This window comes from Leopardus geoffroyi, chromosome B1 (assembly GCF_018350155.1).
Source record: "Leopardus geoffroyi isolate Oge1 chromosome B1, O.geoffroyi_Oge1_pat1.0, whole genome shotgun sequence".
Classification (NCBI taxonomy): domain Eukaryota; kingdom Metazoa; phylum Chordata; class Mammalia; order Carnivora; family Felidae; genus Leopardus; species Leopardus geoffroyi.
This window is the reverse complement of record NC_059327.1, coordinates 121517113-121661291: the sequence shown is the minus strand read 5'-3', so window position 1 is coordinate 121661291 and position 144179 is coordinate 121517113. Positions and strand designations below refer to the sequence as shown.

The 144179-nt window shown below is 40.2% G+C and overlaps 1 protein-coding gene and 2 long non-coding RNA genes across 4 annotated transcripts; 2 read left to right on the top strand and 1 right to left on the bottom strand.

The window, feature by feature from the left end:
* The first annotated feature begins 17239 nt into the window (after positions 1 to 17239).
* Positions 17240 to 20887, top strand: LOC123594874. 2 transcript variants are annotated; one of them, XR_006710918.1, is made up of 3 exons: positions 17240 to 17288; positions 17559 to 17937; positions 20446 to 20887. It is a non-coding gene; the product is annotated as an uncharacterized LOC123594874 (long non-coding RNA). The 2 variants fall into 2 exon arrangements; XR_006710919.1 differs by having other exon boundaries at positions 17559 to 18821.
* A 53952-nt stretch (positions 20888 to 74839) lies between these two features.
* On the top strand, positions 74840 to 141644 carry LOC123594867. The gene is made up of 5 exons (XR_006710917.1): positions 74840 to 75134; positions 84803 to 84895; positions 94871 to 95020; positions 117777 to 117927; positions 141273 to 141644. It is a non-coding gene; the product is annotated as an uncharacterized LOC123594867 (long non-coding RNA).
* LOC123594859 (TAR DNA-binding protein 43-like) lies at positions 89787 to 91604 on the bottom strand. The gene has a single exon (XM_045471841.1). The coding sequence runs from the start codon at positions 90794 to 90796 to the stop codon at positions 90470 to 90472; it is 327 nt and encodes a 108-aa protein (XP_045327797.1). The 5' UTR covers positions 90797 to 91604; the 3' UTR covers positions 89787 to 90469.
* Positions 141645 to 144179: the final 2535 nt, after the last annotated feature.

Below are 144179 nucleotides of genomic sequence, written 5' to 3'. Positions count from 1 at the left end.
TTTAGTCTGAGACCAGAAGTTATAATGGGAATTAAGCCAAGCATTCTCAGGGCCGATTGCAATGAAAAGCAACTTCATCTGGTCTTCTGGAGGGTGTGGCCCAAAGGAGTATCCTTTTACTTATAGTATGTTCAAAGCCAAAAAAAAAAAAAAAAAAGAAAAAAGAAAAAAAATCCGTAAGTAAGTAGGTAGTCTGGAGGTATGGAAAGCTGGTTGTAAGGGGAAAAAAAGAAGTGCAAGATTTTTAAAAGTGTGAGGGAAATGGCATCCAATTTAAGTCAACCTCCTGTCTCTGTTTTTTATATCCTTGCTGTGAATTCAGGAAAATGAGCTCCCAATTTAATTGTGCCGTGGGTGTGTGTCTATGTGGCTGAGTGCTCAGAGATCTAAGTGTTTCCACGTTAAATGATCCCTATAATGCCCTGAAAGAATTAGGGCTTCCTGGAAAATCTCAAACATGCTCCTTGGGAGTTTATTTCTCCCTAGTGCAATCTGATTCACCATGATATTTATAGTGGATGTTTTGATTCCGTGCTGGTGCCTTGGGCTCACAGTGTATTTTTCTAGATGGTGTTGTCATGTAATGTGACTTGCAAAACTATTTAAAGGCTAAAGCAGCCTTAAAAAAAATTCTTTTAGGCAAGAATCAAGATTGAACACTGTACTATTTCTTAATACCTTTTTCTACCCGTCCTTGCCTCTGCTAGACCCTGACAAGGATTTCAATGCTAAAGAATCAATAGAGAAACATTAGAACAAGTAAGATAGAGCATCTCATTCCCTTATCAATAGCTGAGGGTATAGATTTTAGTCTTTTAAAGATATCAGAGGTGAAAATCTGATTTAAATCTATTATTGAAAGGATTGTGTAGTTTTTGGGTGCTTATCATTGAGGAACCCTGGTTCCCCACTTCTGAGGTAAACAGGATGTAAGAGACATTCTGTAGCAAAGGAAGTTCTCTGCTCCTTTTTCTTCTGTCATTCTTCTCCTTGCAGGTGCAGGTATAAAGACACACACTTTGTCTAACAGTGCTTGCAAATTACTCTATATTAGCAAGATGAACTTGTGTTCCTTTCTTTCCTTCTTTTCTTTCTTTCTTTCTTTCTTTCTTTCTTTCACTTTCTTTTTTTTTCTGGTAGGTCCTTTGTTATGAAGAATCTGATTGACTTAAACTTACTTTTGCAGTGGCCAGGAAAGATCATGTACCAGGTTTTCAGGCAAAGCTGGGAATGGCGGCCATTGTGACCTTGAGAAAAGCCTCCAGGATGGAGCTGGGACATTGTGGGGGAGGGCAGAGAAGTGCAAATACAGACATGAAATATGGAGGGAGGAGAGAAGACGAAGGGAGGCCAGAGAGGTTAGGACTGCAACACACTCATGCCAGACAGGCTCTAAACCAGTGCTTTTCAACAGGGGGAGATTTTGCCTCACCTTCATTTGGCAGTGGGTGACATCGGGCCATTCCCGGAGTCATAGCCGGTTGCTACAACTCGACGTTAGTGCTGATGTGTTGCGAGTAAAGCCAGGAATGCTGCTGACTGTGCCCTGATGTACAGGACAACCCCCACCACAGAGGTTCACCAAACTCAAAACGGGCGCAATGCCGTGACTGAGAACCTGCTGTAAACCAAGCTGGAAAGTACTAGATGGAAAAGTAACGTCGGGCAGCGAGCGCTTTGCACACGTGTGCATGGTCAATGAGTCATAGGTTGTTATTTTTCTGGTAATGCACTGCACTGCCAGCCCTCCCTGACACCGTGGGCAAAGCTGAGGTTTTGCGTTGGGTCTTCCCCCACCATTCCTGACCTGAGGCTCTTCTGTGTAAACATAAGTATGTATAATTTTTTTCTTGACATGTTAACTCTCTCTAATATTCCTATGTTACATCTTCAGCGGGTGTACTTTTGGCCCTTTCCTATCTCATTAGCAGAGAAATACTTGTTAAGAGAGCACTCCCCAAGGGGCGCCTGGGTGGCTGGCTTGGTTGAGCGTCGGACTTCGGCTCAGGTCATGATCTCACGGTCTGTGAGTTCGAGCCTGGCGTCGGGCTCTTGGGTGACAGCTCAGAGCCTGGAGCCTGCTTCGGATTCTGTGTCTCCCTCTCTCTCTGCCCCTTCCCCGCTCATGCTCTGTCTCTCTCTGTCAAAAATAAACATTTAAAAAAAGAGAGAGAGCACTCCTTAAATCACGAATTTATTCATTCCTTCAACAAATTTATTGAGGGCCTATTGTGTACAAGGCATTTTATAGAGCCTTCAGACACATCAGTACGTGAGTGAATGAAACAAAGACTTCTAGCTCACCTGCTAGCAAGGAAAGCAGACGAGAAACAATGAACATCATAGATGAATAAGGGATATAAGGTGTTGGGACATTTTAAGCACTTTGTTTAAAAAGAGAAGAAAACGAAGGTAAGGCAGTGAAGGCCGAGCAGGCAGTGTGCCCTGTTAGCTGGTGCAGGGAGGGAAGATCTCCCCGGGAAAGTGACCCTGTGCCGAGGTGAAGCGGGGAGGCAGTGGTCACATGCATTCTTGTTTTCCTCCTAAATACTAACCTTTGATAAAGAGAGCTCCAAATGCAGTGATAAATCCAATAATCCTGAGTGCACCCAGCAAATTTTCTTCTAAGGCAGCCTGCCTCCAGGAGCAGGTTTTTAGAACGGTTTTGCCAATCAGGTCGGTGAATTGGTTCAGTAGTCTTAAGTGAAAAATGTGGGTCGTCTAGAAGCTCAGGAGTTGGGTTGTGGTTCAATAATTTTTCGAGGCCTCTGCGGTGTTACTGAAAGTGAATGAACGAGGTTTTCCCGAAAAGATGGCTATTTGGCCTGCACGGTATCTGCTTTCCCTCTCGCTATGCAAGCATAAATTGCGCACATCATAACTTTAAGCCACGCAGACTTCATTTATTCACTCGCTTCCGAGAGATTTTTGAATGTCTATAAAAGGCGGTGCGCTATGTACAGAGATATGGCAGAGTCCTGAAACCTAAAAAGCTCAGGCCTAGAAGAGGTGGACATGTTTTGGATTTCTTCCTAGTGCACTTAAAATCGAGAGAGAACTCCAATGTCATAAAAATACCCGGGACCAAGAAAAAGAAGTCACAACTGAAGGCACTGAGGACGCTCCAGGGAGAAGATGGCATCTGTCTGAGTCTTAGCGGATGGAGATGGCAGAAAGGGGAGGTGAGGGTAGCTTCCCGGGATTAGAAAGAGTAAGGGCAAAGCAGTAGAGATGGGAGACCCCAAAAAAGTGTTTTGGAAGCTGTAGGTTAAGCGTACATTCTGTGATCGCCAGCACATTGTTGGAGAGGAATTGCTTAAAGCTGTTAACAGTCGGTTGAGCGGCCGACTTCGGCTCAGGTCATGATCTCGCGGTCCGTGAGTTCGAGCCCCGCGTCGGGCCCTGGGCTGACAGCTCAGAGCCTGGAGCCTGTTTCGGATGCTGTGTCTCCCTTTATCTCTGACCCTCCCCCGTTCATGCTCTGTCTCTCTCTGTCTCAAAAATAAACATTAAACAACAAAAGTTTGAAAAAAAAAAAAAAACTGTTAAGAGCCAGATGTTTTCAGGCTGTAGAACCTGGGACAACAAGATTTCCTCACACTCTTCTCAGTTCTAAACTGTGAGGCGGTCTATCAGCAAGCTCATGGCACTATTTTCGAAGGGCTAGATTTTCTTTATATTTCTAATCTATACTTAAGTGTTTCATTTGAAGATCCTTATCCGATAGGAAGGCGTGACCAGACTGAACCTCCCCGTTCAAATGTGCTCATGCTTATCTGACTCTTACCAAAATCATGGTCGGTGAAGCTGCATTTTCAGTGAATCTTCCCCTTTGGGAAACATTCCCTTCGAATTCGTCTCTCTTATTCTTCCTGGATGTCGTGCATTACCGGTAACATTACTGTTCTGTCCTGCAGCTGTGGGTCTAGCTTTTTCATTGTTAAGCTTTACAATAACCATTTAAAGAGGAAATTATGTATTAACTTAAAAGGCCAATTAACTATGGTGCAGTAGACAATTACTTGAAATTTGGCACATTTAATAGCCAATTTTGGCAATGTAGCGTTCAAAACACTAAATACCAATTGAAATAATGTGCTCATAAATCCAATGGAGTCCATTATGGAATTCATAATTATCAATAAGCCTTTAGCCTTTTGTGAGGTCAGGCACATTATAATAGGTACAATCTTTAGGAATTGAGTTAATCAGAGTGAATAGTTATTGAGCATTTATTAAAGGTTCCAGGCACTCTACTTGTTTTTTTTTTTTTTTTTTTTTTTCAGCATTGCCACCTTACTTAATTCTAGCAGCAACTATGTGGGGTAGGGATTATTATCGTGGCCATTTTACAGATAGAAAACTGAAGTTCAGAGAGGTTAGGTAATCTACCGATGGTCCAGCGAAGGAAAGGACGAATGCTCTTTGAAGACCTGCATCTTGGAAAAGAAGCTTTGGAAAAACGGGACCTGCTTGCTCACCCTATCAGATGCTGAAACAATGGTAGCAAAGAAACCATGTTCTGGAATTTCTGTTTAAAAAGTAGTCTGGGCTCACCTGCAGATGGGTAGCTTCCTTCTTTGAATGAAAAGATACACTTCTCGTCTTGTTTGATGTTCTTCAGTGTATCCAGGAGAACATTTAAGCCTACCTTGGGGTGTGATGGATGAGAGAAGAGTTTTAAAGATTTTGATTTAAGGAGGAGGGGGAGGGGGGGAGAAGCACAATTAGATTTCCTGGTATCGAGACCTTACCAGTACTTTTTCCACTTTTTTTTTTTTTTTTTTTTTAAACAACACTTGCTGTAATGTATTTTAGTTTTTCGGCTTACCTGGGCCTATCCCTCCCCTTACTTTCGGGTGGAGAGTTTCAGGGAGAAGGAATGCGTCTTCCTCAAACAAGGGTCCAAACAATATCTGAGAACTGATAAGTGTGCAATAAACACCTCACAAAATGATGGCTGACTCGATCGGCTGTGTGTTGTCTTTTAAACGAACAGATCTCCCGGGCCCAAATTTGTGATTTTTTTTTTTTGGGGGGGGCAGTATAATTATTAAAGGACTCTGCATTTTATGGTACTATCCTTACTTAAAGTCACAGAAAAAGATTTACTCCTCTTCTAGATCTGTCATCCTATGCTATGTTTAGGCCAGCATGTGTCCCTAATGATGACCGCACCTATGAAATAAGTTTGTTTTCCTGTTTTCCTGTTGTCCTAAAGGCAGGTAGAGATGTAAAGGTTTCTTTTATTCTTTTTTGTTGATGTTGTTATTGCCGTTGCCGTTGTTTTGTACCATTACTTAAAAGCATTCATTTTCCTTATCTGTACTTACAGTGACTGTGCAGTAAGTTTGCATTTGACCAAGATAAGATGGACATTTTCTCTCGGTGCCAGTTTACTGAAGTTTGAGAAGCTTCTACCTCGTCTTTTCTCCTTAAAGTCTTTTTCCTCCCTGTTTCTAGTCAAGCACTTACTAAATCATTAAGAGAAAAATGTAGGTCATCGTTTTAATGTGCATTGACCTCGTGATTTTTTCTTTCTAAACAACCGTCTAAACTACATTTACTGGGGCGCCTGGGTGGCTCAGTCGGTTAAGCATCCGACTTTGGCTCAGGTCATGATCTCACGGTTTGTGAGTTTGGGCCCTGAGTTGGGCTTTCTCTCTGTTAGCGCAGAGCCCATTTTGGACCCTCTGTCCCCCTCTCTTTCTGCCCGTCCCCAGCTTGCACATGTGCACTCTCTCGCTCTCTCTGTCTCAAAAATATATAAACATTAACAAGATGAAAACAAATCTACTATATTTATTGAGGAAAGTGGGTGGTTCAGTCTCACCATATAGCCACATAGCACAGAACAATCAGGAAAATTTGCAGAGTTTAGTCATGCTATGCTGCCCCTTTCTCCCCTTTGGTCTCTTTGATTCTGCACTTTGTCTTTGGACACTGAGGTCTTATTGGGGCAGGGCTATGGGTGCCCAACAACTGTCTCATGGGAGTTGTCCTTTCAGAGGCATAAAATAAGATCGTGGTATTGCGGGCAGTCTTGATAGACAAAAACTATCTATACTTTTTTTCCCCCAGAAGGTTTTCTTTTGCTCTCACATTAACCACAAACTTACTTCTAAATGTAATTAACCACACCCTTATTTCAAAATTTTTTGGAATAATTTTTTCCGAAGTCTAATTGGTCACAAAATATCTTTGTTCTCTAGTTTCGATGGGATATAAGCAAATAGCTTCTTATTCTAGCTTACAGTCTTCCTGCAAAATCACAGCTGAAATATACAGAGATCTTAGAAAAATTTGACTTTGCTAACGGTCTTGCATTGTTTTAGTTTTTATCCAGCCAGTTTGAATTTTGGGGAAAATTCAGCGGAAGCAAACATTTCATGTAAGTTTTGTCTGATCTTGATTACATTTTTACTTCTAATGAGGTACAGATTCTTTTTTTTTTTAATTTTTTTTAACATTTATTCATTTTTTTGAGAGACCAAGTGAGCAGGGGAGGGGCAGACACATACACACACGCACACACAGAATCTGAAGCAGGCTCCAGGCTCTGAGCTGTCAGCACAGAGCCTGACGTGGGACCTGAACCCAGGAACTGTGAGACCATGACCTGAACTGAAGTCTGCTGCGTAACCAGCTGAGCCACCCAGGCGCCCCAAGGCACAAATTCTTCAATCAGCCAGCTCGACCTAAAAAAGCAGAAAAGCAGTGGCCCCCGACACAGTCAGTTTTTCCTGTTCTGGGGGATTATGTTCTTAAATAGCCTACTATGTTGTTTGTTGAGCAAACCTATCCTCCGTAGTTGTGCTGTTTTTGAAAATGGTTCTGACATTTTCAAAAGGTGACAGCACCTTGGGAGTCCCGAGCAGGGCTGAGTCAGAAGACCAACTATCTCCTTCCTTTCCTCCTCTTCTCTAGCACTCTCTCTTCCTTTGCTGTGTCGCCACACTTCCCACTGCTCTCCTGTTCCTACTTCTGATGTTTTGGTAACTTCTGTGCTGTGAACAGATTTAGTGTCTTCTCTGTATATATTTTTATTTCACTCTCCACCTGTAAAAGTCACAATCCTCATGTCTACTTTGGGAAATTATACCCGTCCTTCAGGGCTAAACTTCAAAGCCATCTCCCATGCGAATCCTTTCTCAAACACCTCGCTGGGAGCCTCTTTGTTCCTCTGAACTTCTCTGGCATTATTGTTGGTACTGTTCCTCTTCCTTATTACTAGGATAATTTCTGCACATCCTATCTCCCCTACTAACCTGGGAACCCCTGGAAGGTGAAAACTCTAGAGTACACAGGCCAGTACCTTGTACAAAATGAGAGGTCAATTTTTTTTTTTTTTTTTTTTTTTTGAGCACATGAAAATAGTATCTTTGGGAACATGCACTCATGGGGGCAAATTGCATCCTTTCTGTCCGTGTCTCTTTCTTGCACCTCAGATCCCGCAGGAGCAGACACTGCAGGGGAGTGGAAGGTCTGGGCTCTTTCTTTCCTGCGTCTAGGTCCAGCCAGCAGAGGCTTGCCGTTATGGGCCCTGATTAAAGGAAGTCCCATCCAGGTCATGAGACAAGAAAACACAGATTTGTTTGATCTCTATAATGAATTGTTTATTGGTTTCAGTGTCCATCTTGTGGAAATGAAATATTTATTTTCTTCATTTAATTCTTGGTATTGAAGAAATATGCTTATGTAAGAACAGAAAAGACAGTGCTCCTTTTTTTTAAATGAGATTTTGACTGCATTTGAGAGATATTATCACTTGATTTCACAGAGGAATACAAATCTTAATTATTAGACTTTGAAATGTCTCCAAGCAAAATTTTCCCATGATCTCATGAAGTATAACTTTGTAAAGTTCTAAACTCTAATTGAACTAACCAAAGGCAATGCACTCATGTAACTATAAAAGTTTAGGAGAGGAAGAGTAATGAGAAATAGTAAATAACTGAGCAACTTACCCAAAGCAGCAAGTAATAAATGCAAAAACTACTGTCAAAAATGTAATTGTAAGCATAAATCCAGGGGAAAATGTGTAGGGAATGTTTAAGATACATTTCAGTGGAAGGTATGTTAGCAGAGACAGTGACAAAAGGCCCTGATAAAATAAAACGACACTTAGGACATGAAGCAAGAAAACTTGGTACATGCAGAGGAGACGCCCAGGCAACAGGAGGACAAAGCAAGACTCGACCAGAATGGTGACGAGGCCAAGAGCCTGAACTAAGTGTTTTCCCTGCTTCTTTGGAGGAGAGAATGAAGTGTGGCAGTCTCAAGTTGCATCTTTGGGGACGTTTACGTAGGTTCATACCTATGTGAACTCTGTGGTTCCTTTTGCAGGGTATGGATTCACTCTTTTTCAGCAGTTCTTAGGATGTATCCAGAAAATCTCAGTATGAAGATCCACTGTCAGGATGGCACCTGCTGACAGTTTGAATCAGAATTTTTGGGAGTGGGCAGAACCAGGAGTAGCAGAATTGTAAGTGTTACACATCTTACAATTAGAACATACAACAAAAACGCCATTTCTTTATTGCCTCCCTAACTGATTGAACTTCCTCCAAAATCTCTATTTACTAGCTAGCAAATAAAAATCTAAAGGGCCCCCGTGGTTTAAGGCTTAATCAGATATAGTAATTTAAGCAGGCCATTTGGAAAATAGTTTGTCTTCCTGGGATAAGGATGTCCAGTTGTCCAGTAGCCTCTCTCTCTCCTTGCTTTGTTTCTTAAGGTGCTTGGAGCAGGGGTGTGATTTATGTGGCCTTGTGGGGGTGGGGGAGATTCAGGGTCTAGATGTATCTTGTTGACCTGATGCTCCTTCCCTGCCGTCCTAGGCAGCTGATGTTTGTGGCCAGTGTAAGTTTCACTTGGGTTGGGATCCTGCACAGCCTTCTAGCCTTTCAAGGTAAAAGCACATTTCTTTGAAAAAACCCTGTGACCTAACATCCTCCGCTAAATAAATAAATAAATAAATAAACAAGCAAACAAACCAAAACAAACAAAATGGCAAAAAACTCTGCAGTGTGTATATATATATACAGAGACAGATAGATACCATATATTTAATTGCTTATTTAATTAATTACTTATTTTTAATTACTTATTTTTAATTTACTTATTTAAAAGTTGTGTTTTTTTTGGTGATTTTTACTTGATTGATGAGAAAAGAATGTGGATGCCATATTACAATTACAGGTCTGAGAATTGAGTAAGAAATAATCGATTTAAAAGCAATTTTGTGATGCACAAATATAACAGAGTAAATTATAGAGTAAGAGTTAGAGAGTAAGTTATTACTCTGTTAAAACATTGAGTCGTTTCCCCTTGATATTAATTAAATGATCTTGATACTTATCCTGGAATTGTTCAGAAATTTAATGCTTGCTCATCATTGAATGCTAAGGAAACTGTAGGGCAGTGATCATGGCACATTGACCAATATGGAAAATCGTTGTTTTTTTTTTTTTGAGTGAAGAAGAAGTTTGGCTCATCCTTTGGAATGTAACTCGGAACATGATCTGAATTTTCTTTACTCTGAAGCAAATGTTGTGAAATGAAGTCAATGATACCTGTTTAAGCAATCTGTGATTGTAGATACTTAAAAAACAAAAATGACTGCTGTTGAAATGCTCAAGGTTATACTCCTTAATATTGGCCTTCTGATATAAGGTATTATTTTCAGTTGTAGGTTGCAATGTAATTCTTTGCCTACATTTGTCATATTATGGGTACACATACCCATACTTCTAATTTGGAAATAAAGGAAAACTATTTAAAATGGAATTGGAAGCCCTGAAGGGGGCGCTCTCAGGAACATACCACTCGTTGCAGCCTGCGTAACCAGCAGAAAGAAGGAAGGTGGGAATTATTTTGGTAAGGGAGAACATTTATCACATACGAGTTTTATCTCCTGCTTTTAAGAAAAGGAAGGAAGATCCCTGCCTGCCCCAGCAACAGAGCACTAACCACAGCTGGCAGCCAATGAGGAACTGCCACAACCTCAAACTTGTTCTCCAATCAACTTTTGCTCAGAACAGCCCTCCCCAGTTTCCCCCTGAAACCTAATAAAAGCTGCCCTGCCCTTTGTCTCTTAAGAGGTGTCTATGATTTGCCATAGCTTGCTTGTCCCAAATTGCAATCCCTCTGCTCTTCCTGAATAACATTGTTTTTCTACTTAAATAAAATTGCTCTTTGCACTGTTTAAAGTTAACACTAATATAATGTTTTCCATCTTTTGATGTCAAATACACCATTCTGTGAAAAGTTGCCTCTTAGTTACAAAACTTCCAGGAAGTTTTTTTTGGATTTGAAATCACACGTCTGGTGGTATTTACCCCAAACGCCAGCAATCTGCTGAAAAGTGAAACATCCTTAGAATCCCTCCTGTTTGAGTTGGAGAGAATGTGAATGATCATTTATGCTTTCTAATATAAAGACCGCACTCTCTTTTCTTGGGGAAGATGAGTGCCAAAAAAAGACTTCCATCTTTATTTAAACATCTGTTAACACTACCTTCTACAATCAGGGATATTTTACCTTTCCAATTCTACTTGGTTTAAATCTAACTTAAAAGGTATCTTTTATTACATTTACCTCTTTTGACTCTGAAAGTTTAGCTTTTCTGGCATTGCTTTAGTTCTATTACATTTTAATTGTATTTTTCATTGAGTGTACATCTTTGCTTTCATCATGTAAAAAATTTGTTTACCAGGGAGCTTCCTTTGCAACAAACTGGTTTCATTGGACACATCCCTTTTTTCTTTCTCCAGAACCCACACACTACTCAGTAATTAGAATTTTACTCTCGGGTTGACATTACGATGCTTCTGTGTAAACACAAAGAACGGGCTAAAATGGTTTGCCTGATTTCTATAAAGCATACTTCCTATAGTTGTGTCTGGAAACACCTAGAAAAAAATGTCTTTTTCTCCTCTTCTCCCCCGCCCCCTCCTCCTTTTTTTCTGGATGATTAGCATGATGCAGTTATTAGGAGAAATTAAATAGAAAGGTAGAAGAAAGCATGTTTAGTGTTCTGGCTACCAGATTCCAGAGATAACGTTCTACTATTTCTGAACTTTGTCAGTGATGGTTGGGGATACGCTAGCCTTATGAAACACAATTTTTCAAAATATCCCTTTTGAAAATGTTGTAAAAAATGCCTTATATACTCAGAATTTTTTAAAGAGTGATTATCTCTGGTGGTAGAATTATGGGAGATTTTCATGTTCTTTCTGCCTCTCTGTTTTCTAATTTTTCTCCCCCATCCCCTCAAAACAAACAAAAACTATTATATTTAAAATTCAGTGGTCTCCATTCTACGTTAAAAAAACACAATGCATTCATTTCACATAATTTATGTAATGCTAATGTCTGTCTTAATCAAATAGTCATGCTTTCAGCCTTGCTGTCTTTTACTGTGGTTTCTTATTCCACCAACTCAGATACCTTGTGAATTTCTCTCCCCTGAGAGGTTACACGCAGAGAATGCAAAAAAGAACCTGTGGACACGTTCATTCATTTGGTTGTTGGTCACCTGCTATTACGGACACTTTTTAAAAAAATTAAACTGAATTCAATTCAAATTGGTTATTTTTCCAAAGATTGGCAGGAGTTCTTCCTTTAATGGATTTCTTCTGACATCTGAATACTGACATCAAATGAATGTAGTGTCCAGTTCTTGTCCACATTATTGTGTAATCGGTAAGTCCTCCATCTTGGACATCCAAATTCTTATTTTCAGGGTTGTTTTGGCATTTAGTGTGTTCTAAATTGCTGGAAATGGACCAGAAAAGAGAGTCTGACAGTTTTCATTATTCCTTTTTCCTTCTACTTTTATGACAGGGAGACTGTCATCTTCTCTTTTGGGCTATAAAGAGAGACCCTTTGGAATTAAAAGTAAATTTCAGTGTTTCCTTTATTTGTATTTTTGCCCAGTGTCAGAGCAGGATAGTTGCAGAGGATGTGGTTCCATTGTCTTAGTAGAAATTAATATCTTCTGTAAGATGGAGGGGTCAGTAAATGAGTGACAGAGACATGCCAATCATGAAAGCTCTGCCCAGTGGTCTAAGATTATGATACTGCTCAGCGGTGGTCACATCGCGCTCAGAATAGTATCTTGAGACTTGAGCACATCCTTTACAGGGAATAGACAAAGCACCACACATTCATGCTGGGCTATCACAGCATCAATGTAGCATTTTCTTTAAAAAAATGTTCTTTCTTGGGGCGCCTGGGTGGCGCAGTCGGTTAAGCGTCCGACTTCAGCCAGGTCACGATCTCGCGGTCCGTGAGTTCAAGCCCCGCGTCAGGCTCTGGGTTGATGGCTCAGAGCCTGGAGCCTGTTTCCGATTCTGTGTCTCCCTCTCTCTCTGACCCTCCCCTGTTCATGCTCTGTCTCTCTCTGTCCCAAAAATAAATAAACATTGAAAAAAAAAATTAAAAAAAAATGTTCTTTCTTTTAATGTTATTTATTTGAGAGAGAGAGAGACAGAGAGAGAGACACACACACACAGAATCCGAAGCAGACTCCAGGCTCCAAGCTGTCGACACAGAGCCCGATGTGAGGCTCGAACTCATGAACCATGAGACCATGACCTGAGCTGAAGTTGGATGCTTAACTGACTGAGCCACCCAGGCGCCTCTAGCATTTTCTTCACCATCAGTCTTTAGCCATATTATATCATTAAGAGATAAGTATTGTTATTGCCATTTTTTTATACATTAGGAGACAAGCTCAGAGACTTTGCTTGATGAAAGTCATACATAAAGGTTGGAGATAAGATTAAAACCCTGGTTTTTCTGACTTTGATACTCTTGCTCAAAGGGGCATTACCCCTCACTGCATCCTGCCCAACGAGAGGAATCAGGACATATGAGAAAACGCTGAAAAACTGTTAAGGGGCATGTCAGGGAAGAGTGGAGAGAAAAGGAAACTTGTGGAGGGAATAGAAGCTGTCATCAAGCATTTAAAGGGCTGTAATGTGGAAGAGAGGTTAGATTTTTTTTTTTTTTTAATGACTCCACAGGAAATAAAAGGATTCTTGTCACTGAGACATAGATCAAAGAAAGATTTTGCTAACTCTCAGATGTGTACAGAATAGGGTTCCTTTTGGAAAAATGAGATTCCTGTCTCTAGATGTGTTGCCTAATTGGCAGAGACAGAGTCGGAAATGTACATTAGATGTGTGTTGGGGTATCTTTAAAAATGCCTTTCAACAGTGAAATATGTGTCTAAACACACTTTGTGGGCTAGAGAACATTGATCTGAAAACTCATGCATTTTAATAGGACTTGTACTTAGAGTTGTTTTCCTGGTAATAATGAGAGTAAACTATATGCACTGTCTTCTTCAGTTTCCTGAGTGTTCTTAGTGAATTTAGGGGATGTTTGCCACCGTGGTTGTTGTCTGTGGTTGGAGAAAGCTGAACGATTCCTTCTAAAAGAAAGTCTGTTGCTCTGGTTTCATTGATTACACGCCCAAGTCTCGTAATTTTGTAGCTGCTAGATGGACAGAGTGGACAAAAACTGTGTTTCCTCTAAGAGACCCACTCTGAATGCTTGCTCTTCTGAGGTGGAAATAACCCATCACACTGGCAAAGGCGAAAAGAATACGTTCAAGCCTTGAGTATTTCCTAATTTGTATGCCATTTTGCTTTTAGTTTAGAGCGCATAAATTCAGAAGTTGTTCAAACTGCTTACCAGGCAACATAGCAGTGTAATGAATGATGGCTTTCGAAAGCACTGACCATGTTGAACCTGAGAAGACAAAAGCTGGGCTTCCCGCAACTGATCTTTACTCAAGAGTATTTACTCAAAACAATTACTTGAAACACAACGATGGTATCGTTTCCCCAAAAACTTCCATGTTACTTCTTTTTCCTTTTTTTTTTTTTTTTCCTCCCATGCTACTTCTTAATCATAGCTCAAGACAAATAATCAGAGACCCTGAGGCACTTTTAGTTCCAAAACTGTCTGGAATGTTCCATGGGGTCGTGAAAAGGGTTACGCAATGATAATCTCTGGTAGAGGTGGAATGCCCTCAGAATCTGAAGGGAGGAGCAGAGGCAGCGTAACTCCTCCCAGAGTGGGGTGGATATGACTTGTCTATTTCATAGTCTCCTTTATTATTCTGTCAATGTTTACTTTTTATTTTCATCAAAGTATTTATTGTACACAACTTTAAGAGTCAAATGACATTACAAGGTTTGCTTTCTCTTCTCACCACCTCATTTCCCACTCCCAAGATGTGATCATTTTCAACTCTTTCAGCTCTTCCTTCCAGCAGTTACCTGTAATTTCTAATAGCATGTTTCTGCTACTACTCTACTACTTTATGCGATTTTATGTTTTAGATGCTACCTGTTGACTGTAGAAGATAAAGATTTTGCTTTCTTATACCCTTCATACACAGACATATTTGTTCTTTCTGAAAACTTGTAAAATAGCATTATGGTAAAGTCCATTATCGGGGTTTTCATTATTTTGTCCTTGTAAATATTCACTGCTAAGGGTACTTCTGGTGCAAACTTTAATATTTGTTGTGAATTTATTGGCTCTTTTTTTTTTTTTTTTTTTTTTTTTTTTTTTTTTTTTTTTGTCTTTTGCTCATCTTTCTTCAAGTTTCTGGTTAAGATTTCCTATATCCTCTAACAGCTCTGTAAACTAACTTTCAGTCCATTTCTACACACCTTTCCTTCCTCCTAAGCTACAGTCCTGGGACTCTGCTGTCATTCAAAGAGATGTACTCTAGTGTTACAGCTAGATTGCATTTCATGTCTTGATCTTTTGGATTTAATTCTTTGTTTTGATGGAACACAAACTCTAACAATCTCCTTAAAAAAAAAAAAAAGAGGTTCAGGGAAGCAACCTCTTTGGAGAAGTTGGATGTCTGAAAATGTGTTTATTCCAGTCTAATGTTTGATTGGTCTTGATTTGTATTTGAAAAAGTTGTATTCTCTATCTACAACAGATAACTCAAATGGTAAGAATCTCTGGCCGCTGACAATACTATCCAATCTAGTTTGCATTTAGGAAGAGAGTGGCCTAAGGGCAAATTCAGGGCCTACTGACAATAGCTTCTCTGGGCCGTACCAAGACAAAGTGAATTCATTTTTATTACTTAGAGATATTGGCTTTACTTGAAAAGATGATGGTGTGTTGTTATCTCCCTGGGTAGTAGTGTTGCATACCCACTGGCAGGTCATTTTCCATATACTATTAGAAGGAAATGGGCCTTACCAGACCATGCTTTTGTGTGTGACCAAAATAGAGTATGTACTCACACTTTTAGAAAAGTGAAGCACAGACAGAAATATTATATGCTCTAATTCTGAGACTCTTCACCTGAAGTCTTCTATAGATCATCTGTGTGGGTCCTTGAACTCCCTGAACGGGCGTGCAAATTTTATTTTGTGCTACTTACATAGGCTAAGCTTCAGTGACCTAATAATAAGGTGGAGACAATGTTAATAGTTCCTTGTATGGTGGCTGTGATTTTTCATATTTAAAGAGAACTATGACATGCAAAAAAGTTGAGAGCAATTGAATTCCAATCCCCTCTTTCCTCCATTTAGTAGATAGAGAAGCAGATTCCATAAAGGTTAGATGTCAAGTTGATGTAACATGCGTTTCCACCATAGCTGGGTTCAGAGCATTGGTTTTCTGACTCCTTACCTGGGAGTCTTCCCACATAAGCTTCAGCCAAGGTAATATTTGAGACTTACTATCAATTTTCCCCATCTGTTTTCCGAGGGAAGGTTGAGGTGAAGTTTCTTTTCCTGAGATTCATTGCTCACGATGAAATGTGGCTGAAAGAGGCTTCTGAAACCAGAAATTGTCAAGGGAGCAACATTTATTTTTCTCATTATTCATTCTTCTAGCTAGGCCATGAGAAACATGTGAATATGGATAAATCAATGTAGATGCAAAGTCTTGACAGTATTACTTGGCTCAAGTGGATGCTGGAGTTTCAAGACAATTACAACCATGCCAAAAGAATAAACATTCTGCTCAAGCACTTTGACCAAGGAAACCAGGGTCTTTGTCTAATTGACCTCTTTTGGAAAAGAAGTTCATGTAACTCTATGGGAGTAAGCTCATTAGTTGACATTCTGTGATCACAAAATATTAAGTTTTGAACACTAATTACACTTAATTTCTTACCTGTGTATATTGTTTCATTATTTACAAAGTGCTTTCACATATTATTTTATTTAAAAACAATCTGGCGGGGCGCCTGGGTGGCTCAGTCGGTTGAGCATCCGACTTCAGCTCAGGTCACGATCTCACGGTTCGTGAGTTCGAGCCCCGCGTCGGGCTCTGGGCTGATGGCTCGGAGCCTGGAGCCTGCTTCCGATTCTGGGTCTCCCTCTCTCTCTGCCCCTCCCCCATTCATGCTCTGTCTCTCTCTGTCTCAAAAATAAAATAAACATTAAAAAAAAAATTTAAAAACAATCTGGCATGGAACATTATCCTTCCCCACATTTACAAATGAGAAACTGAGGACAAGGATTTGAAGAGATTTGCCTGAAGTCATGTAGCTAATAAGGGTTTGAACTGGAACAAGAACACTTGCCTTCTGATTCCAAGTCCTGTTCTTTTTCCATCAAGCCATGTGGCCTCTTAATCACCATCAGTCATGCTACGTTTAGTACTCCCAGGATAGATACATTTTAGAGGTAAGGGTGAAATCGCAATGGGCATGCTGTCCTTGAGGGTTTGCAGCAATGCCCTGCGTGAAGGAAACATACTCGATTAGCCTGCCAGATATGAACAGGCTCAGGGCATGTGGCCTCAGGGAGTGGCCAGATACAGGATCCTAGGGAATTTGGACCAACGCAATCATTCACCCAGAGATCAACTTTACTCCTTCTATTTCAGGTAGGTGTTAATAGTACATGAGGGTACAAAATTCTATACAAAGAACATGAGGCAAGGCTCCCACAAAGATTTATTGAGTTACTATACTCCTCGAAGGACCTAGCATAATGTAATTCACGTCCAATTTTTTTTATCAGCTACAGGGATCAAGGACGGTTTTCTTTAAATTTTTTTTTTTTAACGTTTTATTTATTTTTGAGACAGGAAGAGACAGCATGAACAGGGGAGGGTCAGAGAGAGGGAGACACAGAATCTGAAACAGGCTCCAGGCTCCGAGCTGTCAGCACAGAGCCCGATGCGGGGTTCGAGCTCACGGACCGCGAGATCACGACCTGAACCGAAGTCGTCCGCTTAACTGACTGAGCCGCCCAGGCACCCCAAGGACGGTTTTCTTTAAAATGATGGTGAGTCAAGATTTTCATCCCTTGGTTTTACCTGCCAAGTAATTAAAATAAAATGGTAGCTTATATAAACAATTGCTTTTCACTAAACTCATCTTCTTTTAACTTAAATTTTAATGAAAGGAATATTTAAAAACTCCCAGTTTTTTACTTTGTGAATAAATCTGCCATATGCCAGGACGTGAGCTGATATTCCTAATGAAGTCAGCATTTCTGGCTTGCTTGAGTTGGAGAGAAAAGTTTTAAATCTTTCTCCTGTTCTCGATCCCACAGGTGGGATCTCATATGGCCATGTTCAAGATCAGTGACGTTTTCAGAAAAGAGTAAGAATTGATGCAACTGCAGTGGGAAGCCTGGAGCAAAGCCTGAGGGTCAAGTTTGACAGAGCTCAGGACTGCTCTGGATGCATGACAGACCTTGGCTTCACCAGACCCCAAGCATGACCTCATTTTCTCATAAATAGAGAAATGCCTCTTTAGCAAGGAGCTTACAATCTTCTATGTAAAATAAAAATTGTCCCTCTTGGATATATTCCTGCTGGAGTCCTGAAAAGCTGGAATTCGTTTCGAACACCATATATATCTAAGTTGTTTGAAGATATTGTTTCAAAGAGATGCCTCAGGAACCACTTAAGAAGAATACTCAGCTTCAGGTCCAGCACGCTTGGCTTTAAATGCTTGACAACCTCGTTTTTGCCCTGCCCCAAATTTCTCACTCCATTCTCACCATTTTCTAGAATACTGACCTCTCCAACTTTCCTCTTTTATGCCTTCCCATCAGCATAGTTTTATTTACTATTGCTTGCATTTTTCCTACATGTCTTTAGTAATTTGACGAAGGCCTTTTGGGAATGCCTCCAGCTCCATGGTCCTTGTGCTTTATGGAGCCTCTGCTCACCACCCCACCTTTCTGGCCTCTTGGGCAGAGCCCAGACATAACGTGGGGGTCCCTGAAGAGGCTATGTATGAACGATAAAAAATGACTAACCCCAATTAACTAGACAACTTAAAATTAACTTTCATTTGACCTCTACTTCATCTGTATCGGTGTCTTTCAGTTGTCTGTATCTATAAAGTCCGGGTACATTTCTTCAGTATTCCACTGGCTGGAAAGACGGAGGGAGGGCAGACAGTGTATGTAAACAGCTCAGCAGCTGCTGGAAAATCTTGATGGGCATGCTGTCAGTCTCCTTTGCTATTTCCCCCTAGCTCTGATTGTGGCTCTGAATTCTTTAAAGACTAAAGAGAGATTCTTGTGTTTGACAACTAAACTAACAGCTCGACGAGGGGAAAAAGACTGCTGAAATCTGTCAATGAATGTTGCTAACATATGTTGCATTTATGGACAGGGAGAACACTAGACCTAGCAAGTCTTTGGAAAGATGTGTGAGCTGGCTGACAGCTGTGACATCTCAGCACAACAAGTTAAAGTAACACTGAGCAGTGGGTTGTGTCCAGTGAGACTTGGTTGGCCACAGATGACAATTCTTCTCCCTGAGTTATTTCTCTAGTGTCGATGATTAATATCAAATGTCGGGTAAGGCTCACTTCCAACAATAAGGTTGAAGCTACACTCAGTTAACAGAGCATAGGATTTTAGTTTTCCATAGCTCACTCGAGCCATCCAGGCCCTTCCTAGGGGGTTATCCCCAGGATGAGTTAGATAAAAGGAAAGCTGCAAGGCTCTGCTTCCAGAAGCAAAGCTTCAAGCAGTGCACAACGGAAGCAGATACTTGTCACTTGCATGAGGAAAGGTGGAACGGGCATTTTTTGGCCAAACGTGTTGGATAGACCAAGATTGAAGATTGCGGGATAAACTCAGGTGGATCCTGGAGGACACACAATCGTGGAACAAATAGTTTCACTGAAAACCAAAGTTTAGATACATATTTTCAGGGTAAAGAGGAGGTTCTTTGACTTTAGGTGTTGATGCATATATTCTGCAATATAATTGACCATAAATGTAGGCGTGTGTGTGTGTGCATGTGTGTATGTTTATATATTTTTCTTGCTTTTGATGCCTATCGTAGACAGGGTGTGTAAGCATAAGAAAAATAAAGTGTATATATTTCTTTTGCTAAGGATATTTTTATAAGAGATGTTTAAAATCAGAAGTGTTAATTTTACATTGTGTGTATAGAAAACATAGATGGTTTTCTATCTTTTGTCTCCAGATACGGGTTATTTGTGAGCCTTAAAGCATGAGTGCATTGCTGCTTCAGCTGATCACACTTTTGGGGGGCAGTTAGGGGGCACAAAAGTGTGGAGGGGCATCTGGGTGGCTCAGTTGGTTAAGCGTCTGACTTCGGCTCAGGTCATGATCTCGCAGTTCGTGGGTTCCAGTCCAGTATCGGGCTCTGTGCTGACAGCTCAGAGCCTGGAGCCTGCTTTGGATTCTGTGTCTCCTTCTCTCTCTGCCCTCCCCCACTTGTGCTCTCTCTCTCTCTCTCTCCCTCTCCCCCTCTCTCTCAAAAACAAATAAACATTAAAAAAAAATTAAAAAAATAAAGCAAAAGTGTGGATAATAAAAAATAATATAGAAATACAAAGTCAATATTACATAAATCCCTATTATAAATAAAGGGACTGTGGTTTCTAGGGAACGGTTTAACATGCATCACAGAACGGGAATTTGAATCTGAGAGCACCTGGACCTGTGCTTACAGTGCTTTTTTTTTTTTTTTTTTTTTCAACGTTTATTTATTTTTGGGACAGAGAGAGACAGAGCATGAACGGGGGAGGGGCAGAGAGAGAGGGAGACACAGAATCGGAAACAGGCTCCAGGCTCTGAGCCATCAGCCCAGAGCCCGACGCGGGGCTCGAACTCACGGACCGCGAGATCGTGACCTGGCTGAAGTCGGACGCTTAACCGACTGCGCCACCCAGGCGCCCCTACAGTGCTTTAATCAGACAAGATCTCTGTGTAACATCAAATGCCAATGGGATCTTGGATGGTTGTAGGACACGTCAATGCATTTTTGTATGCCCAGAAGTGGCAGTGAGGGTTCGATTGGTTTTGAAACTAAGTTTACGTGACACCAAAATTAGCAATTAAAAATTAAAAAAAAAAAAATTCAGTCTCTTTTCCTTCTATTTTTTTCAACAATTTTAAACAAGTTAGCTGTTGATGACTTTAATGGGATGTTTTTGTTTTTACGTAGATCCGTTCTGTAACGTTGGCACACACCAAGAAAAAGCACAGTCCAGAAGCTATGCGTTTCTTTTTTCTGGACCACTCATCTTTTTGGTGTGCTGGCACAATTGTTTGCAAGCTCTCATCATCATGGGGAAGTCATCTATTAAGAACCATCTGCTGAAGAGAATTCCAGTCCCTAATATTACATCGCTGCTGGAGCTGTCCATGTTCTTCCCCACTGCCCACCACTACCTTTCTCACATTGCTTCTTTGTGTCTGTGCATGGAGAACAGACAAGTGTACGGGATTTGTTTTACTTAAGACTTAGCGTGGTGGAGCTAAAAGTATAGTTCACTGCCTCTCAAACGTCAACGTGCAGAGGAGTCACCTGAGACTCTTATTAAAATGCAGATTTGGGGGCGCCTGGGTGGCGCAGTCGGTTAAGCGTCCGACTTCAGCCAGGTCACGATCTCGCGGTCCGTGAGTTCGAGCCCCGCGTCGGGCTCTGGGCTGATGGCTCAGAGCCTGGAGCCTGTTTCCGATTCTGTGTCTCCCTCTCTCTCTGCCCCTCCCCCGTTCATGCTCTGTCTCTCTCTGTCCCAAAAATAAATAAACGTTGAAAAAAAAAAAATTAAAAAAAAATGCAGATTTGGGGCGCCTGGGTGGCTCAGTTGGTTCAGCCTCTGGCTTCAGCTCAGGTCATGATCTCATGGTTTTTGGATTCCAGCCTTGAGTCGGGCTCTGTGCTGACAGCTCAGAGCCCGGAGCCTGCTTCGGATTCCGTCTCCTTCTCTCTCTGCCCCTTCCCCTGTTTGTGCTCTATCTCTCTGGTTTTTCAACTTCCACTCTGTTGACATTTTGGACTGAATAATTCTTTATTGTGAAGGAATGTTTTATGCATGACACGATGTTTAGCAATATCCCTGGCTTCTACTGACTTCTACTGTAGTGTTCTTTCCCTCTAGTCGTGACAGTGAGAATTATCTTCCAACATCGCCAAATATCCTTTGGGGATAAAATCACCCCAAGTTGAGAACCACTAGGGTAGGGGTTATCATGAAGGATTATGGATTAGAATGCTTGGATTCAAATTCTGGCTTACTTACTGGATGAGTGGCCATAGGCAATTTATATAATTTTTCTGAGCCTTAGTTTTCTCCTCTATAAAATGGGGATAATAATAGTATCTACCTTAGATATTCATAGTGTCAGGATGACAACACAGGAGGTTTCTGAATTTTCCTCCTCCCACTGACACACCAAATATACAGCTACACATGAAGCAACTTCTTCTGAGAGAAATCCAAAAACCAGCTGAATCACTCCTACACATCAGACAACTGGGGAAAGACCCACATTGAAATAGGAAAGGCTGGGGCGCCTGGGTGGCTTGGTCGGTTAAGCGTCCGACTTCGGCTCAGGTCATGATCTCGCGGTCCGTGAGTTCGAGCCCCACGTCGGGCTCTGTGCTGACAGCTCAGAGCCTGGAGCCTGTTTCGGATTCTGTGTCTCCCTCTCTCTCTGCTCCTCCCCTGTTCATGCTCTGTCTCTCTCTGTCTCAAAAATAAATAAATGTTAAAAAAAAAAAAAAAAGAAATAGGAAAGGCTGAGACGTGCCATAAACCTCACCCCCAGCACAACACCATACAGTTGGGAGGGAACCACCAACTCCTATCTTCTCCTTGAGGTATAAAAGGCTTGGACTATACATTTAGTGCCCCAACTTTTAAGGCTGCTGCCTAAGGGACAGGCCCTCAAATTAGGTCCCCTAGCTCTGAAAGCCAGTGGAGTTTGTGTTCACAAGTCCCACGGGACTACAGCAAACAAGGAAAATCCTAAAAATCAGTTGCATTTCTATATACTAATAACGAATTAGTAGAAAGAGAAATTAAGAAAATAATCCCATTTTCTATGCCATCAAAAAGAATAAAATACAAAGGGAAAAATGTAATCACGAGGGTAAAACATCTCTACATGGAAAACTATAAAACATCGTTGAAATAAATTGAAGAAGCCAAAAATAAATAGAAAGATATTCTGTGTTCATGGACTGGAAGAATTAACATTGTTAAAATGTTCATACATTTAAAGATTCAGTGCAACCCCTATTAAAACTCAAAATGGCTTTTTCACCAAAATAGACAAAAACAATCTGAAATTCATACACAACCACAAAAGACCCCAAATTGCCAAAATAATAAGAAAGAACAAAGCTGAAGGCATCATACTTCTTGATTTCAAACTATATTACAAAACAATAGCAATCAAAACAGTGTAGTGTTGTCAAGAAAACAGACACACGGATCAGTGGAACAGAATAGAGAGCACAGAAATAAACCCCCGTGTATATGCTTAATTAATTTATGACCAAGGAGTCCAGACTATGCAATAGGGAAAGGATAGTCGTCGATTAACAGTGTTGCAAAAATTGGTTATTCACATGAAAAAGAATGAAACTGTCCCCTGTCTTACACCATGCACAAAAAATCGAATTAAAATGTATTAAATACATGAACATAAGATCTGAAAAGGTAAATGTCCTAGAAGAAAACATAGAAGGTAAGCTGCTTGACATTGGTATTGGCAATGATTTTTTTGGAAAACAAGTGGGACTAGATCAAATCAAAAAGCTTCTGCACAGCAAAGAAAACCATTAACAAAACGAAAAGTCAACCTGTGAAATGGGAGAAAATATTTGCAAATCACATATCTGATATGGTATTAGCATCCAAAATACATGAAATCTCATACAGCTCAATAGCAAATTCCCTCACAAATAACCCAATTTAAAAAAGGGCAAAGGACCTGAATAAACATTTTCCCATAGAAGACATACAAATAGCCAAGAGGTACAGGGAAAGGTGTTTGACATTGCTAATTATCAGGTAAATGCAAATCAAAACCACGATGAGGGGTGCTTAGGTGGCTCAGTCAGTCTTGATTTCAGCTCAGGTCATGATCTCATGGTTGGTGGGTTCTAGCCCTGAGTTGGGCTCTGCGCTGATAGTGTGGAGCCTGCTTGAGAGTTTCTCCTTCCCTCTCTCTCTCTCTCTGTACCCCTCCCCTGCTCACATGCTCTCTCTCTCCAAATAAATAAGTAAACATCAAAAAAAAAAAAAAACCAAAACAACAACAAAAAACAAAAACACAATGAGATGCCACCTCACCTCTGTTAGGATATCTATTATCAAAAAGCCAAGGCATAACAAATGCTGGTGAGGATGTGGAGAAAAGGGAACCCTGTATGCTGTTAGTGGGAATGTAAACTGGTACACCATTACAGAAAACAATATGGGGTTTCCTCAAGCAGTTAAAAATAGAACTACATATGATACAGGAATCTTACTTCTGAGTATGAATCCAAAAGAAATAAAATCAGCATTTTGATAGATATATGTAGTCCCATGTTTATTGCAGCATTATTTACAATAATGAAGTTATGGAAACAACCTGCACTTGATCTTAGCCAAAAGGCCGAGAAGCGACGGAAACATCAAGTATCAGTTGATGGATGAATGGATAAAGAAAATAGGGCATATGTATACAATGGACTATAACTCAGCCCTTAAAAAGAAGGAAATCTTGTCATTTGCAACAACATGGAAGAAACTGGAGAGTATTATGCTGAGTGAAATAAGCCAGACAGAGAAGGACAAACACCGCATGGTATCATTTACATGTGGAATCCAAAAAAGTTTAAAAAGTTGAACTCATAGAAACAGAATAGAAGGATGAGTGCCAGAGATTGGGGTGGGTGGGGAAAATGGAGAGAGGTTGGTAAAGAGGTACACACTTTCAGTTATAAGATGCATAAGATCTGAGGATCGCATTATAACTTGGTGACTCTAGTTGATAATATTGTATTGTATACTTGCAATTTGTTGAGAGTAGGAACTAAGTATTCTCTCTCTCTCTCTCTCTCTCTCTCTCACACACACACACACACACACACACATACACACACAAAGGAAAAAAGAAAAAAAGTAAATATGGGAGGTGATGGATGTGGATTAACTCCATGGAGAGAATCCTTTCACAATGCATCATGTTGCATACGCTTTTATTTGTCAATTAGGCATCAATAAAGTTGAAAAGAGAAAAAGTATTTATAGAATTTCTATGGGGTTTAAATATTAAATATCCATGAAGTGCTCAGAACTATATGCACGCAAGCATCTAGAAATCCATAAATGTTAGCAAATATTTCTATCAGAAAGAAGGAAGGAAGGAAGGAAGAAAGAAAGGGAAGAAAGAAAGAAAGGTAAAAAAAAAAAAAAAAGAGAGAGAGAGAGAAAGAGAAAAAAAGAAAAGAAAGAACCATGCCTTATGGCTAGTTTTTCCAATGATGGAGCTGAAAAAGGGTGCAAAATGGATTCTGATGCTAAGAACTCAAATTCATGGCTAGCTATTTAACTCTCCTCTCCTATTTATGCCTATGTGGGGACTAGTGAGTGGTTCCTCAAGAATAGGCTAGCAACCAGCGATTGTCCATCTCTACTTTGCTTGACTTTGCCTTACAATGAACAGAAGATTTTACCTGTTCTTCTCATTAAAGGTATGAATTTGGATTATCGTTTCTTTGTCAGTCAAATGAGGAATTAAAGCCATATAACCATGGTGAAGCTATAACCATCCCTAGTTTATTTATTTATTACCCCTGTATCCTTAAAGTGTTATTCATGTTTATTGCATCCAGGAGCCTCATGGACTCTTCCAAGATTTTTTCCTGCCCCTTGTTTGTATCACTAGCATTGACAATAGCCTAGCACACAGTAAGTGCTCTCTGCGTCTGAACTGATGTGAGTCATTTGTGGCTATTATTAAATCCATAGACACTGCTATACTTCCTAATTTCAAAATGCTCTTCCCCTGCTCTCTCTGTACTGAAATACTTACGAGGCTATTCGGCGCTCAAAGGAAATCAGGCTTTAGCACCACTGAAGCTACCTTCTCTCTTTAGTCAATGGTTCTGTTGAAAGCTCATTTTAATAAATGCACCAGAGAGGCGTTTTTGAATAGAAAACAGTCATTCAGCTTTGTGGAATGTCCAGGTGGAATAAGTATTAGATGCTTTTGTTATTTCTGCCACTTTGGTTAATGAAGCCGTTGCCTTTACAATATAATTAGAGCAAGAACAATTCTCTCACCAAATATAAAGCAACACACATAGGTCTCGTTACTAGAGTGTCCCTCTGAAGAGTCACAGGAAACATTCAAATACAGGGCTTGACATATTAGGGTAAATGCAGCCAATTAAGAAAATGGTAAGTAATTTCATGAGAGAAATTCCAATTCTTACTAAAGATGTTCAGTGTCCCTTTTGTGTCAAACCACCTTTTGTTTTTTAAGATCCAGAGAAAGTGGCTGCATAAACATGTTTTTGTTTTCTCCGGATGAGGCATTATTGTAAGAACATTTATGGTAACATTTATGCTTCTCAATGCAGAGTGAGAATTTGAGGAGAAAAAAAAAAATGCCACCGTAGTTATCTCTCTGAGACTGAAGACAAAATTAGTCTTTTAAATTCAGTGGTCTAACTGCTCAGAGTGCCAGATAAGTCAACGAAAAGCACCGAGCTCCCAAGAGAAACAATTCAGCTCTTCTTCATGGTCTGTTAGGTTAGAAACTGTCTATTAGACAAGACTTTCTTCGGTCTACCTCATAGAAATTGGTATTATACATAAAGTGTCAACTCTCCACACGGGTTAGCTTCACATTTTCATTGCCTGATTTTCCTTCCATCCATTCATCCAGCGCATCCCCCAAAATGCCCCATGCGTGTTTTATAGAACAAGCATTTGTTCTATAAACTTGATAAATATGTACATCTTTCTCAGCCCAAAATACCTACATACAGTCAAGAAAATGGGCTCTGTAGAATTGAAACATCTTGGGCTTTAGTTGAGATACACTAATTTCCTCCACTAGACTAAATGGCTTGAGATCCGTATCAATCGTTTATAGTTACTGTAGTCGAAGGAGAATGACTTTTTTAAGCCATGCAACAACGTACATTTGAGTTTGGCAGAAATATCCACTAAATATTTACGCATCTTTGAATTAAGAAAGCAGGATCGAACACAGAGTACATCATGTTTGAATTTGTAAAATGTGTGAGATTTAAGTTTGCAGGGTTTTGACATAGGGTTACATGCTGTTTACTAGGAAGGGGTAGACATTCTAATGTCATTTCTTTGCCCAAGCTTCCTTCTCTTTCATTCAAAGATGCTAGGCACCTTTAGGAAGTAAGGTGCTTAGTGAAAAGAGTCTGAGTTTTAGCATCTGAGAGTATATAATTCACATCTCCACCCTGTCATTTACCAGCTTTGTGGCCTTTGGCCACCTCTTAATCTACCTAAATCTTATAAAATGCAGCCAGTAACACTTTCTTTACAGGATGAATGTCCAGGAAAAAGTCGACATTTACATTGGTTGGTTTTTATACGCAGCAGAGGCGAAATAAATGGCAACTGTTCATTTGCCACACTGTTCTGTGTTTTTAATGTGGTTTTAATATTTTGTTTGAGGAATCCTCTATAATAGACGGTGTTTTAACTGAGTACAACTAAAAGCATATTGTAATTTATGCTAACCTTTATAGATAAAAAAATTCCTAGAGCCATTTAAATTATTCTGTTAATAATATTTACTCTGGTCACTAAATAAAGGCTATCTAACTCACACGTTATAATTTTCTATTCTAGATCTCTAGATCAACATGGTTGTTCCTTCCAGGGCCAGGCAGAGTGGCCTGTCACATATGGCAAAACCATTTGTGTATATTTGTAAAAGAAATAGCTTGAGTTGTTAGTTTGGTGAAGAGCAGAGATGTGCTTGGGAATCACTTAGAAATGAACAGAGTGCGGATAATTTAGGACACCTACAGAACAGAATGACTAAATTGTTTTAAAGGTTGATGTGTAGGATGGAGAGGGACATTTATCAAGACAAGAACCAGTATGAGCTTCATTGCACAAAGCAGTAAAATGGTAGGGGTGGAAGTGATAAAAACATGCTGTGGGGTTTTTTTTTAGCCTTCACTTGGTCAGACTGTGGGAGGGTAAACAGATTGAAGACCCAGTTTGCTTATCGACAGAATAGCTGAGAGAAAATTACATGAAAATGAGAAAAGACATTTTGGGTCATTCTGCTGTATTTGAAGTGAAAACTTTACAGACGCAGTGCTGACAAAGAACGAACTTTAATTAAACCTGGGTTGTTTGTGTGGTTATTCTTCCCCTGAGGAATTCTTCTTTAGAGACATGACAGCCCTTCTGTGTTATTTTTTATTGGATTTTGTGTAATTTCCCCCGCTCCCTTCAGCAATGGTATCATTGATGCAGTGGTGTTCATGTCTAAAAGCCCTCTCTGACTTATATCGTGACCTCATTGGCATTTAATTCAAACGCAAGAAGCAAGACGCGAACAACATTCCTCTTTTACAGGTGAAGTATCTGCAAAGTCTAGGGTATTGAACACAGTGGCTAGTAGTTTGAAATTTCTGATGTCAACATCTCAAGTGTGCCCAATATTTTTGTTGAAACTGTGTAGTAAAACTAAGGCCTCATACTTGGCTGTATTCAGCTGCAAATATTTTCACAAAAAAACCAAGAGAAAGTAAGACAAGATGGAGGTCGCAGGGGAAGGCTCCTGTGTTGGAGAAGCTCTTTCTTTGGGTTCAGAGCCTGTTGAGGCGCTGGTGGTGGGGGGGGGGGTGGCTGCGGAACACTGAGGCGCTGTATGTGATGGACCAGAAAGGGAAAAATTGAGAAATCACATTCTGGAAGAGATGCAAAAGATCTGATGAGAGCATTTTTAGGAAACAGGGGAGGCGAGGGAAGGACAAATGCCATGTTAAAGAGGCTGAGGGAGACTGCCAGCTGACCTGGGCTGGACGGATTCCGGAGATGGAGTGTTCATTCCCTCAGTGGCTCTTATGCTTCTGGCACATGGGTAAGGACAAATTATGCTTTTTGAAAGACCTGGGAGGGATGGTCAGAATCACTCAAGCGCATCCCAGCTCTGGTTATGACTGTGCCACCAACAACCTCACTAGATGACCTGAGACTAGTAATTCATCTCTAAGAGGAGGGAGTCCAATTAAAATGATCACTGAAGACGTCCTCAGGCATTTTGGATGTTGTTAATATTAATTCTGTTAAGCGAACGACACAGAACCACTGTGACTGGAGAGAAAAATTAGGGACTTTGATGGAAAGTAGTCAAAGGCAATATTTGCACATATGACCCTCAGATCTGCAGGTTTTGGAATGTGAAGGAAAACACCAGACGGAGGGTTTTTTCTTTGCTCTGAAGTCTTGCTGTGTTAGAAGCTGGTTGACAACATGTCCATTGCCGGGCTTTGCGTCCTTCCAACACCACGATCAGCTTTGGAAATTCACTTTAAGGAAGGCCAGAATTTGCACTTAGAATGCAAGGGAGGTAAGAAGTAGGTGACTATTTCTTCTTAGAAGCTGGGATCGTGAAGACCACAGAATTTACGTTTGGAGGCTGCGAGCCTGTCACCCTGGCCTAGAGCTTCATAATTCTGGTGTCGAACACGTATAAGGACCTGTCTATACGGAGGGCTGTACTGAGCCACTACACTTTGGGTTCTTTATAATTAGTGTGCCGTTGGTAGCAAAACAAATGCTCGTTTAAAAGAACTTAACTTTTGGGGTGTCTGGGTGGCTCAGTTGGTTAAGGGTCCGACTTTGGCTCAGGTCATGATCTCATGGTTCGTGAGTTTGAGCCCTGCAGTGAACTCTCAGCTATTGGCACGACCTGCTTTGGTCTTCTGTCCGCCTCTCACTCTGCCTCTCCCCGTCTCTCTCTCTCTCTCTCTCTCTCTGTCTGTCTCAAAAATAAACATTAAAAAAAAAAAAAATAAAAGAACTTAACTTTGGACAGTTGGTATTTACTGAGAGGACCTTACTTTTGGGGGAAATGGCAATTAGGTAGCATTTATTGCTGTGGGTAACATACCATGCTTTTCCATCTTGATTTACAGTGAAATGTGGAGTAACTGTCCACTAAGTAAGGAATTTTCCTCCTGCCTATTTAATTCCTCACCTTTGTTTTCCAAAATAATTTTAATAGTTAGAACATTCTTTCCCCTCTGGTATTTTCTCATCTGTATGGAGTTATTAAATTTCAATAAAAAAATTAATTCGGAAATTCGATCCAAATCCTAAGCCTGATTTATTACAATGTTTTCACCTCTGGATGGCCATCTTGCCTTAGGTAATTACCTCATTGGATGTGGCCTCAAGATGTGTTTCTACGACTCTAGATTCACTGTCTGCTAATGAAAAGTATAATCAAACAGCTGGTTGTTCTGCAAATTCCAAACCAGCAGAATAGTTATCTTCAATTCACTGAATATAGACAGAACCAGGTGGTTATTTCTTCAGTGTGGTCCATTTGTTACTAGGACTCAGACTATTAAAGGCCAACAGCACCTCTTAGCTACACTGTACTTATGTGTGGTGGGGTAAAGGGGAGAGGAGGATGGGATTAGATGGTTTGAACCTTTCAGAGCAGTCTCACCTTTTCTTGCACAAAGCGTTTTTCCTCTCTGCTTTTAACACCTGCCTTTAGAATTTTAGTGAGAGCTAAAAGGTCTCCTTTCATTCTTGATATTGATCTTTGAAGAACTCAAGTGGTCCCTTGCGGAAATCACAAGGGTCATTTCTCACGGTAAATTTTAATAAAAACCCAATCTGGATGATAAAAACTTACTCCAGTGACGTAAATCATTTGGTTAAAATTTAGTTATTCATTGGTTGATCCCTTCATTCAACAAGTTACGAAGTGGCTACTCTGAGCCCACCTAGTCCTTCAAGAACCAGGTAATTCCATACAATTAAAAAAAAATTAATGTTTATTTATTTTTGAGAGAGAGAGAGAGAGAGCGTGAGTGGGGGAGGCGCAGAGAGAGAGGGGGAGACACAGAATCCGAAGCAGGCTCCAGACTCTGAGCTGTCAGCACAGAGCCTGACACAGGGCTCGAACCCATGAACTGTGAGATCGTGACCTGAGCCGAAGTCGGTCGCTTGATGGACTGAGCCACCTAGGCGTCCCAATTCTGTACAATTCTTGCAGCTGGGTTCGCTGATTGTTATTTTGGATAGCTTACCATAGGTGCTTTGCAGATTGCACAAAGGCTTCAGTTTTTCATTCACTTTGTTTCAAGTTAGAAGGTTAGGAAAATATGATGCCATATAAACTTTCGACCGGCCATAGGCCTTATTTAATTTGGAAATGCGCAGGCCATGATTCTATTTGGAGATACTGAAGCCCAAGGAAATTTTCAGAAGAATTGAAAATGATTCGGAAGTTAAGATCTAGAGACACTGACATCTAAACATGTTTTGATTTTAAGCCAGATCAGAAAAAGCAGGTGACAGGAGATCATTCAAAAGTATCCAAAAGAAGCCTGGTCCTGCTCCTAGGGTTGCATGCACCCCACATATGTTGGGCATGCGGGGCTGGGCTAACTACATACTAAGGCCAAAGTCAACATAGGCGAGGGGAAATCCAAATGACACCCAACAGGGATTATACAGACGTACAGATGGGGTGTGCAAATAGGAGAAGGAATGGTAATGTTAGAAGTAGGAATATCTGCACCACATAAAGTTGGTAAGGGCAAGCAATTCAGGATTAAAAGTCAGCAAAAACATTTTTGCTAAATGCCCATTTTTTTATGAGCACTGGCAACCTCCAAAGGTGAAAGCCTGGAGGTTTAAAAACATGTTATGGGACAGGGCAAGGGCCACTTGCAAACCCACTGTGTTAGTTTCCTGTGGCTGCTCTGACAAATTAGCATAAACCTGGTGGGTGGCTTGAAACAGAACTTTATTCTCTCACAACTCTGAATGCCACAAATTGAAATCAGTTTCACTGGGCTGAAATGAAGGTTTCAGTCGGGCCATACTTCTTGTGGAGGCTCAGGGTGGCTTCTGGTGGTTGCTGTCTCTCTTCGGCTTGTGGCTCTATCACTAACCTCTGCTGGGGTCACACTCCTCTGTGTGTGTAAAGTCTCCCTTTAGCTCCCTTTTACAAAGATACATGTGATTACATTTAGGGCCTACCCAGATAATCCAGGATAATCTCCCCATTTCAAAATCCTTGATTTAGTCATCGGCAAGGACACCGCCCCCTTAAAACTACATTAAGTATCACGTAAGGTAATATGTTTCGGGGCCAGAGATTTGAGGATTAGGCATGGATATCTTTTGGGGGGCATATTTTCAACCTACCACCCCTACAATTCTCAAGTGATGAGAAAGGCCAGATTTGACTGGCACGGTGGTAGGAAAGACTTTCATAAAACTTGGCCCATTGAAAATGTTTCACTTCCCATTCTATCTCCTGTCTTCCCAGGAAGAAACACAGAAGCCAGACAAGCAACGACAACTATCTACTGCAATAGCTTATCGTACTTGTCTTGTGAGGAACGTCTTGAATACAACCCTAGAGCGATGCTGAAGGTTCTAGGCTGGTAAGTTTCCTGTGGAGGAGGAAAAGGGTAGGAGGGAAAAAAGGGACACAAGAACAGAGAGAAGAGGGAAAGAGGGGGCAGGGAGGAGTAAGACCCACTAGAGGGATGAGAAACTATCCAAGGCACATCAGATTTCTGTCCTTAAAACCAGAAGTTGCAGCCAGTTTGATGGAATTGATCATATGTTTATAATCAGACAGTAACTAAATATTATAAGACATTGTGTGAACATTAAATAAGTATTATTCATATGAAATCATGTGTCTGGGTTATTCCATCTGAATAATGGACACAGCCTGAGTAGAAGAATCAAATATCACCTCTTCTCTGAAACTGTTTTCGAGTGCTCTGTGTAGAATTACTCATTCGCTCTTGTTGGCTCCCAGAGTACAGCATGCATTCACCGACAGTGCTGCCTAGGACCATACATGGCACACTTTTCAATCCTACTGGATTGAAAGCTCACTGGCTGTGAGCTTTGTGGGAAAAGGAATTCTGTCCATATAACTAATATTTAATGAGAACTTGTGATGTGCAGACCACTTTAAATACTCCTACAAGATAACTATTTTGTTCCCATTTAAATTTTTTTTAACATTTATTTATTTTTGAGAGAGCACAAGTGGGGAGGGGCAGAGAGAGAGAAGGAGACAGAATCTGAAGCAGGCTCCAGGCTCTGAGCTGTCAGCACAGAGCCCGACGTGGGGCTCGAACTCACAAACCGTGAGATCATGACCTGAGCTGAAGTTGGAAGCTCAACCAACTGAGCCACCCAGGCGCCCCAATTTTGTTCTCATTTTAAAGATGATAAAGCCAAAGCAAAGAAGGTTACGTATTGTCAAGGTCACATGGCAAGAGAGAGGTAGAGCTGGGATTTGAAAGTAGACAATCTTGATTCCCAAATCTTCACTCTTACATAATCTAATACATTATGCTACCCTGCACCTAACATAGTAAGATAGTTCAGTTCCTTGCACTCTTAGTGGTCAGATTCTTTCAAAATCCAATACATACACTATGTGTATGAAACATAACTTGATTTTACTCTGTTTTTGTTTGGTTTCTAGGGTTTATTTTAAAGGAAAGTTATTGCCTTTCGTTTTGGATTACATTTTTTCCCAACTGAGGAAAAGTGTGAAATGCCATTAATTAAGTAATCAAACAATGTAAGCTGTAAGCTGTTGTGATAATCTCAAACTTCCAACAGGTTCCATTGATGTTAGAGTGAGGAGAGGGAAGGGAAAATGAAGGTGTTACTCTGAGTTTGTTTTCCTAAGAGATGTAATTTATTTAGCAGAGCTCAAAAGTGCTCTCAGAAGGACAGGATGTACATGCAACATACATCGTGAATACAAAGAAGTGGACAAGAGGAGAGTTTGTGGAAGGGCTGAGCCACCGCACTGCAGTCATTGCTGTTTTCAATAAACATTCGTTGGGTGCCCGTCTGTTCAGAGTTCTTCAAGAAGAAACTCAAAATGTAGGTTGCTGAATAGTATCTCCACTTACCTTGTGAACCACCAAGAAATCCGGGAATGTCACTCTGTAGTTTGAACTTTGGTGATTTTGTGGGACAACTTCTCTCTTCTTCTTAGAGAAGCTAATAGTGACTTGCTTTCTGGTGATACCTCCATGACTATCCTCATAAGCGTTTGTCAAAAATATTTGCTGAATGGATGAATAAGTGGATCGGTCAGTCAGTTGAGAAAGTTTGACAATTCCCAGTGAAAAGTAGCAAAAGACGTTATATTTTACTGGGTTAGGACACTGGTTTGATTTGAAGATTTTAGACATTGTCAAGGAATTTATCATTTCTCTTTTCCCTACTTCACATTTGTCTTCCTTTTCCTCCTTTTCTTCTCTCAATCTTTTTTCTCTTTCCCTACTTTTCACTCCTCCCCATCCTTCTCCAACTACTATGAATGTCTCCATGATCCCTAACCAGATAGGTACCTGTGCTTATGAGGAAAAGAACTGAATTTTAAAAATGTGATTTTGATTTTAACTTACTAGGGCTTGAGATGTTAGTGAGGTATCAGGAAGTTACGATGTGAGCATATACATTAAGAGAGAAGTTGGGGTTCTCACGTGGATTTGGACTTTTTCTAGCATGAAGGTGATATTCGAAGGTACGGGCACGGATGTGACCACATTGCCTTAAACACAGCGGCAAAGTTTACTTTGAAACGCTAGTTCTCTTATTCAAATTAATACTAACAACAACGGAGCCGTTGGCAGTTAACAGTGCTTGCTCCGGGCCTGGCATCGTACCTGGTGATACAGTTATCAAATTCCTATGGCAATGATGATACTAATATCTGATTTTGCAGGTTGTCTGCTAACTTTGGTAATCGTCATCAAATTGTTATTTATCCAATTTCATTTGTTTCTCATTGTGTGATTTGGGACAAGGTATATTGACAAATACATACATATCTTCTAAGGTATATCAATTTTTTTTCTGTTGCCATGGTCTTATCTTTACGTCTTTTGTCGTTACTGCTGCCAAAACTCGCATGCTTTTTTACTCTGTCCTTTACTTTTATGCATAATGGTGATCACAGAGGTCATTGGTCGAGTGTCGTGCTTACTCCATGGCAGGCATTACACTCTTTATCTTATCTAAACCTCATAACAGCTATACAAGGTAGCTTCCATTATGATTTCTATTTTATATATGAGGGGAGTGAGGCTTATTAAGGATCACTGATTTGTTCAAGAAGGCACGGCTATTCAGGTGGAGTTGGAAATGGTATCTGGATACAGATACCATGCGATTCACCGTCAATCTAGCTGTCTGATGATACTGTCTCTTCTTTACTTTTTCTTGCAGCCTATAAACATGCTTGAGGCTCCTGCATTCTTTTTTTTTTTGTTAGGGCATAATCACATATAACATGATACGAGTATTAGGTGTACAACATGATTTGAAATTTGTATATATCGCAAAATGTCCACTACAATAAATGCAGTTAACATCGGTCATCGTATAGCTATAGTTTTTTTTTCTCGTGATGAGAACTTTAATTATGTAATCTCCTAGCTACTTTCAAATCTTCAGTAAAGTAAAATTCACTGCAATCAGCATGCTATACACTACATCGCTATGACTTATTCCTTTTATAGGTGAAAATGTGTACCTTTTAACCCCCTTTACCCATTTCATGCAACCTCCACCCCTTACCTCAGGCAACCGCCAATCTGTTCTCAGTAACCATTAGCTCAGCTAGGCATGTTTGTTTGTTGTTTTTTGGATCACACATACAAGTGAGAACAGCTGGTATTTGCCTTTTCCTACCTGACATATTTCACTGAGCACAATGCCCTCAGAGTTTATCCATGTTATCACAATGTCAAAATTTTATTCTTTTTTATGGCTGAATGATACTGCAGTGCGCATGTGTGTGTGTGTGTGTGTGTGTGTGTGTGTGTGTATCACATCTTCTTTATCCGTTCATCCATCAATGGACATTTAGATTGTTTCCATATCTTGCCTATTGTGAATAATACAGCAATGAACATGGGAGTGCGTGTATCTTTTCACATTAGTGTTTTTGTTTCCTTGATGTCAATGCCCAGAAGTGGAATTGCTGGATCATCCTGTAGATTTATTTTACATTTTTTTCGGGAATCTGCACACTGTTTTCCACAGTGGCTGTACCGATTTCCATCTCTGCAAGCCGTGCACAAAGGTTTTCTCTTCTGCACGTCCTTGCCAGCACTTGTTATTTTGTCTCTTTCTGTCAACAGCCGTCCTCACAGGGGTGAGGCCATATCTCGTTGTGAAGACTCTTGCACTCTTGACATTACGTCCTTCTCTTGCTTTCACCCTTTCTCATGACTTTTTTTTTTACTAGTTAGGCTTGTTTGAAGGACAGACTGCAGTCACTTTATCGGTACCTTCCTTTCTCACGGCACTCTGGTGCTCACCACCATGCTTAAACTGCTTTGGCCAAGGTGCCCAATGGCTAAACCCAATGGATACTTCTGCCCTTTCCTTATATGCTCCTATGACCCTTCATGCTTTTTTGCGAATGCTCTAATCACGTGGTTTCCTTGACACAATTTTTCTTTGGTCTTCTTTTACCTCAAGCTTCTCCTGTAGGTGGTGGTCAAGCGTTCTCTCGTCGTTCATGATAAACACCCTCCCTATGTGATCCATTCATGTTTACCATTTTAACTGTTATTTCTTCCAAAGCAACAGATTCATGCCAATTCCTTTCTGGATATATACGTTGGTATGTTTCTCGAACACTTTAAGATGAACAATTACCGCCTAGTCTTCCTCCTGGGTTCCTGATCGTAGCAAACAGCAGCACCCTTTACTTGTTTATACAGACTGGAAACCTGGAGTCAGCCTAGATCCTTCCCCTCACCATCCATTATATTTCACTCCCTAAATGCACCTTACATTCATCCCATTCTCTATGTTTCTGTGTGTATTGTTCCCTTTCATTCCCATAGTGCCTGGTTTTGCCCTTAGCAAACCTATCATTCATGCTGTGGCCAGAATAATTTACCTGAGAAAACTCTTCACTCCTTTATTTCCTTCATTTATTTATATAATGTGTTTAGTAACCCCAATTTAACACACCGATGCTGGAGTGCTCTCTTAGAACCAAGCCATATAGGTACTGTACAGTACAAGGATGATTGTATCACTTCCTAAGACCCTCTAAAGGATTCGTATGGCAGTTAAGATGAAAATTTAAATCCTTTATGGCCTTCAAGCACCTGCTGGTGCCGCCTGCTTCTTTCTCAGCCTCATTTGGAACCACTTGCCATCTTGTCCTTGACGTAGACCTTACAGTTTATGTGACCTGCTATATAGCTTTCTGCCTCAGGTCCCTTGTATGTGTTACACCCTCATTGCCACACCTCCCTACCCTGATATACATACATCTTTAAATGAAAATGAAATGAAATTTTATTATTGCAATTTTTTCTAGGATCTCACAGAACTGTGTCCCTTTCCTTCAGGCTACTTCATTCAGTTTGTAATTAGATAATCAGAAATATGGGGTAGTTTGATTAGTGGCTATCTTTCTTATTTCCCTGTTTGGCAAAAACAATGTCAACTTTGTTTATCATGGCAACCCTGCATAAGTACTGTGCATATAGTAGGCACTTAATAAATGTTAATTAGGGGCGCCTGGGTGGCGCAGTCAGTTAAGCGTCCGACTTCAGCCAGGTCATGATCTCGCGGTCCGGGAGTTCGAGCCCCGCGTCGGGCTCTGGGCTGATGGCTCGGAGCCTGGAGCCTGTTTCCGATTCTGTGTCTCCCTCTCTCTCTGCCCCTCCCCCGTTCATGCTCTGTCTCTCTCTGTCCCCAAAATAAATAAACGTTGAAAAAAAAAAATAAATGTTAATTAAATGGATGCTCATTGTTGTAGGGGACCTCCTTCTTTTTTTTTCCTCCGAGATTTATCTTCAATAGACCATTTGTCTAGAATAAATGGCAAATGGGATTTTCTGATTGTAAAGAAATCTTGATCTTGCTTAAAACATGCAACACACACACACACACACACACACACTGCAAATAGGAAAGTACATGTGGGGAAGGCAGATGTTTTCATTGAAGTTTTAATTTCATTTGGGATTTTCTCACAGGAGGAATGTGTTTCCTCCACCATACTCTGTTCTGAGGCACTAACTGCCACCATCCCTCTTTATATTCTGTGCCAAGAGGAAAACATTTCCTTCCTCTATTTATTCTTAGCCCTGTTGATATTTTTCCCCTGAAAAGTATTTTCTCGGTCATATGGAAGGACTGAGGTGAATATTGAAGCTCTCTAGGAAAAGACAAGTTACTGAGCATAGGCTCACTCCATGTGAAGATTTGTTTCCCCTCTCACCACATCTCTAATCCATTGGTAGTGGCTGCCTGGAGACATGTGTGAGAGGGAATCTGAGGGCATGGCCAGTCTTGGTGGGAAAGTGCACTGTGACTAATTCATTCAACACATACTTATTGAGCGTGTGTTATATAATTAGCAGGCTGGCCAGGGGCGTGGGAGTAGAGAGAGTCAGCAACCTGGCTCGTCCTTCTCCGTGCACAAAGGGCTGATACAATTTTATAAGCATCTTGCTTATTTTATTCCGCCCCCTACTCAAAGCTTATCCCTCACTTACATGACTTTTGGCCACCATCTGGACTTCTTGATGCCAGAAGCAAGTCTAACAGAGAATTTTGTTTTGTCATCGGACAGGAATCAAAAGCTCTTTCCTCACTAAAACCCCCCAGTTTTCCTGACTTAAACCTTCCCATATCCACCATTCTTTCCTTCCTTCTTTCCTTCCACCCTCCCCCCTCCCTCTTTGCCTCCCTCCCTTCTTTCCTTCCCTCCTTCCTTACTTCTTTCCATCTTCCCTCCCTTCCTTCCTCCCACACTCCTTCCCTCCGTCTCACTCCCTTGCTTGCTTCTGCTTTCTCTTTTGAGAAACATACTTTGCTCCCATATAATTAGTACTGAAGGGTCTATGACGTCTCTTGAGCCTCAGTGAATAGTCTGGCCCTTAATTCTTGAGCTGTGGTGGAGACTGTTAGCTATTTATCCAACATCCACTTCTCATTCTTTCTTAATGGCCACTTATAGGTCGTTGGGTAAGGATTTTTGCACATTTGGCACTTTTCTCCTTCTTGCAGGAAAGTGGGTGTGATGGCTGGAATTTCAGAAATCATTTTGTGACTTTGAGGTTAGAAGACACGAAGGTAGAGCAGAAAGATAGATGGAGTCTGGATCCCTGCTGACCCTAGTAGAGCTACCCTTCAAGCTCTGGACTGCCTACTTTTGGACATCATTTTATGTAAACCCTAATATGGTTAAGCTACTCTAGTCTGGTTTCTATTTTTTGAAGCTGAATGCAATTCCTAGCAATAGGTTGGTTATTCAGCTCTGGTTTCCCCTGGATTCTTTTATTATAATAATATGCTTGTTCATGTGATACTGTCTCTTCATCCAGGAAGAACTCTTCCATCCATGTTCCTCTAAGACCGTGAGTTCCGTGAAGGCAAGGAACGTGACTCTTCTACTCGCTAGTGTTTCCTGTGTCTAGCCCGTTACCTGACAGGTAGTAGTTGGGTACATAAAGAGTTGATGTCTGAGTGAATTAATAATAACACATCCTTTCTTCAAATGCAAGTTATATTATATTAAAAAGAACTAGTGGGGAGGGGGTGCCTGAGTGGCTCAGTCATTTAAGCATCCGACTTTAGCTCAGGTCATGATCTCACGGTTTGTGAGTTCAAGCCCCGCATTGGGCTCTGTGCTGGTAACTCAGAGCCTGGAGCCTGCTTCCGATTCTGTGTCTTCTTCTCTCTCTGCTCCTCCCCTGCTCGTGCTTTGCTTCTCTCTCTCTCAAAAATAAATAAAAACATTAAAAAAAAAAAAAAGCATTAGCAGGGTGCCTGTCTGGCTTAGCCAGTTAAACGTCCAACTCTTGATTTTGGCTCAGGTCATGATCTCACAGTTCGTGGGTTTGAGCCCCGTGTCGGGCTCTGCTCTGACAGCATGGTGCCTACTTGGGATTCGCTGTCTCCTTTTCTCTCTCCGACCCTCCCCTGCTCATGCTCTCTCTCTTTCTCTCTCTCAAAAATAAATAAATAAAGCATTAAAAAAATAAAAAGAATTAGCAATCATAAAATTATCACAGAGTCAATCTCTCAATGTTTAATTGAATATTCTACTTACCTAAAGACCAATAAACACTTTTGGTTCTGTAGGTTTTGTGCAATAAGGGGGAAACTGATGTTTCACATTAAAATACAAATTTATTTGGACATTCGATAATTTGTAAGAAAATTGAATTTAATATTTATAAACTTAACATGCCTTTGTCTAAGAATATTCCATGCTCTCCACAGCTTACAGAATAGAAAGTATGATTAAGAATTTCCAGGATGTACGCCTGTACTTTATAGCATTAATGTTTGCTGAGTGCTTCCTACATATTCAGCTAAATTAAAATTGTTTTACAAGCACTAGTAGATGTAATCCAACTGACGAAGTAAGAACCATGTTATTCCTGCACTATAGTTGAGGAAACCAAATTACAGAAAGCTTAAGTAACTTGCTAGTCTTAAAGCTAACAAGCTATATGATATTTTATTTGATATTTTTTAGGGATGTGTATGTGTACATTCACTTATACGTTTATTCATTCTTCAAACACAAATTATTGTCTGTTTGTTTATTGAATGGTTACTCCCTGTCAGGCATGGTGCTAAGCTCTGGGGAAGTAGAAATACTCAGTTCCCCACATTAGGGTATATACAGTACAATGTAGCATGATACATTTTTTTTTTAAGTTTATTTATTTTGAGAGAGAGACAGAGCATGCAATCGGCAGAGGGGCAGAGAGAGAGAGAGGAAGAGAGAGAATCCCAAGCAGGCCCCACGCTGTCAGTGCGGAGCCCGATGCGGGGCTCGATCTCACAAACGATGAGATCATGACCTGAGCCGAAACCAAGAGCTGGACGCTTAACCAACTGAGCCACTCAGGCACCCCAATAATGTTTTGATAGAGAGGTACACCTGGGCTTTCCATCCAGACGAGTTTGAATAGAGCAAAGGAGAGATCTCAGAGACTACCCAGGGAAAATGGCAATTCTAGAAAACTACAAGACATTCAGATTTGGCCAGATAAAGAACGGGGAGAATGGAGTTCCATACTAAGGGAGGAAGGTGTGTAAAAGCATGAAGGTGCAGAAGCATGGCTTATTCCAGAAAACGAAGAGTAATGAATGTAGCAGAGGCACAGCCTGGAATGGGCAAAATAGAGAGATATGTGACTTTCAACTGTGATCAACTGTGGCCAGGTCACTGAGGGCTTCCTTCCCTCGAGAGAGCTCACGTACTATCCTATATGTACCAAGGGGACCAAAAAACAGTGCCGTAGTTACTTTTATATTGCAGTAGAATAACTGACTGCAACGTGGAGAATAGCAAGACCTGAAGACTCGGGTGAAGGTGAATGCATTAGGGTCCTACTGTATTGTTTGAATTCAAACTTAATTGAAATGAGATCTCTTGCAAATTTTGAACGCCTATCCTCATTTAATTCTGAAAAGCTGTATGCCCATGGAGAATCTGCACTATGGTTGAGTATTTCAAATAGGGTCAAACTTCTATTTTCTGCTCCAGTGAGAAGAAACAGAGGAGTGTATAATACAAAATGGTAGATAACTTCAACTAGTTAATTCTGTTTTTGAATTTAGGAATTTCTAATACCCCGAAGATGTATTCTCAAACCACAAATGGTGCTATGGAGAACCGCTGGGAGAGGCTGAACAAGTGTCCTATTGTCCCATGCTGATCTTGCCTTTCTGTCCCTAGCCTCCCTCCGTTACATTCCGTGTTGGGCATTGCTGGCCAACTTCTCAAAAGGATGCACACAAATAGCTTTTTCTCAACCGTTCTGTGATGGAAGTATTATGTTAAACGATTGCAATCTCCCAATTTTTCTCTGCAGAATATGAAATGAGGAAGAGAAACAGGATCCATCAAACAGATCAGTCAGCGGTATCCACCCGTGCCTTCCTCTATGTGGCCAGAGTGGGACTTGGGTTTATAGGTTTTTAACTGTAACTCCACATCCAAAAAGCTCTGAAAGACCGAAGTGTTCTCACGGCTGATTGGGCAGTAATACCTGATTATAAACCTGACCCAAGCTGATGAAAATTTATTTTATAATCTGCATTTTACTCGGTGTGAAGGATCACACACTTTGCTAAAAAGGATTCATATGTTTGACACTGCTTGTCAGGTTACATAATATAATGAATATGCACTTACTGCCTTTTAAAATGTTTCCCTTAAAAAATTTTATTGAGACTTGTCAATTCAGATGCAGTTGTAAGAAATAATAGACGACGTCGTATATCCCCCATGGTAAAATTTGCCATGTCTGTAGTGTTGTATCACAACTAGGAAACTGACATTGATACAAGCCATTGATCTTATTTGGTTTTTGCCGTTTTACACGCACTCACGTTTTTGCCTCTGTGTGTGTATTTAGTTCCTTGCAATCTTGTTACGTGCAGATTTGTGTGACCACCACCACAGTCAGATGCGAAAGAGTCCATCCCAAGGATCTCCGGGTGCTACCCTGTTGCAGCCACAGCCCCCTCCTGCACTGCCTATCCGCCTAACCACTGTGGCCACCACTGACCTACTCTCTCTCTGTAACTTTGTCAGTCCAACAAGGCTAGATAAATGGAACCCTGACGTAACCTTCTGTGATTGGCATTATTCACTCAGGACGATGCCTTTGGAAATTCATACAGGTTGTTGCATGCCTTTTAATGTCTGAAAATTCTGAACACAATGCATCTAGCTCAAAGGTTTTGGATGAAAGGTTGTAGAGCTGCACTGAAGATCTGTGGCCACCGACAGAGCCCCGCCTGCTCTTTGGACCATTGAGGTTCAAACCATTGAGGAGCTGGGCCGGCAGGACCTGGGTGGTTGTGTTCCCACCAGTGGTGGGGCCTGGAAACAGTTTGAAACCTACGTTTCCGGTGTCTCGTTTAAATGCAGCTCCTGTCCCGTGTGACATTTGCCTCACGTTGCAGCTCTTTTTATTCAATGCTAACAATCCTCCTCTGGCTTGCCTTTGCCTGGGTTTCTCATTTTCATCACATTTCCCTTCTGGCCCTAAATTCTAGCCCTAATTAGCAATCTGCTTTCCTTTTCTTGTTTCTATCAGCCCCCTTTCCCTGGGACTGCACCTGGCTTCCTATGTCACTTACACTGACTCCAATCAGCTACAGATCTGTGACTCAGGGCTCGGATTTCAGCAGCCCGGGCCGGCCTCCGGCCTGTGTTGAGTTCTCGCTGCCCCTCTGACCCCAAAAGTTGGATACAGGGTCATTCATGGAGAGCTGCCAAATTTGCATTCTCATCATCATTAGAGTAAGTTCTGATGTCAATAAAGTTAAACCTGAAGTACTGTGACTGCTTATATTCTAAAGCAAAATTTGCTCCATTTAGACTGACATACAGTTCAAAAGAGACTTTGGTAAATTCAGTAACCATAAAAAGATAATGTTCTATTCTTGACATTTGACTGAAGCTTATCTCTAGAAGTGTGCATGTTTATGTGTTCCTCTAAAATTGCTAATGACACGTAGGGAAAAGGATACAAGGCAGAATGACCGAAGGAGGGGCCTTTATTATGTTCACCCTAGAATCTCAGTTCTTTTTTCAGCCGGCTGCGATGAAAGATATCAAAATAGTCAATGTTATAATGTTATTATCCCAGTCAACCTTGATTAAAAATGCTTCCCTTTTAGAGAAAGCTAAACTGAAGGAGTTGTTGGATCACCAAAATTTTACTTCTAGCCCTACAGCTGTTATACACAGATACATGCAGGTGAAAAGCAAACACTTGATTTCTAATAATTCATAGAATTTATTCAGGGGAAATGATTATCTGGGAAATTTCCAGATTTCACTTTTTCATCTGCTGTTTGCCAATGTGTATAGAAGTGTCAGACTGTTCTGTGATACTTTTGGTTAGCGCTGACTTGCCAAAATTTTGCTTTGGGAATGTCATTAAGATCCACTGATGCCCTGAAGAAATCAGTTAGGAATGAAGAAGGAAGAGAAGAAGAAAAGGTTGTATCTGATCCTGACTTAGTTTCTCATCTAAAATATTGTTAGTCTTCTTTCCAAAGACAATGAGTGACACAGATTTGGCAACTAAGAAAGAAAATGAGGGCAAATTAAAAACACATAGGGTAATTTGAGCCATCTTTTAAATCTCTATAGAGAAGTAATGGAAAAACTGAGTAAGTAAGAAAGTTATGTATTTTTTTAGGGTGCATGGAAGAAAGGAGAAAAACAAATAAACCAGCTTTCCTCCCTTGAAAGTGTTTTAAGTCTTTTTGTCTTTTTTGAAAATCATCCCATTGTCCCTAAAAATCTCCCAGAATAGCAATGAAATGGGTTCCTATGATTTTTACCTTCAGTTAAAAGTTTTTCTTTATTCAAGTGCATTACCACTGAAGAAACAGCCATATCCATAGGTCTCTGCTTTTGCTTTGTATGTCAAAGCCACTTCCTGAAAAATAATTTTTGTTCTACTTTGCAAATCTATTCACAGTCGTGCGAGTCCTACAGTGCATCAGATAAAGAATACACAAGGAAGCGGATGTGTCTGGCTGGTTACCCATGATGGAATGGTGAGGTTAGGGGGCACAGATACGAAAAATAAAGGTTAACGGGTTTCTATTTTTTAGTCTAAACTATAGACATATATATTTGTTATCGTTATCATTTGTTTGTCTCAAATACTTAAATCACAACTTCAAGTAGACCTTAGAACCTTTTTATTACTGGGTGTCCAGAACAGGGGCTGGCCCAAAGTGGGTGCTGAATCAATATTTACTGGCCAACTGCATGCATGAATGAGGATCTCTGTATTCCTTCTCTCCCATTCTTTAAAAAAAAAAAATATATGACACTCCCAGAACCTTGACCAAAGCAAGGAGGAATTTCTGAGTTTGGACTATTTATTTTGAAACTTTATTTTGAAAAGTGGGAATGCTTTGCCTGTGGAATTTGAGTTTTACATAATATAATAGCTACAGAAATAAAGTTTTTTTTTTTTTTTTTGGCTATCCGGTTTAATTAGATAATTAGAATTCAGTAAGCTACGTAGAGGCTGCCCTTTGGGGCTCATTAAGCCAGCAGGGTTAGGAGTGTTGCAAGTGAAGAAAATCCATTTTTGAGTCAAGCCTGTTGTTGCCGAAAAGTCACTTGGTTACTACAACACTGCTTGGGAAGAGGGATCAGCCTCGGGGCCAGATGGCAGGCGGGGATCCCGGGAGCACGAGGCGGTGAGCAGTTGCGCGGTACAGCGATCGGCTTACGGGTCTGGGGCGCAGCGCCCTGCGGCGGCGGGCAGGGAAGGCGGCGGGCTTCTGAGCGTGGATGTGCCGGCTCAAACAAGCTTAATCTTTTGAGCTGGCTGACCCCGGCTTCACTGAAGAAACAGTTTGAATCACAACGGTCTTTGGATTGAAATCCTAGCCCCAGCGCAACAGGAACCCTTCACTGTTGCTGCTGCTGTCCTGTTGGCTGCGAATGTTGGGGATTCCAGCGTTTCGGTCTCCAGGGCCTTCGGGTCTAAATCTTTCTACCAGCTTGAAAGTCTCACGGAGTTGTTAAAAGAAAAAAAAAAAAAAAAAATCAAACACACAGAGCCACAGGCCCTTCGCATTTAGTTTTGCTGGACAGGGAATCATGCTAATTGGAAAACAGACCGCACAGCCTGTTTTATAAACTGAGACTTTTGTTCTTTCCCCCCTGTATTTTAAACCTGTGATTGCCATGGCCTGAATTTCTTCCCCTGAAAACAGAAGAGGTATTTTGCACCTGGATATAAAATGCTGCAAGTCTCGATAATGAGGCAGTATGCTGCTGTCTTACAAAAGGCCAGTTCTGCCATGTCGAGTTCCAATCTGCAAAACCACTGAGTTGTCAACAAATCTAGTTCCAAATGGCTGGATTAGGAAAAACAACAACAACAACAACAACAACAACAACAAACCTAGACGAAGTTTGTCATTTTGATGTTTCTGACTGTATGCTGTGTAGCTTTGTGAAGGCCCTTTTCATCATTTGAAATGGTTTTGTTTGGTCAGGCTCTTACTAAAGTGAAATGCATTTCCATGTGAATTTATTGGGGTTTGCAGCCCTATGCCACTCCTGCCCGCCTCCTTGATTTTGGCTCTACTATCGGTTCCTTTTATTGGTTTTTGGCAAGTGGCTGAGGGCATATGTTTTAGACTTTTCTTGCCTAATTTGTGAGATTCTGCTGACATCCAGGAAAGTGCTGCAAAAACCTGTTGCTCACATCCAAGCTTGTGTGTTTCATGGCAAATTCACCAGCGCTGAGCTCAAGTTTCTTGATGACAAGTCTTATTTATGGAGAAACAGACGTAGGCAGTAGTTTGTGGGACCAGGCTGTTCTTTCTGGGAGTAACACTTGGCATTTCTATGCAAAAGGGCAAATAGTTTTTAAGCGTCTCCAATTTTATGGGTGTGACGGGGGAGGTAACGCCTCCGTCACCGCCGCTTCCGGCGGTGGCACCGTTTATTCAAACACGTGTATACCAAGCAATTCGCAACTGACTCACCACCACGTAACCGCAACGGAAACGCTATTGTACCCATTCTGAAGATGAAGAAACTGAGGTTAAGCAACTTTCCTAGAGTCTTATGGAGTGGTAAAGCCAGGATTTAAAAACTTCAGTCTTTCTATGTCAACAGTTTTGGGCTTTTTCCCCCCAAAGAAATCTGGGAGACAAATGTTGCTCTTGATTTTTTAATAAAGAAAATTTTTTGTCCTGTTGTTTCCATTCTACTTTATAACAATTAGTAAATGCATCCGATTTGTAGTCGTCGGTGCCACCAGTCGTGACTAATACATCGTCTTAGTCATTCTTTAAGGACTCATAGACTAGAGCAGTGCTTGTTGACCTGGAGTGATTTCACCCCAACAGGGGACATTTCCCAAGGTCTGGGGCCATTTTGAATTGGCAGGGTGGGTGAGTGTGTGCGGTGTCCAGTGACTTCAGGCCAGGGATGTTGTTCGACATCCTACAATACACAGACAAACCCTGCAACAAGGAATTACCTGCTGTAATGTGTCAGTAGTGGTGAGGTCCAGATACTGTGGTCTTGAAGAAGTGAGCCACTGAAACATGGTGGGATTTATGCTGTAGTTTTGAGGACGGTGTGGTAGATTATATTATGTGTTCAAGATACTTGCTGATGTTTCCTATTGGGATCATCCATGTGGGAGAATTATACGTTCTACCCTGTTAAGTAGCAGGCGTGGCCATTTGCCTTGTTGACCAATGAAATAAGCATAGAAGCTTACAGAGCCATTCTGTAGATTTCTTTCCCCTCTGTCACAAGACTCAAGTTCCAGGCAGGGACTCCTTCACCTGGGTACTCGGATGAAGACAATATAGAGTAAATATAAAGGCCACTCTGAAGAATTGGTGCCATGAGCAACAATAAACTTCCTTTGAAAGCCAGTGAGATTTTGCATTTTTTTTTTTTTCTGCAGCAGAACTTAGTCCATGCTGGCTAATACAGATGTGGTTATAACTTCAACAGATGAGGCTGAGATGGGACTGTAGTAAGAGGAAAACCTGGAAGGAAAGACTGGAGCCTGTGCACTCCAGATGGCAAAGAGTGGATTTTAACTTTATGTGTGGGAATTTTAGTAGGAGTGAGAAAGTAAATTAATTCCGAGAGAGCAGAGGGAACGATTATTCAGAAAGAAACAGACACAGGAGGCCAGAAATCAGTTAGGCTATGAGAACAGTAGTCCCAATGAGAGAAGCAAGAGCGTGAACATGGCACAGTCTATTTAAGTGAACAATTGGACGCTTATGCAAGAGTGACTTGAAAAGATAAAACAACTATTGGCCCTGAAAATTCACTTGGTAAGGACAAGAAGAAGATGATGCAAAGGTGATATCAAGATTTTGAGAGTGATTATCTTGGAAAATGATGTCACACAAGAACATATTTTGGAATAGATACGCTGATTTCCTTTGGGAGTTTATTGAGCTTGGGCTAAAGACGGGCTGTCCAGTGGGAAATATTCAGAGGCAATTGGCTGTGAAGGTCCGGACAGTGGGAATCCTGGTGTGATTTACAGATTTGGGCATCATCTGCGTAAGAGTGCAATTTGGGCCAAATTATCTAGGGATAGCGGCTGGAACCGAAAGAAACACTCAAGGAAAAGGAGGTTGGAGTTTGGGCAAAGAACGAACCGGATGGGAGGAATGTTTGGCATTTAAGTGGATAATGCTGCCATATTGGCTGGGAAAGAGCTTTGTTTGGATCTCTCAGAGGTAATTAAGAGTGTAAGGAGGCAAATGAATGCCTACTTCTTGGTTAACTGCGAATAGGTGCTTAAATGTCTTTGCTGTTATCCTGAAGCAGTTAAGCGTTGGTTTAAAAAAAAAAAAAAAGGTACTACATGTTTACAAGGTCAGGAATTTGTAAACACTCTAAATGAAAGTTTAAGTTTGAAGTTTTCCCTACTGTCAAAACGAAAACCATAATCACAGTAGCACTTACTTGAAAAAAATTCTTAATTTATACTTATAATTTATAGTGCTAAACTTTATTAACTCTGTGCTATGCTTGTCAGAAGCGATTTTCCTATATTCTTTATTTATTGGTTATATTTTTAAGGAAAGCTGTTCTTGATTAGGTCATGATCAATTATGTTGCTTCTCGGTTTCTGCACCTCAGGGAAACCTAACTAGCAGATGTTCACTTAAGAAGGTCTGAACTTCTGGTCCGTGCTATTTCTACCTCCTCCCAGGTTCACAGGCAAGACACGCATTGGTTTTGAAGTTTTGGCGAGGCAGCTTGATGGATATAATAGGCCGGTGATACGCCGTATTCCCTAAGCATAAGTCAGAACACCACCTGTTTCTTTTCCTCTGGTTTCACCCTTCAGTATGTTAGGATCCGGGGACATCATGGCAGAGAAATGCTAATGACCCACCGTCAACCTGCTGCAGGAGTTACGGACAGCGCCCGAGAGAAGTCACAGGGGTGCATGAGATTGTCTTAGGGAGAGACAACATTGAACACCCGGGTATTAAATACCATTCACTTCTGTGAAAATGGAACCTACCACTCTTTCGAAAGCAACACTAACGTGAGTGATTTCGTCCGGAATAAGAATTTCCTTTCATTTCTCAGCCGAACCCATCTGCCAGTTTGTATTTATTGCGACTAAAGAGATGAGGGCCTTTCCCAGATTTGGAGAGTTTAGGACACTGTCCTCTTTCAGGGTAGTTAGCATATTACTACATAAAGCCAGTCCTTTGGAGATCTTACGATTTACACCGGAGAAGGCTGTGTAATCTCTTAGTTTCTGTGCCTAAGCAATGTTATCACCATTGGTAAAACATCTCCTCTGATGGCACAGTAAATTGGAGCTGGGGAGTTCAGTTATGGAACCTCATGTCTCTAGGTCCTGAATTCACAAGCTTCTACCTCACTTCCTTTATCAGGGTCCCAGCATCCTCACGTGCTCTCTGCAGCAACCCACGTTTTGCTTCATGACCTTTCCTTTCCATCTCTTTGCCAGTGCGGTGCACATTGTCATGTGCACTGCAGCTCACTGGCATTAGTGACAGATTACTAATCTGATCAGCTACTCACTGGAATATATTACAGGGAGTGGCCGTCTTCATGACTTTTTCCCTGGGTGGTACATTTTCCTGTTAAGGTAGGCCTTCCAGAGACACGAAGCATGAAGCCAAACAGCTGTCATTAACAGAATAGTGTTCAGGAAGGTGAAGGAGAGAGTTTTGAGAAGTCTTTAGACCTCCTTCTAATTATACCACTTTACTGATCGGCAACTTTGCGTCTCCGCTCTGTATGTGTGCAGAATAATAACTGAATGCCATTTTGATGTGGGTTCAGCAGAGATAAAGCCATGGACCGTTTTTAGTATTGTTGCATTTCAATTAATGATTAGGGGTAATCAGATGATTTAGCTTGAAGCAGTTTTCTAGATTCAAACTCTTTTGTTATAATTCATAGGGCAGAAACCTGAAGAAACTGAATAATCCGCAAGACTCAATTAAGACAGACAAGGAGAAGCGTCAGGGGAGGCCCTGCTGAAGAGGGTGGAGTCTCTCTCATCTTGCGATTTTCTTAGTCATCGTCACCGCTTGTCCACACTGGCAGCATGATAGGGATGATATGGCGTGCCACCCTGTGAGTGGTGGTGGGTGATGTGCTGCTATTATGCTCCAACGGAATCAGGGTGAATGAGGGCGGGGAGATGAGGAAGAGAAAAATGAGGGGGCTATCTCTCAGTCAGTAGAGGGATGTGCCCCTCCGGAAATCATTCAAGAATTGGTCTTGAGTTGGGGAATAGCGGAAGTCGTGGAGTGGGAAAAGGGTTATGGTGAAGGCATCCAGCAAAATACCAAGAGCAGGGGCTGGAAACAGGAGCCCTGGGTGACTCCCTATGTCTGGCTGCCTCTCTATGAGCGTTCGACCTGCATCCTCTTCTCTACTGTCTGCACTGACTCCCTTGATGCTGCAATTCAGTCTCATGACTCACACTGCCACGCACATTTGAAACACTTTGGCATTTGTGTCGGTAATCCAGATCATGTCGCTCCTCTGCTCAAAATCCTGTAGCGGATTCCCACCTTATGTAAAGGCTGAAATCCATACCTGGCACCGTTACCTCTCAGAGCTCATTTCCTGCTATCCTTTCTTCTCTTAAAAGAAAAAAAAAATCTTTTTTAATGTTTATTTGTTTTTGAGAGAGAGACAGAGAGCACGAGCAGAGGACGGACAGAGAGAAAGGGAGACACAGAATCGGAAGCGGGCTCCAGGCTCTGAGCTGTCAGCACAGAGCCTGACGGGGGACTCGAACTAATGAACTGTGAGATCATGACCTGAGCTGAAGTTGGACGCTTCACCTACTGAGCCACCCAGGCTCACCCAATCCTTTCCTCTCTTATTCCCTTCTAGACACACAGTCCTTAGGACTTTTGCACGGAAATACCTTTCTTCTGTACAGCCATGTGGCTAACTTCTTCACTCCTTCACAAAGTATTCAAATGTTACCTTCTCAGTAAGGCCTGCTCTGATAGTACCACTTAAAATTGCAACACACTCCTTCTTTTCCCCAGCACTAGAATCCCTTCACGCTATTCTATTCATTCCTTTTTATCCCCCATAGTATTTATCAACTTTATTTTTTTTTTAATCTTCATTTAATTTTGAGAGAGCGAGAGAGAGTGCGAGCATGGGAGGAACAGAGAGTGAGGGAGACACAGAATCTGAAGCAGGCTCCAGGCTCCTAGCTGTCAGCACAGAGCCTAACGTGGGGCTCGAACTCACGAACCACAAGTCCATGATCTGAGCCGAAGCTGGACGCTCAACCAACTGAGCCATCCAGGTACCCCCATCACCTTTCAACACACCATATAATTTACTCACTTATAATATCTAATGTTTATTGTCTGTCACTTTCTAGAACGTTAGCCCCACAGAGGCATAGATTTTTGTGTTTTGTTCACTGATGCTTAAAATGTTTAGAAAAATTGCCTGATATATGGTAGTGATCAATGTGCTAAATGAATGAATATAAATAATTTCCTTTGCCAGGGAGAAGGTTATCATGAGGTTGGAAAGTGGAGGGGCCAAAGTGGAGCAATGGATCCAGGATGAGGGACCACAGACCAACGCAAGATGGCAGAGTTTTGTTTTATGTTGTGGAGGTAGGTTTAACAGATGTCAGTTACCACGAAGCACTGAAAACCTAGTTTGTTCACAATTCTGCAGATGATGTGGCTTCCAGACTCTACTGCCTTGATTTTCTCCTTTGCATACGTTTTAGTTTGTTGGAGCCCCTTTAAGAAATATGGTGCTCAGGGGCGCCTGGGTGGCGCAGTCGGTTAAGCGTCCGACTTCAGCCAGGTCACGATCTCGCGGTCCGTGAGTTCGAGCCCCGCGTCGGGCTCTGGGCTGATGGCTCAGAGCCTGGAGCCTGTTTCCGATTCTGTGTCTCCCTCTCTCTCTGCCCCTCCCCCGTTCATGCTTTGTCTCTCTCTGTCCCAAAAATAAATAAACGTTGAAAAAAAATTAAAAAAAAAAAAAAAAAAAAAGAAATATGGTGCTCAAAACTGAACACGATATTGCAGATACACTCAAACCAGCATCCCATTAATGTAGTGGACTATTCTCTCCCTTTGTCTGAACCTACATGTTCAGCAACATAGCCAAAGAGATCATTCATTTCCCGGGGTTAAGTGACCTAGGACTCAGATTGAGCCTGCTGTCAGCCAAACCCCAAGTTGCGTTTATTTATTTACTTTTCACATAAACTACACACACACAATTTGCTCGCTTCTATCCTTTTAACGTATGTGTATGACTTTTATATTTTTTTTTCTATGAAATTTATCTTTTCAGTTTAGATCCATTATTCTGACCTGCCAAGATCTCAATTAAGAACTTTAGTATATCCTCACAACCTCTCATTTTCTAGAAATATGACAATTGAAAAAAAAAGATTGTCAAGGTATTGATAAAATGTTCTTGACAGGGTCCATGGCAAAATCTGTGCAAACCATTATGAACCTTTATTTCCATAAAACAGTATCTCCTTATACTCAGGATATATAGGTTTAAGCTGGATATTTCTTAGTCTTGCCCACAAAATTATTGCTGAATAATTTTTCAGATGCTTGCTGAAATCCAAATGTCCTATGCCTGCTGATTTTCCAGTCTAGCATTTTGACCAAAGGAGAAAGTGAGGCCATTTTGGCATAATTTTATTAGATAAGCCTGTGTTGGCTCTTCATGAGCCCATTATATGAACTCACAAACCCATCTTTTATGAATTGTGTCTTGAGGTCAGGCTTAATATTTGTGATTTGAAGGTTTAATCTTCTCCATCACAGTGACGCCTTGTCTGTATTTATTTTGTGACTTATATTTGTAAGGAACCATTAATATATTCCTTCTAGATGGGTGGTCCTTGTCATTTAAAAATATGAAAAATTGCAATATATTATTTTATATAAATGTATATATGAAATATTATCATACAAATTTGAGTGACATCTTTCTTTTCCTATTTTTCTTGGCTCTCTTCTCTCCTTTTTTTTAAATTATAACTTGTTTTATTTTTTATTTTTTTAAATTTACATCCAAATTAGTTAGCATATAGGGCAACAATATTATCAGGGGTAGATTCCTTAGTGCCCCTTACTCATTTGGCCCATCCCCCCCTCCCACAACCCCTCCCGTGAGCTCAGTTTGTTCTCCATATTTATGAGTCTCTTCTGTTTTGTCTCCCTCCCTGTCTTTATATTATTTTTGTTTCCCTTGTGTTCATCTGTTTTGTCTCGTAAAGTCCTCATATGAGTGAAGTCATATGATTTTTGTCTTTCTCTGACTGACTAATTTCACTTAGCATAATACCCTCCAGTTCCATCCATGTAGTTGCAAATGGCAAGATTTCATTCTTTTTGATTGCCAAGTAATACTCCATTGTGTATATATATATATATATATATATATATATATATATATACCACATCTTCTTTATCCATTCATCCATCGATGGACATTTGGGCTCTTTCCATACTTTGGCTATTGTTGATAGTCCTGCTATAAACATGGGGGTGCATGTGTCCCTTTTAAACAGCACACCTGTATCCCGTGGATAAGTGCCTAGTAGTGCAATTGCTGGGTCATAGGGTAGTTCTATTTTTAGTATTTTGAAGAACCTCCATACTGTTTTCCAGAGTGGCTGCACCAGCTTGCATTTCCACCAACAATGCAAAAGAGATCCTCTTTCCCCGTATCCTCACCAACATCTGTTGTTGCCTGAGTTGTTCATGTTAGCCATTCTGACAGGTGTAAGGTGGTATCTCATGATTTGTATTTCCCTGATGATGAGTGATGTTGAGCATTTTTTCATGTGTCGGTTGGCCATCTGGATGTCTTCTTTGGAGAAGTGTCTATTCATGTCTTTTGCCCATTTCTTAACTGGATTATTTGTTTTTTTGGGTGTTGATTTTGATAAGATCTTGATAGATTTTTGATACTAACTCTTTATCTGATACGTCATTTGCAAATATCTTCTCCCATTCTGTTGGTTGCCTTTTAGTTTTGCTGATTATTTCCTTTGCTGTGCAGAAGCTTTTTATTTTGATGAGGTCCCTATAGTTCATTTTTGCTTTTGTTTCCCTTGCCTCCGGAGACGTGTTGACCAAGAAGTTGCTGTGGCCAAAGTCAAAGAGGTTTTTGCCTGTCTTCTCCTCAAGGATTTTGATGGCTTCCATCTTACATTTAGGTCTTTCATAAATTTTGAGCTTATTTTTGTGTATGGTATAAGAAAGTGGTCCAAGTTCATTCTTCTGCATGTCGCTGTCCAGTTTTCCCAGCACCACTTGCTGAAGAGACTGTCTTTATTCCATTGGATATTCTTCCCTGCTTTGTCAAAGATTAGTTGGCCATACATTTGTAGGTCTATTTCTGGGTTCTCTATACTGTTCCATTGATCTGAGTATCTGTTCTTGTGCCAGTACCATACTGTCTTGATGATTATAGCTTTGTAGTACAGCTTGAAGTCTGGGATTGTGATGCCTCCTGCTTTCGTTTTCTCTTTCAAGATTGTTTTGGCTATTCGGGGTCTTTTCTGGTTCCATACAAATTTTAGGATTGTTTTTTCTTCTAGCTCTGTGAAGAATGCTGGTGTTATTTTGATAAGGATTACATTGAATATGTAGACTGCTTTGGGTAGTATCGACATTTTAACAATATTTGTTCTTCCACACAATGCTCCTCATTCCAGGAGCATGGAATCTTTTTCTGTTTTTTTTTTTTTTTGTCTTCTTCAATTTCTTTCATAAGCTTTCTATAGTTTTCAGTGTATAGATTTTTCACCTCTTTGGTTAGATTTATTCCTAGGTATTTTATGTTTTTTTTTTTTTTTGTGCAATTGTAAATGGTATCGATTCCTTGATTTCTCTTTCTGTTACTTCATCGTTGCTGTATAGGAATGCAACCAATTTCTGTGCGTTGATTTTATATCCTGCAACTTTGCTGAATTCATGAATCAGTTCTAGCAGTTTTTTGGTGGAATCTTTTGGGTTTTCCATATACAGTATCATGTCATCTGCAAAGAGTGAAAGTTTGACATTTGGATGCCTTTCATTTCTTTGTGTTGTCTGATTGCAGAGGCTAAGACTTCCAATACTATGTTGAATAACAGTGGCGAGAGTGGACATCCCTGTCTCATTCCTGACCTTAGGGGGAAAGCTGTCAGTTTTTCCCCATTGAGGATGATATTAGCATTGGGTCGTTCATATATGGCTTTTATGATCTCGAGGTATGTTCCTTCTATCCCTAATTTTTTGAGGGTTTTTATCAAGAAAGGATGCTGTATTTTGTCAAATGCTTTCTCTGCATCTATTGAGAGGATCATATGGTTCTTGTCCTTTCTTTTATTGATGTGATGAGTCACGTTAATTGTTTTGCGGGTATTGAATCAGCCCCGCATCCCAGGTATAAATCCCACTTGGTCGTGGGGTGAATAATTTTTTTAATGTATTGTTAGATCCGGTTGACTAATATCTTGTTGAGGATTTTTGCATCTATGTTCATCAGGGAAATTGGTCTATAGTTCTCCTTTTTAGTGGGGTCTCTGTCTGGTTTTGGAATCAAGGTAATGCTGGCTTCATAGAAAGAGTTTGGAAGTTTTCCTTCCATTTCTATTTTTTGGAACAGTTTCAAGAGAATAGGTGTTAACTCTTCCTTAAATGTTTGGTAGAATTCCCCTGGAACGCCACCTGGCTCTGGACTCTTGTTTTTTGGGAGATTTTTGATTACTAATACGATTTCCTTACTGGTTATGGGTCTGTTCAAATTTTCCATTTCTTCCTGTTTCAGTTTTGGTAGTGTATATGTTTCTAGGAATTTGCCCATTTCTTCCAGATTGCCCATTTTTTTTTTCAACGTTTATTTATTTTTGGGACAGAGAGAGACAGAGCATGAATGGGGAAGGGGCAGAGAGAGGGAGACACAGAATCGGAAACAGGCTCCAGGCTCTGAGCCATCAGCCCAGAGCCCGACGCGGGGCTCGAACTCACGGACCGCGAGATCGTGACCTGGCTGAAGTCGGACGCTTAACTGACTGCGCCACCCAGGCGCCCCCAGATTGCCCATTTTATTGGCATATAATTGTTCATAATAGTTTCTTATTATTGTTTTTATTTCTGCTGTGTTGTTTGTGATCTCTCCTCTTTCATTCTCGATTTTATTTATTTGGGTCCTTTCTTTTTTCTTTTTGATCAAACTGGCTAGTGGTTTATCAATTTTATTGATTCTTTCAAAGATCCAGCTTCTGGTTTCATTGATCTGTTCTACTGTTTTCTTGGTTTCGGTAGCATTAATTTCTGCTCTAATCTTTATTATTTCCTGTCTTCTGCTGGTTTTGGGTTTTATTTGCCATTCTTTTTCCAGCTCCTCCTTAAGGTGTAAGGTTAGGTTGTGTATCTGAGATCTTTCTTCCTTCTTTAGGAAGGCCTGGATTGCTATATACTTTCCTCTTATGACCGCCTTTGCTGCATCCCAGAGGTTTTGGGTTGTGGTGTTATCATTTTCATTGACTTCCATATATTTTTTAATTTCCTCTTTAACTGCTTGGTTAACCCATTCATTCTTTGGTAGGATGTTCTTCAGTCTCCAAGTATTTGTTACCTTTACAAATTTTTTCTTGTAGTTGATTTTGACTTTCATAGCGTTGTGGTGTGAAAATATGCACGGTATGATCTTGATCTTTTTGTACCTACTTAGGGCTGATTTGTGTCCCAGTATATGGTCTATTCTGGAGAATGTTCCATGTGCACTGGAGAAGAATGTATATTCTGCTGCTTTAGGATGAAATGTTCTGAATATATCTGTTAAGTCCATCTGGTCCAGTGTGTCATTCAAAGCCGTTGTTTCCTTGTTGATTTTTTGATTAGATGATCTGTCCATTACTGTGAGTGGGGTGTTGAAGTCTCCTACTATTATGGTATTACTATCGATGGGTTTCTTTATGTTTGTGATTAATTGATTTATATATTTGGGTGCTGCCACATTTGGCACATAAATGTTTACAAATGTTAGGTCTTCTTGGTGGATAGACCCCTTGATTAGGATATACTGCCTTTCTGCATCTTTTGATACAGTCTTTATTTTAAAGTCTAGATTGTTTGATACAAGTATGGCTACTCCAGCTTTCTTTTGTTGACCATTATCATGATAGATGGTTCTCCATCTCCTTATTTTCAATCTGAAGGTGTCTTTAGGTCTAAACTGGGTGTCTTGTAAACAGCATATAGATGGATCTTGTTTTCTCATCCATTCCGTTACCCTATGTCTTTTGATTGGAGCATTGAGTCCATTGATGTTTACAGTGAGTACTGAAAGATATGAATTCATTGCCATTATGATGCTTGTAGAGTTGGAGTTTCTTGTGGTGTTCTCTGGTCCTTTCTAAGCTTTGTTGCTTTTGGTATTTCTTTCTTTCTTTCTTTCTTTCTCTCTCTCTCTCTCTCTCTCTCTATATATATATATATATATATACACACACACACATATATGTATGTATATACACACACATATATATGTATATATGTATATTTTTTAAAATTTATTTTATTTTTTTTCCATCTTTTCTCCCCTAAGAGAGTCTCCCTTAAAACTTCTTGCAGGGCTGGTTTAGTGGTCACAAACTCCTTTAATTTTTGTTTGTCTGGGAAACTTTTTATCTCTCCTTCTATTTTGAATGACAGCTTTGCTGGATTAAGAATTCTTGGCTGCATATTTTTCTGATTCAGCACATTGAATATATCCTGCCACTCCATTCTGGCCTGCCAAGTTTCCGTGGATAGGTCTGCTGCAAACCTGATCTGTCTTCCCTTGTAGGTTAGGGACTTTTTTCCCCTTGCTGCTTTCATGATTCTCTCCTTGCCTGAGTTTTGTGAATTTGACTATGATATGCCTTGTTGATGGTAGGATTTTGTTGAATCTATTTGGGGTCCTCTGTACTTCCTGGATTTTGATGTCTGTGTCTTTCCCCAGGTTAGGAAAGTTTTCCGCTATGATTTGCTCACATAACCCTTCTACCCCTATTTCTCTCTCTTCCTCTTCTGGGACCCCTATGATTCTGATTCCTTTTTACTTCCTTTTTAATGAGTCACTGATTTCTTTGATTCTTAAATCGTGCTCTTTTGCCTTCATCTCCCTCTTTTTTCTGCTTCATTATTCTCTATAAGTTTGTCCTCTATATCGCTGATTCTCTGTTATGTCTCATCCATCCTTGCCTCCACTGCATCCATCTGTGATTGCAGCTCAGTTACAACATTTTTTTTTAACTTTTTTTTTTTTTAATTTAGTTTTGAGACAGAGTGAGACAGAGCATGAACAGGGGAGGGGCAGAGAGAGAGGGAGACACAGAATCGGAAGCAGCCTCCAGGCTCTGAGCCATCAGCCCAGAGCCTGACGCGGGGCTCGAACTCACGGACCGCGAGATCGTGACCTGAGCTGAAGTCGGACGCTTAACCGACTGAGCCACCCAGGCGCCCTGCAGTTACAACATTTTTTATTTCATTCTGGCTATTTTTTACTTCTTTTATCTCTGCAGAAAGGGATTCTAATCTATTTTTGACTCCAGCTAGTGTTTTTATTATCGTGATTCTAAATTCTGGTTCAGACATCTTGCTTGTATCTATGTTGGTTAAATCCCTGGCTGTCATTTCTTCGTGCTCTTTCTTTTGGGGTTAATCTTCGTTTTGTCATTTTGAAGGGAGAAGAGGAATTAATGAGGTAGAAAAATTAAAATTAAAAAAATTAAAATTAAAAAAAATTAAAATCAAAAAATATTAAAATTAAAAAATTAAACACAGACACACAAACACAAATTGAATAAATGATGCTAGATGCTAGACGTGTTTTGGTCTGGGTGTTGAAAGTGGTTTGACAGATTAGAGGGAAAAGGGGGGAAGGAAATTGTTTAAGAATTTGAAAAAATGAAAACACTAAAGTAGACTAAAATGAGATGAGGGGAGTAAAATAGAATTTGAAAAAATTGACCCAAAAGTAGAGAATATAGTGGAAAAAAAATTAATGAAAAATATTTTTAATAAAAATTAGAAATAAAAATGAATTTTTTTCTTTTTCTATATTCAAGAAAAAGAAAAGAAACGAGAAAGAGAAAAAGGAAAAAAAAAGAAATCATTTCAGAATTTGAAAAAGTGAATATACTGTAGTAGGTGTGTAGGATGGTTTAGTGTTGGTTTGGCTGTTTTTCATGGATGTGAGACACACAAAAAACCTCCATGCTGTTCTGCCATCTTGGCTCCTCCTCTCCTTTTTTTAAAAAAATTAATTTTATTTATTTTGAGAGAGAGAGAGAGAAAGAGAGCAAGTAGAGGGAGAGGCAAAGAGAGAGGGAGAGCGAGAATCCCAAGCAGACCCTGTGCTGTCAGTGACTCGGGGCTCCATTGCACTAATGATGAAATCATGACCTGAGCCGAGATCAAGATTTTGACATTTAACTGAGTGAGCCACCTAGGCTCCCCTCTTCTCTCCTTATTCCTCCTTCTCCATTCACATTGTCGATTCTATATTAATATCTAGTATACACATTACGTTTCCCCATGTATTTAGCACACTTATATAATCATAGATGACTTTTATGAACTTTCAGGTAGTCTAGTTCAAAGAGAAGCAGTTTGTACATAACTTCCCTGACGGATGATATTACCTATAAAACTGTCTTTGGAGCATCTGTTTTATACCTGGGACCCCAACCTAAAAGTAATAGAATAATTCATTTGTCCTTTTGTTCAGTACGTTTTGCTGAGGGCTTCTCCCATACACTAGGCACTGCGCTAAGTTGTGCAGGAACTCCCAACCTTGTCAAGGTGCTGTGTTTAATGTGTTTAGTCCACCTCTCTGTTTTCTCTTTGGCCTCTGAGTGGGGGAAAAAGTTTCTTCTGCTTAGAAGCCTTCTTTAATGGACTGAATGTGTTCGTTCTCCCCAAATTAATATGTTGAAGCTCTACCCATCAGTATGGCTGAATTTGGAGAGAGGCCTAATGAAATAAAGAAATAAAGGCAAATGAGGTCATAAGGGTTGGGTACTTATCTGATAGGATTAACACCCTTGTAAGAATACTAATAGTAAGGGTAGTTGCACAGAAGAAGATAGAGCCTGTTGACTGAGAGCTACAGATTTTTATCACAATTTATTTGTTAAAAATTTTTTTTTTTTTTGCATGGAGAGGGGTTTGGGGAGGTGAACAAAAGTATATCCTACAGGATAGAGGAAAATATCTTGATTTAATAAATTAATAAAAATTATAAGTATTCATTATTTGAATATTATTACCTGTGTGGCCCACTTTCTTTCAAGACATGCATATCTTTCAAGACATGCATCAAGACTTTCCTTCAAGACATGATATTCAGCAATATTAAATATTAGTTTGAGTATTATGAGCTGAATTGTGTCTCCTCTCCAAAACCTTCTAGTACCTCAGAATGTGACTATATTTGGAGACAGGGACCTTAAAGAGGTGATTAAGTTAAAATTGGGTCATTAGAGTGGGTCCTAATCCAACCTGGTTGGTGTCCTAGTAGGAAGAGGATTTTAGGATGCAAAAAGAGACACCAGAGATGTGCTCAAAGAGGAAAGACTGAGTGAGGACACAGGGACAAGAAGAACTTCTGCAAGTCAGAGAGAGAGGCCTCAAGAGAAACCAAGGTTGTCGACACCTTGATTGTGGACTTCAGTCTCCACAGTTGAAAGAAATACACATCTGTTGTGTAAGGCAGTCAATCTGTGGTGTTGTGTTATGGCAACCCTAGCAAATTCATATAGATGGTATATGAGCTTTGGGTTTGTTTTGTTTTTCAATGTTCTCTTCTCCTTGTGTTCTGTAGGTACTCTAAGTACCTTGTGGTCCCTTTGCTATTTAGAAAAATTCTTCTGGTCCACTCTCAGGTACCCTAGCACAGTATCATTTTTATGAATACTAAGTACTGGCAAACTCACATGAAAAACATGACTTTGCTAACCAAAACACTGGTCATCATGGGGCCAGTCATTTTTAAACACATGTAGAGTACAACATTTGGTCTATTAAAAAACTCTTCTTCCAAAACAATGAATAACCTTGCCTAGGACATACTCTGAGAGCACTTTTCATTTAATATGAAGTTTAATGTTTTATTTGCTTGATTTTTCCTTCCAAGTTCTGCCTGTGACATTCTCTATCTCCTTTTTATGAGGACAAAATAAAAGTGTTCTCTTCCAGATGGTGGGAGGTTGGTAGAAACGGACCTTAGAACCCTTAATTCTTCAACCCGTGTTCAATCTTCAAGGCCAAGGTGACTCGATGTAGCATACAGAGAGACGAAGATAGGGTCCATGCAGTATTTTAAATACATAGATAGATAAACAAATAAATACGTACATACATAAATATATAAATAAATGCATAAATAAATAAAAGGATAGAGATTCAAAAGAGCTGGAGTGACTCAGAGCTTATTCCCTGGAGCCCAAATCTCCTTGAGGCTCCTTAGCTAAATTCCCACACTTAGTGTACTTTGTTGAGCCAGCTTCTAATCTGTTCCTTGCTTTGCCACAGAAGCCTTTGTCCCACAGCTGGGGCTCATTTGGTTTGGATTTTTATCTATAAATTGCTTTCAGTAAGAATCTTTAGGAGCTAATTGGTGAAAGTGACCTAAAAAGGGAACTCCAGAAAGGAACCAGAAAGACTGAATTTTCATCCTTTCTTTCCCCAAGAATTTGTATTACCCTCTGCCAAGGAACAGCTAGCTTTGAAGTTTGAGTAATCTCTTTTATTTAAAAGCTAACAACCACCTTGGATGAAACACCATCAAACAAAAGTGTGTTTCTCAGTCCTGGAGTTGAAGAGTATGGAGTGCCGAGTGTTTGAGATTCAAAGTCCCGTTTGGACTCACTTCAAAGAGGGACTCCAGGCCCAACTGCTAAAAGCTCTGCCGGCACCAGGACGTACAGATTTCTAGTCACTGGGGCCTGAACTCAGTCCCTGCATCTGAGGAGGATCATAATTGCCGTCTTTTTAATCTTCTTTGCAGCCTGTCAAATGGAGGCCACTTCACAGCAGGACACATAGGTTCACAATAATAAGAGCAAAGTTTATAATGATTTGATTTCCCTTAAAGAAATCTTTTCAGGGAATCTGGGGCTTAACACAAGTGTAGGTATTTATATATATATATTTTTTCAACATTTATTTATTTTTGGGACAGAGAGAGAGCATGAACGGGGGAGGGGCAGAGAGAGAGGGAGACACAGAATTGGAAACAGGCTCCAGGCTCTGAGCCATCGCCCAGAGCCTGACGCGGGGCTCGAACTCACGGACTGCGAGATCGTGACCTGGCTGAAGTCGGACGCTTAACCGACTGCGCCACCCAGGCGCCCCAAGTGTAGGTATTTAAATCGGAATAAAGGAGTGCAGGGTAGCTCAGATGATGGAAGAGTAATTCTGGCATCTAAGAACTGGTAGTGGTCCAGGTATAATAGGTGTGGATGTCAGTTTACAAACTGAGGTGTACATACATATAATTTTGTACATTTATTTTTTTTTTAAGTTTATTTATTTATTTTGAGAGAGAGAGACAGCGAGTGAGCATGAGCATGGGAGGGGCAGAGAGAGCGGGAGAAAGAGAATTCCCAGTAGGCTCTGTGCTGTCCGTGCAAGCTTGACGTGGGGCTCAATCTCACCAACAATGAGATCGTAACCTGAGCTGAAATCCTGAGTCAGGTGCTTCATTGACTGAGCCACCTAGATGCCCCTGTACATTTCCATAACAACCAATTTTTATCTCGACACCCCATTCCATGAAGACAGAGTAACTTGATCTCAGTCTATTCAGTGTCTTAAAGTCCTAGTGGTTGCCCAAGGTCATCTGCTCACATCTCTGAAATGGAAGTTTTGGGATATCCATTGTCCTGTCAGGACTTGGCCATGTGCCTAAATGACTTGTCATCTTGACGCTTCTGTCTCCACCCCATTGGCTCCAGCAGCTCTGTTTATTACTTCCATCATGAAGTCTGGGACACGAGAATCATTAGGACACTTGACACAGGGCATGAGAGGCTCACCATGGGTCTGGACCAGCTATTCAGCCAGTACCTCCTCAGGGTCTTTCCACTTCCTTGAGGCTATACAAGGTGAGCATTGGTTCTTCTGCTTCTGGAGTTTTCATACCTCTTTGGGTTTGGCCACATTCCAGGGACAGAGCAAAGTGCCCCTTCTAGACTCTCCAATGTTTATGTTCTTGTTGTTTTGCCACCAACTCTCTTTCTCTGCCCCCAGCCAAGGGGACATTTCCTACACTTGATGTAGAGGTGAAGCATTGTGAAGAACTCTACCATCCCTGGGTCGGGCAACCCAACATTTCTCACTTGTCTTGCTCTCACACATTTCTCTACATCACCAGTTCTTTCTGCATCTAAAGACTTTGTCTTTGGAAAAAATACCTAGGAAGATATTTCTTCTTCTTTGCTCTTTTGTTATGATATATCCTTCCCCTAGGGCAAGAAGTGCAGGGTTTGTAGGAATTGGGATTGAGGGTGAGGGAGGTAAGAAGCAGAGAAGGGACAATGAGGAAATTTTTAGGAAAAAATAGTGTTGACTAACATTTCAAAAATATAAGTGGACCTTTCTAGCTTCCTGTTGATATCTCAGAGGTCATAGGAGACTGCCCTGGGAAAAGTGCCTGGCAACCATATCTTATCTTCCACTTGTAACTTGGAGACTTTCCTTGTCTGTTCTGCTGTTCATGCCTCTAAACATACTTGCTCCACCCTTACACTTTATTGATCTTAAGTAATTCTTTGGCTGGACAACCAGTTCATCCTCTAAAATTTCTTTCCACACGCATGTTTTCCCATTCTTGAAGTCCTTGCTAACCGGTCCCCAAGGGCAAGAGTGGGCTCCCCCTACCATTCACTCTTCTTGTGCCCTACAGTTCCTCTTTCATAGCAGCGATTATTGAATCATACTATTATTTGCTGAATATTTATCTTGCCCCCCACGAAGATAGGAACCATTCTTTCTTATTCACTGCCGTGCCCACGGCACTTGGCATCTAGCAAGTAGGTGTTAAATATTTATTAGCCAATGAATGAATGAATGGCAAACCAGCTAGATGTTGAGGAGAGGGCAACGGAGGCCCAAATTTGTGTCCCTAGTATTCCAGGCACTTGCATGTAAACCTTAACCGTACTCTCACCTCAGGCCTCTGAAAAAGACCTTCATTACCCCTATGATGTAGTAAGGTTTCTGAGGGTCCAAGACTGAGGAAGGTTATTTCCAATATTATTCAGTTAATAACCAAAAAAAGGCAAATGCTTTGCTGATTCCCCATGTAGCATGTGTTATCCTTAGCATCTGGCTTGTCTTTGAAAATAACTTCAAAACTTCTAATAATTGATACCTTACCAAGTGCTATTTGCTTTTTTTTTTTTTTTTCTGAGTGGAGTGGGTCTCTAGTCAGGTGAGTGCTTTGCAGAAAGAGTTTTAGGCAGATCATGGTGACATAGTTGGTCGGAAATCCTCCCCCCAGTTATTTACATACGCATGTACCTGTGTTCTGCCTGTTGCCTTCCTTTCTCCTAAATACTAGACCCATTTCATTTCAAATACTGCATTCAGTCCATTTTTAGGGCCTTGTCTTCAGCATATGAGTTTGGGATTGGGGTCAGAGCATCTACTCTGCAAAACATTAGAACAGAGAATACAAACAACACAAAAGGAGCACATTTCTATTATGGTAACTTCTACTGTCAAATGTAAGAAACATGTGACAACACAGATAACTAGTACAAGAAAGATCTGATGGATTTGGGGGCTTAAAAAATGTATCGGGGCAAAGAGTGATTGGTTGAGGGAGATCAACACAGATAGAGCACTAGAAGGATTCTTGGGGATGAGGAGATTTGGGCTGGGCCTTGTGTAAAGCATAGAATTTCTGCAGACAAATAGGTGATTGCAGGGATAATGGACATTCCAAGAAAGCCAAGTGGTTTATTCTGGCTCTAGATCTCCAATTTAGAGAACTTCCGAGAAGCCCAGGCGGCCCTCGTGTCAGCTTACAAGTTGGAATATAATACGTGGGGTTTTAGTTTCTTTGAGGTTTGAGTGTGTCAAGGCCAGCTTAGGTGTTCCTCAAACAGAGCCAGAACTCTAGATTAGTTTCCGAACTCTCCTGATCTCCTGGAAATGATCCTGACCACAAGATCAGTCTTTGGATCAGAGCAGATGAGGAGATCAGGAAGTCCTCCCCAGCATGCCTCCCACCCACTCCAGATGGAGTTAATTTCCCAGCCCCAGCAACCTCTGGTTGCCTCCCTCGCCGCAGTCATCACATTGCTCACTTTGTTTTTAGGGCCGTCTTGCCTCCCTGCTCTGAACTCCTTGACGGCAAGGCTCTGGTTTATTCTCAGTGGTCCCAGGTGTCTTCAGCATCTAATACTTCCCTAGCACTTAGCCTAGGAGGGGCTCAATTAATTTAGTGGAAATGAAGAGACATCACTGCCAACCTCAACTCCCTGCTAGTCTTTACAGAAGCAATGTGTTTTTATATAGGTTGTTATGAATCTCATCTAGCTTTACGAACCAGATATTCCTTAAAAAAGTTATTTAAGTGTTGACACACCGTGTTACATTAGTTTCAGCTGTACAAACATGGCGATTCAACTTCTCTACACGTCATACTATACTCAGCACAAGTATAGCTACCGTCTGTCACCACGTGACACCATTACACTCTCATTGACTATCTTCCCTATGCTGTACCTTTTTAGATATTTGTCTATTACTATTTGGCAGATGGAAGAATGGAGGCTGAGCGAGTAAATGATCAGCTTGCATGGTTCGTAAGTGCATCCTCTAGACTTGAATCCAATCTTTTTTGTTTGTTTGTTTTGGTAGCAAGTACTGTGCTTTGCCTTGGAGAATTTAGTTTCAGATCTATGTTGAGAAAGAGGAGTAACTTCTGACAAAAAGTTTGATGAGACTCACAAAACCCTAATTACATCCGTGTTCCCCACCGCTTTCTGTAAATTCAGAAATGCCCCTTTTAGAATTTTATTGTTGGCTAAAGCATGATCTTCACAAGATTCCTTTTACATTTCATATGTTTTCTGGTAATGATTCCTTGATAATAGAGTTTACATGATGCGGGTCATTTTTCCAATAATAATAATAATAATAAACACTTGATTAGTGCTTTCCTAAGTAAGTGCTTTACACATTTTATTTTAATTAGCCCTCACAACAACCAAAGGAGATAGATACTGTTGTTGTCGTCATTTTATAGATGAGGAAACTGAGGCAAACATAGACTAAATAACTTTACAAAGATGACACAGTAAGTGGCAGAGTCAGTTTCCCAGTAGCCACCCACTGTCATCAGATATTTATGAATCTGCGCTATAACTCCTACCGCCTTGTGCTGGGAGAGCGAGTGATGCACGAAGCAGACGCATTTCTGTCTCCTCGGAGCTCTTATTCGAGGAGTGGATGACAGGCTATTACCAATAAATAAATATGATAAATCAGACAATGATAAAAGCAATGTAGCAAATAGCTAGGGCAACGTGATAAAGTGTGACCAGGTTAGAGGAGTGTGGCTACTATACACACTATGGCAGGGAAGGAGGTGACAGTTGAAGCGAGACTTGAGGAGTGAGAAGGTGCTGCCTATCCCAAGTTCCATGGTGGGGCACCTGGGTGGCTCATTTGGTTAAGCATCCGACTTTTGATTTCGGCTCAGGTCATGATCTCACGTTTTGTGAGATAGAGCCCTCTGTTGGTCTCTGTGCTGACAGCACAGAACCTGCTTGGGATTCTCCCTCTTTCTCTCTCTCTCTCTGCCCCTCCCCAACTCTCTCTCTGTCAAAATAAATAAACATTAAAAAAATAAAATTGAATATTAAAAAAAAAGTTCTATGGGAAGGGAATGGGAAAAGCTTTCTTCTTGTGACTGGAGCTTGGTTGAAAGCTGTGCAGGGGAAAGAGGGGGGCAAGACCATGGTACGAGTTTGAATTTATTCGGAGTGCAGTGGGAAGAGTTTTCCGTGGGGGAGCCAAGTGATCTGATCTATGGTTTATACACGTCGCTGCGGGCTTTTTAAATGCTCTTATTTGTTTTATTTCTAAATGCCTTTCCACAAAAGAAAAACTTCCCTTTGAGGTCAGGAAATGTACAGTATCTTTTATTTGTATCCCGCATGATACAGAACCCAAGCCAACCGCGTAACAGATGCTCAACATATAATAGGAGCATAATAAAATACCTACTTTATCGGTTTATTGTGAAGATTAAGTGAAGGAATGCACGCATAAAGCTTAGAATGGTGCCTGGCACATGGTAAAAGAGCAGTATATGTTTACTACGACTACTACTATCCTAACTTTCTTTTCTCGAACCTCTGACACACAGCCCTGTGAATTGAAAAGATAATGACATATGACTAGCCAACCTAATTGGAAGTTACCTTACAGTAGATATGGGTTCCAGCCTTGGCCATGTTTGATAAGGGCTATCTGCAGTTGGTGTGGATTTGGGAGTATGGAGAGCAGTCGGGAGGCCACAGCACAGCGCTGGCTAGAGGTGATGGCTGTTGAATGGAGAATGGTGGCTGCACAGGTGGAGAGAAGGGGGGGAGCGTGGAAAATACGTTGAAGGTCAAGCCCGGAACTCCTGTTGGTGGTTTGGGCTGAGAAAAACAGGAAAGGGAGGAAGGTAGGATGACTCCTACATTTTTTTTTTTTTTTTTTTTTTTTTTTTACTTTGGTTGCTGTTTGAATCCTCGTGTCATTTTACTGAGTTGGGAAGGACCGAGGGAGGAACTAGGTTTGAGAAGTGAGCTAGAATTCAAGAATTTTTGTTCAAAATCTGATTTGGACTTTCCTTTAGAGATATCCATCTAGAGTATTCAAGAAGCAACTGTATATAGACTCAGGCGCTCAGGGGTTGTCCATGTTAAACAGAAGCCTCTAGACAACCAGATTTGACAACATCACAATAGAACTTTTGTGGTTTCAACATTTCTGCTCCAGAGGAGAATCCACTTTTTCAAAAGTATGCCTTGACATTGAAAGTTTCAATTCTTATCCAAACAAGTAGGCTATAATTTGCACCATCAGAGTGGCCCTAATGGTAATTAAGAAAAACACAGAGGAACAGGCTGTGCTCATTTGAGAGATACAAATTGCCGATGTGTGTGCATGCGCTGTAGGCAAACTTAACACTGTTCCTGGCAAAGTAGTAACAAGGATTGTCTATCGGAAGTCAACAAAGCTTCTCAACAATGAGCCTGCTAAAGATATTGCCGTTAAAATTGGAACTTGGAGCAAATAACAGAGACTGTGCCTAGTAATACAAATATAAAAATGAGCCTTATTTCATAGCAGAGTGGTGGAGCACAGGAATAGGTGATGTTGCAGAGGGTAGCAGGATGTGACAATATGAGGTGAAGCCAGATTCACACCAGGTTAGAACAGAAACCATATCTCAGCCCTATCTAGCAAAGGATTTTTACCATCTTGTCATGGTGAGGAACTAGAAATTTATATCAGAATTTGCACTGTATATCAGAATTTCCTTTATAATTTGTTGACTACCTAAGTTAACTGCAGAATAAAATAAATATCTAATCCTAGTTTTGGCTTTATCTTTGTAAACTGATCCATTGTGATTTGTTATTAAGTCTGAGATAAAGAGAACCCCCGGATTTGATTAGTGCCCTGCTGGCTATCACAGTTAAGTTTCTGGTATCTGCAGGATGGGCAGAACCAGTTAGCAGAACCTCCCACATGATGCTGTCTTAGCCAGGCTAATTCCTTCCTGGATATGGTACAAGTTTCAAGTAACACCTTAAAACATGAGCACAAACTGTCCATATTTCCTATCTGAAAGTTAGCAAAGAGTCCTAAGCAAGTGGGACCTAGCCTAGGATGATTTTGCACTGGTTAGCAGGGATGTGCAAAGCTATGGAGCAATCAGCACTTCTAAAGAAAAATGACCCAGGTGGGCTGTGTTAGCTGCTGGGAGAGGATATCTCCACCTCTACCCCTGGACTCGAATCAATATATTCTCTGTAATTACAGACCCAGCCATTCCCCCTTTAGACCTTGCCCAAGTCACTAAATTGCTCAGGAAGTCAAGCAGAGTTATTCATCCTTGTCAGTTAATGTTTACGACTCATTCCCTGTATGCTGGCCATTTTACTGACTAGGCAACTCACTGTGAACCATGCTCCCTGGGACACTGAGGATTAATGGGCCAAGACAGGGGATTTGGCAAATTTGGCACCCCGTGGTTATTTTCCAGGGAATTGAGAACTGCTGGGACAATGGCTAAGCCAGAAACTCATCTTCCATAGAGTCCTACTTGGTTTCTGTTTTTTTATACCATTAATCATGCTCTGTATTTATAGTGTTTCTTTGTCAACCTATATGTCCATGAACGAATATGAGAAAAGGTATCATAAAGCCCATTTGACAAAGAAACAAAACTGGAACTCACGTCAGACCTTATCAAACGCATTCGTGAAAGCATGTGGACATATATAAGGGTCGTGTTTAGATATTAACAAGCAATGCACACTTAAATCAAATAAAGAGATATCAAAGAATGATACAGTCATGTGTGTCTCAAATGGTTTTTAAAACTTAGAACACTTTCTTCAACTGAAAGTTAATGTGGAAGCCCAATGTATAGAGTAAAGTTTCATGTATAAAAAGGTGGGGTGAGGGCTTTGACTTCCTTAACCTCCCCTGAGTCACTTTCCCAGAACTGGAGAGATTAGACAGGATCATTCTGCAAATCTAGCTAGCTAACTTTATTGCTAAGGTAACTGTGGCCCAGAAGAGCCCCAGGGTGATTGTCCAAGGTCACTTCATAAATAATTTAAGTAATTACAGCTAGAACTTGTTTCTACTGACTCTGGATCCATTGTATCACACATTAGGAATCAATTTTCACACTCAAAAATTCTGTGGAATCAGTGAATAAAGGACTGTCTAGTTAGTTATTGCTACTGTTTTTATTTAGATCTTGCTCGCTTTCAAAACAGAGTTGGATAGTTAGAAGTTAACCACATGCTTTTATAACTTGGCCTTTTCTATCTGATTGTTGGGAAAAGTTCAGCTTTCTTAGCTAAGGACATGACTTCCTCCAGTCTGCTGGTGAGTTCTTTTCAGGTTATTGACAACTCCACAATCCACCCACCTGACACACCAGCTTCTCAGGGTCCTATGCTGACCTCTTTCCTGTCTCTGGACCCCCACATCTTGGCTGGTACGGACTGTTCTCCAGATGCCCTCTTCCCATGTCTCTTGCCACTGATATCCAAGCATCTCAACTTTCCCCATTTCAGAAACCCTTCTGCTCCTGTCTTCCTTCTGCTATTTCTCCAGACCAGCGCATGTCTGAGATTGCCTGTTATTCATGTTATTTAGTGTGTGTCTATCTCTTTCCCTCTCATTTGTGAATTGCTAAGAGAGATCTGGAAACATATTCATATTTTTAGCTTCGGTTAAATCCCTGCCCATACCCAAGGCCCCCAAACTGTTACTCCATTAGGATTGCATAAAATATATTGAAATAGTCTTACTTCCCAGTTTTGATTACTTGTGATAGTGAAAGTCCAAGACGGTCAGTAGAGATAACCCCCGCTATGAGAATGCTGTTAAAAAATAAGGCTTTGTGGGGCGCCTGAGTGGCTCAGTTGGTTAAGCATCCAACTCTTGATCTTGGCTCAGGTCATGATCTCGTGCGTGGTTCGTGAGTTTGAGCCCCGCATCGAGCTCTGCATGTGCTCTGTGCTGACAGCTCAGAGTCTGCCTGGGACTCCTTCTCTCCCTCTCCCTGTCCTTCCCACTTTCTCTCTTTCTCTCAAAATAAATAAATAAACTTAAAAAAAAACCCAGAAAGTAAAGCTTTGGAATTTTCTATTTACAGGTAAATATATGGCTATTCCAATGTTCAAGGAATGGAACACCGCAGAAAGTGTTACCTTGATTCTGAATATGCAGGACTTGAGTTGTTCAGCCTGCTTCTGCAGTTCTATGTTAAATTCTTTCCAGTTTTTTTTATTCTTTTTATTCTTTTATTCTTTTTTAACTCTTATTCTTTATTCCCAATAGTGCATCTCAGTTGATATATAATGGCATGATTGGAAAAAAGCATTATTTTATTTAAAAAAATTCTCACACTATTTTTCTGACTTACTTTTTTCTAGAAACTATGAAGGTATTGAGAGCTAATTTATTTTATATACATAAATATATACATTATATATTCCATCTATTTATCTATCTGTCTGTCTGTCTCTGTAAGATAGTCAGGAGCAGGTTTGAAAAAACCTGTCATTTTGGTTCCTGCTTGATTATAGACTTGAGTAGAAAAATAGTCACTTAGGTTTTGGGGCCTGTTAGAATACTCTTTCAAAACACTTTTACTTGGGGGCGCCTGGGTGGCGCAGTCGGTTAGGCGTCCGACTTCAGCCAGGTCACGATCTCGCGGTCCGTGAGTTCGAGCCCCGCATCAGGCTCTGGGCTGATGGCTCGGAGCCTGGAGCCTGTTTCCGATTCTGTGTCTCCCTCTCTCTCTGCCCCTCCCCGGTTCATGCTCTGTCTCTCTCTGTCCCAAAAATAAATAAACGTTGAAAAAAAAAAAAAAACACTTTTACTTGTAACAAAAGGCCTTGTGACATTATAATTAAGAGCATGAACTTTGGAGTTAGGCTACCTGGGTTTGAGTCACAATTCAAACTTCTCAGTCGTGTGAGTGAGGGCAAGTTGTAACTCTCTATTTCCTTGACTGTAAAATGGGGATAACGATAGTACTTACACCTTAGAGGTGCTGTAGAGACTAAGTGAAGTAACATAAGTACCAGTTTTGTAAATACTAGTTGTTCCTATTCTAGAACTCTCTTTTCATTTTTTTCTGCCTATTCCTATCCCTACCCCCTATGTGTTCTTTGATACGTTTTTGAGGATTAGTTATATGGTTGAGATGAGCATGAGTAAATACAGGCATATACAGCTTAAAGAACACTGTATACACACTTCTGTAGAGTAGGGGTGGTTAATGGCATGAGAAAGTTCTTACACCAAAGGTTTTATGAGAGTGTTAATGGCCTTGCTCAAACGGAAAGTAGGATATATGGAGGGGTGATTAGAAATGCAGTCCCTGCATTAAATACATTTTCAGGTAATATAGTTCGGGCCTTACCATAGGCAGTTTGAGTGTATTATTCAAGTATGAGCAGAGCTCTGTATCTCAAAAAGCCATTCTAGACTGAGAAGTTTGCTGATGTTAAAGAAGTGCAAATATATGCAATTAATGGGTGAGGCATGGGGGAGAAGTGTTTGCTGACTCAGCCCAATATCCCCGTCCATTTGATTGATATTATTTGCAGCTCTTTGGGGAAAAGTCCTCCTGCATGCATCGAGATGGTTTTAATGATCCCATTGCTTGCCATCACTCTGCATAATAAGACTAACCTTCATAGGCACTTTCCCTGAGTTTTGAGACTCTGCAGGTTTTTCCCTTACCCTCTTTACATTTCTAAAACGTACATGTTTAGTAAAGAAAGGCTCCAAATTGTGCTCACCGTGCTTGATTGGACACATAGTTTTTCCACTTGGGTTTTAAAGAGACTTGCAGATTTAGGAATCTGCAGAGGTAAAGCTGCTCTATGCCTTTCTGGGTGGACTACCTACCGCCTCCTTTAGCCAGATAATTCAGCACCCACCAAACTTTCCAGTAATGTTTTCCATGTTTATTCATAGATGCAAATTCCAAGCCATATGTTTACCATTATTTTTAATATTATTGATTACAGAAACAATATTGTGGATCATAGTGATCTACTAAGTTAATTCATCACAAAAGGTAAACCACCGCTCTCAGAGAATAACTTGATAATAACTTGAATAATTTGAAATGATATAAAAATATCTGGGGAAATTTGGTTTTGTTTCTAAAAGAAATTGAGAAGGGGGCTCCTAGGTGGCTCAGTCGGTTGAGCATCCAACGCTTGGTTTCGGCTCGGGTCATGATCTCATGGTTCGTGGGTTCAAGCCTCACAAGGGACTCCGTGCTGACAGCGAGGAGCCTGCCTGGGATTGTCTTTCTTTCCTTTTCCCTTAGCCCTCTCCCATGCACACACAGTCTCTCTCAAAATAAACAGGTAAGCTAAAAAAATAAATAAATTAAAGAAATTGAGAAAAATTCTGTGATGTATTACCTGGAGTTACTACTAATCATGGCCACCTGAGTGTTTCTTAACCAATCTGATCCTTGGTTCCCAAGTAATGGGAGCATAATTATACCAGTTTTGGAGTTGTTATGATGATAAATAAGAAACTCTGTGCTGAAATGCTGACCCAGGATGACACATAATAATAAGTGTTTAATAATTGGTAGCTCTACAGTGGTATCAGATGCTTGGATTTATTGACAGAGCTCTGGAATAATGTAGTATAACTGCATTCAGTCACACAGTGACGGTGGCATGAGTATTTGGTGCTTTTCACTCCTATTACTACTGAGTAAAGTAAGTTTTATTTTTAATAACCGGGACTTGAGGGTGCTTCATTCTGCAGAGTCTTCAGTTGAGAATGCTTGACTAAAGAGCTTCCCTCCTTGACAGAACTCAAGTTAATAGTTGATAGCCTTTCTGTTAGTCTCTGCTGCCCAAAGGAATTTCTCTCTGCCCCTAAATGAGGTAAAAGAGATGGATGCAATGTTTTATCAGTTTGAGAAATGATTATTGAAGGTAATGCTGACTACTGCATGATTTGATTTTCAACTTGCCAAAGGCTTTGAGGAATCTAAACTTCTTTCTAAGTAGTTTCCACTTATTAGATTTTTAAATCTAAGTAATTATTGAGGGAGTCAACACACATATAGTTAGTTTACTTGTGTCTGTATTCACTCAGGATCCTGTACTGCTATGTTTCAGGGACCATGAATGTTTAGAATGTTGGTGGCCATATTGCTAGGATATAGACATGAATGAAATGTGTCAGGATGGTTTAAACCATGGATTCCTGGACTTTGATCCTAAGAACCCCAAGATGAAGGGTGGAACTTGAAGTCTGAGTTCTCTTTTCTGTTAGGAGATGGTGCAGAAAAAAAGTCCCACTGTCACTCTGGAGATACCCTTTCATCACTCCTTCACCAGGAAACACAGAAATATAGGGTCTTGGCGAGGATCCAGTCTCAGGGCTGAAACTACACTAATTATTTTAGCAGAGAATTTAATGTGAACAATTATTAATTTGGACTTAATGAACTGAAAATGCCAAAAATGAACATTATTGTGGTCCAGAGGTAGTCTGCTATCGGTAGGGCTCTCGTTATGTGTGTGTGACTCCTGTGTTCGCACCCTCAAATTTAGAAGGACCCATGAGTGATTTCATGCTGTGTTGTTGCCATGTTAAAATTCTTAGTAATTTTTGAACAAGTAGTCCACATTTTCAATTTTCACTGGACTCTGCAAATTACGCAGATGGACCAACCTGGAGGAAGCAGCTACCACTTTTAGGGGTAGAAAAACAAAGGAAGAGGTTGAGATTATTGAACAGAAAGTCTTAGAGAAGGTGGCCTCAGAGGTGTGATGGTACCTCCATACTGATATCTTTGAGTTCAGAGAAGGGATCCTCTGTGGCTGGGGCACTAAGAATGGGTATTGGTCAGCTGGGGCTGGAGTCTTGGAAAGGGCATGCCAAGACTGGCTCTAGAATTCCTGAAGTGGAACCATGAGGCTACTTCCCTGAGTTTTAGAGCCTTAGATTTCTACTACTGGAAGGGATGGCCACTGCTGGGCTGAAGAAGTATTGCTCAAGGATGCTAATAAAGTCAAAGCCCAACAAGGGCAGAGGACAAAAGAGATTCGGGAAGCAGACAAGAGGAGCCAATGCCCTCTCTCTGTTCCAACCTTCCCATCTTCCCCTTGCCCCCTAATGGCAGAGTTTAACTGGCAAAGCATCACCTTGGGCTGCAGAGTCTTAGCCCCAGAGTCACAAACAAAGTACAGAAAGGTGAGTGTGAAGGGAGAGCTTAGTAACTTTCAGGAGCAGTAAGACACTAGGAGAGATGTACAAAATGTCCCAAATCTCTGTCCTCCCAAGCTGCTTTTGCAGTAGTCCGCTTGGACCTATTTAGGCAGATCTTCTTACGTCTCAGTGAACCTTTGGAAGATTCAGCCAACATGACTTTTGCAAATAGACCTTAAGTATTTGTAGTTCCACTTTGCCCCGAAAAATAAATTATGCAACACGTAATTCTGGTTCAGACTGGTGAAGTCTTCAGATAGACGCACATGTGTTAGAAAAAGGTAGGTAATACTCCACTGTGCAGAATATTGACCTTCCCTCTGAGTGCTTCCTGGAAGAAACATTTTAAATAAGCGTCAGACTTCAGGCTCCTCCCTTTGCCTTTTCTCAAGTTCAGAGCTGTGTTTGTTCCAGTGCCTGGGTGAAATTTGATGAGCATGAAGTTTACATCTATTATGGTCTTGCGGTGGTGGTGATTGTTTTTTCACGTGACTCAGTTAAGGTAAGGATTATTATTTCATTTTAAATGAAATCGTTTACATTTCAGGATTCAGAGTTCCTACAGAGAAGGCCACCCTCCAAGTGAGTGGGTGTGCATGGTTCCATCTCATTGTGCTGTTCTGAGGCTCCCGTCCTTCTCTGGCAGCCCAGGTTGTAATGAGCAGCTCAGCTAGATAGGATTGGAGAGTTCATGAAAATTCTGGTTCGGTGATGGTCCTTTAAAAGAGTGGCCTCCTCCCATACATTCTTTTTCCTACACCTGTTTTTTTTTTTTTTTTTAATGTATACAATTCATTGGTTGATAGTATATTCACAGAGTTGTACAACCACCCCCACAATTTGAGTACATTTTCATCACCTCAAAAAGCCCCTTCCCTTATGATATCACCCCCCCTCCCCCAAACTTTTCACCACCCCTCATCCCAGGCCTTAGTAACCACTCATCTACCTTCTGTTTATATATTTTCTTATTCTGGATATTGTGTATATATCAACACATTTTTTCTTTTCTTTGTTTTTTTTGAAACTAGTCCTTTGATGAAGATTGAGCCCCACGTTTCCCAACATATGTATGTGTTAAAAGAAAAGGGCTTCATCAGAATAATGATGTCAGGCAAAGTACCCATATGAATTTAAACTTAAGCTTACCTTCATAAGGCTCATTTCTCCACTCCTAGGTCTGCCTTCCTAACAATGGCTTTAAAAATCAGATAGGACTATGGTAGTAGCTGCAGGACCACAGTTATGAAAACGGTAAAGGGGAGAGAGAAAAAGCTGGGACAGAATCCTTTTGTTAGAGTTGTTTGCAGATGAAAAACAAGCGCAGTGATAGTTCATACACATGTCATCCATCGTCCATCCCGATCAAAGAGGAGTTCAAGGTACCTTACGATAGAATGTCAAACGTTGGCCTTGAGCAATTCAGCCAGGCCCAGCTCAGCTTGAGCTGCCACCGAGGGGACATGTAGGCAAAGCTGACGGGTTAACTTGATACACTTGATTTCGACGACATTGTGTTGGATCAAGGGCGGACCTGGAAAGAATGCTGGATTCAGAGAAGTTATTGCTTATGAAATGCCAAAGGTGGGCTCTACACAAAAAATATCTAAGAGATCTCTATTTATGAGATGCATTTTCTTCGCCAAGTGCACGATTTATCGCAAAGTGTGCAAGAGTAAAGCAGCTATTCTTCCTGCCACTTTGCTTGCCTCTCTTTTTCATTTACCAGCAAGGATCCCCAAATTATATAGACATGTAGAGGCTTTGGTGCACCTCTGGAGCAGGGAAGAAAGAGACCCAGCTGACTCAGCTTCCTAAACTACTGCATTATTTTACCCTGATGGTTTTAATTAGAGAAAAATAACTGCATTGAGACCATCTGCATATTCATAATGTGGAACATATGGCTGGCTTTCAGGATTTTGAAAAAGAAAATGCATTAATAACCGTGCTTCTTTCCATTCATTTCTCACATTCCAGGTTATTTCCTTGAGAAATAATATATTTGGAAAATCTGTTTACCCTTTACATGAGCCAAATGTTCTCATTCCTTTCGGCTTTGTGTGTTGTGCCTGCTACTATTGTGCATTTCAGCAACAAACGCGACAAAGGATATGGTTGTTTATGATTGAGAATGCCCCATAAGTGAGTTCATAACACTTTGTAGATGTGTATTTACATCCACACATTGTCTTTTCTTAGGCATTAGTTACTGGAGTTATATTTATGAGAAAGTCTTGTTAGAATTTCCGGAGAGCATGTTAAGGACTCAAACCAAGATGGGTGCGTAGTGTTGCACACGGACATGTGTGTCTGCCTATGAGCATGAGGGTAGGCATCTCAGCACCTAACAACGCGCATCTAATTTTGACCAAGTGAAAAACAAAATTGTGAAGACAAAAATTATTTAGTACCTAGCAAGTATTTTGGACTTACCGCCATTCTGGTAAGACAGTAGATAAGACAGATTGATTTTTGAATTTTAAATTCGTGAAGGAAGAAACTGTAATCTCTATTTATATTAGAAGAAAAAAGAAAACCAATAGAACTATGTTCTTTTTTGTTTTTTGTTTTTTGTTTTTTTTTTTTTTTTGGTCTGGCTTTTGGATAGTCGCTGGATCAATAAATCCAATTCCCAGAGTAAGATAACAAACAAGAAAACCACCAAAGAACTAGAATTGGCATAGCTACCTCAATAGCAAAGCAGAAAAAGGTGTAAACAGCGGGGGAAAAAAGATTAGGAAAGAAATGAAATCTTGCTCCTCTGGGACCAAACTACCATGTTGGTAGAGCAAAGGAAAAAGAGAACAAGGGAAACAAAATTTGGATGGCAGAGACTTCTATGTTGTGAAGAATTGGAAGAAATCTACCTGCTCCCCGGGAGATTGGCCCTGAAGCACTCACGTCCTGTGGGCGTGGTGTATCTTAGTTATTCTTGGTGCCCCGAGGCGAGGCGAGGAGCTTTCGGGCCCCCAAGGGCTCAAAGATACAATTTCTTTCTTCTCTGTTGCCACATTCAGAGTTTAGCAAGGGTTCTTAGGCACTCGGGTAAAACAACTTACAACTTTTTGCAGATAAAAAACATGGAGATATTTGGAGCAGGTATTGTTTATTAAAAAGAAAAGCCTTCAAGGCAGCGACTGAAATAAATAAACCGCTTATATCAAAAGTATGCCTCTGTTTTACGGAAGGAAACAATCTGACCCTTCCATTTATTTAGTGAGGGCATTGGAGTTTCCACTATTGCACAAAATCTACTGGGATGACTCTTAGATTGGGAATAGGCTTGTTTTTATGAACATAATGAGTGACTCCTTTTCAAGGAATTGACTTGATCTGAATTAATTTTGTCCTTTTTTCCCCTTCCAGTTAGAATATCATACCTATGGTTTCACCAATATCCTGTTTTGAAATAGACTGTACTAACTCAGCTCAGATGCCACAGCTCTTTGAATAATAGAAAGAATGTCTTATTTTCTCTATCGTTTACTTTTTAAAAGTTTTGATGGTTATTTATTTTTGAGAGAGAGAGTGCACACGTGTGTGTGTGTGTGTGTGTGTGTGTGCACCTACATAAGCAAGTGTGTGTGTGTGTGTGTGTGTGTGCACCTACAAGCAAGTGCACCTACATAAGCAGAGAGGTCAGAGAGAGGGAGATAGAGGATCTGAAGTGGGCTCTGAGCTGACAGCAGAGAGCCTGATGTGGGGCTCGAACTCACAGACCTGCGAAATCATGACCTGAGCTGAAGTTGGACGCTTAACTGACTGAGCCACCCAGGTGCCCCTATCATCTATTTTTTTTTTTTTTTAAGTAGGCTTCATGTCTAGTGTGGAGTCCAGTGTGAGGCTTGAACTCACAACCTTGAGCTCAAGACCTGAGCTTAAGATTAAGAGTAGAACACTTAACTGACTGAGGAACCCAGATACCCCTCTATCATCTAGTGATTTCTAGTGATGATGATAGAAAGTTAATAATTTTCTTCATATGGTTTTGAAGTTTGCTTTACATTTACTGTCCTTATATCTAACTAAAAATTCTCCTTGCTTTCTTCTGTAGTGAAAATATCAAAATTTTCCACAATGGGTTCAGCCCTGCTGTTTCTTGTGCATACATTTATCTTGGCTACAAGCAGTGTAACATAAATGTCCTTTATGCTCTGGGTACCATATTGTTTTATTAGTCCTACTCATGATTTTTTTTTCTGTAAATTTTCCAGTATTATGGAGTTCACTTCTAGCTGATAAAATTGTCTCCACTCTCTTTCAGGGAACAGGGTATACTTAGATGTAGCAATGCCATGTTTTAGTAAAATATGGACTATTCGATTCGCGTGAATCTCTTTCTCTCTTTTTAAACTTTGCTTTGGCTTCATGCCAGTCTAGAAGTGACCATGGAATAAAAAAGTCTTCACCAGTAACTGTTTTTCTTTTCTTAATGAGATGTGATAAAACATGATCTATATCTTTTAGTTCTGTGCATGTGACAATTCCTTAAAGACCTCAATCAAATCAGTTATTCCATATGAAGTGGCCCAAACATTTAAAATAAAATTTTCTGTTTCATTTATTGTGGTAAAATGTATGCAACATAGATTTTACTATCTTAACCACTTTTAATTTTTTTTAATGTTTATTCATTTTTTGAGAGAGCGAGAAAGAGAGAGAGAGAGAGAGCGAGCATGAGTGGGGGAGGGGCAGAGAGAGAGAGGGAGACACAGAATCTGAAAGAGAGAGAGAGAGAAAGAGAGCATGAACGGGGGAGGGTCAGAGAGAGAGGGAGACACAGAATCTGAAGCAGGCTCCAGGCTCTGAGCTGTCAGCACAGAGCCCCATGCAGGTCTCGAACACACGAACCGCGAGATCATGACTTGAGCCTAAGTTGGATCCGCGACCGACTGAGTCACCCAGGCGCCCCTATCTTAACCATTTTTAAGTGTACACTTCAGTGGCATTAGAACATTCACATTGTGTGCAACCATGACCACCGTCCATCTCGAGAACTTTTCATCATCCCAAACTGAAACTCTGAACCTAGTTAAGCCATAATTCCCCATCTTCCCTGCCTTGCCCCTGGTCACCACTATTTCACTTTCTGTCCCTATCGTACATACTTCATATAAGTGGAATCATTCAATGTTTGCTCTTTTATGTAAGTTTTCCCTTTTTGAAAGGATATTGCAGCATCCAGCAGATGACTTGGACCCTTAAAATTGCTCCTTCACTTTCCTTCGGTTTCTGGTCAGCGGAATAAGGTGGGAGATTCAGGAGGGCTTCCCCATTAGCACCAGTGAGGTGATGCTTCAATTAACTTTGTCAAAGACAAATTCATTTCACACAGTATCAGACTGATAGAATATATCACACTCATATGAGAATACTTTTAAGCTCTTTGAGCCAAGGATATAAAAACATATTGAAATAATTATTAACTGAAATTGTTCTGTCTGCATCTTGAGTGTGTGTGTGTGCATGTGTATGTGTGTGTATCCTCATAAAGGAAAGGATTTTGCCTGGTAGCATTAATAACTAATCTCCATAAGCCATATTATAGTTTACAAAGGACATTTTCACCGACCCCTTCCTATGAAACAGCAGCCTTGGAAAGGTTAACGTTCATTCCCATGTTTAGATGCTACAGTACAAGCTCATTGAGATTCACTCCCTTACATTCCCAAGGTAAGTTAAGTGGTGTTGCCCGGTCCTGAGCACAGTCCCATTGTGTTGGTCCCACGTCCCTTCATCTCGCTAATTACCCCCCAGTGGCACAGGAAGCCACATCAGTGTGTGGAATCCCAGTCTGGTGCACTAATCAGTACACGCACTGCTCTCCGTCTTTTAATTTGGCCTTCCAGGAGACCTTTCCCTATGTCCAACAATCTAATACTCACTCTAAGGATGTGGCACTTGACCTACACATCGTGAGGTTCCAGGAGGGTCAGACACTTCCCTTGTCTGGCAAAGAACTTCCCTCAAGCTGCTATGCTTAAGGATCAGGAGCTCTTTTCTCTCACCAAAACTGGGTCACATTACAGATAGTGGGGAGAGATAGTGTGGAACTAGTTCACGGTGGCAGCTGACCAAGTTCTATTGCTGGCAACACGGATGGAAAATGGCCTATGTTAAAGTCCAACATGAAATTGCAAACAATTAAAATAATAATAAAAAGCGCTGCCAATGGTATGCTAAAAAACTTTCGAAATTTAAGGAACATAGTGCAGAGCATATTGGTTTACTTGATGATCTCTCGGCTCTGCGTGTCTGGTCAGTGTAGGAAACACAGCAAAGGGAAGGAGATATGAAGCAGAAACCTCAGCTCTGTGCTCTCTTAACTCTTGGAGACTCACATCCCCAAGAGGATCGTCAGAGTGGTTTCTAAATTAAAAAAAAATGTAGCAGAGCTGCTAAGTGTTTTCTTTCTGAAACCCTCGCCGTCCATGACCATTGACAGACCGTCTTCTGTAGGTGCTGCGAAGCTGCCAAAGCAGGGAAATGTGTTATGTTGCATGGATTCATCTCTCACTCCTCATTCGCTCCTATTTTCCATGGCACTTTGATCTTTTCTTGTTTTCCACTCCACATTGGTCCCTGTATATCCTGGGCCAATTGGCATGCTTCTGTTAAAGAAGGATTTTGTTAATAGTATCCTAGCTGTTCTGACTTCTCCTACACTGTCTCGTCCATCCTATCGCGATATACTGTTGGTTACTCTAAATCTTGCTATTGAATCTTGCTGATACGAGCTTGACTGCCTAACTTTACATTCTTTACGTTATCTATAGATTTACCAAACATCTTTGTTCCAAAGAGTTCAAATTTTTTCGAAAAAAAAAATTGTTTTTATCAGATAACATTTTGTTTTAACAGTTTGACAAAAAGGTAACCATTAAGGGGCATCGGAGTGGCTCAGTTGGTTAAGCACCCGACTTAGGCTTAGGTTGTGATCTCACAGTTGGTGGGTTTGAGCCCCGCATCCGGCTCTGTGCTGACAGCTAGGAGCCTGGAGCCTGCTTCGGATTCTGTGTCTCCCTCTCTCTCTGCCCCTCCTCGACTTGTGCTCTGTCTCTCTGTCTCTCTCTCTTTCAAAAATAAAATAAAACATTAAAAAAATTAAAAAAAAAAAAGGTAACCATCAAGAATTTAGGCTAATGTGTTAATGTTGCCTACTGTGTTAAGGCTAGTTGAGATACAGTTTTTAGTTTGAAAAAGTAAATCTTATCAAGAGATGCTTACCCAAATAGAATGGCTCAAAAGACTCTCCGAACTAGCTGTGTTACACTGCACAAATTGCTAGGCCTTTCCAGACCTCTATTCTGCATCAGAAATAAGGAGTGGAAGATTCCACTTGCCTCTGGGCATTAAAATGCAACAATTCTTTGAATTTATAAAATAAAGAGCAAGCCTGGCATGCTGCCTGAGGACTGTTAGGACTCACATTTCAGATGCTCTTGGCTGTGTGTTTCTAGAAATCAATTTCCTCATTAGTCCTCTTTCAACTTATTTTGAAATTTAGCCTCTGAATTTTTTTCTGTCTTATTCCCCCCTGCAGCCCAGTTCCCCACATTTATTTCTAGAAACCAGCAGCTTCTATAGGTGCTTTAAAACAAAGCTGTATCAGCCACTGAGAGCTATACGTGGCATTATCAGAAAGAGAATTTCATAGAAGAATAACTTTGAAGGCAGTGAGCTTCTGGCCTTTGTTTTCTTTTTTAGCCCACGGAACCACTGTCAGACATAAATGCGATTTCTGTGCTTTTTTGAGTTGGGTGACTCGGTTTACATGAATATTTTATCATTATACATTAACTTTTTCTGGAACATGATTTTTTAAAGAGTTCTGTTTGAGTAAGAATGTTTTTATTATGCCCTAGGCCTCGCTTTTCTATGGAAATGTGTGCTCAGTGTTATAATAAAAGTTTATTGGCAAATAGGATTAAAATAAAAGCACTTTATTTTGAAAGCAACTTTTCAACAATACTGTGTATAAGGCCCTGATAGAGTTTTTAGGCTTTTAATGTTTAGAGAGGTAGTTATAGGTTTGAGAGAACACTCTTCTATCCCACAGAGGCAGCATATCTGCTGTATTTCATAAAGGAAGATGTCTAGGCCTTAAATTAGGTAGCTTTGGACTTTAACCTCATGCTACCCCTTAGCTCAGCGACATTGGATAAGTCATTTTACCTTAACGTTTCTCCTATAGGGTGAGGGCAGTAATAATTACTTCCCAAGATTAGAGCCAAACACCATCTAGCCCACAGGAGGCACCAAGCAAATGGTTTGAGGATGATTTTCTATTAAGATATGAGGGAGATTTCAGTTCTTTAGCCTCAGGGTACCATATATTTGTTTTTCTTTTGGACTTGAAGTAAGAATTCACTAGGTACAATTATGCAATTTAACTATCACTTTAATACATTTGTCTTTAAATGATACCTGCTAATGGTTTCCTTCATACCTAAAACCAGCCTTTCATCATATCCCTAGCCTTAAAAATTAACTGTCAGCAAAGTGAGTTAGTGATTTATTAGATTTGTTTGTTTGTTTGTTTTTAGCTGCACAATGCTTCAGTTGAATTCTCCATTATATAACTCATTTTGCTTCTCTACTGGTTTTCTGATTTGAATCATGAACATTTCTCTCCTTCTCTCTCCCTCCTTCCTCTGTGCTTTTCTTTCTTCCTTTCATTCAACATGTATTTACTGAGAGTCCGTTACAGGCCCAACATTGTTCCAGGTCCTGGGGAAAAAGTGAAAAACAAACTAAGAGGTCTGTTTTAAATGAGATGTTCTGAGAAGGCCAACATTTGATGAACATTTTTTATATGACATTGGTTCTATTATTCTGTTACCTTTACCCAGAAGCTTCTGAAATGCTCCTGGTTCTCGAGCCACGTCTCAGTTTTGAGGCTACATTTTCTAGACATATATGGCCACCTGGCTTTGTCTTAACCTCATCACAAATTCCATTTGATCGCTTTTCAAAACTGCTTGGGAGGTCACATATGCCAAGGGTGGCTCTACCCACTTTTTCCTATAAACCCTTCCAGTTGAGCTTTTCAACATGGACCGAGAAGCCATTAGTGGGTGGTTGTGATGGTTAATTTTATGTGTTAATACTGGGCACGGAATCCCCAGAAACTTAGTTAACCATTATTTTCTGTGTATGTCTGTGAGAGTGTTTCTGGATGAGATTAGTGTTTGTTTTTGTTTTCTTTTCCAAGGTTTTATTTAAATTCTAGTTAGTTAACATATAGTGTAACATCAGTTTCAAGGGTAGAATTTAGTGATTCATCACTTACATACAACACCAAGTGCTCATCACAAGTGCCCTCCTTAATACCCGTCATCCATTTAGCCCTTCCCCTCCATTCACCTCCCTTCCAGCAACCCTTGATTTGTTTACTATAGTTAAGAAAGTCTCTTATGGTTTGCCACCCTTTCTCTTTTTTTCCTTTCCTTCCCCTATGTTCACCTGTTTTGTTTCTTAAATTACACAGATGAGTGATATCATTTGTCTTTCTCTGACCGACTTGTTTCACTTAGCATAATACACTCTAGCTCCATTCACATTGTTGCAAATGGCAAGATTTCATTCTTTTTGAGGGCTGAGTAATATTCATTGTGTGTGTGTGTATATATATATATATATATATATATATATATATATATACACCAGTTCTTCATTATTCATTCATCAGTCAATGGACATTTGGGCTCTTTCCATAATTTGGCTATTGTTTGTAATGCCACTATAAACATTGGGGTGCATCTGCCCCTTTAAATCAGTATTTTTGTATCTTTTGTGCAAATACCTAGTAGTGTAATTGCTGGGTCATAGGGTAGTTCTATTTTTAGCTTTTTGAGGAACCTTCATACTATGGCTATACCAGTTTGTATTTCCACCAACAGTGTAAGAGAGTTCCTTTTTCTCCACATCCTTACCAACACCTGTTGTTTCCTGTGTTGTTCATTTGGGATTAGCATTTGAATCTGTAGACTGAGAAAGCAGATTGGTCTTCATAACATGGGTGGGCATCATCCAAGCCACTGAAAGCCTGAATAGAACAAAAAGATAGAGGAAGGGAGAATTTACTCTCTGCCTGACTGCTTGAGCATGCATATTCATTTTCTATCTTCAGACTGGAACTTACATCATTGGTTCTCCTCTTCTCAGGCCTTTGGACTTGAACTGAAACTATCTCATTGACTTTCCTGGACCTTCAGCTTGTAGAAGCAGATCATAGGACTTCTCAGCCTCCATAAATGTGTGAGTGAATTTTCTCTCTCTCTCTCTCTCTTATATGTGTGTGTGTGTGTGTGTGTGTGATGTATATATTACCAGTTCCCTTCTTGCCACCATGATGGAAATATGACCCAGACTTGGAAAATTCTGGTACCTTACATCCTATGCCTTCACAAGCTGAGAAAATCCTACGAAATGGGTATTACTATAATTTATAGATGTGGAAACAAGGTCAGAGACATTAAGTAAGTTGCTCAAGGTCATCAGCTGATAAGAGGCAAAGCCTAATTTCAATGCCCATGTTCTTTCCACTGTTCCACATTACCATTTATATTATAACACTTGTTTTAGAGAGCACGACTATTGCTTCAGATCCCGTAACTGAGATGATTGGCAATGCTTCTTTTCTAGCTACCTGAGACCTTGTACGTTTAGCCAGAGCTCCCATTCAACTGAAAGATGAAGTTGAATCAAATAATCATGAAAAAATGAATGTGAACAAACTTTAAATAGTAAAACTTCATTAACATAAAAAGGGGATTATAAAGCAATGGCAGGAGCCATATGTTATTTTTGTTTGCTCTGCATCTGTTCTTTCAGGAAATTGCCTTACTCCCCATGTGGTTCTGGACATATTTTCAATCAACTCACTTGGCATCCAGGTGCCAGCACCCCCAGCTCCCTTCCTGCCACAGTGATGAAAATGTGACCTACTCTTATATCCCAGGCTACTTGATGCCTCTGAAGAGTGGAGTCATGACTGAAGGAAGGCCAATGAAAATCTTTTGCCAGGACTGGTATATAGATGTCAGGAGAGGAAAATTGATTTTGGTTGAAGGGCATACATTTCTACTGATGCTAACCATTTTTCTGAAACATAAGGTCTACCGTATGATATATACACACATGTATGTACATGGAATATACATATATACACATATATCATATTTCTGCCTCTCTCTTTCTCTGCCTAGAGACCTAAACAAATTCTGATTAATAGGGGCATTTCAAGAGGCCATGGAAAGAGGGGGGAGTTTAGAGGTTATGTCCTGAGCTGATGAGAAAAAAATGAGGTCTAGAAAGTCTTAATGCATGCCTGGATTCATGGATCCAGGGTTAAAATTTAAATCAGTATCTTATTTTGTTGTTATTTTGATCAAACTACACTCATTAATCTTTCAGAGGTCCACTAAGTTTGCCTGAGTTGGTAGGGGAGGTAGTGAGTATTTATCATATTCAGGAAGCCGTGCTAAGTGTTGCAAGCAAGAGATGATCCCTGGTCTCATGGAGTTTAAGACAAACCATGAGAGCTGCTCTGGTGCCTGTTATGTTCCGGGCGTTATCAAGGCCCAGGCATGATAGGGTCTAACAATAGGATTTATTACATATATTTCAAATCAATGATTTTGTTTATTCATTCTTTTTAAAAAAATGTTCATTTAATTTGAGAGAAAGAGAGCATGGGAACATGCCTGCACCCTCAAGTGGGGGAGGGGCAGAGAGAAAGGGAGAGAGAGAATCCTAAGCAGGCTCCACACTGTCTGTTCAGAGTCCAACACAGGGCTCACTCCCACCAAACATGCAGGGCTCGGTCCCACCAACCGTGAGATCACGACCTGAGCTGAAATCGAGAGTTGGTTGCTTAACCTACTGAGCCACCCAGACACCCCTTTTTTATTCATTCTTGAATGAGGATGTGATGATATTACAGGATACCCAGACATCACTGAAACCGGAAAGTAGGATGTTATGGTGAACATCCTGCATTTGATTCTTGCTCTCTTGTAGATTGCGTTCTTGCTCTCTTGTAGATTGCATTCTTGCTTCATCTTGCCAAGATGAAGCTTCTAAACACAGAATTATTTACATAACTAGGAAAATAATAAAAGTACTTATGTTATATTTGCATGTGTTGTAACAATCCTGTGAGCTAGTAACTGGTACCTGCCCACGTTCCAAGTCTTAGGAGGCTTTGTAGCATCACCTGATTTTCAGTCAGCATTCGTGCAGGAGTCCAACAAAACGTGCATGGTGGCTGCTTTTTATTATTATGGTTATATCTGCATTAATGGTGACAGTTCTGTATTCTTACAGAACATGAATTTTGTAAATCTCCGCTCAGAGGACCAGCCTACTGTCCATAGCAACCCTAATTTGGATCTAAGTCAATCCTTTGCCATTTCTGTGCCAGCTGTTAGGCTACAGAAGAGGAGACACATATAATTTAGGGACTTCACACCCATGTAGCATATTTCTACTGAGGAATTCAAGGCATTCTGGATTTTTATTCCTTTTAATTTAAAATAACTCTGAACTTTAAGATGGAAGAGGTAGTTTTCTTGTCTACTAAGTGGAGAAGGTACCTGAGCACAGGGTACCTTACTTCATGCTATGGCTCTGTTGCTGAAAAATGATGCCTAAGCTGGATGCTTGCAAATCAAGCAGGGGAAAGTGGTGATAGAGGTTGCAAGGTAAAGAGATTATATAGTGAAATGCTAATAAAACATACTATCCCTCTATTTAATTTTTACTTAGAAATTCAGCTTTATGTGCATTTGGCCTAAGGAAATAAGACGTGTCTAAACTACATTTCTTGGACTAGAGTTGTTAGTAGAAGCTTCAGTCTGAGGCTCTTTGTCCAGGATTTTGTTGAGATGTCAGTGGCATTTGTCTGTAGAAAAAAAAAAAAATTAAAACCTTCTTATTCTGGCCAACAAGATGTTTCAAAATCAGGGCATCACCTATATCTCCAATTGTATTTTTCGGGTACTGACTATTTTTATATAGATAAATATATAAAATATATACATTGTTAGTTCTGCAGGCCCCAATTCAGCAGATTGGCAGGTAGTATTGAAAAGCTGTGATCCCTGCACTCCTCTGGCTCTCCATCTATAAGTATGAAGTTTGGCATGTATATATGGAACATCGTTCTTCTGGAATAGGAATTATTTCATTTCTCTAAGCATTAACTGCCTGGTGTGAGCCCTTGAGTGCCCAGGTGTTCACAAACATCTGTCTTTTCATGCCCCTTGAGAATCTGCCCTGTATTTTCCTGTTGCACTTGAGCCAACTTAGAACCCATCCCTTTCCAGCCAATCTCGTCTCCCTGGTCTTTGGTTCTTTCTTCTTCTGTTTCTGATTGGCCCTGATAATCTTTCTCAATTTTCTGCCTCTAAATGCATCCTAGCAACATACAGCTTCTTGTTTATACATTTTTCTTGTCTTTAGGACTTTGTTGATATTGTGCTTTTGCCTACAATGTCTTAGTCAATCAAACTTCCGCATCTTTGAAGACCCAAGTCAGATGTCAATTCTTCTAGAATCACTTCCTCAGTCCATAGCCTAGGTAAATTTTCTTCTTTTATTCTTCCAAGGTAAACTGAATGATAATTTCTTGTTTTTTTAGTTATTTAAATCAGCGTTATGTAAGAATTTCCAACATTAACAACTCTTTTGTAATTAATTAATTAATTAATTTAGAGAGAGAGTGAGAGAGCATAAGAGCAGGGTAGGGGCAGAGAGATAGGGAGAGAGAGAGAATCCTAAGCAGACTCCGCACTGTCAGCGCAGAGCCTGATGTGGAGCTCGAACTCGCGAACCACAAGACCGTGACCTGAGCCAAAATCGAGAGTCAGACGCTTAACCGATTGAGCCACCCAGGCATCCCCAACATTAACAATTCTTATAAAAAGCATGCGAGCACAGAACACAGAACTGCATCCAACAGCATTCTTATGGGTCGCTAGCAGACATTAGGACTTCAACCCTTATTTGTGACACCCCTAAGCTCCCTGGTGAACTCTACTAACAAGTACTCCTGCAAAGCACACCACAAGCTCAGTTCAAGTTCTCAGCCCACCAGCTTCAGTTTCCGTGACGGCACTTACAGATCAGTAACAGAAAAGACCCCCTACCGCTCAGCCTTCACAGCAGTTGACAAAGGGGTGGGGGAGATACCAGTATCATTTCACTTAAGACATTCAACCAACACGGGGTATCTAAGAACAAAACTCACTGAAGGTCTCCAACAGATGCGGACGTCCTTTGAATGCAAAAAACATTCGTACGTTATTTGCTATCATTGCCATCTGCACACTCTGTCACCAAAGCCATAGGATTGAGAGACAACGTCTCACCAAGTTGAAAAATATCCGTTATGCATGGGCTGCATGGCTCTCTCCTGTTCTTGCTCATACTGGCCTTTGAAGCCTTGGCACCGCTATCAATCCCACACAGAGTTTCAGAAGTTCCTACAGCCTTCTGGTTCCATAGCACAGCCCTGTGTTCATAGCATTGATACGACTCCGTGAAATAAAGAGTAGCGGATAAAAATGGGACGCCCGCTGTCAAAGACACAGCCTGTGCAGGGCAGTGACAGATTCTTGATTCAGAAAGCAAGTAGACAGAGATATTCCCGTGGCAGAATATTTACAGCACTATTTGCAATGAAGTGCTTCCTCCACAAACATTTGAAATGCGATGAACTGCAAAGATTAAATGAAGGCTTCATATCATACTTTTGCATATGAAGGGAGACAAGTGTGAAGAAAACAAAAGAACTAAACACGGTGACAGCGTGATCGCCAAAAAAGATTTTCTTAAGGGAAAAGTCTATATGGTGGGGTTCAAAGTAAAACAAGGAGAAAATAATGTAGTTCTTATTTATTATTTATTTATTTATTTTTGAAGATCATGTAGTTCTACTCAATGGTTTCCATTTTGAACATGAGAAGAATTCACTTAACGAGCACAGGGATAAAATATTATAGGAGAAACCTTTTTTTTAAAACAAATTAAAAAAAGTTTTTTCTCAATATTTTATTTTTTTGAGAGAGAGAGAGAGAGGCAGGCAGAGGGAGAGGGAGACACAGAATCCTAAGCAGGTCCAGGCTCTGAGCTGTCAGCACAGAGTCAGACACAGGGCTCGAACTCACAAACCAGGAGATCATGAGCTAGAGTCAGACACTTAACTGACTGAGCCACCCAGGGGCCCCTGGAGGAGAAACCTTTTGATATCAATTACAGTGTGTTGGTTCTTACCAATCGGGCAAATAGCAATTCACTTGTAAACATTCAATATTTCTACCTTTTGTAACAACACTTCTAAAAGTCCTTTAGCTTTTCCTCTGTTTCTACAGAAAAAGGTAAAAAAAAAAAAAAAAAAATACTCCTGAATATACTCCACACTGAACAAACCAATTTTGAGAAGTCTTAGTGCATCTGTATTTTACATTATGCTTAACATATGTTTGGAAAAATTTGAATTCCCGCCAGCCTGTACCAACCCCACTGTCTACATTCCTCAGCCAGAAGATTTAGAATCCACACTTGAGCCAAAGCGTCCACTGAAACCTCTGCCTGACTTTGCATATAATGCAGAGCCCCAGCCAATTGCTGCACCTGAATGAGAATTGCTTAGAGGAGTTATTTTCAGAACCAAAGGCCTGACTTGGCTCCCTCTGCATGTTACCCTGGATTCGGTTCTCACCCGATGGGCCTGAACTGGGGACGAACATGCCCATCATACCCTAGCAGCTCTACAGTGCTGCTGGGGCTGCAGCGTCACTGCTGGATTAATGCTAGAAGCGCCAGAGTTCATCCTTGCACCCATATTCCTACCTTCATCGTTTCCCAAACCAGCTTCACCCCCTCTCCTGTTACCAAATCCACCCTGATTCCCAAAGCCCCTTGGATTGCCACCAGGTCTTCCACTTTTAACTGTCCTTTGCTGTTGTGCTTAAGTTCAGCATCGGCTATGCGGACACCGGGTCCTTTAATGATCAAGTCCCCTCCACAAAGAGACTGGGCCACCTGATCATCTGCCAATGTGGCAAAAACAAAAGCCCTGAACGGTTTGGGACTAAAGACACCGACCACCTCCCCGTACTGGCTGAAGAACTGCCACAGCTCCTCAGCAGTCATGTCCCCTCACGACGTCCATCAGACACCTTCCTGCTTCTCAAAGCCTTCCGTGGGCTTTACTTAGAATGAAGAAGTTTATAGTGACACCTTCATCCATCCATCATGTGTCTCTGTGGCATTATTTTCACCTAGGTTTTATATTCCGGAAAATGAACAAAGCCAAACCCCTTTGAATGGCTAGTTTTAATGTCTTTCTTGACCTGAACCATAAGAACTTCTCCAAAGGTACTAAAATATTCTTTTAGATCCTATTCAGTTGTTTTTCATGGGAGGCCCAACATTATTAAGTTAGACCTTTTCTGGACAGCTCTTTTCACTTGCCCTGCTGATAAAGCATCTGTCTCATCCATTTTTTCTCTTGTTATCTTTGGGATAGTTGACAACATATACCAGATTCCCCCAGCCAGGATCGGGACATGCAGAATTCCTTCTACCAGCTGGACACCTCTCATCCACTGAGATGCTGGATTGCTGTAGCGTGGTCCACATGCCCCTGGAAACTGGGCTGTAACCATGGAAAGCTGCAATGTCTCATCGTCTTCTGATGGTATTTCAACAGGCTCCTCATTGTCATCTTCGGTTACCTGAATATATTATTTGGGTACAACATCGTATTTTTCCACTAGGCCGCTGCTAGGAATTCTGGCAAGGAATCCAAAGCAGCAAGGGATCCAAGAGCAGTCCAGCTACCCCTTCACTCCTACCGTAATTTCCTGTTTGTATATAGATTTCTTTTTAAAGAATTGTTTTAATGTTTATTTATTTTTGAGAGAGAGAGAGAGAAAGAGAGAGCAAGTAGGCAAGAAGAAAAGAGAGAGGAGCCACAGAATCGGAAGCAGGCTTCAGGCTCCGAGCTGTCAGCACAGAGCCCAACGTGGGGCTCGAACTCATGAACTGTGAGATCGACCTGAGCCGAGGTTGGATGCTTAACCGACTGAGCCACCCAGGTGCCCCTATATACTTCTAATAAGATTCTGTTTCAGTCTTATCCCATTCCCACCCTACTAGCCTGTGAAATACCTCAAGATAAGGGCCAAAGCATTCATCTTTGTAAGACTAATACTCTAAGATATTGTTAGACTTTCAGTAAATGTCCCCTGGATGACTGAATGCTCCTTGGATTCCTAGTCACTAGCTGGGGTCTTTATCAGCCCGGAAAATGTTTTCTGGAATCATGACTCTTGTTCATTGGCTATGAGTCTTTACCATGGACTCTCTCCTCAAATCAGACAATGCAGAATGGGGCCACATTAGAGAAGATCCAGCTTCACCATTTCCTCATGAATGTTATGGTATGCCAGGACCTTTGAAGAGGGGAGTTGGGGTTACTAGGAGAGAGTTTCCTTTGGCTTGTCTCTGTGGTCTGTATCCACTCATTTCTGTATGACTTCCCCTCTTCATGGGCCCATTTTTGGGTACCCAGCAGATCCTGATGTCAGAGACATGTAAATTATAAAATAAACTGTTCCCTCCAGATGCCATACATGTTCTGATCTTTATACCCCCTTTTATATTATATCTTTCTGGCATGCTCTCCACCAACTTCTCTGTTTAACCAAACCCTACAAATCCAAATTTTATTTCAGGCTCTATCTCCTTTGTGAAGTATCTTTAAGCTTATATCAATCCCCTCTCCTTTGTACTCCTTTTGGTTTCTAGAATCCCAAACTTGTTCTCATCTTTACTTTGTGTTTTCAGTTTCTACATACCTGTGCTGTCTTCTCAATGGGATTACCACCTTCTCCAAGGTGAGTGTTTTAACTTGGGAATGCCTAAATTTAAAACATGTGGGAACCTCAGTGACAGACCACAAGAGGGCAGGGGTTGGCAATGGCAGAATCAGGTCAGAGATAGTGGGGGGAGAAGTTGACCTGTCTACAGAGGTTGGGTTCTCAGGGGCCTTGGGGTTGGCCAGTGCTCTAAGTCCCAGAGATATGGGGAGGTCAGGGATGGTTCGTGCCAATGTTGGGATCTAGGAGTTCAATCTGCTGTGTGGAGTGGGGCAATGTGAGGGACCCTGGGCAGCGGGATTTTATTGTGGCCTCAGTTAAACAATGTTCTCCTGTTAGGAAGCCAGTCAGGCTGTAGGAGCAGGGAAGACTCTGGCAAAATCTAGCTAGAGTGGGAAGAAAGACTCCCAGATCCGTAGGAAACGGGGTTGGTCTAGTAAGTTGAGACAGAAGCCCAAACAACATGATGGAGGTGAGGAAATGGTGGGAGGAGGGGGAGCAAGGGAGAGAAGAGGAGGAAGCGAGATAAGGAAGGGGAAATGAGGAGTATGTAGAGAGGCTAGCAGGGTGAGAGAAGAGAAAGGAGAACTAGTTGAAGAGGAGAGAAGAGAAAGAGAAGAAAAGGCAAATAAAAGTAAAAGAGAGGAAAGAGGGAAGAAGAGAAACAAGATTAGAAAAGGAGAAGCTAAGAGAAGAGAAGGAAATGGGGAGGCTTATCCCTGCACACCACCTGCCTGAATACAGTCCAACCCAACAGTCATGCTAAAAGGGTGGGTCAAGTTGCATTCTATCTCTGTAAAATCACTATCAACCTTTACCTCCCAAATAGCGACTTGGATGTGGACAACTACCGTTTTCCTCTCTTTTTTTTGTAGAGCGTGAATAAAAGCTTTCAAGAAAATTTGGCTGCATTTAATTTGCATTCTATATACCTTCTCCACTGTGTGTACATTATTTTCATTAAGTGTACGTTGCATATATTGTACACGTATTCCTCATTGGGCACAAATGTGGCGTGATTGCTATACAAACACAGCTTTGAAACTGATTTTCTAACTAACTCACTATACCAGCTGCTTCTAGCTTCACCACACTGTGACCAATAAGCTTTAACTCCTGTGTGCAGTTCTGAGTCTGCCTCAGTCACAACCAACTTGTAGGTTAGAGGCTGCTGATGCACTCCCTGGCCCCTTTAGAACTGGCTCATCACTGAACCGTGTCTAGATGACTGAGAAATGTGGTCACGATGCAGTTTTGACGGCCAAGTAAGAGCAGCATCAAGAGTCATTCATTCCCAGCACCCTCGCATGTTAGGTATGAAATAGATCAATGCAAGTGAAATAATACTAGCATGCAACATGAGGCTGCCGGGAGGAATGAAGGACATGCCCTTACAGCAGTAACTCGCACAAAGCATCCGATATCATCTACTATACTTTTATTTGTATTGTTATTGCTTTTGTGCTTACATTTCAACATGCAATATCTGGCCTGATCTTCACAGATGCTCGTAGGGCTGACAGAGCAGGCATTAGAGCCTTGTTATACTCCTGGGGAAGCGGAGTTTGGCTCAGGTGATGCAGATACCCAAGGGGCCCCAGAAGTCCTCAGCTGCCTAGTGGAGTGCTCTTTGTACTCTTACGAGCTACAACCCCTTAGACCGGCTGAAGAAAAATGATTATTTCTATATCATTTCTAAATGGCCACAAAATAACATATGGTATGCCCTGACAACCCTCCAGTAAATGACTCTGTGTAGCTGTATATTGCTTGATATACTTTAAAATTTTTTAGTTTCAGCTGGGGCTTATTTCTGTGCTCTTTCTCCATTATCTTTCAACATTGGGAAAGTAATACTGAAAATTTTAAGGCTAAAGGGCCACTGGGAACAAGGGTTCAAAATAAAACTGGCTTCAAAACTGCTCCCAGTTTTATTAGTGTGTGTAAAGCTGATATTTGGTGGTGCTTGTGTGTGGTTTCGAAGTTATCCCCTGTTGCAGTGAAAGGCAAGACGGTAAATCCAGGGGTAGAATCAGGACAGCCAATTTCTGGCTTGCTGTCTGACTCTTGACAAGTCGTTTAATATCCATGCCTTGTTATCTCCTAAATGCAAACTAGGGCAAGCACCAGGACAGGAATGGCATGGAACATTGTGACTACCAGCTATCAAAACATGTATTGGAACAATCTGTGCAGGAACGACTTTTCCATATACATATCAGAATGTTAGATTAACAGGCTCACAGTTCAGATCCCCTCGGGACAATACCATTGAAGGCATTGGTTCGGGGTGTTGTACATAAATTCTTATGCACTGTCTGCTTTTGGGTCTTGGGGATTTTAGGAGGGGACATATTATGAGCATAGCCACTGTCTGTGATGGATACAGATTAATTCTCTCCTCCTGTGGCCTCCAAGGGATTGCTGAAGAAAATATTGAGAAACTACTTTGGGTTTAACTCAGACAAAAGATTTTCCTACAAAAGACCTACAGGTAAGCACTGGCTGTGACTTGATGATACCTTTACTCGATGAGGTATTTCTGGCATATTTTAAATATGTGAAACCTGAAGGAATAAAGAAACGTAAGTCCAAAGAGATCGTATTTCTCTCCTATCCGTGTATTTCTTTATCAACTTGGTCATGATGCCTAACACCTTTAAATATGGGTTTTATATAATTCCGTTGAGAAACAGAGTAGTCTCCCACCTTCCACAATTTTAAAGATCCTCAGAATAATCATATTGGGATAAAATTTGCTCAGGGATTGATTCATATTTCAAATTTATGGTGCTCTTCCCTATTGATTTTCACTCCCTGGGTGATCTCGTCTGGTATCATGGCTTCAAATACCGCCGATGTGCTGACACTCCCATATTTATATCTCTGGCTTAGACCTTTCCTCTGAACTCCAGGTTATATACCCAGTTGCCTGATTCACACCTCCACTTGGTGTCTAAAATCTTCTTGAGCCTAACATGTCCAAAATAGAATTCTTGTTAACCCCCACCAAACCTGATACTTCCAAAGGCTTCTCCAACTCTGAATGGCAACTTCATTCTTGAGGTACTCAGTCCAAAACTTGGAGCTATTCTTTCTTCCTTCCTATCTCACAGCCCATATTCACCTCTCTCAGCAATTCCTATAAGATTTACTTTTCAAAATGTACCTGAAATCGGACCCCTCTGTGTGACCACTTTGTGCCACTGGTCCCAGCCACCGTCACCTTTCATCTTAATTATTATAATAATATCCTAACTGGTTCCCCTGTTTGTTTACACCATAGAGTTTCCGCCATGGTTCTTCTAAAATGCAAATCAGGTTGTGGCACCCCTCTGCTCAAACCTTCTGGGATTTTCTGAAAATATGGACAGTAAAACAAAGCCCTTAAAATGGCTTACAAATTTTGGAGTGCCTACAGCCTCCCTCACCTCTCTGTCCTCACTTCCTAACAGTCTCTCTTGTATTCTGTTCAAGATACTAGCCTGCTTGCTCTTCCTCCATAATGCCAGGCATGCTATAGTCTTGGTCCTCTGCACTTTTTGTTTCTTTTTCCTGTAATGCTCTTTCGCCAGATCCTCTGGAGGTGACCTTTTACACTTGTCTGTCAACATTTAGATTCTGATTACTCCCTTCATTGACATCATTGGACTATGGATGGTAACAAAACTTGGAATAATGCACTGTTACTTGTGATTCCCTCTATGTCTCATCTTAGCAAACTGTCCTTTTGTAATTAGGCTTGAATTGTCCTAATTTGAATATGCCATCCTGCAATGGCCCTGAGTGACACAATAATTACCATTATATTTAGCATTTATTGGTACTGTAAGGTAATAGGCCTGCAAAATGGGATTCTGACAATGAGTTTCTCTTAAATTAATAGAGCACATAGAGAATCATCTTGCCAGGGGAAGGTGGGACATAGGCACTCCCTGTAATGAAAAGGCATTTCTATTACCCAGATTATCACTGATGGTGATATAAATGATATGCAGATGGGGGACATGGCAGTGGGAGATCACTGTGGCAACAATAGGGACTATAAAGATTGCAAGTGAGCTGGTTACTTCTCTCCCTCAATAGCTTACTTATTAGGGGGGAAAATAAGAGATATAAACTTATATAACACACGTGGAGAACCAGATGGCCTCTATGAAAGATTTGAAGGAATTCCTTATTTCCTACTGTTGCAGGATATATTTGGCTAAGGCATAAGCCCAGGATCTGGTTGTAAGGGTTGAAGGATTGCAGAGTTAAATACTGAAGCCTGCCAGGTTTGTCTTCTATGGCAACTGGTAGAAAAGGACCTGTACCCTGCAGCAGGGGATTGGGACATTTGAACACATACTGGGCTGAGGATTTTGACCCTCAAAATTCTCCTGAAATTTTCTTGCCTAGGGAGGTAGTGTCTACCTCTTACCTTTCCTCTAAGTAATGCTACTCTGCATAAAAACTCTGTAGTTATTGAACCTAAGGTGGTTGCCTCATAACCTAATGTTAATTTTTCTCGCAACCCAACTTCAGGCCTTGTCATTCCTTCTAGACCTAAAATGAGAGGTTTTTTTTACAACATAGCACAGTTTGAGAAGCTCAAGACCTGCCTCCAGGAGGAAAGTGCATATAGAAAAGGACAGAAGAATTGACTAATCTGTATCAGCAGATGCAATTGTGTGGAATTCTAAAGGTTCTGTAGCAAGGGAAAAAACTATATGGTGGACCAGGTCAGAGTCATTTATGTGGGTCCACTTACCTGGAAGTTAGATGTAAATGTTATCTCCAGGACCTGGAAATGCACTAATAGTCTATTAGGTTTCTTAATTGAATTCTATACTCATACATAGAACTCACTCGGCATATTGCAGAGGACAGAGTCTAAAGGCTTAGGAAGATGGAAATATTGGAATAAATATATTATAAATAAAACTGCTTAGCCACTACCTTGTCTTACCCTTTGGGAGGACCTAGAGGACCCATCATTCACCAAAGCATTAAGAAATGCATCAGGGGTGCCTGGGTGGCTCAGTTGGTTGAGCATCTGACTTCATCTCAGGTCATGATCTTACAGTTTGTGAGTTCGAGCCCTGCATTGGGCTCTATGCTGACAGCGCAGAGCCTGGAGCCTGCTTCAGATTCTGTGTCTCCCTCTCTCTCTCTCTGCCCCTCCCCTGCCCATGCTCTGTCTCTCTATCTTTCAAAAATAAACATTAAAAAAATGATAATGAAAAAAGAAATGCATTGGTGTGAGGGATAACAGTATGGAAAGATCTATGATGGCTCCTCTTGGATCAGAGGTAATGAAGGGGATGATGCAATGTAATTGGGTACCCTGATCTTAATGTGACTAGTAGGAGTCGCAGAATTATAGAGGACATTACTAGCAATTAATTGTAGAAGAAGTGGTGGATGCTATTGCTGTAATAAAACCATAGGACTTGAATGGTAATCATGGAATTTGGATTTGAGGAATCTGTGACAATGTTTAATTGATGAGGGAGTCCCTAGTAATAAAATATATGGCAGCTACTAATAGACTGTTTGACATATAGAAGAGGAAAAAGTTTTGGCCCACAGTAAAGAAACCTAATTCAAATTTTTGAAGTGGATTTCATGCCTTCTATACAATTTCTAAATTTGTTCAAATCTAAATTGGTTCAAATACCTCAAGTCTCTTAACTAAGGAGAAGTCCAGGTCTCTTTGTAGAAAGACATTATAATATGGAACTATCAATCCTGTAAATCTTTTCCCAAGACTCCCCTGGGAGATCTGAAGCCATTTATTATGGTGACTGTGCATTGAGCCAAAGGTAAATGCCCAGATTTTCTGGAAGTCATTAGGTATCGTCCACGAACTGAAGCTAATCTGTCAAGACCCCAAATAACTTTTTGTTTTCAGAAGCAGAAGGTCTGGGGATCAATACTACGATTATTTCCTCATTCAGAAAGTTTAGGGGAATTAATTTTCAGGAAGAGGCAAAATACCCATATTGACATTTTGACCTATGAAGTGGGGAGATATGATGGTAGAAAAGATTGAATAGAAATCCCTGAAACTGCCTCCAACCCTTCCCTCCCTCTTCCCATAAGATCAAAAGTGATATTCAATTCATGGAGATATTGTAGAGATTAGTATCACTATACAAATTTTGAGAAATAAAATGGTTTCGCTTGCCATATATTACTTAACATTAGCCTATTTGACTGATACAAAAGCCAGATGTATTATGGAGAATAATAGTAGCCTATAGCAAACTTAATCATGTAGTGATTATATTTGCAGCTGTGCTGGGATTCTATTTTAATAAGTGAGGGAGATCAGAAGCAGTTTGCATTTACATGGCAGAGACTACAGTATACCTTCAGTATTTTGCCCAAGGGCTGTGCCACTCTCTTACTCTATGTTATAATCTAGATGGGCCTTCATCATCTTGTTATTTTACTGAACATCTCACTTATCTACTATACTACATAATGGTGACACTGTTAGCTGGGTCTCTGGTAAGTAGGAAGTATAAAGCACTCAAGATATCTTAATAAGATGTATGCATTCTAGTGGTTAAAATCTGTTATGTTTCAGGGTCTAAAATATGTGTTGTCTGGTAAGCATAATGTGATCTCTTTTCTGAAAAGCTACTACACCTTACACGACACTCACCACTTAGAAAATGGTATGCATCTAAAACCAGTTAGGATTCTGCAGCCAATGCATATATTTGGGGATGGTCCTCTCACTCATTTATTGGCAAATCATAAGGTTACAATTTTTGAGTGGGACCTCTAGGAAGAAAGGGCTCTGTGGCAGGTCTAAGTTGCAATGCAGGTTACTCTGCTATCTGGACCTAATAATATGAGACACTATAAATAAAGGAAGTATTTGTGGCAGAGAGAGATGCTCTTTGAGCCTCTGGCAAATTCAGTACGAAAATCACAGCACAGGGTTCTGGAATGAGGCCATGTCCTTCTTTACTGACAAATATTTTCCATTTGAAAAATAACTCCTGGCTTGCTAGCTGGTTCTGATAGACACTAACCATTTGACCATGGGATATAAAATGACTATGCAATCTGAACTTCACATTATATATAAAGTATTATCTGACCAACAGAATTTAAAGTTGGACATAAACAATAAAACTGAAATAGTATCCGCACATCCAGTCCTGAGCATATTCATCAATCTTCAGGAGCAGATTCATATTGTATTTGCTTCTCTTGTTTTGTCATCTTTTCCTCATCCACACTTAGGACTGCATGGAGAGTTCAAAATGACTACTTAATTGCGGAGGCAAAGCATGGGCCTGATTTATGGATAGATCTCCATGCTTTGCTGGCACCAGATGAAGAAGGACAAACATTACACAACACTCACACTCAGTGGTGACCTTGAAAGACATGTGTGATGGAGTCATTATTACTCCATGATAACGTTAACAGCTGATGGGATTTCATAGGTCTCCCAAGATGAGAACATGTAGTTTTCAACTGGATGAAGGAAAAAAAATGAATGGTGAGGGGCAAAACATGTAGGTTTTGTTGAATATATTCCATGTGAAATTACAGATCAACTTTCACCCTTCTAAATTTTGATCTCTGCCCTGGAAGAATGGTTTGTGTGGGCTACATCCCAGGCTTCTCTGGCTTTCAGCTGAGGATGGCCAGTAGAGATCCCAGGCAGGCGATCAGGATGAGAGCGAGCATTTATTCCCATGGCTCTTTTCTTGTGAAATCATTGCAAATTAGCTTAAATTTGACTCAACATCACTGTTTATTTCAAGGCAATTTAACTTTTTTCTATATGACTCTTTTCTTTTATGTCCTGATAACTGATCCTTTCCCTTGTGCTTTTAGGCCTATGGGTAATGATAGCACTGTTCTAACCAGTTCTGAGTCACTGCACAACCCTTCTGGTTCAGAACCACCCTACCTACACCTTTGTAAGTAGGACCTTAATTAAAAAAAAAATCCTCTAAAAATTTCCAATTTGAGAGTGCCATCTGTTTCCTATTGGGAAATACACCTTGGGCAGTCTTCTTCCCTCTTAACTCCACTCTGTTCATTATTTAGAGCTCATGCATTTTCAAGTGACAAAAATATTCCAATTAACCTTGCTTAAGCTGAAAAAGCATAGGGATTTATTGCATCACTAGAAAGTCCAAGGGATAATTCTGTCACCAGGCATGGTTGATTCCAAGAGCTCACATGATGTTGGCAGGGTTCTTTCCTCTTGGCTTTAGTTTGTGTTGCTTTCCTTTTTTAGGCAAGTCCTTTCCACAAAGTGACAAATATGGACACTGGCTGTTCTGGCTTATGGTGGGTTTACAGATTACAATCCTAGGAAAAAGAGCGTGAGAGATACTGCAAACATCCTAACACACATTGTGATGTGATTCCAATGGTGAACTGTTGGGTGTAGTTGAGGTGGCTTTCCTGGCTGTCGTGTTGGCACTCACGTAGAATAAATGAACAAACTCTGCAGTCTGGCAGAGGAGTGGCTGTGAATAGAAAAGAACATTGCCTGGATCAGAGGAGGGCCATCTCCCAGCTCTCCACTGGAGCTGATTCTCTTTGAAGTATATACTTGAAATCAAGGAAGAATGTTGATAATAGAGGGTATAGGGCAAACCAAAGGCCAGCTTCTCTTTTGTGTCACTTGTCTGCCTCAGAAGAAAAACTGTTTTGGTAAATCCATTTGGAATGGCCTCTCAGCCTCAAATCAGATCACCAAACTCAATAATATTGTGAAGAGGGATTCTCTTGGGTGAGCAGTGAAATGGAACTGTTCAAAAGACTGCATAAAAGGCACAAAAGCCCTTTGCCAACCTTGCATGTCTCTCTTTTTGGTAACCTTGCTGCAAATATAACTTGGAGCAGTTTGTATGAATCTTTGGGGTGACAATGGATGTAAGGAAACAAACTTGTCTGGGATAGAGGATGTATTGCACCTTCTGTGATATTAAATGCATAATACAGCTGGATTATAGCAGCAGAGGGAACAGACAGGTAAGGTGGAGTGAGCTCCTGAAGGGAACGGCCCCCATTGGCATAGTTGGTAGAGCCATGGAAAACCTTTGGGATTTCTTATCCAAGCACAATGTGAGAGTGGCAGGCGTGAAAGACAGCTTTGGCTATGGCGTTAGTAGATTGGTGTTATAGCTGTTTATGAAAGAAGTGCCTGGGGTCTAGACAAGGGAATTCACAGTTTACTGGAGAGAAAGTAAGACAAAGAGATAAAGAAACCGCTCTGTGCTGAAAACAGAATAATATATGCTAAGAAGTGGTAGATAGAATTCATTTGCCTTTTAAATTCTTGTTTGCGCACATCGAGCCAGGAACCAAAGTAGTGTAAAAATACAAATTGCATCTTTCACAGAGCAGATAACATTTTGTGACTGGAGATTTTGGCATGTTTTATTCAATAGATATTGGTTAAATTCTTTATTATTATGTACTTAGTACCTACTCTGAAAATTAGTGTGATATAATGGAAAAATATGGGTTTTGTGTCTGGCAAGGTGGGTTTTAGATACCTTTTCTGTCACTTAACTAGCTTTGTGCTTTTGGCCAAATTTCTGAACTTCATGCATAAAATGCAGCACACAGCTCCCACCTGCTAGGATTGCTGTAGATATTGAATCAGGTAATGTGGATAAAGTGGCTGGCACAATGGTTGTTATACAAACAAATCGTTGCTGATATTACTACCAAACCCTTAATTAGAAGAGATCCATTCAAAGCAGGATGGCATCATAGCTCTGGTTAGTTGACATGTATGTCAATATTTATGCCTACCCACCTTCCCACTTTAAATTGTTTAAACTAATCGAGCATGTTAAGGTTCACCATCTTTCACTTTTTAGCCTACTTGGGAAAGGGGTTTGTGGTTTTTCTGTGGTCTGGTTTCATCCCCCACGGGGATCAAAAGGTGGTATATGCTTTGCGTGTCAGCCTGGCTCACAGACTGCCCTGGAGAAGATATAGCTTACCTCTGCTGAGATTTAGAAATCGAGACGTAGTTTGAAATTTCTGATCTACACCATGGGCTTGTTCCTATACATTTCAATAGCTCAATATTTTCATTGTGTATTTAAATGTCAACGTAGCTTGATCTCTGGATCTCCCCTCATTTTGCCACCACTTAAAGCTACGGGTGCAGACCTTGTTATTGCTTCTACATTAGCAGATGAGAGAGGTACACTTAAATGACATATTTATTCTTTTGTTTTAATGGAATGAATTAACTTGAGGGTGGGGTGGGGTGGTGGGAAGTGCTACAACAAGTGTGCGAGCAGGGGGCATGTGTGAATCAAGGGCAAGTGTCTCTTTTTTAACGTGTATGCATATTATTTAAGAAATGAATACAGCAAATTATATCTTTCTCATTACTATGGATGCCTTTGGGTTCTCCCTCAGTTTAAAATTTGACTTGTGGAAACAATATTTCAAAAGTTGGGATTAGAATTCAATATAAGTAAATACTTTTCTTGACATTTTAAAATCAGAGACAACATATGGTAACTGTTGTCTGTGGATATACTCATTTTGGAAATTTTCTGTTGGCTTTCTGCTAATTCTAATTCAGAGCTAAGTATCCTGTTCTCATTTCCTTCTCAGTTATCTTGTATTTATAACTTCTTTCTGATTTTCCTATGTTTGTAAAAGAGGTATCTTGAGATGTACATCAACACAACAGGGGGGCCTGGGTGGCTCAGTTAGTTAAGCGTCCGATTCTTGGTTTCAGCTCAAGTCATGATGTCACGGTTCATGGGACTGATCCCCGCCCCCGCATCAGGGTCTGTGCTGACAACACAGAACTTGCTTGGGATTCTCTCTCTCTCTCTCTCTCTCTGCCCCTCCCCCCCAATAAATAAATAAACTTAAAAAACCTTAAAAAACAGCAACAACAACAACAGCAAACAGGAACACAGTTGTGCAAAGCAGAAGTACCTCATTAAATTTATCTTTTTAAAAGTTACTTTAAAAAATCAATGACTTATTTTATAACGGCATACAACTAAAAATATTAGTTTTAATTAGTAAGTGCATTTGTTTAAAATTTTTTTTTAACGTTTATTCAATTTTGAGAGACAGAGACACAGAGCACGAGCGGGGGAGGGGCAGAGAAAGAAGGAGACACAGAATCCAAAGTAGGCTCCAGGCTCTGAGCCATCAGCACAGAGCCTGACCCGGGGCTCAAACTCATGAGCCATGACATCATGACCTGAGCCGAAGTTGGACGCTTAACCACTGAGCCACCCAGGTGCCGCAGTAAGTCTATTTCTTTATGTAAAACCTCCATACTAGACATTTTCAGGTTGCCAAAACCAGAGGCATGCTTAAGGCACCAAAGATCAGTGTTTATGGGGAGCATCTGTAGAAAGCACATACAATCGCTAGAACATCATTGGTGAAGACAGGTAGCTCTGATTGTTCATCAAGTTTCAACAGATGCTGAAACAGCATTTCAACAGCAAATGCTCCATCACTGCCGTAATTCAGACACTTCATCTCTGTTTCAACTCCTTCTACTTCTCCTTCCATTAAGGACCACCTGACCCTGTTTGTAAGTTTTATCCTCTTACGGGAGGCAACCACAGAGATGGGCTATGGGAGAGAAACTGAGAGGAGATATGGTTTGATGCCCTTTATGAAAATCTCTGCATCAAAACATCTGGTCAGCCTGTGGCTCAGGTACTGTCCTTTGGCCTAATTAGCTGTTGGCAGAAGAGCAGGGTCATAAAGCATGAGATTACATGCCTGAGGGGCCATCTGGTATAAATTATGGTGTCTTATGCCTATTCCCTCTTTTCTTAGCGGAGGACATGGTCATGGCAAACTTTCAAAGCAAGATACAGTTCTCTACAGTATATGTCACGAACTCAAAATACAGAATCTATTACCTTCCAGGAACTTAAAACACACACCTTATTCCACAACCATTCAGATGACTGATATTAAAAAAGAAACCAAGAAAATAGCAAGTGTTGGCGAAGACGTGGAGAGATTGGAGCCCTTGCACACTATTTACCCCATAAAGGTTGTTGTGAGGATTACATGAGTTAATACAGCATTTAGAATAATGTCTGCAACATACCAAGCACTCAACAAATGGCAGCTGCTCTTACAACCTGACTATGCATAAAATGTGATTTTTTTTTTTCCCTAAATGAATTGAATATATCCGAGTGACTTTGGTCGGTGCGTCTTCTTTTACATCTGAGATAAGGAATTTCTTAAAAAAATTTTTTTAGGGTGTATTCATTTTTGAAAGAGAGACAGAGACAGAGTGCTAGCAGGGGAGGGGAAAGAGAGAGAGGGAGACACAATCTGAAGCAGGCTCCAGGCTCTGAGCTGTCAGCACAGAGCCTGACGTGGGGCTCTAACCACAATCCGTGAGATCATGACCTGAACCGAAGTCAGGCACTTAACTGACTGAGCCACCCAGGTACCCCTGAAATGAGGAATTTCTAATAGAAAGTCCTAATGTGCTAAATGTGAAAGAACAAACGTTCTTTGCCTTGGGAACGTAATAGGTTGGCTTCTTTAGATCAGATGCAGCCATATATAAATCCATATATTATAATCTGTTAAGTTAGCGGTATTTTTTGCTTGTAATTTTCAATTTCACCACTAAAAGAAAATATAGTTCCACATTAGATACTTTGCTTTCTCAGGCTCAGTCATTAGATTTTTTTCTAACTATCCTCTCTCAGTTACTCTGCGTTTGTGTTTATTGTAGAATGATTTAGTGAGCTTCTGAAACATGGTGGGGCATATCTAATTTTGCAAACCAGACCAGGCTAGACACAGAAGGATCACATTTGCATAATGGCCACAGTACAGCTAAACTTATAGCATTTTCCTTTGCATAACAATGACATTCAAATTATTATGCTGCTCAAAATATAGCAGTAAACTAACCCAGTCAGGTGTCCCAGTTTAATACAACATACTGTGGTCCTTTTCTCCCTGAACATACCTAATGACACTCTTGTTTCTCCGATTTTTTTGTGTCAGAATCCAATAGGACATCTCACATGATTATGTGTGTGTGAGCTTGCTTGTGTATATGAGAGTCTTGTTTAAAACAGAAGAATCTGGGGCGCCTGGGTGGCGCAGTCGGTTAAGCGTCCGACTTCAGCCAGGTCACGATCTCGCGGTCCGTGAGTTTGAGCCCCGCGTCAGGCTCTGGGCTGATGGCTCGGAGCCTGGAGCCTGTTTCCGATTCTGTGTCTCCCTCTCTCTGCCCCTCCCCCGTTCATGCTCTGTCTCTCTCTGTCCCAAAAATAAACGTTGAAAAAAAAATAAAAAAAAAATAAAACAAAAGAATCTGTTTTCCTGATTTGTCTTGACTCCTATTGAAATTATTTTCTCAACTTCTATTCTTATCGATGCAATTTAAATAATTTTTAAAAGCCTAGTAAATATGTACATATGAAAAGTAACATTAGCAATTTGTATAAACAGATACTACGATTTTAGAGTGTCATGTGCTTTCAAAATGTTCTCTTAAATTAGATATCCTGAGGATATAGCAATTGTCTTTGGCTGCCACAATGTCGTGTTGTTCAGTGGTATATGGAAAAACCTAAAGCTTTAGGTCTTTGTTGGGTTCTTTTTTCTCTTGAATAATGGTTACGAGCATGGGATTTGGCATCCTATAGATCCAGGCCACCGCTTTACCATTTGCTAGTCATGGGACTTTGGGAAAATGAACCACTCCAACCCTCAGTTTTCTTATTTACAAAGTGGAGTCATGATGCCTATGTCTGATTACAAGGGGGTGGTTATGAGGATTAAATGTGAAAGCACAGAATATGGTTTCCTTCTCGGGCTAGCTCCCCATCATGATGGCAAGATGGCCAGAAGCAGCTCCAGACTTACATCTGACTGGTTAAATAACTATGAGAAAGAGAGCTAGCTCGGTTCACAAAACAATCCCTGTGGCCAGAAGGAAGGAACACATGAAATGGCCAGGGTCTCATGCCTACTATTTTTTTTTAAAGATTTTTTTCCCTTAAGCTGCACTGAACTATAATCTACCTGTGATAAAGTTCACCCAGTTTATGTGTATCATTTGATGAGTTTTGATGAATGTATGCTAATGTGGAACCACCACCAGATCAAGGTATAAAACATTTCCATCACCTCAACAAATTCCTCTGTGCCTCTTAGTCCCTCTCTTCCCTGGTCCCAGCCCCTGGCAACCAATCGTATACTTCTTGTCACTACAGTTTTATCATTTAATAGAAGTTTATACGAATTGAATCAAAGGGTCTTTTATGTCTCCCTTCTTTTATTTAGCATGCTAAGTGCTTTTCAGATTAATCCATGCTGCTGCCTATATAAGTAATTCTTTCTAGTTCTGAGTAGTAATCGATTGTATAGACACACAGCACAGTTTGCTTTTCCACCACCATCTGATGAATTTGGGTTGTTTCCAGTGTTTGGCTGTTATGAATAAAACTAGTATGAAGATTCATCACAAGTCTTGATATAGATGTATGGGTTTCTTTTTTTTTTTTTAGTGTGTGTGTCGGCGGGGGGCGGGGGCAGGGGTAGAGTTGGGTATATACCCAGGAGTGAGATTTCTGGGTCATGTAGTAAATATGTATTTAATTTAATATAAAACTGTTGGACTGTTTTCCAAAGTAGTTACACCATTTTTCCTTCTGACTAGTGATATAATATGAGAGTCAGTGACTGCTCATCCTTGCCCATACTTGATATTGTCAGTTTTTGGAATTTTAGGTGTTATTTTGGGTGTGTAGTGATATGTAACTGTGGTTTTCATTTGCATTTCCCTAATGACTAATGGGGCTAAGCATCCTATAATGTACTTATTGGATGGAGTATTCTGTTTACATTTTTGATTTTTTAAAAATTGGGTTGTCTATCTTTCTAGTATCACCTTTTAAGTATTCTACATATATTCAGAATACAAGCTCTTTATCAGATATAGGTTTTGCAAATGTTTTCTCCTACTCTGTCTTTTTATATTCTTGAAGGTGTTTCTTGAAGAGTAAATATATTTCATTTAATATGAGCTATCATTTAAAAATATTTCATATTTTTTTATACTTTACCAAATAAATCTGTTCCTTCTTCAGGGTCACACAGATTTTCTCCTGTGTCTTATTTTAGAAGTTTTAAAATTTTATCTATCTTTACATCTCTAATGTATTTTGAGTTATATGCATATGGTGTGAGAGAAAGATACAGGTTCACTTTATTGCATACAATAATCCAGGGTCCCAACATCATTTGTTGAAATAGAATTATTCTCTACCAAATTACCCTAACCTCTACCTTGAAAATCAGTTAACTATATACATGTATATATTTATATCTTGATTCCCTATTATGTTAAAATTGTTCATTTTTTCTGTGTCAATACCAAACTCTCACGATTAATTATAGGTTTATATTAAGTTTTGTAATCAGGTGGTGTAAGTCCTCCACCCTTATTCTTCTTTATCTTATTGTTTTAGCTATTTTTGGTCCTTTGAATTTACATGTAAATTCCAGAATCAGTTTGATAATATCAGCTAAAGTCTGTTGGGATTTAGCCAAAGACTGCAGGGAAGCTACAGATGGATTTGGAGAATTGACGTCTTAAAAATACAAATTCTGATTCGTGAGCATGGTTTATTTCTCCCATTTATTTTAGCGTTCTCAAATTTCTCTCAGCATTTCTCAGAGTATCGGTCTTATATATATGTCGCTGGCTGTATCCTTAATATTTCAAATTTTTGATATTATTATAAATGGTACATTAAAATTTTTAATTTCTAGTTGTTAATTGCTAAGAAATAGAACTATAATACATTTTTGAATTTTTATTTTATTTTTTATTTTTATATGTATTTATTTTTGAGAGACAGAGCACAAGCGAGGGAGGGGCAGAGAGAGAAGGAGACACAGAATCCGAAGCAGGCTCCAGGCTCTGAGCTGTCAGCACAGAACCTGACGCAGGGCTTGAACCCACAAACCGTGAGATCATGACCTGAGCTGAAGTTGGATGCTCAACCGACTGAACCACCCAGGCGCCCCAGATTTTTGTATGTTAACTGTGTATCTTGTGATCTTGCTAACTCAGATATTAAACTTGGAAATGTTTTCATAAATTACTTAGAATTTTGCTCATGGACAGTTATATTATCTCCCTTTCCAATCTGTATAACTTTTATTTCTTTTTCTTAAAAAATTTTTTTAGGGGCGCCTGGGTGGCGCAGTCGGTTGAGCGTCCGACTTCAGCCAGGTCACGATCTCGCGGTCCGGGAGTTCGAGCCCCGCGTCAGGCTCTGGGCTGATGGCTCAGAGCCTGGAGCCTGTTTCCGATTCTATGTCTCCCTCTCTCTCTGCCCCTCCCCCGTTCATGCTCTGTCTCTCTCTGTCCCAAAAATAAATAAACGTTGAAAAAAAAAAAAATTTTAAAAAATTTTTTTAATGTTTATTCATTTTTGAATGACAGAGAACACAAGCCGGGGAGAGGTAGGGGGGCGGGGCGCGGGGACACAGAATCCAAAGCAGGCTCCAGGCTCTGAGCGGTCAGCACAGAGCCCGATGTGGGGCTCGAACCCACGAATCATGAGATCATGACCTGAGCCAAAGTCGGAGGCTCCACTGACTGAGCCACCCAGGTGCCCCTATTTCTTTTTCTTGATGTAATGCTCTTGTTAGGACATCTAACACAATGTTTAATAGAAGTGATATTGTAGATATCCTTGCCTTGTTCTCAATCTTAGAGAGGGAAGCATTTAGTTTTTTTTACCGTTAAGTATGGAATTAGCTTTGGTTTTACATCAATGCCTTTTATCGAGTTGAGGAGGATTTCCTCTATTCCCAGTTTGTTTGGAGTTTTTACTATAAACGGGTATTGAATTTTGAAATGTGCCTGTTTTGCATCTGTTGAGATGTTCATATGAGTTTTTCTTTTTTTAGTCTCATTATATGATGACTATTTGATTACTTAAGGTATATTTAAACAATCTTGTATTCCTGAAATCATTCTTTGTCAGGATGTATTATGCAGGAATTTGATTTGCTAAGATTTTAAGGGTTTATGTATCTATATTCATGAGAGATATTGTTTTTCTTCTTGCCACATCTTTGTCTATTTTGGCTATAGGACAATGATGGCCTCATGAAATGTTTTGTGAAGTGTTTTCTTCTCTATTTTCTGGAGCAATTTGTGTAGAACTGGGATTTTTTTTTTCTTTCTTAAATGTTGGTAGTATTCACCAGTGAAGCCACCTAAGTCCTGAGATTTCTTTGTGGGAAGATTTGCAAGTAGAAAATTATTTTCTATTTCTTTTTGAGTAGGACTTGGCAGTTGGTAATTTTCAAGGTATTTGTTTATTTTACTTAAGTTGTCAAATTTATTGGTGCATAGTTGTTTATAACATTCCCAGATTATCTTTTTAATTTCTCTAACTTCTGTTGTGGTATCTCCTTTTCAATTCTAGATATTTAAGTTTTTGCCATACTCTGTCTCTGTCTGTGTCTGTCTCTCTTAAGTGTGGCTAGGGATTTGCCAATATTATTAATCTTAAAATAACAACAACAACAACAACATATGGGACTACATCAAACTACAAAAGTTGCACGGGGAAAGGAATGACTAAAGAAAAGACAACTTATAAAACATGAGAAAATATTTGCAAATCATGTATTGGATAAGGGGTTAATGTCCAAAACATATAATCAGGTATTAATATAGCCACTCCCCCTTTCTTTTGATTAGGGTTGACATGTACATCTTATTACATCTTTTTACTTTTAAACTGTTTGTAAGTGGATTTCTTGTAGGAAACCTATAGTTGGTTTTGTTTAGTACAGTTTGACAATCTTTATCTTTAAATTGGTATGTTTGGGTGCTTAGGTGGCTCAGTAGGTTAAGCATCCAACTCTTGATTTCAGTTCAGGTCACGGTCTCATGGTTTGGGAGATAGAGCCCCGGGTCAAGCTCTGCACTGAATTTGATTTGCTAAAATTTTTACTAATAAGAGACATTAGTTAATAGTTTTCTTTCTTGCCATATCTTGGGATTCTCCCTCCCTCTCTCTCTGCCCCTCCACCTCCTCCTATGTGCATGCACGACTTCTCTATCTCAAAATAAATAAATAAGCATTAACTTGGTGTGTTTATTTCATTTATATTTATATTTGGTCTGATTCTTCCTCTCCTCTTGGCAATATATCTTCTATCATATTTTGAGGGCAGCAACGATTACAACTTTCTGTTAAAATTATTTCTCCTTGCTCTGATTCTAAGCTAAAGAAGCAAATTTATTATTATAAGTTTGAATTCCACTGGCTTTCTGCAGGTGTACTGGCAACAGTACGATCCACGACAGTCTGACTAAAAGTTACGTTTCTCATCATAGAGCTATCGATTGATATTCCTGATGACACAGTGTCTTTGTAACCAGGGTTAGCCTCGGGAAGCGAATCCCTTGGGAGTGTGCCGCTGTTCTTCAGAGCTGAGGTTTGTACCTTTGACTGTGATTATCCCCTGGAGGGCCTACCACCCTTGGAGGTCCTGAATGGGTGTTCTGCCTTCCCAGACAGCTCTGTCTTTGCCGTAACTAAAACAGGACCCAGTTCTAAATGAGTGTTTCTTAAACAGTGGTCTATGGAGTATTTACATAAGAATCATCTGGGCTGTGTCTTGTAGTGTAGATTCTGGGGCACAAACTCAGGCTAATTGAATTTATCTCTGGCAGGAAGCCCCAGGAATCTGTAGTTGAACAAGCTTCCCAGGTGATTTTCATGCACATGCCATTTTAAAAGCCATCATTCAATATTATGAGCTCTGATAATGAGAGAAATGCATCCTCTGTATTTATTGTAAGAGTTCTAAATTTTACACACGTGTTGTGTATTAATGCTATAGAGAGCATATACACCGGCAAAAATAAATATTAAAACATTGAAATTTAGAATGAATAAAAATGGAAGTTCTGCTACATGTCTATATTTATGTCTATATTCTAATGGTTGTATTGTATTTACTCACTTTGGATTCACCCATTCTTTTTTTTTTTTTAAGTTTATTTTTATTTATTTTGAAAGATGCAGAGCATCAGGGTAAGGGGCAGAGAGAGAGAGAGAGAGAATCCCAAGCAGGCTCTGTGCTGTCAGTGCAAAGCGGGACAGAGGGCTCAAACCCACAAACCGTGAGATCACGACCTGTACTGAAACCAAGAGTTGGATGCTTAACCAACAGAGCCACCCAGGTGCCCCTCGATTTTCCTGTTCTAAACCTTAGGGGAGCTGGCTAGGCTGAGGTTTATTTTCAATAATTTTATAAAAGGGAACCAACACAAATGCTTCAAATGAATTATTGGGAGTATTGTCTTTCAACCATGATAATACCCAGGCTACACCCCAGACCAATTAAATATAAATCTGGGATGGGACTCAGGCTTGAGTATTTTTAAAAGTTCCCCGTGCCATCTCAATGTGCAAAAAGGTTGAGAATGTTGCTATGGGAACAATGCTTCTTAAACTTGAACGTGCATCAGAATCACCTGGAGAGCTTGTTAAAACACAGACTCTTGGGCTCTATTTGCAGATAGGTCAGGGGTGCTGGTGGTGGCAGCGCTGATTTCCTGTTTCTAACCAGCTCCCAGGTGAAGCTGATGTTACTGGTTTACAGACCACTTACTCTCAGTAGCACCGCATTACGGTGATGGTGGAGCCTCTCCAAACTTCCTGCCAGCTCTTCGCCTGTTTTGCCTTTTACTGGTTAAAAATTTAGATTCAGCCTATGCCTATATTAATGAATCATTCCTTTGGGAATATAATAACTCCTTAAAACTGGTTTCATCCTTAGCTCTATCTTACATATTTGAGAAAGACCAATTATCACTCACTGTGTACTGCCATATCCCGATCATAAATGCTGTGACCTAAATGAATTAATATGGTCGTATTATCTTGGCCATGTGATGACCGACACGTCAACAAATTTATTGAACTACCTTTTCTCCTTTACTGAAAATGGTAATATCATATAGTCTCGATCCTGATTCCTATGATGGAAGGTCCTTCCTCTTTCCAGAATTAGGTCTTCCTGGAGTTCTTTGGTACCAATTCTCAAATCTCAAAAGTAGAGACAGAGGAAATAGGCGTGAGGACGCTCAGTTCCAGTCTGACTTTGCCATTAAATTCTCTGTGTATGTCTAAAAAAGACATGTTCAACTTTCTGGGCCTCATGTTCTTCACCTATAAAATAAGGAGTTGGACAGGTGAATATTTTTTTTTTTCAACGTTTATTCATTTTTGGGACAGAGAGAGACAGAGCATGAACGGGGGAGGGGCAGAGAGAGAGGGAGACACAGAATCGGAAACAGGCTCCAGGCTCGAGCCATCAGCCCAGAGCCTGATGTGGGGCTCGAACTCACGGACTGCGAGATCGTGACCTGGCTGAAGGTCGACGCCCAACCAACTGCGCCACCCAGGCGCCCCACAGGTGAATATTTTTAAGTTCTTCTTCAGTTCCAAAATTGTCTTCTCTGCAATTTTACAAACTACCAGGCCTAGAGCAAAAAGGCTACTGTGTGAGTTTGTGTTGATTCGGTAATTCCGTACATTAAAATCAAAGGTGGTTCAAATGCTTAGCTCTCCGGAGCTTTACTTGTCAGCTTTTAGGGCAGAATGAGTACAATTAAAATGGGTATAGTTTCATGGTGGCTTTGCTTCATCCTGCTGGGGCTAGGAAACCTCTCCAGAGAATCACCTCAATGATGAAAATCACCAGTTTCAATCTTCCTTTGGCAAAACAAAAGGACTCCGTTATGCTGGCAGAAATTGTATTCTTCTGTATAAAATCCTGCGTGCCAAATAAAGAAACTTGATAACATTATTGCGGGATTAAAAAAGAAAGATCAGTGATTTTTAATAAGGTTACAAATTGGAGCTTCTAATCTGTTAGCCTGATGTGGAGCTGGTAGGTCATTGACAGCAAAGCTCTTGCATGGGAGGGATTTAGCATATGACTAATTTTAAGGGCTAACAACCTAGTAACACAGAAAGCTTGGGAAAATTAAAAGTATTATAGGTGTTTTAAAGAAAAAAATGTAGATTATAAAACTAACTTTTGATTACTCAATAATTCCACTTCTGGACATATTTCCCAAGGAAATAATTAGAAATGTGGTAAAAGCTGTGTTCACGAAGATGCTGAGGGTAGGGTTATATAAATATACAATAGAAAAATATTGGAGCAGCCAATATCCACTAATGGAGTAGTTAAATGAATTACTCCATCCACGGGTTTGAATAATATGAAGACATAAACTGAAATATAATTATATAAAAACATGGAAAAAATAGTTATAATATGTTAACTGATAAAACCCAAGGACAGACTATGTACCGTAGTAATCATGATACAAAATCATGAATAGTGAAAAGGTGGTAACATTATGCAATAGTTACATAAGAATCAAGAGGTTATGGGTGACTTTTCCCTCTACTTTCCCAACTTTCCATAATGTTTCTGGGTTACCTTTACATCACAGTGGTTCGGAGCACAAATGTTGCCGCCATATGCCTGTGTTCAAACCTGGCTCCGCTTCTTACCATCTGGGTGAATTCGTAAGATTATTAACCTCTCCTCTCAGTTTCCTCATTTCGGAAATGAGGATAATTCTAGCAACTCCCTCATAGGTTGTGAAGATTTAATGAATTTGTATAAAAATCACTTAGATCAGAGGATAGGACATGTGGCAAATATTATGTAAGTGTTTGCTCTTTATTATTGTTTAAAATAATTTATCTTATTTCATCTATAATGTCTTTTCTATTGATAGAAATATTGCGCTTTTATTTATTTATTTATTTTTTTTTTCAACGTTTATTTATTTTTGGGACAGAGAGAGACAGAGCATGAACGGGGGAGGGGCAGAGAGAGAGGGAGACACAGAATCGGAAACAGGCTCCAGGCTCTGAGCCATCAGCCCAGAGCCCTTCGCGGGGCTCGAACTCACGGACCGCGAGATCGTGACCTGGCTGAAGTCGGACGCTTAACCGACTGCGCCACCCAGGCGCCCCTGCGCTTTTTTTTTTAAAATAAAGAGAATATAAAAGTTTCTTCCTCAAATCACTTGGCCCCTCTGACACATAAACACCAATCCCCCACAATGCCGGAAAAATTACTGGTAAGTTTATGTATTTTATACATAATCCCTCTCTGCTCAGACTCTCATTTTCTATCTTATTTCTTGGAAAGTTTCTTACAGTACACTTAGATACACCAATCGATTTACAGGTACTCACATAAATATGAGGATCAGTGATGACCACCGAAGTTGAAATAAGATCTATGACTTCTTTTTGCTTGAGTCTCTGAAATCACCAGAGTTCATAGCACCCAAAGATGCTATGATCCTTGTCAGCAAATAAGGAAAACTTAGTTTTTTAAACAACAGTCTGTTATAAGCAATTTTATTTCAGAAATTGTTGGGAGCTAGAATCTGACTTTACTTTTTCTAAGACTCCTTGGCACGGAATTTGTTTCCATAGTTATGAGGCAATACAGAAGAACCAAAACTCAAACTTATTAAAAATCAGATAAGCAAAAAACTTTTAAGTAAACTTTTAAAATGAGAAAATAGTTGGAATATTTGGAAGTGGATGAGACCTAGATATTGATAAATATTAGTAGTGACATGTAGATATTCCCAAATATTTAGTTAAATTTTTTAATTTTTTTAAATGTTTATTTATTTTTGAGAGAGAGAGAGAGACAGAGTGTGAGCAAGGGAGGAGCAGAGAGAGGGAGAGGAGACACAGGATCCGAAGCAGGATCTCTGAGCTGTTAGCACAGAGCCCAACGTCGGGCTAGAACCCATGAACTGTGAGATCATGACCTGAGCTGAAGTCGAAGGCTTAACCGACTGAGCCACCCAGACACCCCTTAGTTAAATATTTTAAAGTGGAAGAAAGTTCCTAGGTCCACGACTACTTTGTCCCTAATACAGCTCCTCACAGGTGACAATTTTTTTTTTTTTCACTTCTTACTGTTATTACTTCCATATACTTAAATAATGTGCTGGTACTTCTAGGTCTTGATTTTTTTCTAATCTGACAAACTGTTTTACCTGGCAAGTTAGTGCATTCGTATGTGTGATGACTGCTTGTATATTTGAAATGAATTGCACAATCTTATTTTGTGTTCTCTTTCTCCATGCTTTCCCCTCCCTCCATCAGTCTCTGTCTTTTTGGATTTATCAAGATTTTTAAAATTATCTTATTTGCTTTAGTTAGTTTAGAAGTTATGAAGTATATGTCTGCTGGGAATTTGACTTAACTAACTTAAATTGATCGATTTTTAAATGTGAAGGAGCGCCTGGGTGGCTCAGTCAGTTAAGCGTCCAACTTCGGCTCAGGTCATGATCTCCCGGTTTGGGTTCGTGTCAGCTGTGCTGACAGCTTAGAGCCTGGAGCCTCCTTCAGATTCTGTGTCTCCCTCGCTGTCTGCCTCCCCCCCACCCCATGCTCTGTCTCTCTCTGTCTCTCAAATATAAATAAACATTAAAAAAACTTTAAATGTCAAACCGAAATTTTAATTTGCCTATAAACCCAATTTTGTCATGATATAGTATTCTTTTCATACATTGCTGTTTCCGAGTTGCTAATACTCCAGGAAGTTTTCTATCTGTATTGATGAGTAAGATTGGCCTCTACTACTCTTCCCTTTTACTGACATTGTCGGGATTTGCCACCAAGACAATACTAATTCTTAACATCAGTTGAATCAGTTGAGAAGTCAAACATTTTTTTCAGTTCTTTAGAGGAGCTCGTGTACAATTAGCATTGTCCTTCCTTAAATGTTCAGTAGAACTCAGCAGTGAAACAATTTGGACCTCGAGTTTTGTGGTAGAAAGTTTTATATTACCGACCTCATTAATTCAACATTAAAATGTTTTAAGAATTTATTTCATACAAATTAAAAAATTTTGTCCATAGAATCTGTAATGATGTTATGCATTTTCAGGACTGAACTGTGCCTCCCTCTCTTTCTCCATCAGCCTGTTAATGTTAATAGTTTTATCAGTTACTTTTGACTTTGTGACCCTCTGTATTATGTGTTTGTTTTCTATTTCGTATGAATATCATCTCTTTCTTTGAACTGATTTTCCTCTAACTTCTTGTGAGGGACTCCTAGCTCCTTTATTTAAGGCTGTGCACTTCACTCTACATAGTGATTTCGCTGCAACCTGTGAATTTTGTCAGGAAGTATTTTCAGATTTTACAAAGAAATTGATCATGAAGCAAGAGGTGGACTGTAGATGCTATGACCTATTTCCTGATCACCCTTCAAGAAGAAATCGTTGATCCCCTCATTTGCTGAGAGTCCTCTGGCAGAAGGCCTAGATCTTAAGGCCCCTTTCCTGTACTGCCTTGCCTGGTGAGCATGCCTCACTCAGGGTTATGCTTCCTTCTTTGGGCACTCTGCACCTAGTACCTGACTGAGGTAGGCTAGAAATTCCTGACCCTCCATGTTTATAGCCGCTCTATTAACAGTAGCCAAGTTATGGGAAGAGCCCAAATGTCCGTCAACTGATGAATGGATTAAGAGGTGGTATATATATATATATATATACATATATATATATATATATACACACACACACACACACACACACACACACACACATATATACACAATGCTACTTGGCGATGAAAAAGAATGAAATCTTGCCATTTGCAACAGTGTGGATGGAGTTGGAGGGTGCTATGCTAAGCGAAATAAGCCAGTCAGAGAGAGACGGATATCACATGATTTCACTCATATGTGGAATTTGAGAAACTTAACAGATGATTATAGGAGAAGGGAAGGAAAAATAAGATAAAAACAGAGAGGGAGACAAACCATAAGAGACTCTTAAATGTACAGACAGCAAACTGAAGGTTGACAGGGAAGAGAGCGTGGGAGGGTGGGGAAAGTGGGTGATGGGCATTAAGGAGGGCACTTTTGCAGGTGAGCACTGGGTGTTATATGTAAGAGATGAACCACTGGATTCCACTCCTGAAGCCAAGACTACACTGTACGTTAACTAACTTAAGAATATGTTAAAAGAATAATAAAAATAAATAAATACATTCCTGACACTCCCCAGTTTGGGACAACACTTACAGGTCAGCTTCAAAACTCCCCCTAGAGTCTGCTCAGGTCTCTGTTGAAATTTCCCAGGTATACTTCTTCAGTCCAATATTGTTTTCTTCTCTTTATTCCCACAGGTATTGATCCCAAGAGTTTTCTAAAAATCCCCTGGAGGGGTAATCTCTGTATCATTCTTTCTCTGAGGGAATTAGACCTTTGAGAGAAGACTTTCTGGGAGAAATGATATTCAAGCTGAGAACTAAAGTAGCTGTCTAGAAGATAGGTGCGGTAAGTACCAACAGCCAGCTCACTGGGTGGGGAGGAGAGGCATGTGCATGTGTAGGCGTGCTAAAGTGGAGTGGTGGTGGGGAAGCATGGCGGTATGAGAGAAAGAGCTAGAAAAGCATGCTTACCTAAACCACGGAGGAGTTTAAAGTCTCCCTTGAGAAGTTTTGGGCCTTCCATCCCATCAGAAGTCCTACAGTTGTAGGTCCTGGGCACGGTTCATTGATTAGAAGGGCTAGGTTCCCGCCTAGCCAGATAGCCTCTTTGCCAGATAGAATTCAAGAATATACGTGGAGCCAAATTTCGTTCAAATAGTAAAAATATTACCATTTCTTGAAGTATGATAGCACTTAGCCAACAACAAATGTTTGCAGATAGAAATGATCACTAAGTGATTCCAGAGTGTTTAACTATCCACTTCCTCATTAGAAGTCCATTTCACTGTTGACTTACCCAGCAGGATTTTGGAAAATGTTTTTACTCTATTGGGAACATGTAGCCTTCTATTCTTATGGCTTGCAGGCAAATGGCACCCACAGGGAAAATTCTGCACATTGTCAGTTCTCAGATATGCAACCAGCTCACTGCTGTGCTTTATTAAAGGCATAAATCTGAACTTGTGCTGAATATGTACAAAGGAAATTTGATTTGTTCATCTTTATAACATCAAAGAGTTACTCCAGTTCCAAAGGCAGCCTATTTACTGTCTCATTAAAGGATCAGCACCACAGTAATGTTTTCCAATAGGTGGTGTCACTGACAGCTTGGAGTTCCCTAGGTTTTAAATGCACTGGAGAGGGGCGCCTGGGTGGCTTCGTCGCTTAAGCGTCCGACTTTGGCTCAGGTCATGATCTCACAGTCTGTGAGTTCGAGCCCCGTGTCGGGCTCTGTGCTGACAGCTCAGAGCCTGGAGCCTGTTTCAGATTCTGTGTCTCCCTCTCTCTGTGACCCTTCCCCGTTCATGCTCTGTCTCTCTCTGTCTCAAAAATAAATAAACAAATGCACTGGAGAATGCAACATGATCCTATAGAAAATTTAAGCTAATACCTATTTCTTCAATTGTCAATAATTTATCAGCTATGGAAAAAGCACTGATTTTTTATTATTATAAAAAAATTAAGCTTTTTGGCTAGGAAAAAACCTCTTTAAGTATTCAGAGAATCCACGTAGAAGTAGGTGGCAGAGGGAGAACGGAAGGGGAGGGGGTGAGGAAAGTAAAAGAATATCTACCTTTACTTGACTGGAGAGAAAAATAATGATGTTTTTATAAAGATTTGAATAAACACTTCAAAGATCTGCCACCAGCAAGAAAGGTCAATAGAGTCCCTTTGATAATGGATCCAGCTGAAAGTAGCAAACCCTGTTGCATAAATACAGGACTTCAAAAGCAGTATTGCAACTCCTGAATGACAGGTTGTTAACCTTACCAGTTCAGTGTATCCAGGAGAAAACAATGTTTGTGTATGGAGTTTCATCAAAACAATTGGTAGGCACAGTGATATTTTGCGGTGTAGCTCGACACAGGGAAGTCATTTCTTGCCCATGTAGTAGTCCAGTGAGGACTGGTCATATGTTCCCACATACCTGTAGTGGAGGCTGGGAGGTGTAATCTGTGACTGGGAACCCACTTTGCAATGCCACCTCTGTATACTCTGGTAACTTTGGGGTCAGTTAACTCTCTTCCACATGAGCCATCACTGTCCTAAGAAAATTGCAACAAATCTCTTTTGATTGGTTTTTCTGATAATTCCTGCATTGATATGCAAACATCTAATCTATATGTAATCCTCTGCATTTAGGAAAAAAATGATTATGTTCAGTTCAATTGAATAAAAATTGTTGTATTAAATATTATGGGGATCTGATGTTGTTGAGGTTCAATGTTAGATTCTGTGAATAAGATATTATTAGGGTCTTCAGGGAACTCTTAGAGAATATATTCTAATAAAACTCAACTTCAATAAAATGTAGTAAGTGCTAGTTTCTTTTAAGAGTGCTAGATGTTTATTTTTCCTATAGTTGAAATAAGGAATCATTCATTAGAGGATTGTCAGAAGCTCAGATACAATTGTACTGACATTTGAATAAAGTTTTTTGGTGTCATGTGTCAAATGAAACAAACTTGATAAGATTTTAGTATATCTCCTACACACACACACACACACACACACACACACAGTGGAATATTACTTGATGATCAAAAAGAATGACACCTTGCCATTTGCAACAATGTGGATGGAACTAGACTGTATTATGCTAAGCAAAATAAGTCAGTCAGAGAAAGACAAATATCATATGATTTCACTCGTATGTGGAATTTAAGAAACACAACAGACCATAGGGGAAGGGAAGGAAAAATAAGGTAAAAACAGAGAGGGAGGCAAACCATAAGAGACTCTTAAATACAGAGAACAAACTGAAGGTTGCTGGAGGGGCTTTGGGTGCAGGGATGGGCTAGATGGGCGATGGGCAGTAAGGAGGGCACTTGTTGGGCTGAGAACTGGGTGTTATATGTAAGTGATAAATCACTAAATTCTCTTCCTGAAACCATTATTACTCTATGTGTTAACTAACTTGGATTTAAACAAAATAAACAAAAATAAAAAAAAAAAGATTTTAGTATGGTTCTAACATGTAACCATGTAGAGAACTTTATATTGCATTGAAAATGTCTGATTTTGAAATAAACTCTTCTCAGTTCTGTCTTTCCAAAGTGGAGGAGCAGCAGACTCAGACTAGCCAATGTGATTTTTATTCCATAATATGCCACATGCAGTCAGTCTTCTAACAACTAATAATTGGTATTTGGTCTTAATGAGCTCTAGTTCAAGAAGTTTTCCATAGCACAGAGGAGTTTGACATTCCACATAACAGCACAACCACAGCATATACAATCAATGCTTCGTCTTTCTTATATCATTACTTGCTATGTTCTTCAGTGCCCTCCACAGCCCAGAATTACTACTCCTAATTCCACCCTTGTGCTTTTTGATAAAGAATCAAATACAGTTTTGGATCTTCAGATGGAATTAGTTATTGTAATGGAAAGAAATTAAACCCCAAAGGACTGGGTCTGTCATTGGGTGACCTGAAATATGCATTTCACCATTCAGTGCCTTAGTTTCTTCATGTGTGAGAGTCTCACAGTCATGAAGCTACAATTTTCTACGCATTTTGTTTAGTGAGTCTATTACTCTAGTATATTTCTGTATAATTATGTTGTCTATGTAGGGAATTCCAACGTAAAAAAAAAAAAGTCCATTGGATATAGGCTATAGCCTTTTTGTTATTTAGATACAATATTTGTTATTTAGATATAACCTACCTACTTGTTCAATTTGGAAATCAGTTGTTCACACTACCTTCGTTTATGTCTTTAGCTTCTTCTGTGCTGCATCTTTCTTATCTCCGTAAATACAAATTATCGACTACCTGAAACTAACTCCATAAGCTATGAGCTTAAAAATTGCACAATTCTTCTGTTTGGCAGTACTCGAAGGAGGAAGATAATGTATTGCAAATAAATAGGCTTGGTTTTGGGACTGCTTCCAATTTTGAATCCTTGGCAATGTTGGACTTCCACTGGAAAATAAAATTAGCCAAAGCTCTAGCTCAAAATCTTTTGAAAGATAAAGCTCTGGGGATTACTCTAATGTATTCAAGGTGTCCATGCGCCTTGAGTATGGCTAATAATAAGCTCCCTGGAAAATATGATGAAGATGCTGGCAGGTTATCAAAGTTCAACAAAAATCAACTTCATGCACATCTAAGGCTACCATTTCCAAAACAGATCTGTGGATTTTAGGTTTATTGTTTCATTTGGAATGTTAAGTTTGGGAGTGTGGGAGGCATTTTTCATCATCATAGGGAAGAGGACAATAAGCCTCGCCTCCCATATTCAGTGTGTATCTGCTTGCTGTTTTATCTTAGCATCTGAAATTCAAAGTAGCTTCCTCCAAAGCAAAAGGCCACCCAGGAGCTGGAATGAAACGAGCACGAGGAGGAATTTGCGGTGAAATTTGGCCACAGTCCCTGAAAGCCCCCTTCCTGCATTTTTTCAGAGTGTAGGGTAATATTTGAGTGTCCGTAACGTGATAGATGTTCTACCCCCCCAGACTCAGTCTTGGGGAATTCTTCTCGGAGTGATTGGACTTCAGAAGTGAATAAAGGTATTACTTGCCTATTCCAAAATTCAGAGACACTGATGAAAATATTTCAGATCATAAGAATTTCCCTAGTAATCCAGCTACATATCAGGTTCATAGAAAAGGGTTTAATTTTCATAACTGAATAAACTCCCTTTCTATTCAGGAATTATGTAACTTCCAGCCGTCATTTTTAACTAAGGAGATGAAATGAAGGTTGAATCAAAGTCACCTGTAACACTTTCTCAACTCTCACCTTCTCTCCTCTCAACAGGCCCCATTGTCTCCCCAAGAGAAATTCTAGCACATTCTTGCCCGTGAGGCAGCATGTTAGAAACTGCCACTGGGAACAATAGTTACTTATAAGAGTGGGTTGTATCTCCCGGTTGCTGGAGTGGGAAAAATGTTGAGAAATAGCTCTGCTGTCTTAGAGCAACATTTCTCAACAGTGTCCTTAGCCCTTCGAGGATCTGTGAAGTTAGTAATGGAGACCTGCAGGCGATGTTCATTATTTTTTAAAGCAACCTTATGGAACCTTTATATCCACTGACAATGAAGCTGCTCTAGCTGCTGGCTGAAACCTGGTCTCTTGTCTTCAAGCTAAAATTATATCAAGTCATGGTGATGAGGTAACTATTGCAAGCTATGTGGAAGCTCTGATGAACATTTACATGTTCCTTGATGAATAAGAATGGAAAAAAGTGACCTGCTATTTAATTACATCTAGTCATTTCACAGACTATTTCAAAACATGGGACATATAAAAGAAAAGTAATTAAAGGGCATGTGGCACTAAAATGTTTGGAAACCACTGACCTCAAATGAAGTAAGATTCAGCACAGGGGAAATACCTGTTGATTTCTCTTTAATCAATAGCTTTCTTATTGATAGTAACATCTATAAATACATCTCTCCCCCCTCTCCCCCTGTACATATACACAGATTTGTACTTTGTTCTATAATCGGTAAGACTGAAGAAAGAAGAACAGATCTACTAATTAAGGATAGAACTCTTAATATATTGACAGCTATAGTCATTTTTTAATTTTAATGATGATCTTTTGAAATAATTCACATTTGATTAATCTGCAGTAAATTTGAGTTCCACACCCTTGCTCTTCCTAGAATGGGTGCTGTGGGTGGTGAGATCGTGGGAGGCTCAACTTCAGAATGCATTTTTACAAAATTACTATCATCATTAAGTTCTGGGTCTTACATAAGGTGTGAATGATTGACCTTAAAAATATATCTGCAACTACGATGCTTATTAATATAGTTCTTACTGTTTTTTTGTATAATGGGTGATAAATGAAAGTTTGGTCATTTGGGTGTCTTTCTTTCTGTAGAACTAGCAAGAATTTCTACCAGCAAGCTATCATTAAGAAAGTCATTACTAAAGAAAGAAAATCATGGGAGGAGACCCTGAAAGCTACCAGATTTTAACTTTTGGAGAGCAGCAGAAAGCTATTAGTCCTTTTTCTATTTTCCTTCTAATACCAATTAGATTGAAGGGGGGAAGGACAAGGTGGCAGCACTTTGTTAAATGGCGGTGAGGCATGAGGCCATGAGAAGGGTGACGGGTTCCAGGTGAACAAATATCTGGGTCTGTTGGTTTGATCTTTAAGGTATCAGTAAGAAAACAATAAAGAAAAAAAATGGGAAAAAGAAAAAATGGGAGAAGGCAGACTTGCTGATTTTCCTCCATGGGAGAAAGATGTCTTTTAATTCTGAAATGAAAGTGCATTCTACAAGAAATCTGCTTTGTAAGGGAATTGCCAACAGGTTCTTGAGATTCCACGTCATCCCTTCAGGTTACTTGAACAGAGAGAAAACATACACGATCGATATCAACCCCACCTCATTCGCATATTTATTTAACAATATTTCAGCGCTCTTGGAGTCATACTGGGCTAGATTATTTATTCAGTTAGTGGTCATAGCGACTCCTCAGTCAGATTTTAAGAAAAGGAGTTTCGACAGAGAAGGAAAAGAAATAAAGGATGCATACCTTTGCACTTTGTGAAATAATACGTGAATTCATCTTTTTGAAACCCCCTTTTCATCCCTGCCCGTTCCCATTGTAAAGCAGAAACAGTAGTTGGAAACTCGAAAGCGGTTTAACATCTGTGCCACTTCACGTGTAGAATATCTGTTCTCAGGGTGCCTGGGTGGCTCAGTCGGTTAAGCGTCTGACTTTGGCTCGGGTCATGATCTCACAGTTCATGGGTTCGGCCTGCGTGGGGCTCTGTGCTGACAGCTCAGAGCCTGGAGCCTGCTTCGGATTCTGTGTCTCCCTCTCTCTCTGTCCGTCCCCTGCTTGCACTCTGTTTCTCTCTGTCTCTCAAGAGTAAATAAATGCTTAGACAAAAAAAATTAAAAAAAAAAAAAAAAGAATATCTGTTCTCAATCGGTGTGCAATCTATCTAGATCGCCAGGAGAGAGGAAGCCCATGATGCAGGAACTCAAGAACCGACATAGCGTAGAGCCTTTCTTCTGTGGGCCATCTGGTCAAAGGGCTCAGAACAAAGTCAGGAAGAGAGTGTTCCAGGTTTCCATGTGCTCTGAGTGCCTAACAAACAGTCACAGGGAAAAAAAGTCAGAGATCGTTGCCCCTAGGTCAGCAATTTCAAAGTTATCTTCACCCCACTTTGAACTTCTTAGCGACTTTTTTATCCTTTGCCTTCTTCCTCCCCAACAGAGTACTTAGCGTAGCACTCTGCATGCACATCAGCCTCTCAACAGTCATGAGCAGGTTGGAAGTATGTTAAATTTGAAGTAGTGGGGTCTGGAGCGGGGTGGGGGCCACGCAAACGCACCACTGCACCTGCCGTGGGAAGCGTAAGTGATGGAGGTCTCGCTGCCCCCTCCTGAACCCCTGCTTCTGGTGCTAATGCAAGCCCATATCTTCAAGGGCAGGACTCCTCTCATCGATGACTTTGGCCTGCAGACTCTGTAGGCCTGGCTGAAACCGTGAGAGCTGTGTTGCAGCGTGAGACTCTTCCTACCAACTCTCCTTCCTTTCTCTCTCCTTCTGCAGGAGTTACGCCTGCAGGCCGCTCGGAAGCCTTCCCCTGCCTCCTCCAGCTTGGCCCCCTCTGCCCCTCACAGGGTTAATCTCTTGCTAGTCTTGGCATCTGCTCCTCGGAGGGCCTGAGCAAGCATAAGGAGTAGACTTTCTCCCACGGTTTAGAGCTCTAAATCTGAATGTAAATAAGGCATTAGGGAAAACCAAGGCAGATATCCAAATGGAATTCCAAAATGTGCTTGGCCACCCCCTCTCTCCTTTAATTCTTTTACCACTTCCCAGCCCTGGAGCAGGGATCAGCCAACTTTGTTGTAAAGGGCATTATAGGAAATGCTCTATGCTTACAGATGAGAGGGTCTCTGCACAACTACTCAATTCTGCTACTGTAGTGTCAAAGCCACCAGAGGCAATACATAAAGGCATGGACATGCCTATGTTCCTGTGTTTATTTAAAAAAAAAAAACAGGTGGTGGGGCATATTTGGCCTGTGGGCCATAGTTTGCCGACCCCTGGTCTTTCAAGTACTCATCAGAGATTTCCTTTGGCTGACCGATTCAGTCATTTATTAAGACCTCTGGACATTGAGAAGATCTTTTAATCTAAAAAGAACAGGAGGCTCTGTGTTCTGCACTGGCATCTGCTTCTTTAGAAATGCCTCATTCTGCAGTCAGCATTCAAGGCTCCCCTCCTCGGGAATCTCGTGAGGGCCCCGTGGTGCCCACTCCCCAGCTCTTTTTCATTTTGCTTACAAATTGCGAAGCACTCCACTTCCCGTTCTAGCAAATGAAGCTTTATTTTTGTTGTTGTTGTTGCTGGAAATTTTAAAAACTGAAATATAACAAGAGGATGACTACATCATATAAAAGCTTCTAGCAACTACAATAGGAGTCACCATGGCAACTCACATTTTTTTGGATTAAGGGATTTTGGAGTGAGAGCTGATGAGAAAAAAAAAAAAAAGCTGCATGAAGCCAACTGAGGTCCTGACTTCAGCTAGAAAAATACCCCAAAGCTTTCCCAGAGATGTAGGAGTTGGGGAAAAGGAAGCAGAGCTGAGAAAACTTAGAGGGGATGAGAACAAACTTAGGTAGGAAGTCAGTCAATCAAACAGCCAAGTAGTGGGGCGCCTGGGTGGCTCAGTAGGTTAAGCCGCCAACTCTTGATTTCAGTTTAGGTCATGGTCTCGCAGTTCGTGAGTTCAAGCCCTGCGTTGGGCTCTGCACTTAACAGATTCTGTCTTTTGGGACTGGGATTCTCTCTCTCCCCCTATCTGCCCCTCCCTGACTTGCACCATCTCTGTCTCTCTGAAAATAAATAAACTTAAAAAAAAAACAAAAACAGCCAAGTACTCTGCAGCTATGGGTGAGATGGGAAGATTTCGCCTCACTGAGTATGCTTAATTGGTGGTGAACATGGATATGTTGTGAAGAACGTTTACATACTTACTGTTGTTTCATTTCTATCCCTGCTTGGATGGTCTACTTAGATTGGAGCATCCTCAAAGGAAGGATTTAGAAAAGGGCACCGGGCCTATGTGGATTGCCTTTGGCACTTGTTCCAAACTCCAAGACGGCATGTAAGAAAATGACCTCCGTTCTTGGATGTGGGGTGGTGGCAACATAAACCTTGGCTCTTCTTCTGAGAGAGATCTGTGACTCAGAATGCATTTCCAAGCCATCCCTCTGTTTCTTGGCATCTCACCCCGATCTTTCGCCCTTCCCTCCTTCTTTGCTCTTGTCAAGGACTAAGGCAGAGTCAAGCCCGCAAAATAAGCCGTGGGTGATAAACCTTCCTTTACACAGAGCCTCTTAAAATGATGACAGTGTGCAATACTTTGTAAAAGAAGTTTCATTTGTTTATTTTAAGTAATCTCTACACCCAATGTGGGGCTTGAACTCACGACCCCGAGATCAAGAGTGGCATGCTCCACCAACCGAGCCAGCCAGGCGCCCCAACAGTGGATGATACTTTTAAACAAGCATCCGGAGTTGCGAGGGTTAGTCATCAAGTTAGTGGTAACATAGTATGTAATAACTATAAATCATTAGCAATTACAATAATAGTTATAAAGTGATGGACTGAGTATGACCTCAATGACTACTACAGTAATAATGAATGTGTATCATCTCATTCCATTCTCACAGCATCCACTCTAGTTGCCGTTTTACAGATTAGAAAATTTATTCTCAGAGTTTAATTCTGATGAAATGATTTAACTAAGGGCATAAGGCTGATAATTCATGGCATGGACATTGTTGGCCAGTCCGGCTTCCAATGACTAAGACGAGTGGTTAGGCTCAGAGTTCTGGAGCCAGATGATCTGGGTTTGAGTCTCAATTCTATGCCTTGCCTGATAAATTACTCAGCTTCTGTGTGTCTGCCCCACGTGGTTGCGGGGAGGATTAAATGAGCACTGTTGGGATAATGTTTAGAACCGTGTCTGGCATATATACTACATCAGTGTTTGTAAAATAGATAAATATACCCTATTACTTTCAGGAGGTTGAATACATTAGTTGACTTTAGGAAGAGCGCCCGGTCTTTCTGAGCTTCATTTTCTGTGTAACTGCAAAATGGGAATAATAATAATACTTATGTCATCGCTGCTTACAAAGCTAATTGGACTTAATTTAAAGACCTTACTATAATACCTGGGACTTATTAAAGGCTCTATTCTGGTAGCTCTTTTTTTTTAACTTTTTTTTTTAATGTTTATTTATTTTTGGGAAAGAGAGAGAGAGACAGAGCATGAGCAGGGCAGGGGCAGAGAGAGAGGGAGACACAGAATCCGAAGCAGGCTCCAGGCTCTGGGCTGTCAGCACAGAGCCCGACGCGGGGCTCGAACTAAACTGCGAGATCCCAAGTCTTACGCTTAACCAACTGAGCTACCCAGGCACCCCCTGGTAGTTTTGTTTGTTTATTTGTTTATTTATTTACTTATTTATTTATTTTTAAATTTACATACAAATTAGTTAGCATATAGTGCAACAATGATTTCAGGAGTAGATTCCTTAATGCCCTTTACCCATTTAGCCCATCCCCCCTCCCACAGTCCCTCCAGTAACCCTCTGTTTGTTCTCTAAATTTAAGAGTCTCTTATTTTTGCCCCCCTCCCTGTTTTTATATTATTTTTGCTTCCCTTCCCTTATGTTCATCCATTCTGTGTCTTAAAGTCCTCATATGAGTGAAGTCATATGATATTTGTCTTTCTCTGACTAATTTCACTTAGCATAATACCCTCCAGTTCTATCCACATACTTGCAAATGGCACCACCTGGTAGTTTTTGAAGTAGTCTGGGTTCCCTAGAAAACAGATCAAATAAGATATACGTGTGTGTATATACATATATGTATATTACATATATATATTTACTATAAGGAGTTGCCTTATGCAACTATAGAGACTGAGAAGTAAGTCCAACATATGCAGTCAGCTGGCAAACCAAGAGAGCTGAGAGTGTGAATTAGAATCTGAGTTTGAGTCCAAAGGCAGAAGGTTTACATCCCCGCTCAAAGACATTTAAACAGAAAATATCACTGGGGCACCTGGGTGGCTTAGTTGGTTAAGCATCTGAGTCTTGATTTTGGCTCAGGTCATGATCTTACAGTTTGTGGGATCGAGCTCCATGTGGGGCTCTGTGCTGACAGCTCAGTGCCTGGTTGGGATTCTCTCTCTCTCTCTCTCTCATTCTGCTTCTTCCCTACTTGCACACTCTTTCTGTCTGTCTGTCTCTCTCTCTCAAAAAAAAAAAGAATAAATAAACTTAAAAAAAAAGAAAACATTCCTTCTTTTATTCTATTCAGACTTTTATTCTATTTAGGCTTTAATAAGCACCACCCATTTTGGGGAGGGTGATCTGCTTTGCTCGGTCTGTCCATTCAAATGTGAATTTCATCCAGAAATACACTCAACAGACACACACAGAAGTAATATTTGTAATGGGTTGAATGTTCATGTCCCTCTAAAATTCATTAGTTAAATTTGTAACACCCAACATGATGGTTTGGGAAGTGGGGGCCTTTGGGAGGTGATTAGATCATGAGAGTGGAGTCCTTAATGATGGAATTAGTCCCCTTAGAAAAGAGACCCCAGAGAGAGAGATCCCTTGCTCTTTCCACCATGTGAGTTTACAGCAACAAGATGGCCATATATAGGAAGCAGATCTTTTTTTTAAATTTTTTATTGTTTTATTATTTTTTAAATATGAAATTTATTGTCAAATTGGTTTCCATACAACACCCAATGCTCATTCCAACAGGTGCCCTCCTCAAGGCCCATCACCCACTTTCCCCTCCCTCCCACCCCCATCAACCTTCAGTTTATTCTCAGTTTTTAAGAGTCTCTTGTGGTTTGCCTCCTTCCCTCTCTGTAACTTTTTTCCCCCATTCCCCTCCCCCCTGGTCTTCTGTTAAATTTCTCAGGATCCACATAAGAGTGAAAACATATGGTATCTCTCTTTCTCTGTATGACTTATTTCACTTAGCATAACACTCTCCAGTTCCATCCACGTTGCTACAAAAGGCCAGATTTCATTCTTTCTCATTGCCAAGTAGTATTCCATTGTATATATAAACCACAACTGATGAAGCAGATCTTTAACAGACGTTGAATCTGCTGGTGCCTTGATCTTGGACTTCCAGCCTCCAGAGCTGTAAGAAATAAATTTCTGTTGTTTATGAGCCCCTCAGTTTATGGTATTTTTGTTATAGCCGTCCAAATGGAAATGACAATATATAACCACATTTGTAGGTACTCCATGGCTCAGTCAAGTTGTTATATAAAATTAAGCATCCATGTTATTATGGTTGTTTTTACCACTGTTGTATTATCTTCTTATGTGGAGGCAAAATCTATGTAAGGACATCAGTTAGACCAACATTGAGCTATAGTCAGTGTAAATGGTTAATATGGAAGATAGTGTGTGTAATATTTAAAATTCCTTAGGAGAACACACATAGTATTGAAAGATTAATAAAAGGCAATTTCAACTATATTTTAAGGGCAATGCTTTTCATAGAGATGTACCTTGTTCAGATATTAGACAACTTAAGAATAATAGGTTGACTGAAAAAACAGTAGCCTCAAAATAGACCAATGTGTAAACATATCAAGACCTTCCTTAAGTGTTGGAATTTTAATGCATCAACTGGACAGCAGGCTTTGTAAGCTGCTAAATTAAGACAGAGTTACTGCAACACAAAACACCTTTGTGTGTGAGGGGGACTTGAGAAACCACACAGGTGGTTTGCTAAAAGAGACCCAGCGGAAATTCCCACAACCTCCGAGCAAAGGCTAGCAAGGCTGCTAGTGCTGCACTCAGCTCCCCTTAAGCCACCACGTGAGTATCAATCTGCAACCTTTGCAACCTGGGAAGACAAGGAACTTGTGACACGATCCCCCCCGCCCATCTCTCCAGCTTTCTCTCTGTCTCCTCTCCTTTTCTCTCCTTCACTTATGCTGGATCTTTATTAGGTCTACCAGTTAGCCTTGCTCACCCTTACTTTCAGTTCTGTGCACAAACCACTCCTTTCACCGGGGGTCATTCTTTCCTCACTCCTGGTTAACTGCCTCTCATCCTTCTGTCTTTTTTAAATGTTTAAATTTTTTTAATGTTTATTTTTGAGAGAGAGAGAGAGACAGAGACAGGGTGTGAGTGGGGGAAGGACAGAGAGAGAGGGAGACACAGAATCTGAAGCAGGCTCCAGGCTCTGAGCTGTCAGTACAGAGCCCAATGTGGGGCTTGAACCCACAAACCATGAGATCATGACCTGAGCTGAAGTCGGATGCTTAACCAACTGAGCCAGCCAGGTGCCCCATCTCATCCTTCTGTCTTAGCTGAAGTATCATTTCTTCAAAGAGGGTTTCCATGATTTCCCAGATGACATTAGACCCTTCTGAGACATGCCCCAAGAGCATATATATTCCCCTCTGATAGCACCATCTCTCATTTAATTATTTTTCTTACTATGTTTTTAGTAACTATAGGTACTAAGATCATGTAAACTCAAACGGGCAGGACCCATTTTTACTCTATCTTCTCAATTCTTACCATAGCTCCTGACACATAGAAAAACATTAAATAGCATCTAATTGAATTTAAGATGCATTGATTGTAAGACACATCACTATTTCATATACCCCTAGAGAGAACAAAAAGTCCAATCAACTATGACATGATACATTTTTTTTATCATTGAGCCCTCTTATTCTATATTTACTAGAGGATATTATTTAGTCTAATTTAGATATAGGTTTTTATCACATATTACATTTATACACATATGAAAAGAAAAAAAGTGAAATAGATTGGTTAGTGCATTTCATAAATTCCTTCATATTCAGAATCTGAGTCTTCTGATTTATTTATTTAAACAGTTAAAAATTATTTTATTTTTTATTTTATTTGAGAGAGCACGAGAGAGCACAAGTGAGGGACAGGGGCAGAGAGAGAGAGAGAGAGAGAGAGAGAACCCCAAGCAGGCTTTACTCTCAGCATGGAGTGCAACTCAGGGCTCGATCCCCTGGCCCCAGTATCATGACCTGAGCGGAAATCAAGAGTTGGATGCTCAACCGATTGAGCCACCCAGTGCCCCTGATCTACTTTATTGTATTTTTTATTGTGGAAAAGTATAGAGTCGCCCGTGTGGCTCGGTCAGTTAAGCATCTGACTCTTGATATCAGCTCAGGTCATGATCTCACGGTTCAAGAGATCGAGCTCCGCTTTGGGCTTTGTGCTGATAGTGCAGAGCCTGCTTGGGATTCTCTTTCTCCCTCTGTCCCTCTATCCCTCTCTCTCTCTCTCTCAATAAATAAATAAACAAACAAATAAATAAGTGAACCCCTTCCCTGCTCATGCGTATGATCTCTCTCTCTCTCTCAAAATAAATAAATATTAAAAAAGGAGAACAGAATACATGACATAAAATTTAGTGTTTTTTTTTTTTTTTTTTTTTTAAATTTTTTTTTTCAGCGTTTATTTATTTTTGGGACAGAGAGAGACAGAGCATGAACGGGGGAGGGGCAGAGAGAGAGGGAGACACAGAATCGGAAACAGGCTCCAGGCTCTGAGCCATCAGCCCAGAGCCTGACGCGGGGCTCGAACTCCCGGACCGCGAGATCGTGACCTGGCTGAAGTCAGACGCTTAACCGACTGTGCCACCCAGGCGCCCCAAAATTTAGTGTTTTAACTATTATTAAGTGGACAGTTCAGTGGCATTAAGTACACTCATAGCGCTGTAAGATTTATTTTTTAACACTTAGTTTAAGTATTCTTTTTTCTTCTTCCCACAAAATATTATCCTCTTTGCCATCAAGAACATTGGTGACAGCATATCTTAAAAGGGTGACTCACTATTGTCTCTGCGAATTTCTTACAAATTTCACAACATCCTTCAAGTATTTATGTACACATGCCCACCATGGCTGCAGCTTGGCCAAAGTGATTTTAGGATGTGTCCCATTTCCAGAGATGTTCAAAGTGAGGAAAAGTAAAACAACAAACATGACACTTGCCAAATAAATACTGCAAACTATAGAAATGCATGGAAGATGGTCTAAATATGTATATATGTAGGTAGATAGGTAAATAACAATAACAGTTTGTGCTCCGTATGTGTGTGAAAACTGAGAAGTCCACGTCTGATTGCTTACAGACAGGCCTCCTTGAGGGCTTTAGAGGTCAAGGGAGTAGAGTTGCATGATGCACACTCTTTTTTTTTCCTTCTTCTGCTTCCTGCCTCCCTAGGGTGGGGTGAGAAGAAGGATGGGGCTTTCATTTTTGTAGAGGAAACTTGGCCATCTCTTTCTCGTGAGCTTTCACAGTTTTTTTCCTCAGCATCTTACCCTCTCACTATAACATCCGACTGAATTTATACACAATGACTTAGGGTCTTGATTCTGTTAAGGCTTTAGGACACCATAAGTTTCCTCTGGTCAAATCCCTTTATTTTGTAAAAGAGGAAATTTGATATCCATAGAGGTAAGAAGCAACTTTTTCGTAGTCACATGGAGACAAATATAAAGCCGAGTAAATTGAGTAGACACTCTAGTGAAAGGTCATAGGCCAAACTCATGGGAAGCTTAAACTCATGCTATGTTCATCTATAACACATTAGGCTCTTTATGTCCCCTCAAAACTCATATGTTGAAGCTCTAATCCTTAGTACCTCAGAATGTAACTATATTTGGAGATGGGGTCTTTAAAGAAGTAATTATGGTTAAATGAGGCTAGTCCAAGCTGACTGATATCTTTATAAGAAAATATTGGGATATACAGAAAGAGACACAAGGGTGAGGCAAGAAGGTGGCCATCTGCAAGCCAGGGAGCGAGGGCTCAGAGGAAGTCAACCCTGCCAGCACCTTGATCTTGGATTTCCAGCTTCCAGAACTATGAGAAAAGAATCCCTATTTGAGATATCTTGTATGGTAGCCCTAGAAGACTAATACAACATCTTAATGAGGGAAGAGAGGAGGGGATTCCGAAAGATAATTACAGATGAGGGAGGAGGAGTGCTCTGGAATGTCCTTAATAACTTACAGCAAGATTGGGTTATTAGGATCCCAAGAGAAACTTAATCCTCCCTCAAACCACCACACTCTTCTTCCCAAGGCTCTAGAGGAAGAAATGGGCCAAAAGCAAGTCTATAACACTTGGTGGTTAAGCAAGGCTTGGTGTAGAATGCCATTAGAGAATTCTGGTCTGCTAGGCTGGGGAGCAGAGTGAGGGCTTCTTTCCTGGCAGTGACTTCACACCTGTCTCAGCCAAGAGGAGTGTATGCACAAAGGAAAAAAAAATGATAGTCTTGGTGGTTTCAGGTTTTTATTTCTTCTTAAATCTGAGCTACTTGTGTTTTCCTATAAAGTCACCCATTTTGTCAAGATTTTTAAATTGAGTAGTCCCTAATTGTACAGTTTTATTTACTAATTGAAATAATATATCTTTTGTAGTTATTATAGACTCTTCATTTCTTGTTTTGTTTGTGTTCTCTCTCTTTTTTCTTTCCCCCGCTTGACTGACTCAAAAGATATTTTAAATCCTTCTGTTGTATTTGGTTCCCTTGGAATCTTCAAAACACTTGCTGCCACATGCTGCCATGGCCTCTTAACCTGTGTTGTCATGTGGGTTTCTCTGTGATATAGACATTATGTTCTTTTCCAGCTTGTCCTTGATTCTTGTGGCAGATCACTTTCAGACTTAGGCTCTTCTTCTGAGTCTTTATTATCATGCTCTGTTCTCCTGTCCCACAAAAATGTATTTAACTTGCTTGTTGTTGCCTCTTCCTTGAACGAAATAGATCTATACCTGGTGTTTATAAACAAATAGTCTACGGATTGCCTTTGATCTCACTCACCAGCCACTTGAGTGTTTTTCTGTTTGTTCCATCTTATGTACATGACAAGAGGGGGGCAGATTGTTGCATCTAGTCTCCATTTCCATTCCTGGAGTTGGACAGCCTTTTACCTAGTGCAATCCTTCTGAAGTTCAACATGTGACAGCCCTTCTTGAACTCCCCCACTCCAACCTCTTTCTATAATAAATTGAATCAGTGCACTAGATGAAAAAGAGTAGTACTCAGAATATTCTACTTCATCTGGCTCTTTTCATGCATGTGCTTAAGACCCGTTCCTACTCTCTGACCAGTTATTGTCTGAGTGTTGCATTCTATGTATGGATATATGATGTCCTGGGGGAAGGAGAAACAAGAAAATATCATCTTGCTTGCCTCAAAAGAATAGAATCCACACAGCAGCAGGATTCATGCTCAGTGTTTTTTTGTTGGTTCATATCTTCCTTATGAGTCAGATAAATAGAAAACAAAAAGATATTTTCCTTAGCATAACACCCTCCAGTTCTATCCACCTTGTTGCAAATGGCAAGATTTCATTCTTTTTCGTTGCCAAGTAGTATTCCATTGTATATATATACCACATCTTTTTTATCCATTCATCAGTTGATGGACATTTGGGCTCCTCCCATAATTTGGCTACTGCTGATAGTGCTATTAACATTGGGGTACATGTGCCCCTATGAATCAGCACTCCTGTATCCTTTGGATAAATTTCTAGGAGTGCTATTGCTGGGTTGTAGGGTATTCTATTTTTAATTTTTTGAGGAACCTCCACACTGTTTTCCAGAGTGGCTGCACAAGTTTGCATTCCCACCAACAATGCAAAAGGGTTCCCCTTCTCCACATCCTCACCAACACCTGTTGTTTCCTGAGTTGTTAATTTTAGCTACTCTGACCAGTGTAAGGTGCTATCTCAGTGTGGTTTTGATTTGTATTTCCTTGATGATGAATGATGTTGAGCATCTTTTCATGTGTCTGTTAGCCATTTGGATGTCTTCTTTGGAAAAGTGTCTGTTCATGTCTTCTTTCCATTTCTTCACTGGATTATTTGGTTTTGGGGTATTGAGTTTGGTAAGTTCTTTATGGATTTTGGACACTAGCCCCTCTATCTGATATGTCATTTGCAAAAATCTTCTTCCATTCCATTGGTTGCCTTTTAGTTTTGTTGATTGTTTCCTTTGCTGTGCAGAAGCTTTTTATCTTGAGACAGATATCATATGTTTTCACTCATATGTGGAAGTTGAGAAACTTAACAGAAGACAATGGGTGAAGGGGAAGAAAAAAAATAGTTATAAACAGAGAGGGTGGCAAATAATAAGAGACTCTTAAATATAGAGAAAAAACTGAGGGTTGATCGGGGTGGGGGGGCAAGGAAAATGGATGATGGGCATTGAGGAAGGCACTTGTTGGGATGAGCACTGGGTGTTGTGTGTAAGTAATAAATCATGGGAATCTACTCCCAAAGCCAAGAGCACACTGTATACACTGTATGTTAGCTAATTTGACAATAAATTATATTGAAAAAAGATTTTTTTCTTTCCATTATCTAACTTTTTCAGAACGACAGATTATGGTGGGATAATAGTTGTATTTCCCAGTTCCATTACATCATTTTAATTCTAGTTTTTGGGTAATTGTATGACTTTTCATCCTTATCTGACTTCTAGGTGGCAGTTGGGTTTGTCATTTTGTTTCTGACATATTCACAGTGTCTGGAATACCCTAGGTGCTGAACAAATAATTCATTTCATAAATGGATGAATGTCACCATTGTTATATTACTGGGTTATTAGGACAATTAGCTAGAAGAAAATTTTAAACTAAATTTCACTATTAAGGTTGGTTTCATTAAATTCTAGTGCCAATTTTATTTTCTTCCTACCTAGTAAGATGGCTGTATAAGAGAAGCTAATAATTTGATTTGGAAATTTTGATATGCAAGAAATTATATTAACATAAATATTTTTCCCCCACAAACATGTATTTATTGAGTGCCTATTTAGGTGAGCACTATGTCATGATAGAATTCTTTTCAGATAGGGATTTGGGGGTGGCTAAATAAATAGGAAGAACACAGGTTAAGTATACAAATCAGTTTTTAGATTAAGAGTAGATCACAATGTATTGTGAGATATAATAGACTAATGTAAAATGTGCCATGAGGTATAGGAGTGACATTTGAGTTATGTTATGGGGTCTTTAGAGAACATCACGAAGGCTAAGAGTTATGAAGGATGAAGATCTAAGAGGAGGAGTGTTTCTGGAGAAGGTAGTAATATCCAGAGTTTAGAACAGTCAAGGAGTTACATATGGTTAAATGTGATTGGAAAAAGAGGGTGAAGGATAACTGGAAGGTTTTTGAAGATGCGGCTACCTATGAATCGCTGAGGATAATTTTTCCTAGAATGCATGGATGGTACTAAATTCAGAAGGGCAGTGGACCATAAGTCCGGGTGGTAGTGACTGGGTAAGATATGTGACTGTGAGGCTATGAGAAGTACATGTGGATAAGAATTACATAAATGGATAAAGCTTCCTTTGAGAAAATGGGTTTAACCAATTGTATTGGTTCGAAGAGACAGTGCTGAGAGAATTATTATGTACTTATAGAAGGAGATGTATGTGTGTGTATGTGATCATTTGCACATTTGACCTAGAGTTTGAGCCATGTTGCTGCTTCACTCAACCAGCCTTTCTTTGGTATCTCGTGGAGTCATGGCTTAAAACACTGCCTCAAATCCAAAAGGGGAAAAGTGATAAAGTATAAACTAAGAATGCTGAGAGAATAGAACAAAATGAACTACCAAGGAAATCGCCGGGGAAACATCACCACAGATTTTCAAGGGCTCTGAGTTGATGTCAGAGGTGTGATGTATTGAGGGAATTTATAACCTTAAATAGTAAATATGTAACATCGGAAAACTATTAAGTAAGGGGTATAGAAGAAGAGTAGGTGCAGGCAACAAAGATTGAGGATTATGGTGTTAAAATCATAAAGAATGGGCATTCACTCTTATTCCAAATGCAGGCCTTATCATCCGTAGACTGTACCAAAACTTTACCACTTTATTCAAAATCAGATTCCACTCCTACCAATGTTGACTTCATTTATTCCATCCCCTACATGTGCCCTTTGGCATATTCTAGGTTTTCTAAACCTTTATTTCTTCATACTCTCATTCAGAAGTGGCATCCATTGCCATGACCTCTACTACAATTTAAATGGTGATTCTCCCCACCACCCCCTACATGCACACAGATAATTTTAAAATAACTTTCCTATTTAAATCAAGAAATATAGTATACTCAAGAACATTCTCGAGATTTTATTTATATAGGTGTTCAACTGTCTTGTCGGTGCAGATATAGAAAATTGCACTATTTTGCCATATCTCTTAGTTATGCAAATTACCTTCCAGCTCAAAGGGACTTTTTGTAGTGCTGAGATGGTTCTCTCGAGGATGCTAAGGATTCATCATTTTCCCAGTTAGTAGTTATTTGCTGCTGAACATAGTGAAGGGGACCGAGGGTATGATAATGCTCAGAATTTTTCCTCAATGTGATTTCATGTCTGAACTTTTTTCGAGAAAGGCATGCAATGCATTGTAACAACCACTAGGGGCCACTGTGGAAAGGTGCCCTAATTCCGTTGGGGGAGAGGTGTGGGAGAAAATAGGGGGGTGAAGGGTGAGCTGCTTTTTTATTTAAGTACCGTATTTAAGTTGGCTTTAAACATTTAAATGTAATTTAAAAAGAAACAAAAATAACGAGGTAAATCTTTTTGTTACCAAGCATTAAATTAATGAATTAATGTACTGATTTAATTCTGAGTTTCTTGATAAGTCTGGCAAAATGAAAAAATATGTTGACTTCATGTTGTTCTGTTATACAGAACAGCTCATCAGCAGTAGCAAACTTCAAGGGCACGAAATCAAAACGGCATCCACTGTGTGGGTCTTTATGTAAGGGCTACGGGGTACACATCTCCCAATGTTTTCAATTAGAATTTTGCAGAGAACACGTTTATATTGCTCAAAATGGAGTTTTGGGTATCTATTATCTGTAATGACTGAGGAAATAAAAATAAAGAATCCATCCAGGAAGGCATTTCTGCAGGAAATGAACTGGATTCGGGAATATTACTTCCTAATGGTAGCAATGCAGGCTTAACTTTCTTAATGCAGGCATTAAGGGAATTTCTAGGGAAGTGCCTAGAGAAAATGCCCATTATGTTATTTATCCAACATGTGCTTAAATGAGCCATCCACAAATGCTCAGAACTGGCTTTTGGTTTTTATCTGTTGAGAGCCTAAAGTAGAACTACTATCAAATAAATATCATTTATTGGTTGAAATGAAACGCTCATGCTTGACTCTGGAGTTGAGCATTCTAGTGAGGCTCACCTCCAAGTGCCTCTGTGACATTTCCCTCTCTTGACATGTCACCTGTTGCCATTCAATATTGATCTTCTTTCTGCCTATCCTTTAAATGTTGGTGTTTTTCACTGTTTTATTCTCACTGTGTGAACTCTTCCTGCAACAGTGTATTATTCACTCTCTTCAACCACCACGCGTGTGCTGATGATGTCTCAATCCAAATTTCCAGTTGAGATATCTCCCCTGAGATTCAAGCTACTTTTTTTTTTTTTTTACATAATGTTTATTTATTTATTTATTTATTTATTTTTGAGAGAGACAGAGAGAGAGCGCACACAAGCAGGGGAGGGGCAGGGAGACCGGGAGACACAGAATCGGAAGCAGGCCCCAGATTCTGAGCTGGCACGGAGCCGGATGTGGGGCTCGAACCCACGAACCGCGAGATCATGACCTGAGCTGAAGTTGCATGCTTAGCCAACTGAGCCATCCCGGCGCCCCGGAGATCCAAGCTTCTAATTCCTACCGCATCTTCATGTGGAGGGATATACATATTATAAATAGATATTGCCGGCTCTGCTTCTTCAAGATTAAATTTACCAGATTCACTCTCACGCCTATGTTTCTTCAATGGACACTACTATTTAACCTGTCATACAAGGGAGCCACCCATCTGAGAATCGTTGAAGGTGTATCTCCTTTACTCACCTTTCCTATCTTCTGTTACAGAATGTTGTCAATTTCCCCACTTTTCTTACTTCACAGTAATTGCTTGTGTCCAGATACTAATAAAATTTAAATACATTTTTTTTACGTTTATTTATTTTTGAGACAGAGAGAGACAGAGCATGAACGGGGGAGGGGCAGAGAGAGAGGGAGACACAGAATCGGAAGCAGGCTCCAGGCTCTGAGCCATCAGCCCAGAGCCTGACGCGGGGCTCGAACCCACGGACCGCGAGATCGTGACCTGGCTGAAGTCGGACGCTTAACCGACTGAGCCACCCAGGCGCCCCTTAAATACATTTTTAACAAATTTAAGAAATTTAATAAAATTTTATTTTAAGAGCAACCCCCCCCCCTTCTCCCCCCATACACATACACACAACACTAGAGTGGAACACTTCATAGCATGGATTTTTATCTCATTTTGGCTTCTTTGCACTTATTTCTAGTTTCTAAATATTTATTGAATTGATGCGTAATGGGAAAAAAAAAGTAATTGAATTATGAATGTCCCTAGCTTTCCCATTAAAAAAAAATGGGTTAGAGGCTTTGTCGTTTCATTTATTTCTCTTTGCTCAGCTTCTTTGGAGGTTTCTGCCTTTACTAGGAGAGTTCTTTGGGATTTTGTAATAGGGAATTAAGATAGGAGGAAGGAGAGAGGGAAGAGAAGTCTTCAGACAGGGCTTGTGGAAGAATTACACAGAGAAAATTTAGAGGAGATTTGAGAAAGGTAAGTGTATTTTATGAATAAAATGGACACGACAGAAAGGAGAGTTTTCGGAATATGTTATTGTGGTCAGAAAATCTTCCACAAGTGTTGAGAAATACAAGTAGAAGAAAAGAGATATGAAAAATATAATTTGAAATGATTTTTTGGTTGTCTAATTGTGCATATACCCTGACGAAAGAGTCACAGATTCAATGCAGATACAAATAATTAAATACATAATACATAAATGAGCGAGTGAATGAATGAATGGGTAAGAGCGTGACCAGCATTGTCATTTGGATGGAGGGTGTTCATATCTGCATAAGAATTCCTGCAGGTTGTCCCAGATAATGGGTTGTAACCGGAGAAAATTTTTAAAGAGTTTAATTATTTTTGAGAGAGAGAGAGAGAGAGAGGCAGAGAGAAGGTCTGAAGTGGGCTCTGTGCTGACAGCAGAGAGCCCCATGCAGGGCTCAAACTCATAAATCACGAGATCATGACCTGAGCTGAAGCCAGATGCTTAACCGACGGAGCCACTCAGCGCTCCCCATAACCAGAGAATTGTGTGGCATTTGATTTAGAAGAGGCAATTTTGATTTGAAAATTTGCAAGATCACGTGATAATAATTTCATAATAGTAAAGGTGCCTTAACCGAACTCTATCCTGGTGGGCCTATTAAAATAAATTTATATGTGAACATTTGTCAAAGCATTGAATAAATTGGTCTGTTGGAAGAGATTCCTCAATATTTTCGAATTAAATTGTATTTACAAATATAATTATTTCAATTTTAAGCTTTGTGAGTATGTATATGTTCTGTTATGGATAATGTTCAGCTAATATGTGTAGCTATCTTTAATTCACCTCCTCGTTATAAGAGTAAAACTTTAGCAAAGAATGATTGCTCTAGCAGATGCTTCCAGTCGCCTGGTAACTATTTCAATGTATGTTGTAGATTGGGGACTTTAAAACCTAAGCTTGATTTTCACATCATTACCAATTGATTTTTTTTTCTTTTCATCAGCTCATTTGATTTGAAAATAGCCTCAAGGAAGCATGAATAGCATGAGATCAAGCGTCATGAGCTCATCAGATTCACAGGTGGTTCCTCTTTCCAGATTTGCAACATGACTAATGGTTGGGATAGTTGAGAATAGTCCTACCTCTTCCTTAACTATATTCTTAATAATTATCTCACTACTGATACAAAGCAGAAATATCTGCTGAGTTTATGTGTAGGATATTAAATTTAAAAACCTAGTTGAAATCTTTTTGCAAGAAGGAAACGAGAATGAAAGTATCTAGCAGGGCAACTGGTTTATAATTGAAGATAGTTTTTCTTCATAAAGATGACACAGACAACCCTTTATTCTGAAGGATTAGTTGGATAGTTTGACAAACATTTGATTTCATCACTCAGCACTGGTTCTGAACTATTGATATTTTGTAGTGTTGCGCTATCTTCCTATCTTTCAGTTTTGGGTATTTGGGTTACTGAATCTCAGGATTGGGATCCCTACACTGTTTGGACCTAGTCTGTATCCATTTAACAGTGACTGTTGAGCATTTGAAAGGTGGCGAATCTGCCCTGAGATAGGCTATAAGTGTAAAATGCACACCTCTTTGCAAAGGCTTCATTTGATGGAGCTCCTGGGTGGCTCAGTAGGTTAAGTGTTCGACTCTTAATCTTGGCTCGGGTCATGATCTCATGGTTCGTGAATTTGAGCCCCTGCTTTGGGCTCTGTACTGACAGCACAGAGCCTGTTTGGGATTCTCTCTCTCTCTCTCTCTCTCTCTCTGTGTTTCCCCTTCTTTTACTCTCGCTTGCACTCTCTCACTCTCTGTTTCTCAAAATAAGTAAATAAATTTAAAAAGTTCATTTGATTCCAATTCTGTGTCTCCCTCTCTCTCTCTGCCCCTCCCCCGTTCATGCTCTGTCTCTCTCTGTCCCAAAAATAAATAAACGTTGAAAAAAAAAATTAAAAAAAAAAAAGTTCATTTGAAAAAAGGAATGTATTCTTTTGTAGTTTTTAAAAACTATTTTTATTTTTTTATGTGTATGTTGAAATAATGAATTTTTGTCTGTTTCCTTCTCGTTTTTGATATGACTGCCAGGAAAATCTAAGTTACATATGTGGCCCACATATTGCTGAGACTTTAGACAAAGTTGTCATAATTGTAGACCTAGTGATGTAATTTTCTCAGATATCAGTAAATATGTGAGCTTTAATAATTCTATTAGCTGAAGACATTTGATAATGTGTCTCCAAATATGTACCTATTAAATTCTTTAATTTTTTTTTTCTTATGAAGTTAAGATGTTGAAAAAATAACTTGTTCTTAAGTTTTTGGTGACTGACCAACTTCTCGGTAACATAACAATAATTTTTGGTAATTCCAGGCAGGGTTGGTAGGGCCATCTAAATTTTCATGTCTTGGGAAAGCAAAAAATGTTAGCTTCTCTGATGGAAATGGCTGTGAACTAAAGTCAGAAGACCTGGATTAAAGCCAAGCTTACTTGGCCACTTACAAACTGCATGATCTCCAGTAATAAATTATCTTGCTGGGAGCCAACAGTGTGTTTCCATATCTATAAGAAGGGAAAAATTAATAATAGCAGTCCTACCTATCTACAAGGTTATTGTGGCAAATGGAATCATAATGGTTAGAGTGTTCACTAAAATCTTTTGTAAGGTGTTATTACATATATAAAGTGTGATTTTATTATCTTGTGATATATGGACAGTAAAATCATATGTATACTTATTTAAAAATTTTTTAAATGTTTTATTTATTTTTGAGAGAGAGAGAGAGAGAGAGAAAGAGAGAATGAGTGGGGGAGGGGCAGAGAGAGAAGGAGACACAGAATCCGAAGCGGGTTCCAGGCTCCGACCTGTCAGTGCAGAGCCCGATGTGGGGCTTGAACTTGTGAACTGGGAGATCAAGACCTGAGCTGAAGTCGGAAGCTTAACTGACTGAGCCACCCAGTCACCCCAATATATGTATATTTATTTTAATATGTTTTTTGAAGGAGAAAAAAAATATAAGTAGTATTTATTTGGTAGAGCTCTTGCAGAGCCTAAACTGATATTAACGCTTATTCTCTGCCCCGGATTCCAGCCAGAGATAATGACCTCAACTATTTCTGTCTTCAGTTCTTCTGGGGCTCATCACTACAATTGTAAATAACAAACTTGCATCTTTTTTCTGTAGACAGTGGCTAATTAAGCCTGGGCTATGAATAAGAATTTAGCTCACTAACACTATCTCCCAAGTTAAATAACCTGTATCATTATTTGATGCTTTCCTTGCTTCTCTTTTTAACCTTAAATGATATAATGAAACCTATTGTTCTTCTTTTCATTAATTTCGATAGCGTCTCTGGGTCTCTCCCTATGTAAAATACAGGCATTAGTGTCCCTACGGCATCTCTCACCTCTCCTCTTTCCCTCGTCTTGTAACTTCTTCTAATTAGTTAGTTATTAGTTAGTTATTTTGTATCTTCAAAGTTTTGGTTCAACCTTAAATGTTGTCTGAGTAGCTCCAAAATTGAGAACCTATGAACGCAACACATATTACATTATTATGATTAGATAATGTATATTCACAGCAGGATCCAGGAGTGAGGTTTGCTTTCCCTGGAAGGGTCTTTGGACAATTCTGCTGAGGCTTCTTCCTTGCGGAGCTAAATGCCATGCTTGGAGAGAAAAAGCTGTATGCTATTCTATTCCAACAGGCAGTGCATGTAACAGGTGATCTTTACAGCAAAGGTGCACTTAAGTCATCGGAGCTTGTACATTCATGGCAATTTTTGCCTACCTGAAACTTTGCAGTGTCTTCTAGAGAGTAGTGGAAACCTGCCTCCTAATGTCCATGATAGGAAAGTACAGACTGTAATTGGTTATTATTGTTGTCCATCGCCTTGGGATAA

Excerpts from the sequence above, each read along its gene's own strand:
- LOC123594859 (XM_045471841.1), bottom strand. The coding sequence starts at position 90,796 with ATGACTGCTGAGGAGCTGTGGCAGTTCTTCAGCCAGTACGGGGAGGTG.